Raw genomic sequence first — 141,211 nt, forward strand, 5'->3', positions numbered from 1 at the left:
GTAAAGATGTTTAACTTCATCTAAGGGAAAAAATGCAAATTAAGAGTACACTGAGAATGATTTAAAAGAAAATGGTTAAAAAAAAAAAAGAAAGAAAATGGTTAAAGAACTCAGAAAATTCTTTTTATTCTTTTTTCTCCAACTTTTATTTAAATTCTAGTTAACATATAGTGTCATATGGTTTCAGGAGTAGAATTTAGTGTTCATTGCTTATATATAACACCTGGTGCTCATCATAACACATGCCCTCCTTAAATTCTCTCTTCCAGGGGCACCTGGGTAGCTGTCAGTTAAGCATCAATTCTTGATTTCATTTCAGGCAATGAGACTGAGCCCTGCACTGGGCTCTGCACTGAGCATGGCGCCTGCTTAGGATCCTCTCCCTCCCTCTCTCTCTGTCTCGACCCTCCCCCTGCTTGCTCTCTTTCTCTCTGAAGGAGGAGAAGGAGGGAAGGAAGAGAAGAAGGGGGCAAGGAGGGGGAGGAGACTTAACAGACATCGGTAGAACACTCCACCCAACAACAGCAAAATACATATTCTTCTCAAGTATACATGTAACATTCTCCAGAATAGGCTATATATCTGCTATAAACAAGTTCTCCATAAATTTAAAAGGATTGAAATCATACAAAATATGCTGAGTATAATGGAATGAAATTAGAAATAAAAGAAATTTTGGAAACTCACAAATACGTGGAAATTAAACAACACACTTCTAAATAACAAATGGGTCAAAGAAAAATCACAAGAGAAATTATAAATACTTTAAGAGAAATGAATACAAAAACATAACATGGCAAAGCTTAGAGGATTCAGCAAACTCAGTGCTTAGAGGGAAATTTATAGCTGTATACACCTATATCAAAAAAGAATAAAGATCTCAAATCAAAAACCTAAATTTCCACCTGAAGCAACTAGAAATAGGACAGATTAAGCCCAAAGCAAGCAGAAGAAAGGAAATAGTAAAGATTAGAGCAGAAATGAATGAAATAGAGAATAGAAAAAGAAAAAAACCCAGCAAAACTAAGTGTTGATTCTTTGAAAAGATTAACAAAATTGACAAATCTTAGCTGAGGTTATTTTCTTAGCCAAACAAAACAAAACAAAACAAAACAAAAAACAAAGAGAAGACTCATATTACTAAATGAGTAATGAAAGTGGAAGGAGAACTACTGACTTTATGAAATTAGAAGGATTATAAGGAAAATTGTGGACAATTGTTTATCATCAAAATAGATAACCTAGATGAAATGATGAATTCCTAGAAAGACACAAACTACTGAAACTGACTCAAGATTAAATAGAAAATCTCAACAGATCTACAACAAGTAAAAAAGTTTAATTAATAATCAAAAAACTTGCCAGAAAGAGAAGCCCAGGCCCAGATGGTTTCCTGGTGAATTCTAGCAAACATTAAAAGAGTTTTAAAACCAATCCTTCACAAATTCTTCCCAAAAAATGGAAGAGGCGGGAACATTTATCAACTCATTCAATGAGGCCAGTTTTACCTTGATGCAAAAACCAGACAAAGAGATCACAAGAGAACTACTGAACAACATCTCTCTTATGAATGAGATCCAAAATCCTCAACAAAATACTAGCCAATAGGCCCTAGCAATAAATAGAAAGGATTATATACCATGAAAAAATGGGATTTATCCCAGGAATACAAAATTGTTTTTATACATTAAAATCACTAAGATATACCATATTAATAGAAAAAGGAACAAAAACACATGATCCTCTCAACATAGAAAAAGCATTTGGCAAAATCCATACCCTATCATCACACAAATGCTCAACAAAGTAGGAGGATCTGGGAATTTCCTCAACCTGACAAAGGGCATTTACAAAAACTCACAGCTAACTTAATACTTTAAAAAGATAAAAAACTGGGCAGCCTGGGTGGTTCAGAGGTTTAGCACCGCCTTTGGCCCAGGGCATGATCCTGGAGTCCCAGAATCAAGTCCCACGTTGGGCTCTCTGCATGGAGCCTGCTTCTCCCTCTGCCTGTGTCTCTGCCTCTCTCTCTCTCTCTCTCTCTCTCTCTCTCTCTGTGTCTCATGAATAAATAGAATATTTTAAATAAAATAAAATAAAATAAAATAAAATAAAATAAAATAAAATGGTAAAAAACTAAAAGCTTTGTCCCTAAGATTGAGGACAAGACAAAGATGTCCACTTTTGCCATTTTAATTCAATACTGTACTATAGGTTCTAGCAAGTGTAATTAGGCAAGAAAAAGAAATAAAAAGCACCTAGATTGGAAAGGAAGTAAAATTATTTCCATTTGTAGATGATATGATCTTGTATATACAAAATCCTAAAAATCTACAAAAAAACTTAGAGTTCATAACTGAGTTCAGCAGTTATAGGATACAAAATCAATATACAAAAATCAGTTTTATTTCTATGCACTAGTAGTGAGTAACTCAAAAATGAAATTAAGAAAACAATTCCATTACAACAGAACTAAGAATAATAAAATATTTATGCATAAATTTAACAAAAATGTTCAAGATCTGTACATTGAAAACTATAAAACATTATTGAAGGAAATTAAAAGAGACCTAAATATATGGAAAAGATAAGACATTTTCATGGATCAGAAAACTTAATATGGTTAAGATAGCAATTCTTCCCCAACTTACTTACAGATTCAACTCAATCCCTATCAAAATTACAGCTGCCCTTTTTGTGGAAATTGACAAGCTGATCCTAAAAGTCATATGGAAATGCAAGGAGCCCTGAGCAGCTTTAGCTGCTTGTTTTAACAATCTTGAAAAAGAATGATAAAGTTGGAGGACTCATATTCCTGATTTTAAAACTTACTACAAAGCTACATCAAGATGGTGTGTACTGGCATGAGCCACAGAGAACAATGGGACAGAACTGAGAGTTCAGAAGTAGACCCATACATCTAACAAAACCGTGTGTCAACAAGAGTGTCATTTAAATGGGGGAAAAGAGTAGTCTTTTAAACAAATAGTTTTGAGACAAGTAGATACCACATGCAAAGAAAGAATTTGGAAATGCAAAAAATAAATCAAAATAAATCAAAGATCTAAAAGAGCTAAAACTATATAAAACTCTTAGAAAAAAAGAAGTGTAAACCTTCACGATTTCTAAGATACAACACTTAAAGCACAAGTAACCCAAAAACCAGATAAATTGTACTTCATGAAAACTTAATACATTTTTGCTGCAAAATGGTATCATCATGAAAGTGAAGACAATTCACAGAATGAGTGAAAATATGTGTAAATCAAATCTGATAAGGGTCTAGTATTATACTTTTAAAAACTCTTTAATCTCAACAATAAAAAGACATGTAACCTAATAAAAAATGAGCGGAGGATTCCAAAAGACATTTCCCAAGAAGATTGACAAATGGCCAATAAGCTCATAAAAATGTTTGATATCATTAGGCATAAAGGAAATGCAAATCAACGTCACAATAAGATGCCACTTTATATCCACGAGAATGCCTATATCAAAAAGAGAAGTAGGGGCACCTGTGTGGCTCAGTCAGCTGAGCGTTTGAATCTTGGTTTCAGCTCCGGTCATGATCTCAGGGTCATGAGATTGAGCCCCACACTGGGCTCCATGACCAGTATGGAGTCTGCTTGAGATTTTCTCTCTCTCCCTCTGCCTTTGACCCTCCCCTCTGCTCATGCTCTCTCTCTCTCTCAAAATATATAAATAAAATCTTAAAAAAAGAGAAGCAGTAACACATGTTAACCAGGTGAGTCTGTGGAAAACTGGAATCCTCACACATTGCTGATGGGACTATAAAATACAATAGCAACTTTGGGAAACAGTTTGACAGCTCCTTACAAAGTTAGACACAGAGTTTCTGTATAACCCAATAATTCCATTCATCGGTATATACTCAAGAGATTTGAAAATATATGTTCATACAAAAGCTTACACACAGATGTTTATACTAGTATTATTCATAACAGTCAAAAAGTGGAAACAACCCATGTGTCCATAAGCTGGTGTGAATGGATAAATGAAGTGTGATCTATACAATATAATGCTATCCAATCATAAAAAGGAATGCTACAACAACATGGATGAACCTTGGAAAGATTATGCTAAGTGGAAGAAGCCAGACACAAAGGGCATATATAATGATTCTATTTATATGAAATGTCCAGAAAAGGTAAGTACATAGAGACAGATGGTTACTAGGGGCTGGGAGAAGAGGGATTGTGTAGGGACTGCTAATGGGCAGAGAGTTCCCAGTTCTTTGGAGTGATAAAAATGTTCTGAAATTAGATAGTGGCGATGGTTGCATAATTTTGTGATATGCTAAAAGCCACTGGGTATTATACACAACTGATAGATTATTGAACACTATAAAAAAAGAAATAAAAAATTTAAAAGCCACTGAACTGTCTTTTTAAAGGGTGGATTCTTTTTAATTTTTAAAAAATTTTATTTAAATTCAATTTGTGAACATGAAATATAACACACAGTGCTCATCTCATCGTGTGCCCTCTTTAATGCCTATCACCTAGTCACCCTATCTTCCCACCCACTTCCCCTTCTGAAAGGATGGGTTCTATTTCAATTATAAAAATTGCCAAAAGGGAAAAAATTGCAAAAAAATAGAAAGAGAGAAAGAAAGAGAGAGAGAGAGAGAAAGAAAAGGAAAGGAAAGGAAAGGAAAGGAAAGGAAAGAAAAGAAAAGAAAAGAAAAGAAAAGAAAAGAAAAGAAAAGAAAAGAAAAGAGAAAAAGGAAAGAGCAACACAATTGACTAGTTAGTACTATTTGTGGGAAAGAAGGGTGCAGTAAATATGCTATTGCTTGTAGGTGCACAAATAATTTTGCAAGGATACACAAAGAAGTGGTAACACAGATCAGCTCTGGGGAGGAGGGACTAGTGGCTGGAGGGCAGGAATGGGAAAGACTTTCACTGTTAGACACTTTGTTCCTTCTGAAAACTGCCACATTACTGTATAATCTGTATTTAAATATAAAAATTAAATTGATAATAATAGCTAATACTCATTGAGTGCTTACTTTGTGTCAAATACTGTTCTAAGTGTTTTATGTTTATCATCACAATAATGTTCTTTATTCTGTTTTTATCCTCATTTACAGAAAGGGAAACTGAAGCATAAAGAAGATAAATTTATGCTAACACAGCAAATAAATAGCAGAATTAGAATTTGAACCCAGGTTGTCTGGCTCCAGAGTCCCTGGTGCCTCTCAGAAATTTAAAGAAGTGGAGGAGGAAAAGAGGTTAAAAGGACTAAGGAAGAAGGAGATAAGAGACAGAGGAATGGAAGGGGGAGTAGAGAGGGAGTAGAGGGAGAGGAAGGAGGGTAATAAGAGGTGGGAAAGGGGATCCCTGGGTGGCGCAGCGGTTTGGCGCCTGCCTTTGGCCCGGGGCGCGATCCTGGAGACCCGGGATCGAGTCCCACGTCGGGCTCCCGGTGCATGAACCTGCTTCTCCCTCTGCCTGTGTCTCTGCCTCTCTCTCTCTCTCTCTCTCTGTGTGTGTGACTATCATGAATTAAAAAAAAAAAATAAGAGGTGGGAAAAAAAGGGGAAATAGGGGAGAGGGGGAACAGGGAAAGTACAGACCAGACAGCAGGATTTAAGTGGCCAATACAGGGCTCCTTTTCCCAAACACCTCCCTGCTTGTCCTTAAAGTTCTGATCATGGTCATTTGAACAGAATATTGAAGACTGGGTACAGGATAGCTTACCATAGGCTAGGTCCCACGAAAGTCTCTATAGCCTAGTGCAGAACTCTGGAATCAAATTTGAGTTCAAATCCCAGCTCCATCATTTTGTGACTGTGTGTCTCCTGGGGTAAGACTTTCCTAAGCTTCAGTTTCTTCATCTGTAATATGAAGATAAAATTAAGTACTTGCAGGCAGCCCAGGTGGCTTAGTGGTTTAGCGCCACCTTCGGCCCAGGGTGTGATCCTGGAGACCAGGGATGGAGTCCCACGTCGGGCTCCCTGCTTCTCTCTCTCTCTCTCTCTCTCAATCTCTCTCATTGTCTCTCATTGTCTCTCATGAATAAATAAAATAAAAATCTTTTTAAAAAAGTACTTGCTTCACAGAGTAGATAAAAGGATTTAAAGAATGTATTTCAAGCACTAGATGATTGAGTTATAAAGTGTAAAAAAATCAGTAGGAAGATCAGGCTCAGTCTAAGAAAGGCCATCAAACAGATAAAGGTTAAAGGCAGCAGCTCTAGAAAGGGAGAATAAAGAAAGAAGAGAGCTAGACTCATGTACACGTTGGCAATTTGAGTTTCATGTAGGAATCCCCAAAAGAGACGTGGATTCCCACAGCCCTCTGAACCTCTTAGAAGATTCCTCAACTTCTTAGGAGCCTATCACCCTATCTGTGCCAAGAGGGTGACATCAAAGCACTTGTTTTGCCAGCTTTCCATAAGTAACCACACCCTCTGCATTAGGGCTGTGTTTTCCATTTGCTAATGGATCTTGCCTTATAGAAGAAGCAATCTGTCCATCTCAAAGCCTCCCAGGCCTCCATTCTATGCTGCTTCTGATTTCTTCCTCACTTGTTCCAATGACTGTTAAGAGTTAAGAAAGGTCTAAGTTTCATGCTTCAGAAACATAGGCTTTTATTTTGACAAAGCTATAGATAGTAGTTACTGTAAAAGGGTAATATGTTGAATATGTCCACTATACAGTATCTTCAAAAGGAGAACTTGGGTCATTTCTTTGTGTTATATACAACAAGAAAACCATGGTCCCTTTAGATGGCTTTTTTTTTAACATGTACATTCTTGAATTTCTTCTTCATTCTTATTCTCCTTGACATCAGCCATTCTGTCAAATCCTGAAAGAGGAACATAAAAAATATCCCAAATCCCAAAGAATGTCTCAGCAATTACAAATCTAACTCATGGCCTAGAAAAGGAGATTTGCTGGGCCCCAAGGGAAGAACTATAAACTTTCCTCTTTTTCTTGCCCACATCTTACCATTTACCTTCATAGACATTACACTGTGGATTCTTAAGCCTTCTTTCTCCCTTAGTGACCATCCAGCTCCTCCATAGAAACAATTTAGTTATTTAAGCTGGGATCAAGGAGGAATTTTCTCTGCTTATGGGTTACAGATGCTGGAACAAAGGGCTGAGAAAAGGGCCCTGTCTGTCTGGGGTGGGCCTGGTACCAGTGAGAGGATGATAATTACCTGTGGACAAGGACTAACTCCTCATAGCTTTGCATCCCTTCTTTCTTTGGAGCAGCCTTTAGCTGCCTGTAAGGGTCCAGACCTGTCTGTGACGTCTCTCAGGCTAGGGTTCAAGGAATGAATGCTTACTCTGTATTCCTAAATGTCCTCCAAAGGAGTGGTTTTCCTCCAGGTATTCTCCCTCTATCCAAATCCTGGCCAAGCAGGTGTCAAAAGGTCTGATGATGTTAGTCGAGGACATGGATTCTCTCTTTCCATATCTCATTACAGAGGCTTTAAGCTCAGAGACCCACTGGTGATAGACTGGGCAGGTCACACACCGAGAGAAGAACTCCTTACAGTACTGGAAGGAGAAGAAACTCCATGAGGTCAAGGATGGATTTGTCCTTCCTCCGCTCTGCTCCACCAGGACCTAGGACAGTGCCCAGTCAGTTATGTGCCCAGGCTTTGGGGGTCAGAGAGGAGGCACTCATGGCAGAGCAGTCCCAGAGAGTTGGTTTTGAGCTAGGGTTTAACCAGAATGCCTTAGATGCAGAAAGAAGGGCTGTAGGAAGATGTGTCAAACTGAGCCAGAGTGGGTCCACTGAGAAGTACTAAATGTTAACATTTTAGTGGTAGTGGGTAGTAGCTGTGCAAAGGCAGAAAGTCAGGGAATCCAGTCCTGGCCTACATGCAAGATTATCTGGGAGGGTACATGAGGTACATGGAAAGATTTTCTAGGTGGAAGAAAAAAGTGTTTGACAAGGAAAGAGAGACAGAAGCAGCAAGGAGAAGAATAAGGGAGAGATGCAGGTAACAAAAAGGGTACCACAGGACCAAACTAGAACTTAGGTGACAGGTGAAGGACAGTAGAGAAACAGGTACCTTGAGGGTTTGGCTGCAAGTCTCTGGCAGAGTGTGCATGAAGACACTGTCTGGCATTTTTTGTAACATTAGCACATGGCACTCCAGGAATCGGACAAAACCATGTGAACCAAATAGTGAGGCATTGGTTCTTTTCACCAACTGGCGAGCCTTGGAGAAGTGGTGCTCAAAGAGATTCCACTGGGAGTCCTGGGCAAACCTAGAGGGAAGAATCACAGCTCTCAGCTCCATCCCCTGAGCCATCACTTCTTTAAGGCTGTAAGATCTCCTGGACAGTCAGAACTGTGATGTGGGCCAGTGGCCAAGGCTACTAACTCACATGAAGGGGACTTAAATGGAGACTGTGGGACATCCAGCACTTAAATGTAACCTTAAACTTAACCCTAAAGCTATAGACCCAAACCTGCCCAGGGACAAGAAGAACCCTTTTAATAAGATGGGAGGGGGTAGGAGGTAAAGGTCTTTAGGAATAGGGACTGATGCAGAATACCCCCCTGCCTGGAGGGGTAAAAGGCAGTAGCTTAAATGACCCCATGATGTCCTTAAGTTTCTACCCTTTCCCACTGAGTGAGACTCTGGTACCCCACATTACCACATGGCCAGAGATGAGTGGACCCCCAGCATGACATTACTCTGAGAGTTTAGAATGCAGCTGTGCTCACAGTGTTGAATGAAATGCAGACACTCGCCAAAGGGCCGACACAGCAATCCTGTGGACAGACAAGGTAACCAGGCTGAGGTCAGTTGTCAGCATAGGAACTGGTATAGAAGGTATGTGGTATAGGGGAGCAGACAACACCTGAAACACAGACACCCTGAATCACAATGTGGTTCCTGGATTTTAAGGAACCAGGGACTAGGAGCAGGGGCCATGCCCAAGGGAGAGGCTCATGACTACCTGTGTTCCAAACACAGGGCGCTGAGGTCTGAATCCTTCGGGAATATAGCAGAGCCCTGCACAAGATTTACCTTCTCCGTAGAGCAGCAGATCTAAGCAAGCAGAATAGAAGCAGGCCAGGCCAAGGACATCATGACCGTGGGAAATGAGCACCCATTGACGCTCCAGCACATGGACACACAGATCAAATCTGCCAAGAGACAGAGCCACTGGGACCCACTAGGGAGTGAGGAGGATGGTAGAGGAGAGGCGGGGATCTTACATCTCCAAAGTAGTCTAACATCCCCCAGATCTCCTCGCCTTAGTTCTATTTAATACAGAAATTATGTGTGCTTGAGATCAGACCTGATTCTCAGCAAAGGAAGTGGGCAAATGCCTCTGAGTCAGTTTCTAGGTTCTTTCTTGAGCTGTTGCAATCCCTACCTCTTTGTGAAGAAATGAAGGAGGAAGGGAAGGGGGTCAAAGTGGGGGTGGGAAGGAGGATGAATATGCATTTCCACTCCCAAGCCCCACACTTAAGACGGCTTCCTGGAGTGACTAGAGAAGAGACAGCACTGGCTGTAAGAAATGGAACAGTGTCTCCCCCTCCATTTCAAACTTCTTTTGAAGATCATACCCTCCCCTCTTAGGCAACAAATACAAATAGCAGTAAATGCTCTTAATACTTCTTCTTCAGAAATGCAGATCTGAAGAGAACTGAGAGAACCAGATTCTCCAGAGCTGGTTTCTTGAGGTGTCTGCATATCTCATGAGCTTGAAAACCTAAGGAGGTGAAAGAGCACTGTGTGAGGCCTAGTGGTGAACTTGGCCTCCCTAAGAGCCTTAGGCCCACCAGCGCCAAGCCCCATTACCCAGCTTGATGGAGAAGTCCAGATGGCCGAGGCAGAGCTTGGTGTAGGCCAAGGCCTGCATGAGCTGGGCTGTGGCCAGCAATCCCTCCCTGGAGAACCAGCATAGGCTGCTTTTCTGAATGGCCATCTGCTCACAGTGCAGCCACTTGTCCCTGTCACCCGTATTCTGGGAGAACTGGGATAGGGCCACATAGGTAGAGACAACCTGTAGGACAACAAACATGGGGCAAAATGTTCCTACTGTACATTCCTGCTACACTTCCATCATGTCCCTTTCCTGCATGAAGAGCCCACAATGGGGCCTTGCTGCCCACGTAATCGGGGCCTGCTGGAGTCCCTATCACTCTCCCCAACTCCTGCTGTGAAAACACACTCCTTCTCGCCCTCACACTTCTGATCTGATCTTTCCCACTGCCTGATCTTTAAACAAATGCTTTTTTTACCTGCCCCCCTTTTTCTCCAGTCTTGGACCTTCTCTTCAAAACACTGGCCAAACTGCACTTCTATGTTTTCTCTAACGAAGGCCTCTGATTCTCGTTCCTTGGAACTCTTCAGAACTGCTGCCTACATGTCGGTTATAAGTATGTGCACATTTGACATCAATGACTCTCTTCTTCAAACACTGTCTTCACTACATTTTGAGGACATCATATTCTCTTGGCAACTGCTCAGTTTCTTTTGCCAATTTCTCTTTATGACCCTGACCTCTTAATCTTGGAGCTGTTAAGTTTGGACCTTGGCTCATTCCCTTGGGAGATCTCACTTAGTTTCATGGCTTTAAATACTTTTTACACACGGATAACCCTTACAATTCTATTTCCAGTTCCCTGACCTCTCTCATGGACCCCACATTTGCATATTCAACTGCTTACTTAACTTCTCCATCTAGATGTCTAATAAGCATCTCAAACATGTCTAAAACCTGGCTCCAATCTCCCCCCAAATATGTTTCTTGTTCAGACTGCCCCATCCTAACTAAGAGCGTCTCTATCTCTCCAGAAGTCCAGGTTGCAAATCGTGGGATTATCCTTGACTCTTCTTTCTTTCCCATCCCAGAACTCATCAACTTAGTGAATCTTATTGGTTCTCTCCTAACAGAAGACCACTCCTCCTGCTTTCTCTGCCACCACAACAATCCAAGCCAACTATCTCTTGCCTGTATTGCTGCGATAGCCTCCTAATTTACCTCCCTGCTTCCTCTCTTCCCTCCGTCAACTGATTCTCAATACAGCAGAAAGAATGATCCTATTGAAATAAAAGTAGACTCTGTCACTCCTCTTTTCAGAACCTACCACTTGCTTCCCATCTTCTGTAAAGTCCAAACTCCTATAGTGGCCTACAGGCCTGCACCATCTGCCATCCACCTTCCCCTGGCTCTCTCTGGTCACCTCCTGGTTCTGTCTTCTCCCTTCTAGTCACAGTGGCTTCCTCACTGTTCCTCAAACATGGGCAGCATACCTTGTGCATCACACTGCCTTCTGCCTGTCTACTATTCTCCCTGATAGCCATGTGGCTTTCTTCCTCACCTCCTTCAGATATTTGCCCAAATGTCACTGGCTCGTTGAGGATTTTCCTACCACCTTGTTTAAAACTGTACCCCACGCCCAGCTCCCAGAACCCCACGGGCCCCTGACTCCACTTAATATTTCTCCACTGCATTTATTATCACCTAACATTCCATATATTTCACTGATCTCTTCTTGTCTGTTTCCCTGGAGCCAGGATCAGTGCCCGGTACATAATGGGTGTTCATCAAATATTTATTGAACAGATGGATAAAAAAGAGAGATAGATAGATGGACACTAAAATTAAGAAGACATTTCCCTTCCTTCTTTTTTCCTAAGTCAGCAATTTGAATCCTTTTTTTAGGTCATGGACTTCTTTAAGAATCCGATGAAAGCTATGACCAGTTCCCTACCTCCCTCCACTCCCCAAGTGTTTTTGAATATACAACCAAAGCTGACATTCAGTTCAGGGAACTCATAGACAGCCACACATGGAAACCCATCTAAAAGCTGCAATATGAGAAATGCTGCTCAAACATATGATCAGTATGTCTCATTAAGTCTGGGTTATTGTAGAGCCAAGCTAAACTCAGGAATCTCTCTCCCTGCGTCTCAGGTTTCTGAGTGAGGTCCAGAGGTGAAGCAAGGATTTGCCTACCTGGGCTTCATTTGCAAACTCCTCAGCAGAATTCTTCTGCATAAGAGTGGCGAGGCAGGCAAACCTGTGGCTGCTGGCTGTGGTCTCCAGGTTATAGAGCTGCCAGAGCAGGGAGAGGCAGTGTACCTGCTGCTGCAGGACTGCCAGCTTCTTCTTGCTGCTGTGAAGCACAGAGCGCTTAGTATGCCCTTAGTCTGCACCAGTGCCCAACTATCCCTCCCCACAAAAATCCAAATCTATTCATCAAGGGGCCTTCTACAGGCTTTCAAACTCAGACATGTTCCTGGGATCCCATTGCTTCTAGCCCCATAAACCTTTTTAAATCATCCTTTTTTTTTTTTTCAAAGTAGGCCCCACATCTAGCATAGGACTTGAACTCATGTCCCTGAGATTAAGAGTCCTGTGCTCTTACTAAGCCAGCCAGGTTCCTCAAATCAAATCATCCTTCTTGATTGGAAAAATTCAAAGAAGTGTTTTTAAAGGGTTCATTCTTTGAATTGCTATTTTGAATATATTTCCTATAAGTTATTACAGTTTAATAACTGGGCAGCAATTTAGTGTTTTGTATATATATCAGAAATAATATTAAATTGCTATATATATGTATATATATGTATATACACACATACATATATGTATCTTGATTTGAAAAAGACAGGGTAATATGTATTTTTATTTGAAAAACATAGGGTAACACCAGGCTTCAAAACCAAAAGAAGTCCTCATTCTGCTATATTTTATTGGTTCAGAGAGTAAGGTAGAGGAACCGGAACTGCCATATGCTTGGAAGAGGAGGAGTCTTAGGTCAATAGAGGCAATACTCCACGCCTGGTCCCAGTTTAGTTCTCTGTGGTCCTAAAGGGACCGGATGACTTGGCCAGGCTCCTCACTTCTCACTGGGGTTGTTTGGAGGTTGGCTTAGGGAACAGGAACGCCAATATTTTTCTAGGAATGTTTGGAAAAGGACACCAAACCAGGTCCAAGGGAAATTCCTTTTCAGCAGTCGAAGGGCTTGCCTGGCCAATTTTTTGGCCAAGGTGATCTGTCCCATGTTGAAACAGACCTGGAGATGAGAAAATGAGAAACAACAATGTAAACTCTGTAAGCTCTGGACATAATACACTGGCTCTTTCATTTAGGGCTAGAACTCAGGCCACTGAGGCGTCAGAGTAAGGGCACCATAGGGCTGTGCCACACTAACCAGCACCAGTAGAACCGTGTGTGGGTAAAGGAGTGAGAAAATATGGCTGTGGATAAAACACCCTCTTTTCTCATCTCCCACATTTGTCAGAAGGCTGACTTTGAATTTTGATCTTTTCCTGGGGTAGCATTATATGTATGGTATGATACTCTATCACGATGCTGGGTGGCAGCAGTGGGTACACTCCCTGTCACCCATTGGATCATACGGGTAAACGACTGATACAACAATCATTCTGTCCCCATATAACCATTCTATTTTTCACTTTCAGTATTGTACACAATAAGTTCCATGAGATACTCAACACTTTATTCTAAAACAGGCTTTGTGTTAGATAATTTTGCCCAACTGTAGGCTAATATAAATGTTCTCACTATGTTTAAGATTAGCCAGGCTGAACTAAGATGTTTGGTAGGTTAGGTGTATTAAATGCATTTTCAACTTGTGATAGATATATTAGATTTGGCTACATGATATTTTCAACTTATTATGGGTTTATTGAGATGTAACCCCATCACAAGTCAAGGAAGATGTGTAATCTTGATGGACAATTTGGCAATATATTTATTAAATGTAAAATCATTCCTATCTTCCACCTTAGCATTTCTACCCCTGGAAATTTCTGTTACAGAAACATTTTTACAAGGAAGAAAGAGATATATACAAGAATAATCACTGTAGTAATCCTTGTAATAATCTCAAATTAGAGACAACCTAAATGCACGTGAAGAACGGACTGATTAATCTTTGATATAAGCATACAAGGGAGTGCTTGGCAGCTGTAACTGGATGCACACTAATATACAAAAATGTTCAGTCTATACTGTCAAGAATAAAAGTCAGCTGCAGAAGAAAGAGAATGTAGAATATGATTTTTAAAAACAATAGAAAATAATAATGATATGCCTATGTGTATATTTCTGGTGGAATATGCACATTATTAACTATGCTGGGGGCAGCATGGAGCTCTTTTCACTTTCTACATATTGTGTATTGCTATGATTGGAATTTGTAAAACCTTCTCTCACATTATCACATTTATAGTTGCATGCAAAAGTCACAAAGATTTTTAAAGGGAATAATGGGGTAACCCTCAAGGAGAAACAACTCAAACTTCAGGGTCCTGCCCTGACTTTACCTCTGACCGAAGACAGCAGAAAGTGGCCTCCTCAAACTGACAGATCTTCACCTTGTGATTTTTCAAAAATGAGAATGCTGAGGGCTGCCCCAGAAGACTGCTTGCCTTCTTCAAATAAAGGAAGGCCTCCAAACAAGACAAGGGATGGAGAAACAAGATTAAGATTCAGATGACCCTAGTAGTGCGATGAGGACGAAGCCTGGAATAAGGTTATGATGAAGTCAAAACTTGGATTGGAATCAGGGTGGTTTCACAGTTAGAAATGGGGAGCTGGATGGCACACCTAAGTCAGGGGCAGGGCCAGCAGCGCTTGGTGCTCTTGGACTGGACATTCCCACTTCATGTTTTCTCCTAAACACCTTCCAGCTCCTTTCTCTCTCCTCTTTGCTCCATTTTTCACCCAAGCTGACTTGACCATAAGAAATCCCCACCAACTTCTCCAAGTGAAAGGACTCAGCTCAGGGGCAGGGAACAGAGCTTGCTCACCATGTAATTATCTGATAGGTCCAAGGAGGCAGCAGCAGCCTCCAGCAGGTAATAAAATGCACATGTGGTTTCTCCAATGACCAGGCAGTGGTGGATGAGTGGTGAGAGCACTAACTTCAGGATATCCTCACAGTGACAGGGCTTGGTGGTCAACATGTCTTTCTCGGGGCTGGCCTGAGACAGCTTCCTGTTCACTTGATCCAGGAACTCTTCCTCTGTTCTTTATGGGAAGAAGGTGAACAGAGAGTGGTCACAAAGCAGCCACTGTTCTCGGCATATTACCAGGCTCCAAGCCACTTGTTCCAGGAGGCCTTCCTTTATAGCTCATTAATTCTATGTTTAGCCTTCTCCTCCATCACTCCGTAAGTTTTTGAAAGTCAGGGACCTGATCTATAATGTCAAAGCCCTATTAGGGATTTTTTAAAAACCTATAGCCAATCTAAGTACCTCACAGACTAAATGGGGAAACAACTATACCTGAGGAGTAAACTAACAGTGTGTAAAATATAAACATGAAAATGATACAAGGCAATAGTAATAATTTCTCTATGAGCATATTTGAACTTTGTCAACACATTTGAACATGATTTTATACAACACCATCTTATCCTACAATAACACTGTCTTTCAGATAGGCAAAAACTACCCTCCTTTTACTGAAGAGGCAATTGAGGCTTGGGAAGCTTCAGTGACTTCTGAATGACCTCACAGCTACTGAATAGAACCAAACTAGAGCTCACTTCTCTGACTACTAGTCCATGCACTCTCTATAAACACCATGAATTCGAAAGAGGTTAATCTCTCTGAGGCAGAATGGTTAAAAAAGATGGAAACTGAGGAGGGTTTTGAAGATCACTGAACACTCTGATAAGCAGAAGGATATGGAGGCCACTTAGAATTTCAAAAAGGGATAATTGTGTGAGCAGAGATATACAGGTGAGTGTGGGGATGATTCATGTAGAATACAGATTTTTGTTTGAAAACCTCTAAGAAATCAAGTTGGATAAGCAGGACAGGAAACTCTAGAGGGGCTGGTGAACTCAAGGTAGGGACATTTAAAATTGATAGGCTAGACATTAGAAAGTCAGGAGGCACACGATTAGGCAATGTAAATTCCTTTTAATATCATCTGGGGTCAAACATAATTGAGAAGGCAAATTTATAGCAGAGAAAAATCTGCTATGTGTATAGTGCATTCGAGAACTATTATATGAAGTTTCTCCTAAACACTAAGGAATAATTTCCCTAAAAAAATCAAAAATTGCCTTTCCAATTCTCTGTTAACTTGAACTCTGGATTGCGTACAAGGGTCACTACTCCTGGGTGGTCAGAGGCATTCCTGGTCTGCAGGTGAGGCAAGTGGCCCTTTTAATAGTCACCTGTGTCTCACTTCCTTGTCCCCCAAGCCCACTCTCAGCATCTCCATTTACCTGCAGTGTTCACTTGTGAAGGCCTCCTGACTTCTGAATGATTTTGTCTGGAACTGAAAACTATCTGTAGAGAGAAAAAGATTATTATCTTTCATTATCCATCTTTGTATTAATTGAGAATATTTCCAATTCTTGACTACTTCTCCTCTGAAGCTTAGTTCAGAAGCTTATTCATGACCTAATTGCCTCCCTCAATTGTTTAGGTTTAATATCAAGTTTAGGTTTAATATCAGCCTACACACAAAACAGGATGGTAGATTACAAATTCCTTAATGGCAACTACTTAGGATTCAAATAGTAACTCTTCTCAAACCTCCCAAACCAGTCCCTAATTCTATTTGCTAGAGAAATGAATAAATAACAGGTCCATCTGGTTTGATGGCTACTTCTAATAGAAGAAATCCTTGAATATATCTGTATTGAGTTCACGACCAGCTGAGAGTGAATCACAGAGCTAGACCTAGTGTAGAAAATCACAAGGACCCCTGATGCCACAGTTCACTAGAGTTACAGTGGCCAGCAAGGGTTCCAGCTTTACCTAATTGGCTTCAAACAGCCCTTATCCTTCAGATTTCTCTGTTCCTCTGCAGCTGCCTTTCCACAGATCAAAAAGTAAAAAACTGGGAATGATGTGGAAATGTTACCATTAGGGCTCAGAGGCATGGATGGTGGGATTGAAAGGGAGTACCAGACGACGGTTGTAGGGAGAACTTGTGTTAAGGAAAAGGACCAGCTCTCTGATTGCTGAACAATGTCAAATAAGGTAAAGTAAGACTAAGGTAACTCAAGAACCAGGAGTTTGGCAGCACTATGGCAATGCAATTTCCAGGGGAACCATCACATCATAGCATGTGTTGACTAGCACTGTCTAGATTTGTGCAGTGCCTGTTCTGCATGGCCATGCACAGGGACCTTGAATCTGGGAAGCATCCTCAGAGAGTATGGTTGTGCTGGGAAGGTCTTGGGCCTTTCTCATATAGACCAATCAGGCTGTGTAATCTAAAGCTGACACTGACCTCTCAAAAGGAAAAAGTCATATGGGAAATAGGAATGATAGTAATTTCTTTATAATCCTAGACCAGGACATTCACTGTGACTTTTCTCTTTCTCCTTGGAAAGGACAAAAGTGTGAATGCCCAAAGAGTTCAACAGCCAATGACCAATTTTTCCAAGTCACTGGTCCACCTTCACAGAGTCATCAGAATGTTATAGCTAGAACAGACATTAAGAGAATAGATTAACTTATTGATTTTAGTCTGTTACCACAAACGATTCACCATCTCTCCCTTTCCAACACCAACAACAACTATCAGAATAGAAAAAGACAAGATTTGGTTGGGTCTTGACAGCTGTCTTCAAATATGGAAGACAGCACAGGTCTGATTTGCATTACCCTGATGATCAGTGATGACATCTTTTCACATGTCTGTTGGCCATTTGGATGTCTTCTTTGGAAAAATGTCTATTCATGTCTTCTGCTCTTAAAAAAATCAGGTTTTTCATTTTTTTGGTATTGAGTTTTAGAAGTTCTTTATATATTTTGAATACGAACCCTTTATCAGATATGTCATTTGCCAATATCTTTTCCCCTTCTGTAGGTTGTCTTTTAGTTTTGTTAATTGTTTCCTTTGCTGCACTAAAGCTTTTTATTTTGATGTAGTCCCAATAGTTTATTTTTGCTTTTGTTTCCCTTGCCTCAGGAGACATCTAAAGAAGTTGCTATGGTTGATGTCAAAGAGGTTATCGTCTATGCTATCTTCTAGATTTTTATGATTTCAGGTCTCACATTTAAGCTTTTAATCCATTTTGAATTTATTTTTGTGGATGATGTAAGAAAGTGGCCTAGTTTCATACTTTTGCATGTTGCTGTCCAGCTTTCTCAATAGTGTTTGTTGAAGAGAGAGTCTTTTTCCCAATGGATATTCTTTCCTGTTTTGTCCAAGACTAGTTTATCATATAAGTGTGGGTTCATTTCTGGGTGTTCTATTCCATTCCATTGATCTATGTGTCTATTTTTGTGCCAGTACTATACAGTCTTGATCATTACAGCTTTGTAATATAACTTGAAGTCCAGAATTGTGATACCTCTAGCTTTGTTTTTCTTTTTTCAAGGTTGCTTTGGCTATTCAGGGTCTTTTGTGGTTCCTTACAAATTTTAGGATTATTTGTTCGAGGTCTGTGAAAAATGCTGGTTGGTATTTGGATAGGGATTGCATTAAAGGTGTAGATTGCTTTGGGTAGTATAGACATTTTAACAATATTTGTTGTTCCAATCCATAAGCATGAAATGTCTTTCCATTTCTTTGTGTTGTCTTCACTTATCGTCAGGGAAATGCAAATCAAAATTACAATGAAATATCACCTCACACCTGTCAGAATAGCTAAAATCAACAACACAAGAAACAACAGGTATTGGCGAGGATATAGAGAAAGGGAAACCCTCTGTTGGTGGGAATGCAAACTAGTGCAGCCACTGTGGAAAACAGTATGGTGGTTCCTTAAAAAGTAAAAAATAGAACTTACCTATGATCTGGCAATCACACTACTAGGTATCTTCCCAAAGAGTACAACAACACTAATACTAATTCAAAGGGATACATGCACTCTGATGTTTATAGCAGCATTATCTACAATAGCCAAAATATAGAAGCAGCCAAGTGTCCATCAACTGATGGATAGAGAAGATGTGACATATATATATTTGTTTGTGTACATACACACACACACACACACACACAATATGTGTTACTCAGCCATAAAAAAGAATGAAATCTTGCCATTTGCCTTGACACGGATAGAGTCAGAGAGTGTAATGCTAAGTAAAATAATAAATCAGTCAGAAAAAGATACATACCATATGATTTCACTCTTATGTAGAATTTACGAAACAAAACAAATGAGCAAATGGAAAAAAAAAAAGAGAGGCAAACCAAGAAACATACTTTTAACTATAGAGAACAAACTAATGGTTACCAGCGGGGAGGGGTGGGGAGATGGGCTAAAAAGGTGATGGGTAATAAGGAGGGCACTTAGGATGAACACTGGGTAATGTATGGAAGTGCTGAACCACTATATTGTCCACCCAAAACTAATATTACACTGTATGTTAACTAGCTGAAATTTAAATAGTTTTTTTTAAAAAGGTGCAACTCTGAAAAATGGGTGAAGTTATAAGAAGGCAGATTTCACCTTGATGAACGAAGCTTTCTAATAGTTGTTGAAAATGAAATGGGCTGTCCAATAACTGAAAATGTTAAAACAATGTGTGTGAGCTCTCATTTAGAATGTGGTAGAAGGGCTACTGGCTTTGGGGAACACCTATCCACTAACTCAAACTTCTCCAAGCAACTAATTCCTATTTATCCCTGAGTTCTCACTTCTGGCCATTATCTCCTTCAAGGGAGAGTTTTCTCCTACTCACTTCTTGGGCTCGGCCAATGGCCCCTTCTCTAGATACCCCAATGCCTAGGTATGCTATTTTCATTGCCTTTACCATGTCATATTAGAATTCTCTATTTGTATGTCTGTATCAACCCCTAAAACTGATCATTTCAGGGACCCACACTTATTCACTTTGTATTCTTAATACCTAGTTACACCATCTGATAAACATTGGGGTCCCATATATATGCATAGAGTTTAATAATAATAACAACAGTAGCTAAAATATACTGAGCACTAACCATGTGCCTGGCACTATTCAAAACACATTATATATTTTAACTCATTTAATTCTCACAGTAACTCTATGCAATTGGTATTGTTATTTTCCTCAATAAATTGAGGTTAGGTAACTTGCCCAAGATTGCCAACCAAAATAAGCATGATCCCTAAAGTTCCTTTTAGCTCTGATATTCCATTTTTTATTTCTGGTGCTTATCCCTGGTGCACAGAGATAAATGGCTCTTTCCACCTATTTTCCTCCCTTAATCTGATTCCACCTTTTGGATGAAGAGCTCCAGGTACATGAATAAAGAGAAGTGACACCAGCATGTCCTTTTTCTACTCCCTGGGTTTACCTTGGGGAGAAGGCAGCTGCAATTTGTCTGTGATCACTTGTCTTAGTACTGAGCCAGTATCTTTGTAACTACAGAACCGGGAGGTCCCATTGCAGCTCTTAGTAGAACAGATGGCAAAACGGTGGAAGGGGACAAAGTCCCCACCATGACAGCTCCCACAGCGGCAGGCCAAATCTCGGAGAAAGTAGGCACATTCAAGGTGCAGGGCTATCTGCTGCGCCTTGGGCCACAGCTCCCAAGCAGCTTCCCGTATTAGTGGCACTCCAAATTCTAGCACCTCTGTTTGAGGTAGGGATAGTTCCTCTTGCAGACTGAGAGGAGAGTCAGCATCTGAAATATAGGAAAATTTCAGTGAGAGTCTCCCTCAAAGGCCTTTTATGCTATCAGTAGCAAACTTCCAAGCACATGATGCAGTTTATAAGAAAATTTTATTTATAATTCTTCTGTATAAAGTATATTACACATCTGAGAATGACATTGACCATATATCTTATACAAAGTACCACAGAGAAAAAATGATCAGTGGTACAGAAGTACACTGAATAGAATTCTTAGATGTTCCTCCTAAATTGAGATTTTTTTTTACTACAAATTACTATAAATATCAAATCATCAGAAATGCTCTGTTCAAATATAAGGCCCAAACATATTTCAAAGTCAAAGGGAAATTACTTGTGAATTTATGTGCTTTGGGTAGTCTATGCTACAATTTTATTACATGGAGAATTTGAGGTAGCAAGCTAATGTATATCTTGCTTTGTTCATGTGTGTTTCAATACCAGATGTTTATCTTTATTGTAAATTTCTAAAACTTAAAGACGGCTTATTCTTTTTTTCTTATTATTTATACCTAGAAGCCAGTAAAGGGTTATTTTCCAACCAAAAATTAAGATACAGATACTTAACACATGGGGTTAACAAGGACCTAAAATTCTAGGAATTAAAACAGTTCTGAAAAATACAGGTTATTCATTCACTATGGCTCCTTTGTTATTAAAAGAATCACTTTCCCCCATTTCTTAGCTATAGTTTTAGGAAACTGAGGCCCGTGATAAAGGATATTGATATTCTTTCTGAACACAGATATACCTACCCAAGGTTCTCTTCTCTGTTCAGGTAAGAACAAGAAAGCAGCTGTTCCTCACCTGACTTTTTTTTCTTCTCCTCTTTGATTTGTTCAATAATCTTGATCGAGGAAGGCACTATTATTGAGTCAGCAGGAAGCTCTTGACTCTTGTTGATCCAGCAGAGCACATGTATATCCACAAGAGCCCTCAACACCTGAAGTAGCTTATTTTTATTCCAGCCAGGCAGGAGGTGTTGCAGCAGATCTATGTGGAAGGAGTGACCAATGACTGCAGCACACTTAACCAGCAGCTGCTCTGCTGGGCTCAATTGATCTAACTGGTTTACTGCTATTTCTGGAAAAAAACAAACAAACAAACAAACAAACAAAAAGAGCCCTGAACAAGCTTTCTACAAATATAGAATACATTGTGTTGATAATCGATTCACTTAAAAAAAAAAAAAAAAAAAAGGCTTTCAGGGTGCCTGGGTGGCTCAGTCACTTAAGCTTCTGACTCATGATTTCAGCTCAGGTCATGATCTCAGGTCATGGCATTGAGCCCTCTGCACTGAGCACCACGCTCAGCAGGGAGTCTGCTCAAGAGTCTCTCTCTCTCCCCCCTCCCTGTGCCCCTCCCATCCATGCTCTCTCTCTCTCTCTCTCTCTCTCAAAAAAAAAAAAAAAAAAAAAGCTTGCTTTTGGTCCTCTCCTTTTCCACTCACCCTAACCTCTTAAAAGAGCCTTATCTCCAAGTCCTCATTTGTCCTCATTCTCCCATCATTGTTCAAGCAACAACCACTAGGTATTCACCACACCACTGAAACATCTCCAGTTTCTTCTCATTATTATTCCAGTAACATATTAACTAGTAGTAGAATTATGTATATAAAGTACAGATACAATCATGCCAAGGCCCTTTTTGTAACGTATGTGGCCCTTCCTAATCTAGCTTTGGCCTTTCATTTAGACCAAGGCTTTGCTGAATGAGCTATTTGTTTTAGCTTACAAGTTAACCTTTTCCTTCCCTGTGGACAATATTGATCTTGGGTTAACTTTTCAGCTGTTTCCCAGGATCCTGATTAAATGAGAATGTCAGCTGAGTCACCACATGACATTTATTATGCTAGCAATTATCCCTGATGGGAAACTGAATTTGGACTAGGAAAACTGTGAATAAGCTAAAAATAACTGGTGGTAAGCCACAGTTCTGGGTTTCCTTCTGTGTAGTAATTCTTGTCATAGGTCATATCCCTTGCAGAGCCTGAAATCTATGCCTATGGGGCTGTGATAAGAGACAGTAGCTTCTAGTTGAGACATGGGGCTTCTAAGCACCCACCCATCATGGTTTCATTCTGTCACACAAAAGATACCCCTTGTGGCTCCAGAGAATAGCAGTGGAAACTGTCATAAGGACCTCCACTAAAGAAAACCACCTGAAGGTATATTTTCTGACCTGTATGCTGCCAAGTTAGTAAAACCAATGCCAAGTATGGCCTGTTGTCGTTGTAAGAGTGTGAACTGTCTAGATGTATTTACAGACACCAGAATGTTAGCTTATAATGGCTATATATAAGAGCTATTATATGTTATAATATAACATTATAAGCTAACATACATTGAATATTTATTATGTACTATGATTTATTTCATTTAATCCTCAACTAACCCCACACGATAGGTGCTATCATTATCCTCATTGAAGTGATGAGAAGACTAAGGATTAGATAAGTTTATTTAAGGTTTCATAGCCAGTACGTGAAAGAGCCAGTGGTACCCAGAGCCTTGGCCCTTAATTATCAAGGTGTTCTCTACTGCTGTTTCATATGCCTGTCTTATATTCTCAACAAGATCATGCTTGACTTGAAGGCAGGCTTAATCATCATAATATTCTAAAAGGGCTTAGTATGGAACCTGACCACCAAACATTTGAATAGAAATGAAAAAAACTCCAACTTCCTCATTTCTAAAAAGAATATCCCCCAATCTGATTATGCCTACTCAGTTCTGATGACTTCTCCATTCTTTTTCTCATCAGTCATGATAAACTTACTTCACCCTCTTTTTATTTAACTCCTGCTATGTGTATAACACTGTCTCTTTACTAGCACCATAGATTTTCTTAAATCTCAGCCACATTATGTCCCCTGCTTAGTGCCTCTTCTAGCACAGGAATATGCATAAAGGGAAACTCGGGACCTAATTTTATTAAATAACTAGAAAACTTCTCAGTCACTAGCCTCAGAGAACAAGGGGCTCACTTAAGTAAGACAATACTCAAGTAGCGTTTACAGATCTCTTAAAGGCTCTTTGGGCAGTACCAGAATGTATTTATAGAAGGCAGGCTTCTTTTTTAAAAGAAAATGGAACTAGCATGATAATGAGAGACCTATATTCATCACCAAATTACTAAGTGCAGTGACATCTGTAATTGGTTCACTTGAGGTTTTCAAGGGACTTGCCTTTTAATAATGGTGGGAGAAGCACTGTATCCAAGTTCACATCATCCTTGACTGTGCAGATATAAAGTTCATGGTCTTCTTCAGAGCCAGCAGGAAAAATACCATACATTGTGGATTTCATGGCATTGGCTATAGGGAAAGACTACAATGACTGAGGAAAACACCAGGCTCAGTGACTAGTTTTAAAGGCACAAAAATACAAGAATTTAGCCAAGAAACGAACAGGATAAAGAGAGCATATGTTTAAGGTGGCTTACCCCACTCATCCTGTCTGCTCGCTAATGTTCTCTCAGAAACTAACAACATTTTTTCTACCATATGGTATTCAACATTTACACTCTTCCCATTTACTTTCCAGTAGCCCTCCCTTCTATTATGTCACAGCCCTCACAGCCCTAGGATGCCTTTCCAGATTTACACATGCTTCTATCTTCCTCTCCCACCCTCCTCCCTTCTTCCACCCCTTATCCAAATCTTCAAGTCGTCCTTCTCATCAGTAATTAATATGCAATTCTCTCATGAACTTTTGTTTATAAATCCTCTTTTCTTATTCCTATCTCTTGGGCTGCTCAAAAAGGAACTATAATAGATTTAATGACTCAGTTAAGTTCTCTGAGGCAGGCTGGGAAGGCTTACTCTTGTTTTGAATGTTAGCAGGAAATAGGCACATGCCTCTTAAGGGTCAGGTGATGCCATATCAAAGGATGAACCCCAGCAGCTGAGAGGGTAGAACCCTGGAAGCTAAGCTTACCTGAGAGGTTCTCCCACTTGCTGTTCTCCTCCACCTTTTGGAGGTCATGAAAGAGCAAAATATCTTTAGAGAGAAGGTCCTGGCATAAGACCTCACAGTAGAGGGGATTTCCAAAGCACCTGTGGAGAAGGTAGCTGTAGGGAGGTAAGTAGGGGATTGCTGACTAAGATGCCCACTTGAAGAGAGCCAAGCATAAGGGTATTTCATACTGAGGATTATTTCTTCTTTTGTTAAAGTCAGCTCTTGATGATATTCTCTAACAGAGATAAGAAGCAACACAGAAATGTAAAAAAAAAAAGAAAAAAAAAGATTCTGATGGCTTGAAATGTATTTTAGCAATAACTTTTCTTTTTTAACTATTTTGTTTCTATTGCTGTTAAGAAGAACTAACATCCCCTTACCAAAGAGCTCTAGAAAATGGCCTGACCACATATAATTGACACCTGAAGCAAACCATCCAAGTCTTGTCTAGTGAAAACCTGGGTCGCCCAGGAAGGTAGCACTTTACTGGTTTGCTAGGAGACGGTCTATCCTTAAATCTGGCCTTGGGCCTCATCATGGTTACTAAGGCCATTCTCTCCCCCAACTTGGGTAAGTGAGACCTGAGCCTTCTCACTTATATTATGGCACTGGCTCTGCCCTTAATGAAGTGCCCAGCTAGTCCTAGCCACTCACATCTGTAGCTCTTGGGGGATGCTCACCACCCCCAGTTCCCAACATGCCATTCTCAACAGTGAGGTCGCTGCCAACTTCAAAATGGGCACAAGGACAGCCTGAGAGCTCTGCAGGAAGTGCTGGGCACAGCCACACAGGGTGAAAGTAGGGGTCAATGTCATCACCATGATGATGGGCACAGTGGAGAGTAATGTTTCCAAAAACTCCCAGGAAGCTGTATCCATATATTGGGCTTCATCAATGAGGAAAATCAGTGGTGCTTCCCTCACTGCCTGAAAATAACAGCAAAGAAACAGTGACAACTTCTGATTAGAAATGAAGTCATCTGATTTTCAAATGTACCATGAATTTCCCAACAGATTAAAAAAATCTGGGGTTTTATACAGGATAAAATGTATCCTAAGTCCAGGTAATATCTTATTTTTTTAAGATTTTATTTATTTATTCATGAGGGACACAGAGAGAGAGAGGCAGAGACATAGGCTGAGAGAGAAGCAGGCTCCATGCAGGGAGCCTCATATGGGACTCGATCCCGGGACTCCAGGACCACGCCCTGGGCCAAAGGCAGATGCCCAACCACTGACCATCCAGGGATCCCCATATCTTATTTTATAAATATAAAATATAGCCAGTATGTCTAATTTCTAAAGAAATGTATTGAGTTTCTTTGGACAAGAAAACACTCTAACTGAAAAACAAAATGAACATCAAAATATTCTCTGAACATAAAGCTTTCAAACATTTGATTTTGGCAAAGACTTCAAACTGTATAGGAACTCATAATACTTTATATTAGTAATTTCCAAACCAAGCTGCACATCAGAATTATCTGAGTGCTTGTTAAAACTAGCAGTTATCAGACCTTATTCATGTAAACTTGAAAAAAAATACTCATTTTTATTCATACTCCCCACCCCCTGCTGCAGCAGGTAACCATTCTAAGGTGTTCCCCTAAATCCTTTTGTTTGTATTGTGTTCTTAAAAAATGCGCATTATAGTTAAGTAAACTTTTTTATATAAATGCTACTGTATAGATCTCATTATTTCTTTTTATTCAAGATTATTTTTAAGAACACTCTATGTTGCAATGTTTTCATCTATTCCCTTCTAAACTTCTGCATTATACTGCAGAGCATTGATGCCAACGTCTCCCTTGCCTCCACAAACACTGCAGTGGACAGACTACCTGGGACATAGGTCCAGGAGTGGAACTGCTAGGTCTAGAAAATGTATGTTATTAAAATTTGACTAATTACTTCTAGATTGCTTTCCAGAATGACTACATCAGTTTCTGCTTATAGATATTTTTGACTTGGGATCCCTGGGTGGCGCAGCGGTTTGGCGCCTGCCTTTGGCCCAGGGTGCGATCCTGGAGACCCAGGATCGAATCCCACATCGGGCTCCCGGTGCATGGAGCCTGCTTCTCCCTCTGCCTGTGTCTCTGCCTCTCTCTCTTTCTCTCTGTGTGACTATCATAAATAAATAAAAATTAAAAAAAAATTTTAGATATTTTTGACTCTGTAATCTGGGTTAAGGCTTGAGTGTATTTGTAACAAATTGGAGGTAAAAGAGCTATCTGCTTCCATTTAGAAGCCACTGTTTTAAAGTAAGTTACTAAAATTTCATTAAGAACCAAGGATCAGGGAAGAGCCAAGAACTTTTCTTGTTTGCTGTACAATAGGATTGATTCAAGGTTAAAGATAGATACAATGAAGATATCACAGATAGACAGGCCCAAGTCAAGCTGTGCTATGAATAGGTTAAAATAAGCACAAACCATCTCCATATATTAAGAATTAATGGTATGTAGCAAAAGTACCCACCTCCTGAAGCACTTGAAAAAAACATGCCTTAACCTTCTTTTGTCTGGTCAGGTCATCCATGTGCGAAACTTCAAAGGATAAGGGAAACTAACCAAGAAAATTATTCATATGTTAGCATTCACAATGAAAACCTAATAAAAATATGCAGACTCTCTAAAGGGAACAGACAATGATTCTATTTGTGTTAGAATGGGTTTCTTCTATAGGACTGCACATAGGGTCGCAAATGCTAATCCAATATCTAATAAACAATTCAGAGTGACATGGAAAGTCAACTGGAGATTAGAGGAGAGAAAGAGACCGACCCTTTCCAAACCCAGACTCTGGCAAACACTTAAAGGGTCATGACTAAGAAGTAAAGTGACAGGTTGGATTTAGCAATGTTATTTTGGACAGCGCCAGCACCCCAGTTATTCCAAATACACCAGAATGAATGAGTGTATGAGACTTGTCAGAAAGAATCATGATGGGTATCTCCTAACATTGTGCTAGCAAGTTGCACAACTCACAGCAAATGAGTGACATGGACCGGAGAGTCAAAGTAAGGCTATTCCTCTAGCACTTGGACAAGGGCCAGAGCCACAGGCAAGGCCTGTTTTAAGACAGGGCCGAACTGAGGGATTGGAGAGATTTTCCTTTTCTCTATTTTCCATTAAATACCATGCCCTGCAGGCTTGGTAGATTAGAAGAAGTGATAGAGGAAAAATAAATGGCATTGTGGACCAGGGAATTCTTTCTTAGCCTGCTCACTCTAGTAAACCTTAGACTGCTGGAAGCTTTTGAGATTCAGATGCTGATTCAAGTGACAAACTCCATGGCTAGGGTTAAAGAACAAAACATCACAACTGACTTGAAAACACATGGATAAAATTGCTGGGAATGCTCGACTGGTCAGTAACACCTTGACAGATTTAGCCCTCTCACATTTACACTATGATCTCTCACATTTACACTATGACCTATTTTATACCTTCTTTAAAATGTATGTACTAATCACATAAAGTACTATAATCATTATTTCACAGGTGAAAAAATGTAGGCTCAGGCAGAGTGATTTGTGCCATGACATTCAATTAGCAAGTGCTAGAGTCAGTCCTAGAATCTACTCTCCTCAACAAAGCGAAAGCCTGGGTTTTGGTGTCAAAGGGATTTCAGATCTCAACCCTGCCATTGCTAACTATGTATTTTTAGGTTATACATAAGATTAGAAAACAATACTGGGCCCTACTATCCACCAAAAATAATATTAGTAATCCAGTTCAGAAAGCCACGGCCTTCATTACCTTCACAAAGAAGAGGTCATTAAAAAGGCAGTGAAGGGGTTCCTCCACCATCCCATGGAGTTGTTTGTGCAGGCACTCTTGCCGGTAATAGGCTGGACATGTATCGATCTCAAAGAAGATAGCCATGAGAGTCTGGATGGCATAGAAGCACTGCTTGAAATCTGTTTCCTTTAGCTTCAGTGGTAACACCCTGGTGAATGTAACTGTGGTCACTGGGAATCCCTTGTCCCACAGAGAGCTTACTCACTCCACCAGCTCAAGGATGCTGAATCTAATGATACAAGAATCTCACCAACAAGGGAAAGGAGCCTCAAGAGAAGTAGACACTGAGCCAGGAAGCAGGAGTCTTTACCTGTGCTGTTCCTTATGGGCCAGGAAGTTTATTTCAGCCAACAGCTGACTTTTTCCACAGCCTTTTCCACCTTCATACAAAACTGCTTGTCCCTTCTTCTGGTGCAAACATTCCTGCTGTGCCATTTGGAAGGCTTCCAGTTCTTTCTCCCGATCTGTAGAGAGATAGGGAGCACCTAATACTCCTGCGCTTTTTTAGTAGACACTCTGTTTATTTTGCAAAGATAATTCTCAGAATGATTTTTTCCCCTAGAATCCTGGGCAGAATCCCATTCTTTGATGAGGTTTCACATCTCTGCATAAAATAAACTCTGGACTATATAGAAATGTGTGCTGCGTTTGGTGGTTTGCTCTGGAGCCTAAGTAATAACATTAAGACATGGGAGCTACTGTATCTCCTTATATTTTTGTAAACATTTCTATTATAACAATTTAGTCTTCAAAGTCAGTCATTGCTATTTAAAGATAATAGACTAATAGATATAAATGAAGATAAATATAAAGATAGGGAATATGCAGTGTGGGTGGTAACAGTCTTGGTGCTTTCTTTGCTGTCTCATGATGAGGAATTCTCCTCTGAGATGATCCATAACACGCTGAGCAAGACCTTAATAGCTGAATTCTGGCTTACAAAGATTCTTACTAAATGTTGGTACTTCTCAGGCAAAGTGAGAAGACTCCACGGAAGTGTAAACATTCAACAAGGAGAATAAATAGCAAGGCCTCTAACATAAATTCAGTAAGAGGGCTGCTCTCTGTTCTTTTTTTCCCTCTCTTCTTTTAATATAGGCTTAGAAGCATTTAGTCTTGCATTAAAAATAATTTAATCACCTATAGCTGAAAAAATATGATTTAAAGTAGAAAAGAAAACTCACCTAACAAAGGGTGATTTTTATTTCTCTCTCTGGCCAAATGTCTCTTCCCAAACATTCTGAGAAAAAGGACAATGTGTCTATTAACAGACTGCAATAGATAGAATGTATATCTCTAAATAGCTAGAGAGCAATTGTCCTCATCAGCAAGTACTTTCAGAAAACTGAAAAGGTCCAGGGTTCTCTATAAAAGAGTTTTAAAAAATTAAAAATCTTTATGAGGAGAAAGGGGAGAAATATTGATTGTTCCAGGCTCAGAGAACTAAATAAATTGTGAAATAAAAAAGAAAAAAAGAACAGCCAGATTCATGACTTACTGCATTCTTGTTCCTGTTGGACAGCAAGAAGTTCACTAAGGAACTAGTTCAGAGCTAAACAGAAAAGCTAAAGATCTTAGACACTAAACCCTCCTCTTATGTATCTTAATCCGACAGGCCAGGACTAGAAGCATCTTTCTTTCTAGTTTCATATAGTCAAACACTGATTATTCCTAGACCCTGATTCTATAAAAGAGATGGGAATAAATTATCACACAATGACACTCACATACATCTTCTATGGCCAAGGTATTCATACATCTTCCCTGGGTTGGAGATATTCTTCATCATTTTCTGTGGGAGTTTCTTGAAGTTGTAAGCAGGTAGCATGGATCTTAGATATGTTACCTCATCACAGGACACCAAACCTGGATAAGCAGTTATCATTCTGGCCACAAGGCTCACCTTTGGACCAATGACTATGTCAGAGAGACAGTAAAGAAAAGGATGGAGAGTTTTTGAACCATCTCTTCCACTTTCACCCCAAAGTCACAGAGCCAACAGTCCAATGTCTTATTCTACCTGTATATTCATGTCTTGCCACTGCCCCAATCATGCCACAGAATACTGGTCCATTGGTGATACTGATGGAAACAAGCCTGGGGATTGGAAAAGCAACAGTTAGTAAATATAGTCAGACGTGTCAAAGTGAGGCACTAGATCTGTCAGTCCTCAGATCTAGACATCTAGCTTTGGGGCTCAGAATAGAAAAGGCCAGAGACTGCTGTCTACATTGCATGGTATGCATAAAGTTATAAAGGAACAAAATAGTTCCTGTATGCATGGAGTTTTAGCTGGGGAGGTATTATCAGCAGAAAGACTAAATAAAAATACCATATATCTGTTAGATTGTATATGTTTTCTGAAGTATTTTCAAACTGATTATTTTATCTGACCCTTTGAGGGACAATTCACAACAAATATGTGAGGTATGTAGGGTAAATATTTTAACCCCATTTGACAAACAAAACAAAAACCCACAAGTGAGGAGCTAATTAATTTTCCCAGAGTCATACAACAGAAATCAATAGAAGAGTCAGAATGAGAATCTAGACCTCCTGATTCCTAGACCAATGTTATTTCCACTATACCATGCTGCCTCAGATAAAATCCCAAAACAAAAAGTAGATCAACAGTTATCAATACAGGGTTAACAGATCAAATAATGCTAGAATGTCAGAGTAAAGGAATAATCAGAAGTTCAGGCTTTTGATGGAAGCCTTCATTAAGCAAATGAGCCTTTGGAATACATTTTAAAAATGAGTAATTTTCCTTTAAAAAAATTTACTTATTTATTCATGAGACACACAGAGAGGCAGAGACACAGGCAGAGTGAGAAACAGGCTCCCTGCAGGGAGCCCGATGTGAGACTTGATCCCAGGACCCCAGGATCACACCCTGAGCTGAATGCAGATGTTCAACCACTGAGCCACCCAGGCATCCCAAAAATGAGTAATTTTTTTCATTCATTCATTTGTGCATAGGTTCATTCATTTAACAAGCACTGAGAAGTATGTACAGTACCAAGTACTGAGCTCTGGAGAAGTTGTCTTGGAGAGGGAAGGGTGGTAGAAATTGAGAGAGATGAAGACACATATTTATAAGTTAGCAAGACAAATACTACATATTAGAGATCAATACAGCAAATTAACAGAACAAAGAGAATGGACGAACTAACTCATACGAGAGAGTTAGAAAAACCACTCAGAAAGGAGAGGACGTATGATTGGACTTTGCAAGCTGAAGTACTGCCAAAGCAGGGCAACAGCATTCCATCCAGAGGTAAAAGGCAGAGACTCTGAAAAGCCTGCTGTGTTTGTGCAAATTAAGCAGTTCAGGATGCCTACAGCACAGATGGTGTTTGCAGTAGGGAGAAGTGGTTCTACCTAGGCTAGGGATGGGAAAGTGTGAGAAATATGAATTATTTGAAAAGGGGGCATACCCTGTTCCAGGTGAAGCAAAGGTTCAAAAGTGGCAAATTCATACATAATAGGGAATAATCAGATTTACTTGATGCGAAAATTTCTTGTGACAGATAAGTTCTGTGGCTGGAGAAAGAGGGTACAATGAGGCATAAATTAGTTTCAAGTTAAATCTACAAATAAACCATTTTCAGGTTGTCACAGAAAGCATAAAAAGTGCAACAATACTAACTACTGTCTACTACACGATCAGAATTCTCCTGCTTTCTTCTAACGACAGGATGGAGAGCCTTTACCTGGGCCCATTGTTCAGGGTGAGTAAAGAGACACCAAGACCCGAACCAGGCAGTTGGTTCTGCTGCCACACCAAAAATAAAATTAAACATCTTTGGATGTTTCCCCATGCTTCCTTTGTCTAAAATGCCCTCTCTTGCTTTCTCCAACTATTGAACTCCTTTCTTTCTCAACCTGGTTCAAACGTTGTCTTTATGGTCAAGACTCCTCTGTGATCTCTGGGGAGAATGAACAGAAATAGCATTTTGCTGCAGCTCCTATCAAGTTTTATTCCTGCATTTAAATTTCATGGTATTAAAGGTAGTTGTTTACTAAGTGCAAGAGGCAGTGTCTTATTTCTCTTTACATCCATTGTACCTGGCATAGTGCCTGGCTCATAGTGGTGTTTAATGAACACTCGTGGAGTGGGTGCATTCATGCATGTGATAAACTCAGTCACTAATAGGGCTATGAGAAGGAAACAAACTATAACTTTTCTCACTTGATCATTTATTTCTTTCTATTGGACTTTTTTAAAAAAATATTTTGTTTATTTATTAGAGATGGAGAGAGAGAGAGAGAGCGCGGCAGAGACACAGACAGAGGGAGAAGTAGGCTCCACGCAGGGAGCCCAACGTGGGACTCGATCCTGGGTCTTCAGGATCAGGCCTTGGGTGGAAAGCAGCGCTAAACCGCTAAGCCACCAGGCTGCCCTCTATTGGACTTTTGAATTCCCCCTTGCTACTCCTGGAAGTCCATGTTTCTTCCTTTTTTTTTTTTTTTTTCTTCTTCCTTTTTTTAAAAGAGATGTTCTTCACTGATGAAAAATACATTCTTTATTCAACATATGTAAATATACCTAAGGTATTTCTGGTGCTGAAGAACTATAATGATGAGATTCTGAGACTACACTCCATGAGTCTCAAGAATATTCTAGGAAAACAGTCACAAACTAGAAAAGCCTGATCAATCATAAGACTCAGAGAATAATTTTTTTATGTAAATGAACTGAAAATTGAAGGTATATCCTAGACTAGAAACAGGAATTTAGAAGATGACCCAAGGAGAAAAGGATCATTGAAAAAAGAGATATGGAATGTTGTTCTGGGTCCGGATGAGGCTGATATGATGCAGAGGCCTAAGCTGTAGTCCCAGCTACTGATGGCACACAGTAGCTCTGAGGCTATGTCTGTCTCTACACTTGGATCATGGATAAAGAAGGCAAGTTTTAGCACCTGGTTAGTGCAGCATTTTCCAATATATGCTCCTGAGAACATTCATTCTTCTGGATGTCTTTAGGTCTTTCTGGAGAAAAGTGTTTGGTGATCAAGTAAATTTAGGAAATGTTGATTAAAATGTTGATGAAACAAATTTTTTTATTATATGACTACTTAGAACCTTTGAATATTAATGTATATTGTGAACCTCCAAGAAGGAAATATAGTTTGTATCACTTTCCAAATATATTTGGCCATGAGAATCTTCTTTTCATGATTTATTAAGGAACCAAACACACGCTTTGGGAAAATTACTTAATTAATAATTCTCTTCAAGGAAAAAAAAATTGACCTGGAAACTAGCTTTCAGGCTCTGACATTATCAAGCTGTGTGGCTTACCAACAAAACCTCTAGATCTTAGTTTCTAGAAGAAGGTCAGATTTAAAAAAAAAAAAAAAGGTGGAGGAGGTCAGATTAGATGAACTCTAAGATTCTATCTAGCTCTTAAAATCTACTATATTCTAAAATAACTAAGACTGAAAGCACTAAACTACGGTCTAAGAAATGACCATCTCATTCATGAGTAAAGGTCAAGGGCAGGGCTCTTGAAGGCCACAGGCCAATGTAAAATTCAAGAGCAGAAGAGGCCAGCACTGGAAAGGATGCCCCAACACACCCATACCAGAGAGAGAAGTGGGAAGTGGGCTGAAGGAGCATCTGCAGATTCCATCAAGTTTAAAAGAAGTGCCGACATACATCTACCTTGGACTGAGAGTTTGATTATCTATGAGGCATCTGAAGCATCTTTTTTATCTGTAAAATAAAAAGTTGGATCAGATCATTTCTAAGTTCCTTTTCAGTATTAATATTCTATAAAAATATTATAGATATTACAATGCCTCTACAATAATATTACATTAGTAATATAGGGTATCCCTTTTGGAGAGTATTTGTATTTTATAAGAGGCAGCTGTGAAGTAATGAAAATGACACAGGATTTGAGGATAGAAGGTCTGGGTTTCATTATCAACTCTTTTGTATGCTACAAACTCCTCTTCTGTGGCTTTAGTTTCCTCATGTGTAAAGGAGGGATAAAAACATTCACACTGGTAACATACACAAAGTATCCTATAAATGTTAAGTGCTACATATTTTTTTTCATACTGAATAAGTATGGCAAACAAATCTTTGACTTGATGCTAACATTTAAAATAACTTTTCAAGTGTGCCTGGGTGGCTCAGTCAGTTGATCCCAGGGTCATGAGATCAAGCCCCACATCAGACTCCCTGCTCAGTGGGGAGTCTGCTTCTCCCTCTCCCCCAGCTTGTGCTCTCTCTCTTACTCTCTCAAATAAAATAAAATCTTGGGAAAAAAAAAAACTTTTCAAATCTAATGTATACACCTTCTTCAGGGCTTTCTAGTGAAAAAAAAAAGTCATGAAAAATTCTAACCCACATTATTAGAATGTAACTAGTGGGAACATGGAATTTTCTATACCTTCATTAAGACAAGGCTTTTGTAGAGGTGGGAGGGTGGGGTAGATATGGAGGAGGGAGATCAGTGAGAATTCCAGAAAAATCAAGGGACTAGGAAAGACTAAGACCGAAAGGCAAGGAGAGCATTAACCAGTGGTGGTCCATTCCTATCTTAGTAAAGCCGCACAACTTCTCTTCCCACACCTTCCCTCCTGTAGACAGGCTACCTTTGTTCTACATTTCCACAACATATAGATACATTGTTTGTATTATACTTATTTTCACATTTGCTTGTTCCTTTAGGGTGTTCTTAAATCTTGTTATGTGTATTTGGCTCCTCCCTCTTTCCACCAATTAAATGGAAACTTATCTTCATTTTCCCTAGGTATCTAGTATATAATTCTGTACCTAATGATTTCTTAATAGAGCTTATTTTCTGACTTCCCTTAGCATGTTTCCTTCCCTTTAGGCAGATTCTGGACACTCAACCCCAGTAACTTGTTACTGCCATCTACCCTGCCTGAAGAGCCCCTTGGGGCCTGAGAAGCTCCACTCTGCCCCACCTTCCTCCTCACTTGGTCTCAGCAAGATTCTCCCAGCAGAAGCTGAAGATGCTGAAGGAGCTCTCCAGGGCATGTGCACACTCATCTGGCTTCTTATCCCCAGGAAGGCCAAAAATACAGAGGAACATGCAGCCCTGAGACAGATGACAAAGAAGGAAAAGAGAAGTTTACATAGGGAAAGAATATGCTTGCCTCAACTGGACCAACTCCCCTGAATGCAGCCAGAGCCTTTCCCCACTCGTTTTCTGTTAGAAATGTTGAATTCTACAGGATTCATGAAATGGACACTCTGGGCCATATCAACACGGAGATTTAAGAAAAAAAAAAAAGAAAATCTTAATTTAACTCTTTAAGGAACTGAAATTTCAAACACAAGAAAAACTGATGTCAAGAACTTTTCAAAAATTCTATTTCTAGTATATGCCTTGAGTTAAGCCTATCTGCCCACATTTTATTCACCCACAATGTCATGTATTATGATATTACTCTTTTTCAATCTCCTCAATTATCAGAAATATCTGATTTACTTTACTAATAGAGCCAGACAATTATTCTTTTGCTCTACCAAAGATTTTCAACAAGAATTAAATGAAAAAAGGACATGGAGAATAATCCTCAGTTACCCTGAAAATTAAATTAACTAGAACATCCCATTCTTTAACTATTATTAGTTGAACTTTCAGTGTCATACAGCTTGTCACAAAATAAATAGCAGGGAATCTGACTTACACATGTGTTATGTGAAATACAAGACTATTATTCTTCACTCACCTTTAACACTGATGAGTCAAGTTTCCTTGTACTTACTTTCTCAAACATAAAGATCCGGCTTAGCTGGCCACCCCCTTTCTCTATGACTGTGGAGATGTACAGGGCAGCCTCCTGGATAAGATGACACAAATGCAACATCCATGCTGTCTTGTGGAACTCTAGGCTGACCAAAACCATAGTCACAGTACGGAATTCAGATATATACTCCATAGGCTGCCCTTCATCAATCTACAAAAAACACGGTCAGTTATCTTGCCAATATCTTCAACATTCAATATCATGTTTAGCCATTGAAATTCTGTATTCCATGGTGAGTATGACAAAATAACTTACAGATGTCAGACTAAAAACCTACAATTCAGGTTTGAAAAGTATAGAAGATGTACAAACCAGTGCACTTGGAATTAAAACTGTTTGACTTTCAACCTAATTCACTGATGATATTTGCCAGGCTTTTAGGTTTTCTCTTTATAAGTTAGATATGTTCATTCTATTAGTCATTATATCACTTACTAAAGGATTCATATAAATTCATATATACATAATAGATCAACACATATTTACCAAACATATACTCTCTTCCCTGTTTACAATGTACCAGCTTCTTGAGGGACAAATTGAAAAAACAATATAGCTTCCACTTGCAAGAACTGAGAAATCTGAGGGTATGATACGTTATCACAGTAATTGGTACAAATGGGGAAACCTGCTGGCATTACAATGGAGAGCAGGAGATGAACTCGATCAGTATGAAAAGGTGATCACATATAAATGTACACCTGTCAACATAAACATACACACAATCTACACGGTGACTCAAGAATTAGGAATAACCTTCTTCAAAAGGTTTTTCATTATGTGCTTCCTCAGGGTTTGTTCAAGCGCAAAGTCTGGATCCAACTCCAGGGCAGTTCTTAGAGTATCTGAGAAAAGGAAAACAAACAAAATGTCTCCAGTCATGTGGAAAATTTATCTTTGAAATTTTGGGTTTAGGTAGAAAGGACCAAATAACTTACCAGCACTTGTCCGGTAATGTGGCAGGTAATCAAGGCACTTGTCAAAATGCTCATCAAAATCAAATGGGTCAATGATCCGCATATCTCTTAACTATAGAAAGGAAACTGCTCAATTGTGTACCCACCCACCAACCGGTTTACTGTTGGTCCCTTAACAGAGGGGTTGAGGATGCCATTTACCTTGTTTATCATTTATCTTTCCAGCCTCATTGTTCTGCCTCGTCTAACTTCCTGGGAGAGTATCCCCCACCTCCCTCCAAAATAGAGTTCCAATAGTTGTTGGTTTGGTCAAGCCATATGCAACCACCACCAGAACACTGCCTGTGTAGTAGGAAGGCCTTTTTAGGACATGTGATGGGTAGGACTAGCCTCCTACCTTCACAGCTTCATCCTCCTTCATGATTTCCACTTCAAACATGTACTGCTCACAGAGCTTCCAGCAGTTCCAGGACAAGACAATCTCATTTGCCTGAGCTAAACGCTGAGCTAACTGGACATCATCTACATCCCGCCCAATCACCAAGAGGTACTGTCGCTGCTCATCTCCAACAATAACCTGAGAAATTCGACCGGCAGATAGACCTATCCAGAAAAAAAAGGAGACAAGTGGTGAATAGCCAAACTAAAATGGAAAACTATGCAAAGGGTGGGGTCTGGAATCCTCACATTGCTTTATGCATCAAGCCAATCTTATTATTGCAAAAATATTAGGTGAGCCTAATTTCTTAGATTTTCTTCTGTCTTACGCATACCCAGAGACATTCAAACAAGACCGGGGTTGTATGGGGGTTAGAAGCAAGAGATCCTGGGCTTCTAAGATTCCTCTCTTTAAACTGTTCTTCTAATAAACAGCTAGGTCTTGATGACAGAGACCAAATGGTTATATTCAGAAACTCCTGCCACAGTGACTATACCACCTCTTCAATGTATAATCAAGGCTAAGTGAGTAAACAATATTTTACCCGACTTGGGCTTTGCCATACACTTTTATTCTATCTCCTGTTTTTCTTACCCCAAGGCATTTCTAACTGCTAATATAAAAAACTGATTAACTTGCCAGGGGTAAAAGGACTATATCCAAATAAAGTCTGTCCTTAATTAAGTTACCCAATCTAAGCTAAAAACAAAGGGAAGATAGTTTTAAAAGAATGGCAGAGATATATACTTTTCAACAACATGGCTTAACAGGTAGTCAATTTACCATAATTCCCATAACAATGAAGAAACTAGAAAAAACACACACAAAGTAACAGTTTTAAAGATATTGGACATCAGGTAATGAAGGACAATGTTATCTGAGAGATGGGAAACAAACGAGGTCAACCCTCTGATACCCTAGCTTACTGCATAGAAGAGTTTCCAGGACATCTGGGAGAGGGGAAACTCAGGTATAGTCCAGAGGACTTCTCAAGTTGGGGAAACAGAGCTAGAATCTGAGGAGGTCAAGGCAGCTACAGCTCACAGGGCATTGTGGGTATTGGAGAGAAGTATACAGAGAGATAATTCTAGAGATCTGTACCAGAATCCCCTACAAGTCTTTATCTGAGTACTAAGTACTAATAAGTACATCGTGAGGAAACTATCTGAAACCAGGGAAAGAACCACCTGAAAAGATTAGAAGGAACAATCCCAAATATCACACAGGGCTGGCAATGGTTCCTATTCCCACTAGCCAGAGTGTCAAACTTTATCATTCACAGGATATTAGGTACAGTATGCAGAAGTTTGCCTCAGGAATAGAGCAACGCCAGCTCTAGACTAAACACTGCTGTGGTCCCATCCAACAAAGTTTAAAAACAAAACCTGAAAAATCAAGCTAACTGCATCCCAGAACTATGCTCAAAAATACTTATATAGAAGTATATTAAAAAATCCAGCATCCAACAAGGTTAAATTCACAATGTATGGCACCCACTAAAAATAACCAGTTATGCAAAGAAAAATATGATCCACAATGAAGAGGAAAATCAATCCCAACTCAGAATAGTACAGATGACACAATTAGTAAATTAAAAAAACATTAAAAGTTATAATTATATTCAAGAACTTAGAAAAATGACTGAACAAGTAGAGACATTGAAAAAAGTCTGTACACCTGAAAAATCAGCAATAGAAACTATCCAAAATGAAACACAGGGAGAAAAAAAGAAACAATGAACACAGGATCAGTGTAGGACAATTTCAAGCAGCCTAATATGTAATTGGACAGAGGAAGAGGAAGAGAGAAAAAATTACTTGGAAAAATAATGGAAGAACATTTTCTAAATTTAATAAAACCCAAACCCCTATAGATCCAGAATCTCAATGAGCTGCGAGCACAAGAAAAATGAAGAAAACTAGACCAAGGGACATCATAATCAGAATACCCAAAACCAGTGATAAATAAAAAAAAAAACAATAAGAGCAATCAGGATGGGGAAAAGACATATATAAAGAAACAAAGATAAAGATGAAAGTAGATTTCTTGTTGGAAATGCTCAAGCTAGAAGACAATGGAACAACTTTAATGGAAGAGAAAAAATCCCCATCAACCTAGAATCCTATACCCGGTAAAAATACCTTTCAAAAAATGGGTGAAATATTTTTTTCAGACTTACAAGAGCTTAACTAAAACATGTCCAGCAAATCCACACTATGAGAAATATTAAAAGGAGTTCTTCCAAGAGACAATGATTAAGTGTTAACAAGGACATGGACAAAGTGAACAGATAAACAAACTGTGGCTATATCCATAGAATACTACTCAGCAGTAAAAAGTAATTAACTATTGATACATGCTACAATATTTTTTAAAATGAAAAATAATCTCTAAAGACAGATTAGAGACTTCTTGAGGATAGGGAGGGGAGTAGGAAGAGAGATTATAAAAGGGTATATGTAAACTTCAGTGAGTGATGGATATGTACATTATCATAACTGTAGTGATGGTTTCAAAAGTATACAAATATGTTATGTAGGGTATCAATTATGAATTATCTATCAATAAAGCAAAAAACAACAACAAAGATACTGGGACAGAAGAGATGCCATTTAATTCAGAATATAATTCTTCAGGCTATTCCTCAAAATATAAGTGAATAGGCAGAGTCAACTTTTGCCCTTCATTCAGAAACCTGTTGATGTTTCTGGGCTTCTGTGAAGGAGCTTTGTGTATAGAGTTTCTCCTCTAATCCTGATTCTGTCACTGGTGAAATTTTTGTCTGTGTGTAGCTTTTAAATCTTTATTGTATTGTATTACATTTTTGATTATGTAATATAAAAACATAGTTCAAAAATAAAACTATATAAAGAATACACATTAAAAATTCTTGATTCTGACTTATGGGGAAGATGGTGCAAAAAGAGGACCCTACACTCATCCTTTCCCACAGACACAACTAAATAACACTTGCATCAGAGCAAAAACCCAGAAAAGGACCCCAAGATTGGCCCAAAAAACTCCATGCCTAAATATAGAGAAGAGGCCACATTGGAGAGGGTAGAAAGGGGGAGGATGCAGTGGGAACCTAAACCCCATGGGTGTGACCACTGGAGGGAAGGAACCATAGGCAAGAAGAGTGGCAAGAAACATACTGGGGGAGCTTAAAAGGGAAAGAGAAATTCCTGTAGAATTGGCTTTGAAAATCACAGGGTCCAAATTTCATGAGTGTTTATAACCAGTGGGACTTAAAGCCTGGAACTTTAAAAAACAGTGGCGTTGGCTCTGAGAGAGCTCAGCTAGTGATAGGAAGCTGAGCCTCTGCCCTTAAAAAGACAGCACAGCAAACAGCTTGCAGAGATACAACCTGGAAGCAAAGTTTGAAAGGCACCTGTAGCTTATGGGAAGGAGAGTTAATAACTAATCTCAGAGTTTGCTGAGGGACTTCTCCAGGAACAAAGGAGCTAGAAGGTGCCATTTCCCTCTCCTAGCCCTCATAAACACACAGCCACCTGTGGGAACAAGTGCAGTGTGGCACTTACTCCCTAACATGCTTACACTGTGCCCTGCCACTGCCAACCAGACCTGCCTCAGTCCTGGTGCTGTAGATATCCTCTCCCAGAAGACCCAGGCAATCTGCCAACACTGCATCTCCCAACCTCTCATGGAGGATGCACACACTTTGTTAAAATTGCATACCCTGCCCTTGTGTGCTGCCCAGAGTGCCCAAAACCTCTGGCCTCTGCAGCAGCTGCATGTATCCTGTGGAGAAGGACCCGTGCCACCTAGCCAAAAGTGCACATCCCACCACTTTTTTAAAAAGATTTTATTTATTTATTCATGAGATACACACACACACAGAGGCAGAGACAGAGGCAGAGGGAGAAGCAGGCTCCATGCAGGGAGCCTGATATGGGACTTGATCCTGGGACCACGGGATCAATGCCCTGAGCTGAACGCAGACACTCAACTGCTCAGCCACCCAGGCATCCCCCACCCACTACTTTCAAGAGCAAGAGATGTAGCTGACTTTCCTAATACACAGAAACAGACATAAATAGGTAAAATGATGGGACAGAAGAATACATCACAAATGAAAGAATAGGACAAAACCACAGCAAGAGACCCAAGTGAAATGGAAATGAGTAACATGGCTGTTTGCAAATTTAAAGTAATGATCATAAAGATACTCAAGAAAAAAGAGGAGGACATCAGTGAGACCCTTAAGAAAGAGATAGAAAACATAAAAAAGAACCAATCAGAGATGAAAAATGCAATAAATGAAATAAAAAATAAACCTGATAGAATAAATAGCAGGGGGAAGAAGCAGTGGAACAAATTCATGAACTAGAAGACAGAGTAATGGAAAGTAATCAAGCTGAACAAATGAGAGAAAAATAGAATGACACAAACTGACAATAGACTTAAGGGAACTCAGTGATGCCTTCAGGTATAATAACATTAGCATTATAGGGGTTCCAGAAGGAGAAGAAAGGGAAAAAGGAGGAAAATTTATTTGAAGAAACAGTAGCTGAAAACTTCCCTAATCTGGGAAGGAAACAGATACCTAGATCCAGGAGGCACTGAAATACCCCAACAAAATCAACCAAAGGTCTACACTAAGACACACATAGTAATCAAAGTGGCAAAAAGGAGTGTTCAAGAAAAAAAAACTTCTAAAAATATTTATTTATTTGAGAGAGAGAGAAGTGGGAGGGGAGAGGGAAAGAAAAACTTTAGCATACTCTACATTCAGCACAGAACTTGATGTAGGGCTTGATCTCATGATCCTGAGATGATGACCTGAGCCAAAACCAAGAGTCGGATGCCCAACTGACTGTGCCACCCAGGTGGCCCCAAGGGAAAAAATTTTTTTTAAGTAGCAAGAGAAAAGACAGTGGTATTTATTCCCAAGATGCAAATCTGGTCTAATATTCACAAATCAACATGATATATCACATCAATAAGAGAAAGGGTAAAAACCATATGATGAAATATGAAATATGAAAAAATATCTGACAAAGTACAACATCAATTTGTGATAAAAGCTCAACAAAGTAGATTTAGAGGGACCATCCCTCAACATAACAAAGGCCATATATTAAAAAAAAAAACACAGCGAACATCATTCTTAATGGGGAAAAACTGAGAACTTTCCTTCTAAGGTCAGGAATAAGATAGGGATGTCCATTTCACTACCTTTATTCAACGTAGTGTTAGAAGTCCTAGCCACAGCAACTGGACAACAAAAAAGAATAAAAGGCATCCAAGTTGGTAAGGAAGAAGTAAAACTATCACTATTTGAAGATGACATGATACTATAAAACCCAAAACACTCCACCAAAAACCTATATGAACTGATAAATGAATTCAGTAAATTTGCAGGACATAAAATCAATGTGCCGAAATATGTTGCATTTCTATACACTAATAATGAAGCAGTAAAAAGAGAAATTAAGAAAACAATCCCATTTACAACTGTACCAAAACCAGTAAAATACCTAGGAATAAACCTAATGAAAGAGGTCAAAGACCTGTACTCTGAAAACTATACAACTGATGAAAGAAATTGAAGAGGACACAAAGAAATGGAAAGACATTCCATGCTCACAGATTGGAAGAACAAATATTATTATGTCTATACTACCCAAATCAATCTATAGATTTAATGCAAACCTCATCAAAATCCTAACAGCATTCTTCATAGAACTAGAACAAATACATCTAAAATTTGTATGGAAACTTAAAAGACTCTGAACAGCCAAAGAAATTTTGAAAAAGCAAAGCAAAGCAGGAAGTATCACAATTCCAGGCCTCAAGTTATATTATAAAGCTGTAGTCATCAAAACAACATGGTACCGGCACAAAAACAGATGATCAATAGATTAGAATAGAAAAGCCAGAAATAAACTCACATTTATATGGTCAATTAATCTTGGACAAAGCAGGAAAGAATATCCAATAGGAAAAATACAGTCTCTTTCAACAAATGGTATTGGGAAAACTGGTCAGCTACATGTAAAAGAATGAAACTGGACCATTTTCTTATACCATATACAAAAAATAAACTTGAAATGGATTAAAGACCTAAATGTGAGACCTGAAACTATAAAAATCTAGAAGAGAGCACAAGCAGTAATCTCTCTGACATTGGGCATGCAACATTTTTCTAGAAATGTCTCCTGAGGCAAGGGATACAAAAGCAAAAATACACTATTGGGACTATATCAAAATAAAGAGTTTCTGCACAACCAAGGAAACAACCAACAAAACTAAAAGACCATCTATGGAAGGGGAGAAGACATTTGCAAATGACATATCTGATAAAGGGTTATTATTCAAAATATAAAGAACTTACACAACTCAACATCAAAAAACCCCAAATAATCTAAGAAAAAATGTGAAGACATGAATAGACATTTTTCCAAAGAAGATGACGAACAGAGACATGAAAAGATGCTCAACATCACTCATCATCAAGGAAAAGCAAATCAAAACTACAATGAGGGGCACCTGGGTGGCTCAGTGGTTGAGTGTCTGCCTTTGGCTCAGGTCGTGATCCTGGGGTCCTGGGATCAAATCCTGTGCATTAGGCTCCCCATGGGGTGCCTGCTTCTCCCTGTGCCTATGTCTCTGCCTCTCTGTGTGTGTCTCTCATGAATAAATAAATCTTTAAAAAAACTACAATGAGATATTACTTCACACCTGTCAGAATGGCTAAAATCAAAAACACAAGAAAACAAGTGTTGGGGAGGATGTGGAAAGAGGAAACTTCTTGCACTGTTGGTGGGAACAAATACAAACTGGTGCAGCCACTGTGGAAAATAGTATGGAGTTTCCTCAAAAAGCTAAAAAGAGAACTACCCTATAATCTGGCATAGTGTGATTACTACAAAAAATACAAAAACACTACCTCAAAGGGATACATGCTCCCCTATGTTTATAGCAGCATTATTTACAATAGCCAAACTATGGAAGCAGTCCAAGTGTCCATTGATAGATGAATGGATAAAGAAGATAGGATATATATGTATACAATGGAATATTATTCAGCCATAAAAACAATGAAATCTTGCCACTTGCAGCAACATGAATGGAGTTAAGAGTATAATGTTGAATAAGTCAGAGAAAGACAAATATGTGATTTCACTCATATGTGGAATTTAAGAAACAAAACAAATGAGCACAGGGAAAAAAGAGAGGGAAAAAGCCAAACCAAGAAACAGACTGAACTAGAGAGAACAAACTGGTGGTTATCAGAGTGGAGGTGGAAGGATTAAATAGGTAATGGGGTTTAAGGAGGGCACTTGTGAAGAGCACTGAGTGATGTATGAAATTGTTGAATCACTATATTGTATACCTTAAACTAATATAACACTGTATGTTAATTATACTGGAATTAAAACAAAATTTAAAAATTCTTGATTTCACCTATATATCTATCTACACCATTTTCCTCCAGTAGATAACTTTTAGTAGCTTCTTATGTATCTTTCCAGTGTTTATACAAACATGAATAAGAAAAATTCTTTTTTCATCTTTATATAAAAAGTAGCATACCAAACACAGTGCTTTGCATCTTGCTTTTTCTCAGTTATATTTTGAAGATATTGTTATATCAGAATCTCTTTTTCTAAGTTGCAGAAAATCAGGCAGCCTGGGTGGCTCAGTGGTTTAGCGCTGCCTTCCGCCCAGGGCTTGATCCTGGAGACCAAGGATCAAGTCCCACATCGGGCTCCTTGCATGGAGCCTGCTTCTCCCTCTGTGTCTCTGCCTCTCTCTCTCTCTCTGTGTCTCTCATGAATAAATAAATAAAATCTTAAAAAAATAAAAATAAAAACTAAGTTGCAGAAAATCTTATTGAGTAGACATATTGTTTATTCAACCAGTCTCCTATAGATTTTCAACCTTTAATTACAAACCATATTGCAACCAATAATCTTGTACCTATAATACTTCATACATATTTAGGTATAACTGTAGGATAAATATTCAGAAGTGGGACTGCTAGGTTGAAGAATAAATGCGTTTGGAATCTCAACAGAGATTACCAAAATTATTCTTCATAGAAGTTGTACTGCTCAACAGCAGTTGTACTCCCACCAGCAGTATGTATGGGTGTTTATTCCTCATTGCCTCATCAACAGTGTGTGCAGCATCTGAATTTTTGGTATCTATAGGTGACAAATAATCTCAATGTACTTTCATTTGGCATTTTTCTTATGAAATTGAACATCTTTTCACATGTAAAAAGATGTATTTCTTTATCTATATGTTATTAATTCATGTGCTTTCCCACATTTCTCTTAAAATGTTAGTCTTTTATTGATTTCTAGGTGTTTTAATATTCAATCTTTGTGTGCATGGTATAAGTCGCAGATATTTTTTTTCCAGGTTGTCATTTATATTTTGAATTTTTTAGTTTTTTTTTTTTTTAATCAATCACTCTTTTAGTAGCAACTACCTATCTTTAGCTGCAGATCCTGGCCTTCTCTGGTATGGTAGATCCCAAATTTCTCCTGTATCTCCAGACTGCATTTTGCGACCAAGGTAATGATGTCACTGAGTTGATTCTGTTTCACTGTCCAGAGTGCCAGGAGCACATTCCCTGCAGACACACAAGACAGGTTGACAGGATGACAGGTATCTGGATTTACCTGATCCGGACAAAGCCCCCAGTGATGCAGAAGATAACATACAAGGTGTCAGGCAAGGTTCCTTGGCCCTGTATATTATGCTTGGTTAAAAAATTGCCTTAGAACCTCAAAACCACTCATCATAAAAAAAAAAAGACAAGATAGAAGCTGAAATGTTCCCAAAATTTAAGAATATTTTTGATAATCTTTCCTCCACCAGTATACAGAATGGGAGGGGCACTAGCTAAGAGGTATTAAAATGTAGGTTCATGTTCAAATATAATTTCAAGGGTGGATTAATTAATTTTAAATTTAAAAAGAGTCCAACTCTGTGGCATATAACTGTTTTCTTTACCGTTCTCTTCTCTTTCTCCAATCTGACTCCTCCCTAGCTTATACATAGCTTTGCTTAAGAGCAGAACTAGGTTTCTCATTAGTTTTCTCATGCAAACAAGTGCTTTATAGGCATTTATTTTTCTGCCATTCAATTAAGCAAAATGTAAAGCACATGTGAACTTAATATGAGCAAAGTATTTCTATTAGATGGAGAAAAACTTTGAGGCAATGACTGTGTCTTTATCTTTGTTTCCCTGGGGCCTGGTACATATTAAATAAACAATACTGAATAAGCAAATAAGCCAAATCCCACCTAAATGTAGTCGTCCTCACCTATAGTCTCTTAAATATTCAGAAAAACTGAAAAATACCTGTGATATTTAGGATATCTCCCCCAAAACACAGCACATCTGAAATCAAGTAGAGAGAGGAAAATGCATAAAAAATAAGACATACTAGATCATGGAAGAATTATATGTATGATCAAAAGAATGGCCTGCTGAGTTTTCCCTCATATGTTCTCTGGTCTGTTTGCTCCCTCCAAAGCTCAGACTCTTTCCTTTCCTTTAGCTTCTCCCCAAATTTGTCAATATCTATATCCAGCTTTAAAAAAAAAAGATTTTATGTATCTCTTCATGAGAGACACAAAGAGACAGAGGCAGAGGGAGAAGCAGGCTCCATGCAGGGAGCCCGATGTGGGACTCGATCCTGTGACTCCAGGCTCACACCCTGGGCCGAAGGCAGGCCTCAACCACTGAGCCATGCAGGAGTCCCTATATCCATCTTTTTGAAAATGAAAGACATACTCCTGTTCTCTTTAAAGACACTCCACTAGGCTCTGGATCCTAGCCCCTCCCATCTTTTCAAGAACTTCACTACCCTTAACTCCTCTCTACTGGATCATTTGCATTAATATCTTAAAAAAGAAAAAGAAAACACAAAGTCAAACTACCTATTCTTGACTCTACCTTCTCTTGCTATTAACTCCATTTTTAGGCTACAACCCAGCAAAAACATTCTCAAGAGTTGGCCATATACAATTTGTTCCTCATTTCCTATTCACTCTTGTTTTCTCTACCATTCTCTTTTCTGCTTTCTCCAATCTGACTTCCAACTCCATCACTTCACCAAAATTTATCAAGATCATCAACAGCATTCACCTTACTAAATTCAGTATTTTTCTCACAGCATTGTACTTTATACCTATTCACTCTTGTTTTCTCTACCATTCTCTTCTCTGCTTTCTCCAATCTGACTTCCAACTCCATCACTTCACCAAAATTTATCAAGATCATCAACAGCATTCACCTTACTAAATTCAGTATTTTTCTCACAGCATTGTACTTTATACCTTTTTTTAAAATTTTTAAAATTTATTTATGATAGTCACACACACAGAGAGAGAGAGAGAGAGAGAGAGAGAGAGAGAGAGGCAGAGACATAGGCAGAGGGAGAAGCAGGCTCCATGCACCAGGAGCCCGACGTGGGATTCGATCCCGGGTCTCCAGGATCGCGCCCTGGGCCAAAGGCAGGCGCCAAACCGCTGTGCCACCCAGGGATACTTTATAGCTTTCATATCGAACCTGGCCAGCCTCAGCCTTCTTTTCCTAGAGACGCTACTCCTTCGGCTTCAAGAACACCACAATATCCTACCTAACTGGCTGCTTTACAGTCTCTTTTGTAGGTTCTTTATCTCTAATCATAATCAATGCTGGAGTCCCTCAAACCTCAGTCTTAGGCTCATTTTCTTTACTTACACCCTTCTCGTGTAGAGTCAATCAGTTCCTAACTTTAAGTAACATCTTTAGGCCATCAACTCACTTTCTGTCTCTAACAGGGGTCTATTCTCTGAGCTCCAGCCTCAATCATACCTACTGATTTCATTTCTCCATTTGAGTGAATTATTGACATCTCAAACTCAGAATCCTTTATTTTCTTTCTCAAAGCCCAATCTTGCCCATCTCAGTGACACCACCACCAAGTCAGTTATGAAAGTCAAAAAAATCTTGAGGGAGAGTCGCTTTCCTCACTACTTCCTACTGATGTCAATATATCAGCAAATCCTGAAAAACACATTTCAAATCATTCATCTCCTTATGGTTCTCCTGTCTTATCTCTAGACCAATGGTTTCTATCTTGGCTGTAACCTTGACTTCAACATTGGAATAGCCTGGGAACTGAAAAAAAATCCTTATCCCTGGGCCTACCCCAAGGTATTCTGATTTAATTGGTCTGGAGTAAAGCCTAGACATCAGGATTTTTAAAAACTTCCTGAGTGGTTATCTATTGTGCTGCCAAGGTTGAGAACCACTATCCTAGAGCAAATCAGCATCATCTCTCCACAGCTGCTACAACTGCCTCTTCTAGCTTCCATTCTTACCACCTGCCCTCCATCAGCTCCCTATAATCCAATCTCCATGAGGCAGTTAAAATGAGCTTTAAAAAATGTAAATCAGATCACATCATCCCCTTACCAGAACCTTTTAACAGTTTCCCTTTGAACAAAAATATATAACCCAACCTCCTTACGGCCTACAGAGTATGATGATCTCCAGTCTCACCTCAAGCCACTCTTCTCCCTGTTGGCTATACATTCGCCACACTGGTTGTCTTAGTTCCTAGAACAAGCCAAGCTTCCTCCCGTCTCAGAAGCTTTGCACTTGGCATTTTTCTGCCTGAAATACTTTACCCCTCTTCACAATATGTTCCTCTCATCCTTTATGTCTCAGCATAAACACTTGAGAGGAGCCTCCTATGATCACCCTAACAGAGAAAATTTCTCATTCTACGATTCTTTTTTACTATTACACCCTATTTGTTTCCTTTGTAAAATATATATATAATCTGTAATTCTCTTGTTTGCTTATTGTATCTCCCACTGGAGATAGTGGAAGGATCTAGTGGAAACTCCTGGGGGGGGGGGCGGATTGTGTCTTATTTTCGCCTGTATTTCTAGTACCCAGCAGTTCCTGGTGTTGTATTACATATATAATTTCTTTCCCTTTCATCTAAACCTGATGGGAAAAATTTAAAGACCTCTTATAACTGGGTTATAAGGGGTTAAGGGGTGAATCAAATAAACAAGTTCCTTAAGGGGATTCCACAAAGTAAGAATTCTGGTGAATTCAGAGACAGAATCAGAGACATGATTGTATGGGTGCTGTTAGTGAGGGAAGGGACTATGACATAAGTATTAAAGGTTTCAGGACCAGAGTAATTCTGTTGGATGGGTCTAACTAAAGTGGAAGCTCCTCAAGAGCAAATGTTTTTGCACACTCTGAACCTTTTACAGTACATATCATAGAGTATGTTCTCAAAACATTTACTGCACATGTAAGGGGCTGTTTTTTTTCTTCTTCCCCAGATTAGACAAATTTCTACAAGCTGAACACATGGCAGAAAAAATGAAGAAAACACTCATTCCTACTTCACAGGATCAAAATAAAATAACAGACTGGAAAGATGTCTATGAACACATAGGGGCGGGCACACGCTGAGTTACTTTTAGAAGAGACAACCTGAGGAATACTTTATTTTGAAATAAAACCCAAACATGCAAAGTAAAAATTACAATCAGTTTGTTGCCTCCCCTTTCTGAACACTGCGTCCACTTCAGGATGTGAGACCAGATAGAATGGCAGATACAGGCAAACAAAACAAAAACAAAAACCTAGCCTGTTGGTAGCAGTAAGAAGAAATAAAAGAAACAAAAGATGAGTAACACTGAAGGCGTAACCCTTTAGTATCTTTTCAAGTAGCCCAGGCCTCCTCCTGTTGTTACAGACGCTCGCTCGGGGAAGCCCGGCACCACGCCTCCTGGCTTCCCCACAGTGGTCACTCACGCTCCACGATGTCACTAATGTAACAGCTGAAGATGCGGGCCAGTTTGTCCATGTCACGTTCCGACTTGCAGCTCAGGCTGCACCTGTCCATTAGTGCTGTGAACCCTAGCCGACAAAACAGAGATGGCGTTAGCGGCGGATCCTGACTTTCAGGCCCTGTTCCACTTCGCGCATCAGGAGTGAGCGAGGTCCTCGCCCTTTAACAAGCGTTAGTACTTGGGGCCGGGCTGGCTGCTGCCTCCTCCGGGAGCCCAGAAAGCCAGCCCTCCCACACACCCCCCTGCGTTTCCAGGAGCTGCACAGGAAGAGTCACCCACAAGCACCCCATTCCTCTCCAGCCAGTCACCCCGTTTCTGCCGTACCCTCGGGAGCTCCCTGGCCAAGGGAGGAAGGAGGGACGGAGAAACCAGTGACGAGGGGGCATGGATGAGAGCTCCATGGAGGGCCCGGGAGGGTGAGCTCCTCCGGGGCAGGTGCCTTCGGATCCGTGACACAAACTCCACCAATATTTAAGGGAGTGAGTCTCGAAGAAGCTGCCGGATCTCTTAATTTCTAGAGCCGCGGCGGGCACACACTTAGGGACCCAAAGAAGAAATTAATTGAGCGGGGGGGGGGGGTGGAGGGGGAGGGAGGAACTGGCTGAAGCAGGATGCGAACTGGGAGAAAACTTGGGCTCAGGGCCTGCAGGGCGGCCCCGCGAAATCGCTGCCTTTTTCTGAGTCTCCTTCCGTTTCCCAAGTGAACTCCGGGGCTACGCCAGACGATCCCTGTAGGCGTCCTCGCGCTCCGAAAGAGCCCCTCCCGGCTTCCCGAGGCGGCGGCGGCGGCGTCCGCCCGGGTCTGTAACCGCCGCGTCTGTAACCGCCAGAGCCCCGCCCCGACGGCCCCTCGGGCGGGGCGGGAGAGCGACGCACCGCCCCTCACCCATCACGTGAACGCCGAGGAGGACGCCCTGGGCTGTGGCCAGCTCGGGTTCCGGTCCCCGGGGCTTCCTGAACACCAGCAGGTCGGGAAGCAGCGCCGCCAACCGGGCCTCCATGGGCCACAGAGGCGGCGCTGCCGCCGGCTGCTCCCCGGTCGCCATGGCGGCGGCGGGGTTGCCCGCCAAGCTACCGGAAACGGGGGTCCTCCGCGTGGCAGCCAATCCGCAACGACGGCCCCGGCGGGTCCCGCCCATCAACCAATCAGTGCGGGGCTCCTCGGCCGCGGGCCCCGCCCCACCTGCCTCGTGCCGCCTGCGCGGGTGCCCAGGCCCGGAGTGGGAGCAGGCTGGGAGGGAGGTGGGCGGGGGGCAGGTGCGCAGGCGTTTTCGAAAGTCAAGAGGACGCTTAAAAATTTGGAATCGTGAAGATGCTTCTGCAATAAAACAGATTATTTCAGATAGTGCCAAGAGACGGGTCTTCTATCACCGGGGTGGAATGCTGGCTCACCTCTGAATTTCTAAGGGCAGCGTTCGATTAGATCTGACAAAGGCAACCTCAGTATGGTTTTTAAATTTAATACCTTTAGGCTAAGGGTATTTACGGGTCAGTCCCTTAACTGTTACGGAGTTTCTTCTATTTCTTTCATCTGCCAGGACGGGTCTATAGGGTGTCTCCCGAGAATGCTCCTGGCGTTGCTTTGCTCTAGTTCCAGCTCCGGGTTCCCTGTGTGGTGATGATTGGCTTATCTAAGGTTGCCCGTCAGTTGCTCAGATTGTTGGAGAATTCACATTAGTAACACGATGAGTGTGTTGTGGATTTTTAGCAATCAGGAAAGTATCCGTGTTTGTACTGCAGAAATAAAAACAAAACCTAAAAACCACAGCTTCACCGTCTTTAGTTTTACAATATCCAATCGATGCTGTTTCAGTGATAACTGACCTGACAATGTGAGGGTTTGGGAGCGAACAGTCCAAAACAAATTCTTGAGGTGTCTTTCGTACACAACAGGTGGTTTATTAAAGCACAGTAACAGGACCATGAGCAAGAGCTGCACTGGGGTTCTGGGGAGTCGCTGATTGTATCAAGTTGGGAGGGTGTTAGGTATAGTTCAAGTCTCTAAGAAATTTGTTAGCAAGGTTTCCAGGAACGTGAGGGGCCATTTATTACATCTACCAAAATCCTAAGTCATGAGACCCTTCAGATGTATATCAGTGGGCCGTATGCTTGGGGGATGATTGCCAACGTGTATCTTGGGGAGTAGCAATAAAAGCAGTTTAAAGGAACTTTTATATGTTAAAGGAGATTTACAAGATCCTGGAGGTTGGGCTAATGTCAAACTAAGGCTGCGTTTTCCCTTAGCAAAGTATTAATATCTAGGCAGTTGAGTTCCTAGAAGAAGGTCACTTTGCCTGTCTCAAGTGCTTGTCAATGGACTGTAAGTCGTAAGGAAGTTTTAACTTTTTTTCTCTATTGCTTTGACCTTTGTTCTCTACATCAATAACTAAAAAGCTTATTTTGCTTGTAGAATTACTTTATCAAATTCTGGTAAACATTTCACTAGTGAGACCATATACAGGATCAGTGCACAGGTGACAAAATACCTCCTCAGTAGGGTGGAGGGCCAAAAGGGAAGAAAAAGACAGGAAGGGCAATATACAACTGGAAGGCCTGGACACTACAAGTTTGACACTCCTGTCTACAGTGGTCCCATGTCTGTCTACAAAGATCATGATTTCAGTATTATAAACACAACCTAGAACCCAAGGAATGTCAAAATTCAAATCATTTTTTAGTTATTTTTACAAATTTATTTTAAAAAATAACAATTGCAGTGACATCAATGATCTGTCATTTGTACTCCCCCTAGTGCTGGGAGAAAAACCTATATTGTTGAGTCCCAAAGGAAAATCAAGACATTATTATCAGGCACCCAACAGCCAGAAAAAGCTCTGTTGGTCCAGTGGTATAGACACTGACATGTTCAATGTACCAGTGCAATTAAAATATATACATTTACAATTATCTTGTCAAAAAGAGCACTCAGGAAGTGAAGTAACTATGCATTGAACCAATTATTCACTCATCCATTCACTCTTTCTGCATCTATGATGTCATCACTACAGTCACAAGGACAAATAAAAGAACTTCTAGTAACAAAGAAAAAGTCCAAATCTCAAACCCCCCACTTTGTGGGTTATTATGGTGTGCTAAAATGGCCAAATAAAAGGGCCATGAGCTATCTGAAATGCAGTGACAAAATGACAACTGAAGCATTTCATTTCAAACAAAACACAACTCAAAACTTATGGAAAAAAAAAAAACACCTGCAACAATATGAGGTTGATATTACTATGTACAAACTTACAGACACAAATAAATAGCATTTTAGAACTGCTGTTGGCTTAGATCTGAGAACTTTCTTTCTGAGCTCTGCATCTTAGAGACTCCTAAACACACCAAGGGATAGAAATTTCTCATTGTTTTTAGTGAACTATCATCCAAAAAACTTGGGCCCTACTGAATAAAGCCAGTGTCTGAAACTTAAAGAGCCAGAAATTTCTAGTGAGCCTACTGAAGGGTTGGCCTCTCCTGACATCTAAAAGATAGGACAGATGATACCAAGGACTAGGGAAATACTTCACTTTTTGCTTTCTTTGCAAAGGTCTGTACCTGTTTCTATCATTACTATTATTTCCCTTTGTGATATTTTCTTCAGAGGGTTTATTTTCTTTTCCCTCTTAATATGATGAAAGTGAAATCACACAAAGTGCCAATCCTTACTCCTGGTATTTAAATCAAACCCAAGTGATCTTCAAAAGAATTACATCTTCCTTGTTTCTAGAGAAGGAAGCAACTCTTTTTGAAATATCTTTATTCCTCCAGCTTCAACATCCAGCAAAGAGAGAGATTTCCGAGGCACAGTCCATCCTGGGAACTGTGGCCCAATGCTTGACCCTGCAGGCATCACCATTACCAACCAGCAGCTTATCCCCAGAACATGGATGCAATGTAAAAACCTTTCTGCTGTACAAGGCCTATGTAGAAAAGGGAAAACATGGAAACTGGCACCGAAGAATCAGCTGCCAGGGGAAGAAAGCGAATGTTCGCTCTCTGGGTCCAGCACAGAACAAAGTGCTGGAGAGAAGCCAACACATTCTCCTTAAAACTTGAGGGGAGTTGGAATACATCCAGGAGAGTGTGATTGAACAATGCTTTCCAGACAGAAACTGTCAAAGAGCACTTCTCAGACTTCTCCCTGTCCATGCTTGTTAAAAGGTTAAAGTATAAATGTAAATTATTCTTTTCATCTTAATGATCCATCCCAGGCATCCATCCATTGGAGAATCATGCTACATGACAAACATGGGTGTGTGTGTGTGTGTATATATATATATATATATATATATATATATATATACTACTTTCTTCTCCTGCTAGACTGAAACATGTGTGAACCCTTCTCTTCCCCACAAATGGTGTCATAAAGCCTATGATTGAAAATCTCTAGGGGCACCTGGGTGACTCAGTCAGTGGAGCATCTGACTCTTGATCTCAGCTCAGGTCTTGATCTCAGGGATGTGAGTTCAAGCCCTGCACTGGACTCCACGCTGGGTGTGCAGCCTACTTAAAAAAACAAAACAAAACAAAACAACCCCTCTAGTTTGGCTTTCTGTTTAGGAGTTACTACAAATGTCCTCAGCACTTCAGCACAGAAGTTGTTCTATGGTTTTGTTTTCTACTTAGGAAAGGCAGTTTCAAAGGTCCAGTACCCTCTAAATTGTCTTTAAAAGTAGCAGAAGCAAGAACTATGGTCCAGATGATCTGTCAGCAGACAAACAGACCACAACTTGTCAAAGCTTTAAAAAAAGAGAGATTCAGCAATTTCTATTTTTAATGCTGGAGTCTTTTGTCATCTATCCCCAGAGTTAGCTTTTTCTTGGCTGGAGTCCAAAAATAACAATCTATCATCTGGGTAGACAGAGATTCCTATTATTACCACAGATTAGATGAATGTATCTCAGAGAATTTATTGTTTCCATGTCATGAGATGGAGCTTCCTTGCTTGGAAGCCACCTCTGAATACAAAGTGTCCAGTGAGTCAGCCTGAGATCCCCCATCAGAGGATAGATGCTGCTTAGATTCCATGGGAAGGAGTGGGCGTAGGCTTCCCTGATTGCAGTCTTGGTTGAGAAGGTTATTCTCCCCTGCTAAGATGGCTGGCTGGCTTCAGAAGCCAACATAAGTGCTGTGTGTGCACTTACGTGCACCGGTCCCTTGCATCATCCTAATCCATGAAATGTCAATGTCATCAACAGTCTGAAATAGGTCCTGTCTGAAAGGGCGAGACAAAGGCTTGCAACTTCAATTTGCCAGACATCGCTGCAATTATAATACTGAGCCACTTATTAAAAACTAAGTGGTTTCTGTCCTGTAGAAAAGGGCAGCACGTAATCGTCAGTGTCCCATCGGAAGAGGTGATCAATTTCCTGGAACAGTGGGAAGCAGTGGCGAGGAACATGACCTTGATCTGCTCCATCACATGGCCTGGGGTTAGGACACTCGGATGATCTGTGTCATTGCTTCTTCATCTGCTTGGTTTGGATCCTAAAGACAAAGAATAATAGTGATTAAAATCCTCTGCAGAAGTAATAGGGAACTCAAGGCTCTAACTCCTCCTCATCAAGGAGGAATACATACAATTTTGCTAAATACACCAAAGGCCAATAATGCATCTAAGTCTACCTACATGGATTAAAATGCAGCTCCATAAGGAAAGAAGAAATAACAAACCTTTGCATAAAAGGACTGTTAAGTCCAGCCTGGCATTCCATTTCCAAGCACTCCAGAGTTGACAGTGTATCTCTTTCCTAAGAGAACCCTGTGTTGTACTTTACCTTTCAAGTTTAAGGGTCCTGAGGTGGCCAAGACAAATCATGTCATGCTTTATTTTTGTGTGATGGTTTTCTGATCATATTTAAATACTAAGCACTCAGTATTTAGGCCGGAAAGGACATTGGCCTTTATTTTAATGCACTCATTTTGTAGGTAAATCCAAAGCCTAGATGGATAAAGTGATTTGCCTGGACTAGAGTGAAAAAAGTTAGTCAGCAACCCAGCAAGAAATAACACCCAAATCTCTTGGCTCCCATTTAACCTTCTTTCCACTAAATTCTGCCTGCTGCCTCCCACTTAAAACCTGCAGTGTTAAGACAAGCATCAGTCCTTTGAAACTTTTTCCAACACTCCACAATATCCGCCTTTAGTTCCTCCACACCAAGGCTCTGAAGTTTCAACTGATGGGATCTAAGAAAAAGCTAAAAGATTTCTGGAGGTGGTAGGACTGCAGTGGGGTCTTGAACAATGAATAAGAACAATAACCAGCATTTACTGAGGCCTCAAAATAATAATGTGCTACGTAGGTGTCCAATGTGGCTTACTGCACAAAATCCCCACAATGGTCCTATGAAGTATCAACAACAGCAGCCTATTTCACAGGTGAAGGAACTCAGGCCAAAGGAAGCCAAGTACCTTGATCAAAATCCTATTGCTAGCACACAGAATTAGGAGAGTTCCTAGCATTACATCCATAGATGGCACTCTAGATCCAAATACCGCCGGAACAGATGATGAGAAAGCAGGGGCTCCCAGACTACAGGTAGGAATGAATAGCACTAAAAAAGGAATTTGTGCTGATGTGTGGAAATACTGAGGATTCCCAGTCTGACACTGAAAGGGGTGAGGAGGCCAAGCTGCTTGGATGTCATACAGAAACAGCTTGGGATCTGATGCGGTAAGAAATGAAAACCAACATGATTTAAAAAACACTAGCTTATAAAAACTGATTTGACAACAGTGTAAGTGAGATATAATGGTCACACAGAATAAAGTATCAGGAAATGAGAGGAATCTAAGAATTCAACAAACATTTACCAAGTGCTTGTTCTGGACTGGGCATTATGCTAAGTCCAGTCAATACAATGGAGAACAAAACAACTCTCTACTCTCTACACAGCTAACAGTCTAGTGAAGAAGGCATCAACTGCACAATTACACAAATAAAACAAGTTGACTATTTTGATGCTCAAGAAGAAAAGGAAGATATGAAAAAATGAGGTGCAAGAGATCTACCCTGGTTCTAGCCTCAGATTTAAACCAAGACCTGAAAGGTACAAAAGATCCAATCACACAAGAAGATGGAAGTGAAAAGCTTTAGAGATTAGCTATTTTCAAGACAAAGGTCCTATGGCAGGAGACAGACCAATGAACAGTACAGCAACAGCATAAAGACCAAGAGCAGGAGGAAATGAAGCCAGAGGTAGGCAGGAGCTAGATCACACCAGTGCCTTTCTGGCCATTGGTAAGCACTCGGAATTTTAGTCTATGTGCATGTGGGAAATGGCAGGCATGGAAGTGGTATAAGCAGGATGGTGATGTGAGATGACACACATTTTAAGAAGACCCCAGGAAGATGTGCAGAATGGATGACAGGAGCATAAGAATGGGAGAAAGGATACCAATAGGCAGCTGTTACATAAACTGAAGCAAAAGAAGAGAGGATTTTTCCAGGCTGATGTCAGTTGGAAGGGAAAAAATGAAAACTGATTCAGATTTTATTCTAAAGGTAAAACCAAGAGGACTTTTTCAAGAATTGAACAATTCAAGCTTTAGCAACTCGGTGGATAGACAGGTCACTCATTGAGATAAGTGACTGGTTGAGGGATAAAAAAATAGAATAAAAACCAAGAGTTCTATTTTGGAAATACTGATTCAGAAATGCTGATAAGTATAATCAGCGGAATCAGATGTAAGAATCAGTGAAGAACAGCAGTTACAAATACATTCTGGAATTACACTGGCTTTAAATTTCAGGTGCACCATTTTATTAGTTATTTTTACCTTGGGCAAACTACTTAACCTCTCTAAGCCTCAGATTCAACTGAAAAATGGAAATAAGAATTCTCACCTCATGGGGCTTGAGGTTGCTCTAAAGATTCAATGAAAAAAAAAATGCTTATGGTAATGGCTGACACACAGCAGTTAAGTGTTAGCTGCTGCTGGTCATGCTATTACACTAAAGAAACCATAAAACTTTTAAAACAAAGAAAAGTGAGAACTCTAAGAAGGAATTAATAGTAACAACTGGCAAAGATGAGAAAGAAAAAAGGCCACTGGACTGAACACCTATAGTGCTTTAAGGTCAAAAGGAATCTAAGAGACACAACATTGCATTCAACTAGAGAATGTAATTAGTCTCTGGTGTGAAAGTAAGAAGAGGACTCTGAATGCTCTTCCCAAGAAAATACACGGCAAGAAGAGAAGAATAAAATGTATCATACTCACCTGCATATGGGGACTATCCTTTTCCTTTGGAGAGAAAAACCGTCCACCTTCACCACGCTTCCGAGCCATGGCGTGACGGTGCCGAGACTCATGCAGGTATTTCTAAAAAACCAGAGAAATAAATAAAGGTACTAGTTGGAACCAGCATGGTTATCTCATGCACAAATCCTCTTCTCTGAAGTTCAGGGAAGCTATCATCAGAGCCACCAGGGGCAATTATAACTGTGAATTATGGAAAAAGAGTAAACTATAGGCAGCAGCTGAACTGTGTATTAACTACCATAAAGATCTAAGTGCTAAACGGATAATAAAGATTCCTCAAAGGTGTAGCAACGATCACTATCTATACTTCTCTATCCCCTCTCCTTTGCTTCAGTAACAGATCAAATTTTAGTTGAGCAAATGGCAGTTCAGTAAAAAAAAAAAAAAAAAAAAAACACACAAACAAAAAACCAAAAGCCTGCATTTCTTGGCCTCATCTGCAGGTAAGTGGCCATGTAATAAAATTTTGGCTAATGAGATTTATAGAGCTTCATGAAAGTTTCCTTGAGGAAGAATGCTCTTCTTGTTCTCTTTCTTCCTAGGCTGGAACCCAACCCATCATCCTGGACTGTAACTAACATACTAAGGCCATCAGAATAGTGACACCAGAGGAGAGAGGATCATAAGAACTGACCGTGGAAATGGACTACCAGCCCAGGACAATCTCTCTCCAGACTTTTTTTATGTAAGAAAAAAAATAAACTCTTTTTGAAGCCACTGTTACGGTTTTGTTATTGTAGCTGCGGCCACACGGAATGATGACAAATGCTAACTTTAACAAAAGATAACTTCTATTTACTTTCATTTGTTTGGAAGGTGCTCAAGGAGACAAACCATATAAAAGGTAATTTCAAAAGTACGTCCCTGCCCTTTCTCTTTCTTCTTTCAGTTGTTATACACACCCTTCTTTCCTTTGGAATTTTCCCTTCTGCCTCTAGTTTAGCCCGGGCTTGCCTCCTCTTTAGTATACGGTGGTACTGTTTGGCATTCACATAGAGAGGCTCTTCTTCGAGCATCTCTGCCCCAGGGAGAGGAATTCTTTGGATAGCAGGTACGGAGCCAGCACCAGGCACCATCTGTGTGAAGAGAAAACCACAGGTTATTAAATAGTGGCATATAAGACAAAGGAAACTATTTCTTGGCCCCTATTATTTTTTTCTAAATGCTACAAAGAGTAGCTTTTATAGAATACTTAGTTAAATGCAGATTCCTGGAGAACATTAACACTCAAGGTCTGCATTTTAAACCAACATTCCAGAAGATTTTGTCATAGGGAGCCAAGGAGCCCCACTGACGAATGTCACAACCATGTCCAAATTCTGGTCCACCTATGTATGGCTCCATTTCTAGGAAAGTCTGCTGCCATCTAATGGTCAGGAAGAGTAATTATAAATAATGAAACAGTACAAAGGTAGGTTGGCAGAGATTGACCCAAATGCTTATGGTTACATAATTTAATTAACTACTTACTGATTCAATCCTAATTTTTCTAAACAAACTAAAACTAAAAACACCATACTAAATGTAAGAGGAAATCAGTAACAGGTTCCCAAGCCCCATTCCCTTCCCAACTATGATGTGTTGAATGGATGTTGTTTTCTTCTGGTAGCTTCCTCCACCTCTGTGCGCAGGCTTCTATTACTTGTCCTTCATTTACTCATTTTAGGTACTGTGCACTGACATCCAATTTGGACAGGAGGACTTAGCCTCTGCTCACACCACTACTCATCTCTCCTTCCCTATTTTCCCAATGTCTTTGTAGCATACATTTTTTTTGGTTTCTTTATTGATTGCTATCTAATTTTGAGCTTCTTATTTCACTCACTGTGGGCAATTTATTTCCCATTTCCCAAAGATTAGTAGTCTGTCTTCATTATTTGAATTCTGAATAAAATTATTCAAAAGCAGGTATTTCTGTTTATCCTCTGCTGTATCTCTAGCACCTAGAATAGTCCCCAGCACATAGTAGGTGCTCAGAATGAATTATATAGTTCAATGTAATGTTTCTTGCAAAAGCAGACCTCTGTAAGTGCCTTAAGGATCAATTTGATCCCAAGGGGTCAGCATTTTCAATAAGCTTTATGAAAGACATCAAGTTGCAAGTCCAAAAAAATTTTCAATGACAAAGAAATATACAGAAAGATAAATGACAGAGAGTGGTAAGGTGAAGAATGCATTTTCTTACCATGACCATCCCTCCTGAATTGACCACATTGCCTGCCACTGGTAGTGTCACAGTGACAGTCCCCTGCCCACTGCTGGTTGTGTTGGTGTTGGCTCCTGTCTGAACAATCTGTGCTCCTGCCAAACTGGCTGCTGGGATGGTGATCATGCCTGAAACAGGGACTGTAACTTTAAGAAAATAAAACATAAAACAAACAAAAAACAGGTACACAGAAAGAAGGGAACACAGTTAGTCCCTCTTCTATCTGGCACACACTTATTTACCCTGGAAAAGCATACTAAACAGCACAAAGGGAGAGCCTCTCCTACTCTCTGCCTGGTTTGCTGCATGTAATCCAAGTAATCACTATCTTTGATTTTCTATTCACTATCTGGGTTCCAGATCTGATAAAATTATCCTTGAAGTGGATACCTCCCTGGGTATCCCAATAATAGCTTTCAATGGCTGGTGAGAAAGTTTGGAGGCCTCCACTTCTAAGGGTCAATCTGACTTCAGCTGTACCCACTGTTCTTATTTACAGGAATAATCTGTTGAGGATGAAAGTTTTATAAATATCATAAATATATAATTTATTTATCCTAAATTGGTAATGCCTCAAACTGTTGTAGAAATAAAATTTAAGGGGATCCCTGGGTGGCTCAGCGGTTTGGCACCTGCCTTTGGCCCAGGGCGTGATCCTGGGGTCCTGGGATCGAGTCCCCCATCAGGCTCCCAGCATGGAGCCTGCTTTTCCCTCTGCCTGTGTCTCCGCCTCTCTCTCTCTCTATCATGAATAAATAAATCTTAAAAAAAAAAAAGAAAAAGAAAAAGAAAAAAAAAGAAAATTTAAAATTCAACTAAACACTTTGGTTTGAGCCCCTGCCTGGGCTCAATCCAGTTCAAGCCTCCTCCTGAATCACAGGAGCACACACTTACTGTACTCACTGGAGCTTGTATACTGCTAATTTTAATCAGAAGTCAACTTTTTTTCTTTTTTTTTGAGAGAGCAGGTGTGTATGTAAGTGGGGGTGAGGAGTGGGCAAGAAAGAATCCTAAGCAGGTTCCACGCCCAGCTTGGAGCCCAATGTAGGGCTTGATCTCATGACCTGAGCCAACTGACTCAGCCACCCAGGTACCCCTCATAAGTAAAACTTTTACTCCTACTCTGAGATGTCCTTTCCCAATTTAGTTTTCTGACAGATGCTTCCAAAAGCTCTCAAGTTCAGTTTGAGCCACCTCCTCTTCTCTGAAGTCCATTCTCCTCCCAAGTCAGATTTCATTGCTCCTATATTTATGCATTATCTATTTCTAGAACACACCTCTATAAAGGCTCTGCACTGCATTTATTTGGTCACATATATATCTCTCGTAATAGATTAGAGGCTGAGAAGAAAATTTCTTTCTTAGTGAAGTGCTGCATACATAGTAGGAACATAAGAAGTCTTTTGGGCAAAAATTAATAATAAAGTGGACAAGAAAAAAAAAAACAGAAGAAAAAAAAAAACCTGTAAGTAGCAATGAGACTAAATGCCAATTTGACTTTGATCTCTCTCTTCCACTACCAATAATACCAATAATAAAACTATTTCCAATCTTCTATTTCTAAATATTTTTCCCCCAGAAAGGCTCAAAAGCTTAAATAAATCTCTAGGACCAGCCTTTTCACAACCACTATAGGTATGCCTAACAAATGTTACCAATACTGGTCACGTATGAATGACAACAAAACAATCAATGAAGATTTAAAAAGATTTTGTTTAAAAGTATGTTGTGCAGAGGTAACCACAGTATTTCTGAAGCAGTCATTTGCTCCAAGGATAAAAGAGGTGCCCCTCAAAGTCCTACAGAAATGGACAGGCACACTTACCTTGCTGTAGAATGGTGCCGTCTGCATTAACTGGCTGATAGACAATAGTCTGCCCTTCAGCGGTCTGTGCCACCTGCTGTCCCTGGACAGCAATCTGCTGCTGTGTCTGAAGGAAATAGATCATGACAATTTAATAGACTCCAAAGCTACCACAAAGGACCCCTTCTTCTTTTTTTTTTTTAAAGGACCCTTCTTTTTAAGAAAACAACAACAATAACAACAATAACATTTTTGATATTTTCTTTCCCTATTTCTACTACCTGGGAAGTATTTGGCTCAGCTGTCTGACCCTTCCAAATCAGCTGACAGTGCTCTTGTGTTGACAGAGATAAGGAATTACCTGGGTCTGGCCAGCAGTGACTGCTGTCTGGGGTTGCTGGATGATGATCTGCTGGGTCTGACCCTGCTGGCCCTGCACCTGCACAGCCTGCCCACCCTGGATCTGAATCTGTCCAGGTGGGACCAATTGTATCTGTGCAAGAGAACACAGAGAAAGGTTAGTACCCTGCTGGCACTGGTTTCTTTCGGTCCTGGAATCTTAGTTACCCAAATTCCTTTAGAAAACAAGAAAGGCTCTGAAGAGGAAAAAAAATAATCTCGTTCTGCTCTCTATTATAAATTAGACATAAGTGGTTTTTCATCTACAAAACAATGGGGGAATTTTAGCTGCTGCCTAGATACAGGATGATTTAAGGAATCAAAGTCAGTTTTAAAAAAGATGATATATAACCATGTTGGCATGAGACTCTTTTTTAGTTTCTAACACTAGAGATTTGTCAATTTTATTATTTTCAAAGAACTTTTATTTTTATTTTCTCTATTGTTTTTCTACTATTTCATTTTTCCCCCTTCTTTTGGCCAGCTTTGGCCTTAATTCAGTCTTTTTCTATTCCCTAAGTCTCCAGGTTAAGTTGTGGGTTGTCAATCTTTCTTATTTTTTAATGTAAGCACTTACAGCCATCAATTTCCCCCCAACACTGTTTTTGCAATGTCCTATTAGTTTTGGTAATGTTTGGTCTTTGTTTTCATTCATATTTTCTAATTTCTCATGTAATTTCTCCTTTGATCCACTGATTATTTCCACAGATTTGTTAATTTTCCACTTTTATTTCTATTGTTGATTTCTAACTTCATCCCACTGTGAGCAGAGAAGATACTTTGTATGCAGTTTGAGACTTACTCTGTGACCTGACATATGATCAATCTACTGAATATATTAGCCCACTGCCTTCTGGCCTCCAAAGTTTCTGATAATAAATCTGCTAAAAATCTTATTGAGTATCCCCTGTAGGTGACAAGTCACTACTCTCTTGCTTTCATGGTTCTCCATGTATGGCTTTTAAGTTTGATGATAATGTGTCTTGCTGTGGGTCTCTGAGTTCATCCTAATGTCTTTCCATCAAATTTGGGAAATCTTCAGCCATTATTTCTTCAAACATTCTCCCTGCCCCGTTCTCTTTCTCTTCTGAGACTCCCACAGTGCATCTATTGACACACTTGATAGTGAACTCAGTTTCCTTAGGCTCTGTTCACTTTTTTCCAAAGTTTTTTCTTTCTGTTCCTCAGACCCAATCAATTCCATTGCCTTATCTTCAAATTCGTGGATTCTTTCTCCTATCTGCTCAAATTTGCCCTGACTCTAGTAAATTTTTCATTTCCATTAGTGTGCTTATCAGTGCCACAGTTTCTTTTCAGGTTTCCTATCTCTTTATTGATATTTCCATTTTGTTCCTACACTGCTTTCCTGACTTTTTCAACATCTTCTTGTAGTTGAGCATCTTCAGGACAGTTATTTTTAAAGTGCTTATCTTAGCAAATCTTTTTTTTTTAAAACAGCATATCTTTTTAAGGATAGCCTCTATTGATTAATTTTTTCCTCTGAATGGGCCATACTTTCCTGTTTCTTCATATGCCTTACAATTTTTGTTGGAAACTGCGTATTAAGTCAAAAAATGTTATAGTTGTGACAATCAGATTCTTGCCCTTCCCAAGGTTTAGTTATTGTTTTGACTGTTGCAGGCAGTCTCTGTGCCAAAAAAATCAGACTAAGGCATAAAGGTAAGACTTTCTCATGTCTTTTCTGTGCCTGTCTGTCCCCAAGAATGTGCAGTCCTTTTCTGATTTTCCCATATATTCAGCTTCTTTTGAGAAGGGTGTTGGCTCTCAAAGGGTGAAAAAGAGAAAAAAGAAGGGGGCAGGGAAGGCTGTTGGCTTTTTATAATTCTCTAGGAGTCCATCACTTCTGCTGGAGGGAGAGGGACTTACAACAGCGTGGGAAGTGTGATGATGGATGACACAGGCTGCCTGCCTCCTTCGCCTGCACCTTCAATCAGAAGCAGCCATCAGTGATCCCTGATTTTGGAGGATAGGTCCATTTTGCTCACCCTGGCTCCTATTAGCTGCCCACATAAGCTGCTTTAAGACCTGCATGCCGGCAGGCTGGGTGGCTCAGCGGTTTAGCACCGCCTTCGGCCCAGGGCATGATCCTGGAGACCCGGGACAGAGTTCCACATCGGGCTCTCTGCATGGGGCCTGCATCTCCCTCTGCCTGTGTCTCTGCCTCTCTCTCTCTCTCTGTCTCTCATGAATAAATAAATAAAATCTTAAAAAAAAAAAAAAAGACCTGCATGCAACTGCCTGCTAGGGTGCTAGGTAGCTGCTATTGTGCTAAGTGCTCAAACTTACTGAAATTACCTTCAACAGAAGTCTATGCTTTCTCCTAGAAGTAAAAAGCTTTCAATAGACTCCAGAGTCCCCAAATAGTTTATGTCAGACAGATTTTGCCAATGCAATTACTGGGTAGGTGGGGAGACAGATTCCTGGTATGTCTTGTTCTGCCATCTCCCCAGAATCCTCTACCTGGGTCTTGACTACTTTTTCCAAATACTTGCCTCATGGTTGACATTTAGATAGTGGCTAATACAAAAATAAGTGAACAAATTTATTTAGTTATCTGAATCTAATTCCTATCTGGGTTTCAAACAGCAAAGAATACCTATTATTAGTCATTAGGGTTTCCTTTTCCATCTATTCATATTCTTTGCCCATTTTTCTACTAGATTATTATTTTTGTATCAATACATAAATATTTTTCAAGTATTTTGGATACAATCCAAGTTATGTGTGTTAAAAAAATACCTTCTGCATATCTGTACCTTGTCTTTTATTTATATTTTGATATATACAAATTTTTATTTTAAAGAAGTCACATCAATTTGGTCTTTATATCTTTAAAAAAATCCTTTTATACCCTATGACATAAACAAAATTCTCCTGTAAATAAAATCAAAGTTTGTTTTTTTTTTTTAAAGATTTTATTTATTTCATGAGACACGGAAAGAAAGGCAGAGAAATAGGCAGAAGGAGAAGCAGGCTTCCTACAGGGAGCCTAATGCAGGACTCGATCCCAGGACCCCAGGATCATAACCTGAGACAAAGGCAGACACTCAACCACTGAGCCACCCAGGTGCCCCTAAAATCTAAGTTTCTAAGTATGCTTTTTTACATTTAAACCTGCAAATATACCAAGTATATGAGTATATAGTATGAGTATGAGAAAACCATGTTTTCTTTTTCTATGTCATTCTTAGACAACTTCTTCCCTGATATTTCATACTATTTTTGTTATATATCAACTTTCAATATTCCTGGATTTATTTCTTCACTCTATACTTTGGTTCCCCTGTCTGTATTAAGCCAGGGACCTTAACCTAAAGTTATACACAGATTTAGCATATATCTGGACACCTGTACCTTTTCTACGGGGATACAGATTTCAGTGGAATTCTAATATAGAGCATGCAATAAAAACAAAACAAAACAAAACAAAACAAAACAAAAAACAGGTTAAGGAGTACTCTTCTAAAAGAAATGGTTATTCAAAAAACACTGATAAAAAAAACACTGATGAGAAGCAACTTCTAGTAAAAAAGGGATTGAAACCTTAAACATTTTTTTTTTAATTTTTATTTATTTATGATAGTCACACACAGAGAGAGAGAGAGAGAGAGAGAGAGAGAGAGAGGCAGAGACATAGGCAGAGGGAGAAGCAGGCTCCATGCACCGGGAGCCCGACGTGGGATTCGATCCCGGGTCTCCAGGATTGCGCCCTGGGCCAAAGGCAGGCGCCAAACCGCTGCGGCACCCAGGGATCCCCAACCTTAAACATTTTAAAGGATGCAATGGATTCATACCTAGAGCTTTATACATATTAACAGAAAAGAATCTCTTCAGCATGGTTTGATTAGTTACAGTCCTACTTGGAGGGAAGGGAATGAAAGAAATAACCCTTTCAAAGTCTCCTAAAGACCAAAAAAACCTCCCCATAAAATCAAAGAATTTAGAGCTGGAATGAACCCTAAACATTACTTGATATAAAAACTTCATTTTTGGATGAGAACACAGATAATCAAATGACTTGGCCAGGATCAGAAATCTTGTTTAATGGCAGACTTGGGAATCAAAGTCAGGTCACTACACTCACAGTACACTGTTGCTAGCGTTATAACACACTGTTTCTATTCAACAGTGGAGGGGAAGGTGTGGCAAGGGACTGGAGAGGAGGCAACAAAAGGGACAGAAATGAAACAGCAGTACAACACTGCAGCAAGCACACACACAAAATATATTTAAAGCCTCATACATTTATGCATGGAGCAATGTGGAAACTATTTTTAATCCTAACTACAACTCTATCTTGGCAAAAATATGCCAACGGCCTTAAAAATGATCTTACCCTTTACTCAAACAATCCCCTCACTCCAAAGAAATTACTCTAAGAATTCAACTGAAAAATAAGGCAATCACACTCAAATACAGTTATGGTAACCTTACCTATCAGAGCAAAAAACTAAAAATAAAGCAAAACAGACAAAAAATCCCAGTACAAAAAATCCCAGTAATTTACAATTACTCTGTAGATTGTAAATTCTGATTCATCAAATTGGTTGATCATTATGAAGGGATTAAAAATGGTAAGAAAATGATGTGGAAGTAAGTTAAATTTTAATAAAAGCAAACTAAAACACTACCAAACACATAAAACTATATGCATAATTATGCCCCCAAAGTGTACATAAAATGATTAAGGGCTTATATAAAATTCAGAGTTATCAAGTAGTGTGATTGTGGCTGGGTTTTTTCAACTTACATTAAATTCCTCCAGAAAAATTAAATCATTGTGATCATTTTAATTGTTAAAATATAGATATACTAAAAGGTTAATAATTTTCCCTTGCCCCCACTTCTGTGCACATAAACATATATACCCATGAGTGTTCAGCTATCCATTACAGAAATCACATAGTATATTTCTGTGCAAATTATTTTTCACTAAAAATACTTCAATATCGACTACCCACCCGGTAAACACTTCATCTTTTTTAACAAGGACAAAATGCTCCATATATGAACATATGCAGTATGATGTATTCAACCATTTCTTTATCCTTATTGATGGAATGGACAGTTGGGTACCTTTTTTTTTTTTTTTCCTAGTACACCTAGTACAATGCTGCAATAAAGGTCTGTACATTTTTCCCTGTACACAGATGCTTTTCTTACATAATGGATTCTCAGAAGTTGAGCAGAAGTATCAAAGGTTTATATTTATGTATTTAATAGTGAGATGCCTTCAGAATTTGAAATTACCAATAATAATGAGTGTTTCCTTTTCTCTACACCCACCCCAGCACTGGATATAAACTCTTTATAATTTTTACAAACTCAATAAAAATCCTTCTAGTTGTTTTTTTTTAATTTAATTTAATTTTATTTATTTATGATAGGCACACAGTGAGAGAGAGAGAGAAGCAGAGACATAGGCAGAGGGAGAAGCAGGCTCCATGAATCGGGAGCCCGACGTGGGATTCGATCCCGGGTTTCCAGGATCGCGCCCTGGGCCAAAGGCAGGCGCTAAACCGCTGCGCCACCCAGGGATCCCAATCCTTCTAGTTTTTAAAACTTTGATGTCACCAAGCTGCATGTCTCGTTTACCTTTGTTTTCTGTTTCTGATTTGGTCTTTCCCGTAGATTTACCTAGCTACTTCAGTGGTCTGTTTACAGAATCAGTTTTTATTTACCCTTTCTACATTTTTATTAATTTTCTACTTCATTCATTTTAACCTATTTTTTGCTTATTTTGTCCTTTCTTTTCCTCACTTCAAAAGAGAAATACCATTCATTTTTTAGTTCTCTTAAAGTATTTAAGGGTTATACATTTTGCTCTAAGTGTGTGATGGGTTTGCACTTAAGTATTTTCTTGTTCATTACTTGCTAGATAATTCAAATTATAAATCACTTGCAAAGAGATGAAAGGATAACATTTCTAACCAAAAACAATTTCCAAATCACACTGTAAATTCCCTCAGTTGCCAGAAGTTCCAACAAAGATCAAAGCAATGAATTACTTCTATTAAACTAGATTCTTATTTTTTTGCATTCTTTATATACTGACTCAAGATCATGCCCAACATCTCAGTCCTTACACCAGAGACATCCAATTTCTGTACAGTTCTGCTTTCTATCCCTGATAGTACAAAAGTAGAAAATCGTCTAATTGTGAATGTAGGGTGGCAGTTAAATGTCAAATCAACAAATAGTTCGAACAAGCTCTTCTTTCAGACATCTATTCTGATATTGTCTAAACATTTTTTGCATTGCTCACCTGCTGCAAACCCTGAGTCCCAGACACAGGTACTTGCATGATGGTTTGACCTTGTCCACCAGGGACAGCTTGGACCATGATAGGTTGGCCAGTTGACGTGATTAACTGGCCTCCACTGACCTGTACCATTAATGGCTGCCCCTGGACCTAGAAGGAAATAAAGTAAAAACAATGAAATAATGTAAGATACAAAAATGGTTTTTCCCAAAAGATAATCACTGGAACTATTCTGCTGCCTTCGTAAAGCGGGAAAAGATAGAAGAGAGACTAAGAAAATATGTCTCAAGTTCTTGTTTTCAAGTTACCCTCTTCAAAAACACTCTTTGACCAAATGCAAAGTTGAATACTTTAGGGTCAGATATAACGAAATATACCCAGGGTCTCAAAAGATATAAGGTATTTGTCATCAAATACAGGCTAAATCCATGAGAAGCACTTAATCAAAATATCCAGACTATGTGCTTTTTGAGACTAAGATTCAGGAATAGTTTCTTGTGAAGCTTGGAGAGGAGGCAATGAGAGGGAGGGCTGATGGTGGTGATGGTGGTTGAGTGCAAATTCTAAATAACCTGGAAGGAATAAATCAAACTACCTAGCAATGACTCCAGGAGGCTGGGTAACAAGCAGCTCTGGAAGTTTAAGCAGAAGACCCTTTCTCCCCATAGTCTCTCAGGCATAAATGAAATATATAACGTTTGCCCTCCATTTCACTCTGGGAATTCTAGTCCTGTGGTTGTTTCAAGAGCCCACTAGAGAAGTCCTAGAAATATCTTCTGGTCAATTTTAAAACTCTGTGGTGGAATTCCTCACGCTGGACCCTGCAATATCTGCATAGTTGTTTTGTTTTTAGCAGAAATAGTGATAAATTGGGGAGTACACTCAAGTGTACCAAAAACCTCCCAACTTCCAAGCTCCTATGAGTAAATGGCTTAATCTAGAAGCCAGAGCATTATATATGCTCTATAACATCTTGAGTCCCAATATAAAAATACCTAGCACTAAATTGAATGAACCCTGGAAGCCAAAAAAAACAAACCATGTTAGAAATGAAATGGAATGTTCAAAAGAATAGCTCCAAGTCCAAAACTTTCATTTCCAGATCCTGTCTTTGTCTCAAGGAATTATTTGTAACAGAACACAAGAATATTCATAGGGCTAAAATATTCATTCTTAATGCCATTGAAAAGCGTGTTCAAGTAACAGTAACTGGTTAAAAGATCAATATTCCCTAGATGATAGATTAGAAATTAAGGCCCCCTCCTCACCAGTACCACCACCACCACCACCAAATGCATCAGAATCTTCAGGAACTTTTAAATCCTAAGTTTTATAAACTGTTCATTGAAAAATTCCACTTTATTTTTTAAAGGACTTTACAATCTGATTCTCTCATGCTTTCTCCTTTCCTTATCAAATTAAATTCCCTTTGCTACACCAATGTTTGCATATACTCCATCAAAAAGAATTGTTCTGAATATTTATTAAATGAGTAACTGAAAGAAGTATTAAAAATTCTCCAACATAATGAGACCCCTAGAGGAAAGGTTTTCATTATTTCCATAAAGTTGTCCCCATTTTTCTTAAAATCTATAAGTAAGAAACATAAAGTGTTAAGGCTCAACTATTCATAAATTTCTGGCTACCCATCATCTTGAACTTCTCCCATCACTAATATGTTAAATGTGCACATGATAAACCATTTGAGACTCCAAGGAGCCCACTGTGTTTACAACATATGAATGATTACAAGGACACATGCATCAGACAAGAAGCCATACAGTTAAGAGCATGTTACATTCCCATTCCACAAATGGTTAATGACAATACTGTTTTATGTATCAATAAGATGAAGCAAGCATGAAAAACATGAAGAACAAGCTGTTGAACTCTGAGATTTGAACATGGTTTGGGAGTACCTACAAGCTCATCTTTTTTTTAGCCTAATTTATGTTCAGAACTGACTGCTTCTCATCATCAGACACTACTGGTGGCAGATATGGGGTCGGGGGTAGGGCTCAAAGGTTAGGGTGAAATGATTACGGTGAGGGGCAGGTAACTGCCAGATGCTTAGCAGCACTGAAGTGAGATGCCTGTTCTATATTCTAGTTCCTACTTTGAATCATTTCCATTTAATGGAGGAAAAAAGGCAGGGTGATTTAAATTTTGCCAATTTCTCAAAAATAGTCATTTTAATCAAAGTAACCTGCAGACACAGAAAAGACTTAGGCTTCTACTCTCATTTTTACATAGGAACCGGGCAAAATATAACTCCACCTTAGGATATTTAGTTTGGCTATACATAATGTTAGGAAACTGCTCTGGTGAAGTAAGAATTTTTATAGTGGCAATAATACCTAAGACTTATAGAAAGCAAATTCCACCTCTGTCCAATAAGAGGTATAGAGTAATCTTTGCCTGTAGTAATAAAACAGGTCATGGTCTCCTAGGAAGGGTAGTGAAAAGGCAGCAGTTAAGAGATTAACAGATTTATTGATTAGATACACCTTGCCAAGTACAAGGATTATTATGCAGCTAAATTGCCCTTTCAACAAAAATAAAGCATAATCTAACCCTAGCTATTTTTTATTCCACTATTATAAATACAAGTCCACAGATTTTACCATGCAACCTGATTATACAGCTTGGGCTCTAAATAGATTCTAATGCCACTTGTAAGAATTTCTTACTGTCTCTTATGCCATTTCCTTCCCGGGTATTCCCAAAGAAACACAAGCGCCAAATTTAATTTTCAGAAAATTGATACTGGGGTCACTGCATGACTGGGCATGAAACACAAGGAAACTGGACTCTTATAAGCCTCAAAGACAAGTTAACAGCATCAGAAACATGCAACTGACTTTGTCATTCCTCTTTGAGATCCTACCACAAATAGCACCAGACATGAAGACAGGAGAATTTCATGCAGTGCTTACAGAGAATCAGAGAGGGCACCACTACCTGGAGGGTCTGGACTTGCTGGCCTGAGGCGGATGCCACCTGGGCCTCAGTCTGCAACTGGACAGCAGTGACACCACCCTGCTGCTGAGAACAGGAACAGGAAGAGCTTGAAATGTATCAGGAAGGAAATGTATAGTTCAAGACATGAGATCACCTTACCTCCTGTGGGAGAGGGAGTCTTCTTTCAACAGCCCCACCCAACAGAGGACTTTCAAACTGTACAGCCTCCCTATGCTGAAACTGTTTTGTTGTAGGTAACAGGATTAAAGATATTAGCCCTTTGTCCCCATAGTGAAACTCAAAACACATTTCCATGACTCAAAAACAATAGTTGTCATCATTGACACAAATTTTTTTAATGCAATCATTCCCTCCAGAAATAAGCATTTGATCCTTCTGCCTAAAGTTATCTTAATGCTCTTTTTATTTTCTCAAATGAGTTCACAAAAACAAAGTTATCAGGTTTTTACAGCTTTGAAGCCAAAATGAAGAATTTCTGGGACTTAAATGTAATCGCCAGATAGGAGAATAAAGCAATCACTGTGAACCAAAATCATCTTCATGTTGGTCACTGCTCTCATGTTCCCAAACTAAGATTATTTGTATTCACTTATTTACCTTAGAAGCAATGTTTTCAGTGATTTAACCTAATTTTTATATCCTTTAATGGTTAAGTTCTGACCAAACAAGACTTCATCCATCAGGGGGTGGTGTGAATAGAGGGCCCTTTGTGGAATCCCCTTTCCTAAGGAGGCAGTTGAAGGAAGCTACCAGAGACACAGCAGCTATGTGGAAGGAAAAGCCAATGAAGGAGTTTAAATAATTAATATCTTTTAATCAAGAGTTGCTCCTTTCTTTGATCATTAAATAAGAACAATTCATCATCAAAATAGCCTTTGTACTCTTGACCATCTACTTTTTTGTATTATCTAAGTTCCCTCATGGAAACGAAACATTCACCAGTCTTGGCCTAAGGTCAAAGTGATACATAATAAATGTATTTTCTTCGTGGGAGAAATACAAGTAAACTTTCATGAAAATAAAAAGCTAGGTACAGAGCATCAGAACATGTCATCTCTGTATAAACCTAAGAAAGCAATCTTTTTATTTATTTTCAAAAGCATGGTTTCTTTCTTTCTTTCCTTTTTTTTTTATTCATTCATGAGAGACAGAGAGAGAGAGAGAGAGAGAGGCAGAGACACAGGCAGAGGGAGAAGCAGGTTCCATGCAGGAAGCCTGAACCTGAATGTGGGGCTCGATCCAGGGTCTCCAGTATCACACCCTGGACTGAAGGCGGCGCTAAACCACTGAGCCACCCGGACTGCCCCGCCATCTATCTTTTTAAAGAGTAAGCCAACAGGGAGTTCCATTCTCATATGTGCTTATTCATAAAAGTGGCTAAGTATCAACCTAATGCTGAACTAGAATTTTCAAAATAAGCACCATGACGGATCAAATAAAAAAAAACAGGAGATTTCTTAGATGCTAACGATCTTGGTTTATCCATGGTGGCCAAAGCCTTTTTTAAAAGATCACAAAGCTAGCTTAATTGAGGAAAGGAAAACAACAAAAATGATTTCAAAAAAACCCCCAAAACTCCAAATTTCCATCTGAGAACACTCTAGGTTTTGACTTTAGCAAAGTGAAATGAGCAATTCAGTGTTAAACCAGACTCCCCAAAAGAGCAAATTCTATATGGTCATGGACTGTATATAGAGCTCGGAACACATGGAACATGAGAGAAATCTCAACAAATCCAATCTTCAAAAAAGCACTCTGGCACAAGTCACCAGACCTATTATTCATAAGATTTGGTACTTCTAAATAATTCCCCATGTAGGTGGTGCCATTCTGGGCTCCATTACTGTGCTGTTTAAAGCAGTTTTACTTCCATACCTGCTGCTGAATTTGTCCAGCCTGCACAACAATCTGCTCTGTCGAACTATTGCTGTTTGCTGTATACTGCTCCATGATCCCTCCAAGTTAGAATCCTGTCCACAGTGAGTTTCACTCAGGAGATCCTAGAAGACTGCGAAATGCACTCCTATTAGAAAGGTTGGGAAAGAAACTAAGTGAGATTGTTAATAAAAGCCTCACCAGATGATTGACATTGATAACTTATTGTTGTGCTTTATTCCCAAGTCAACAGGTAAGAGAATAGGAAATGTCCGTTTTTGATATCATTTGTAACTAGGATGACAAGGCACGCTCATGCCAACAATTTCATAATGCCATTTCACATGTCTTGGAAGTGCTTTTAGTTATTTCTTATTGGCAGCCTTACCTTTCAAATACTACCAGGGCAACACTTCCAACTTCCAAACACTCAGGAAACTACAATACCACATGTTGTTACAAAGCCTACTTAACACTAGTTTTCAGGTCTGCACATGTACTTTAGAGGATAAACAGTTTCTTTAATTTAAAGCACATACTTGCTACCTGCTCGTCAATACAATACCAAAGCGCTACTCTAGTTCACTACAAATGGTCTGCAGTGTAAAACTTCACTGCTTATTACCTAGTAAGGAAATTACCCAGACCTGAAGTCAACCATTCTTCATATCAAAATCTCCATTAAGTAGTATTGAGAAGTCTTGAGCAAAGGTTTAAGAATCTGCATTTTAATCCAGAGCAAGGAATAAGAAGTTATACTTATGGCAGAAATGTTTATAGATTAAATAGGAAAAATTTTTATGACCTATTAAGACTACAAGTTTTTCTAAAAAGAACGTAAGTTTCCCCCACTCTTACATTTGAATGCCTACAATATCCTACCCTTTATTAAATAATTTTAACTTTCTTTGGGTCATGAGGTCGAGCTCTTTGTTGGGTTCCACACTCAACACAGTTTGTCTAAGATTCTCTCTCTCTCCTTCTGCACCCTCCCCGCATCCTGCAGTCTCTACCTCTAAATAAATCTTTAAAAATTATCTCCCTCTGCCCCTCCCCCATTCATAATTGTGCACACTCTCTCTCAATAAATAAATAAAATCTTAAAAGAAGAGTACTGAGAACATTATTAATGAACCCCCACAGCCATCTCCAAATCTTACTCCATGGTCAATCCTGTCACACATCTCATCCAATTTTCACTCACCCCTGAATTATTTTGCAGTAAATCCCAGACACTGTATTATTCTAAGATTCTGTGAATACTTTAGTATCTTATCTCTAAAGAAGAAGGACTCTTCTTTTGACTTTACCTTTATATCACAATATTGTCTCTACAGTATCATTTCAAACATTAGAAAATGAGTTAAGTCCTTAAATATTTTCAAATAACCAGGCCTACGTCAAATTAACTCTTCTCACACCCCTTATCACATAAAGATTCTTTTTTTTTTTAATTTTTATTTATTTATGATAGTCACAGAGAGAGAAAGAGAGAGAGGCAGAGACATAGGCAGAGGGAGAAGCAGGCTCCATGCACCAGGAGCCCGATGTGGGATTCGATCCCGGGTCTCCAGGATCGCGCCCTGGGCCAAAGGCAGGCGCCAAACCGCTGCGCCACCCAGGGATCCCAAGATTCTTTTAAAATAAGGTCACTATTAGATAAATGAAAATGGTATTTGAGAACCTTAGATAAACTTGATTCAAAAATTTAAAATTATACCAACTACCAAAGGGTAATATACCTTGGAAGTATGGCAGAAGTACAGATACACATAAGCAAAACATAGATAAATCTTTGCCCACAACTCCAGGCCTTCATAAATTCTAAAATTTGAATGATAAAGTTATGTGAGCCGAAATGAACTACATATTACGTCAGCAAAGAAATGCACTACTCTACAAAAATCCACACGTGGTAGAGGAGATTAATCACTTGTAAACTGTCTCAATATGGTGTGAAAGAAATAAAAATATATTCAAGTGCATGTAAAGTATTTAGGAAGAAGTATATTTAGGTATAAAATTCACTCTGAAATGTATCAAAAATACGATGTATTGATAGATGAATGGATAGATAGCTGACAAATCAAGCATGGTAGTGTTAAGAGGAGAGACTCTAGGTGATAGGTATGCTGGTGTTTATTTAAAATTCTTTTACCTTTACTGTATGTTTGAAAATTTTTATACTAAAAATGTAGCCTAGTTCTCATAACCAACATGGTATAAGAACCATAAATAAGTGACAAGATGACTATGCCATCGCTGCATGATGTTCCGTGGCCATATGGTTCTCTAACTCACTACCCTTTGCTCTGATGGAATGCTCACCAAGCAACTAACCATAATTTGGATTTACATTTAGATAAGCCAATAGAGAACAAATACAATCAGCAACATAAATAAACTTGAGTTCTCTCTTGTTGCATACTGACAAACTGACTTTTTGATTTTTACCCTTCTGAACTGGTTGACTAATTGGCTCCTGAGAGATTCTGGTAACAGTATGGAAAATCAGGTTTTCAGCAAGACAAAGTGACTCTGCGAGGGAAGTAAATGTTCTTCCCTAAACTATCTTGTTTCTAACTGCAACACAATATATGTTTAAAAACCAATAAAATGAAAGAATTCAGGATCACGATTCAAAAGAGCATAAGTGATTCCATTTATATGAAACCCTCAAAAGGCCATAATAATCTAGAGACAGAAAGCAGGTCAGTGGTTTCCTGGGACTGGAAAGGTGGGGTGGGGGTGGGAAGCTAATTGGGATAGAGCATCTGGAACTTTCTGGGGTTATGAAAATGTTTTATATGCATTTTTATTGTGATGATGGTCACATAGATGTAGAAACTTGTCTGATTAAAATGTATACTTAAAATGATTACCCTTTGTGTCTAAACTGTAACTCAATAAAGTTGATTTTAAACATTAGGATCATGAAAGAATATCCTTTCAACACCACCATTCCCTCACCAAAATCCCCTCTCTGTATGAGATTTTTTCCCTGGTCACTAATTTCCAGAAATTTATTTTATGAAGGACGTGAGAGAGTAATAAACAGAATGTCCTACAGATTTTCCTCTTAACTAGTTTACACTGGTAATACAAATGTTCCAATTTAAAAACATTTCGATCCATGGTACTCTGAAGGGGAAAAAGGAAACACTTCTCCACCTAATAACAATTATCTCTCACATCAATGAGGGACTCAGGTTGCAACATGATTTTGAGACTACTGATGGTGAGTTATGTACCCAACTGGCTTCACTGAAGCCATGTGCTCCTACTACCTTGAACCTCAGTTGCCAAAACTGCAATACAATGTGATATTGTCTTCCCTCCAGTGCTTTTCTGTCCAAGATTTGAACAAAATTAAGCCAGCTGGATTTATTCAGCCTAGCTCTTGAGCCTAACACAGTTTTGGGTGTTTCTTCCTCAAAGAGTGATTATGTGTATATTTTGGCTAGCATGAAAATCTTCTTCCTCCCCACCTGAAAGTGCAAGCTAAACATAACTGACTACTGGGAACTCATTCTATGTGGCCCTACACATTTTAAAACTAAAACTTCCGAAAGCTCAATGATAAGGATGTGAAAAGCTCCTCGAATTTACTATATTTAACAATCACTACCAGGTAAAGACTACTACAGTGCCTTCAGATTGTTTTGACCACAATTCTCAGGAAGATACACATTTTGTATCACAGATTACTGCAACCAGTACATAGAAAAAAAAAAAGGTAACTGAAACAAAATTTCCAAGAATGTATATCTTTATGTAACACAGATGCACATTGATATTTCCTATTGTATTACAAAAAAAAAAAAAAAAAAAAAAAGAGCAGCATTACCAACTACGTTAAATTCACAACTCAACAAATGGGTCCTAATCTGTGTTTGATAAAAGACCAGAGAACAAAGGACTGTCCAGCTTCCCTGCTGTCTGAGGGATTTCCGGATTGGAGTTCCTAATTTGCTCCTTGTCTCCACTAATGATGCACCATCTGCCAGACATCATCCTTAAAGTTTCAGAAATAAAAAGAAAACTCTGATGAAAATCCTAATGTCAGTCTTTAAGTTTGGTAAAGAAGTAAAAATCTGTACTGGAACTCTGAGAAGGTAAAACAGTAATAGGGAGAAAAAACATTTCTTCCACTGTGAGATAGGTAAGTCAAAGAAGGCTTTAGGAAAATGTGGCATCTGACTTGATCCAAAGTGAGAAGGATTTAGCACGTGATGGTGTCAGAGGGGGTGGAGTACTCTAAACGAAGAGAGCGTAAAAGCAAGGACATAGAAATTTCAGGATATGAACAGCGGGCTAGAAAGCCCTATGTCTGGGACGCCTGGGTGGCTCAGCGGTTGAGCGTTGGCATTGCTCAGGGTGTGATCCCTGGGTCCTGGGATCGAGTCCCACATCAGGCTCCCTGCGTGGAGCCTGCTTCTCCCTCTGCCTGTGTCTCTGTCTCTCCCTCTCTCTGTGTCTCTCATGAATAAATAAATAAAATCATAAAAAAAAAAAAAAAAAGCCCCATGTCAAGAGAGAACTAGAGCCCAGAATATGATCTCTTAAAATTCCAGGGAAAGTTCTTCTGCAGACAGGTGGATGCTCTACAGATGTTTAGTGTAACAACAACCAGACTGTAATTTGTTACTGCCTTTTAGGAAAAAAAAGTCTAATGAAAATGCCTGGTGGTTTTAAAGAGGCTAGATATATCCATTTTTACATACTAAGGTTAAAACAGTATTTGGAAAATAAATATAAATGTTCTAAAAAATACCTCAGACGTGATGTCCCATCTAACCAATGTGGATAATATTTAAATGAGCTTAAGAATATGATTTAAACAATAAGAAACATGTTCTAAAAAGTGAAAACAACAAAAAAAGCTGTGCCTGAAGTTTTACTAGTGGAGAGAGCACTGGACCAGGAAGAGTTTTCTGAAACTTATTAGTTTTTTTTTTTTATGACCTTAAATGTGATTATAAAAATGGGCACCATATACTTAAGACCTACTCTACCGGCCAAGACTATAGTAGGTGCTTCACAGGACTAACAGCTTTTAAAGTCCTAGGAGAAAAATCTTTCTTTCTTCCCCCAAAGTCAGCTGCTGTTGTGGAGCAGAATCCCACAGGTCAGAAACTTTTTTTTTTCCAATCCTGGAAAAAAATACACTTTGAGATTACTTCCATCTGAACCTCCAAAAGATAACTGCTTCTGAAAATCCCTTATCAAGATATACAGGTGCTTTTACCAATTAGTCTTTACAGCCTAAATTCTTCCCCCCTTAAACACAGCATAATTTGGTGTCTCTGGACATCCTCTTCTTCTCTCTGTGCCTAATGCTCTTCCATTCTTTCCTGTCGGAAAAAATCCTATTGTCTGTCCTTCAAGGCCAATGGAAAGTGTGGCAACATCGAATCTTCCACCGAGGCTGTTAGGAGCTCACACACCAGTACTTCACAGAACTGAACTTGGCCTCATTATAGCACTAACTGTTAAATATTAATTAGCTGTCCACTTGTTAATCCACCAGGCAGGCAAGGTTCTTACTGACCTCTATCTGCTTCCTCCCCAGCATATAGATTGATGCTTGGTACATACTAACTGCTAGAGACACGGCTGTCAATGGAGATTTCGTCTCACCCTAACAGAAAACCCCACAATATTGTTAACGCTCTATAAATACCTACTTGGAAAACATTAACAGGGAGTTACAAAGTATGCTAGAAAAAAAATAATAAATCAAGAGACAGCTGTGGACTGCACTAATGGGTCAAACCTGACACGTGCAAAGTGAAAGGGGAAAAAAAAGAAAGAAAGAAATCTGCATTCCCAAAGGAGGGAGAGTTCGCCAGAGGAGCGAAGGAGAAAACTAGTAATACGAGAAACAAGTTGTGCGTGCAGCCTCCGGGAAAAGGAACGCGCAGGGCTGGCAATCTTCTAAGAGTGAGAGGTTGCAGGCACCCAGTGGACTGGCCGGCTGCACGGCCGGGACAAGAAAGGGAGACCGCTTGGTCGGACTCCAAGACGGAGGTGTGCGGTTCTTTCCCGGGCGAGCGGGGCGGGGAGAAGAGGAAATGACGAGCCAAAAGGGGGTGGTAACGGCGCCGGGCCGGAGCCCCGGGCCGAGCGTGCGGAGAGGAGGGGCGCGGCGGGGCCGGGGAGTGGGCGCGCCAACCGACCCCCTCCCGCGACCCCGGGGCCGGCGCGGCGGGCCCGCTCCCTCTCCCCGCCGCGGTCAGGGCCCCGTGGCCGCGGCGCGCACCTTCCCCGGGGCCTCACTCGCGACCCGGGGCCGGGGTGGGGGCGGGGGCGGGGGGGGGGGCAGGCCAGCAGACCCGGCTCCCGGGGAGCCAGGGATGGCGGGGCCCCCGGAAGGTCGCCCGCCCCGAGGGCCAGAGCACGGAGGGGGCCAGGGCGGACTTGAGTGTGAGGCCGGGGCGATCTGGAGGAGACCAAGGCCCCGGGCGTGCGTGGACCTGGGCGGAGGGGCGCTGGTGGCAAGCGGGCCCACGAACCCCGAGCCTGGGGCCTGACAACTGGGCCTGGAGAGCCCAAGAAAGCGGGCGCATCCCCAACGGCACAGGCCCCCTGCAAGGGTCTGGACCCCGAGCTGCTCGCTCCGAGGGCGCCGTCCCCGCGCGGGGCGGCCCCCTGCAGGCCCCGGCCGGGAGTGGCCCGGGGCACTCCCAGGCCCCGGGCCCGGGCCGCCGGCCGCCCCGCTCGGCTGGGCTCAGCGAGACTCCCGGGGCTCGACGGGCGCCTGGGCCTCTCCTGAGTGGTCAGCGAGACCCGCCAATCGGGGCGCTGGGGCCGGCTCTGGGCCGCTGGATATTGGCTCCTCACACTCACCGTGCCTCGCTCCCCCGGTTCGCTGCCCGCGCTGATTGGCTCCAGTACCGGACCCCGAAACCCAATCAGAGGCTCCAGCCGCCGCTGCCGCCGCCACTGCCGCTGCCTCGCAAAATGGCGAACCCGAACAAAGGGGAATCGGGCCTCCCTCCAACCGCCTCCGCGCAGGCGCCTCGGAGACCACGCCCCCTAACCCCAGCAGCGGGCTCGCCCCACCCCCCGTTGGGGGAGCATCGCGCAGGCGTGCCGCGGAGCCACGCCCACTTCTCTGATTTGACACCGCCGCGGGCTGGAGGAACACGCAGGCGCCTTCGAGAGGCGCCAGATCCTTGAACTCAAACGCCGCCCTCGACATAGCACTACGCAGGCGCTAACTAGCGCCTTTGCCAACTGCCCACCCCTTTCGCTGCGGTCGCTGGAGACACCCCCCCCCCCCGGGGGCTAATGCGCAAGCGCCGTTCTTCCCCCACTCGCGGTGGGCTGTCTCGTTACGCATGCCCGGGCGGCGGCGGGACATTCCACGGATCTTACCGCCGGAAGTTCGGCGGCCATTACCAAAGAGTACGGGCTCGGCGGGCCAGCTAGAGGGGCTTGTTTCCGCCCCGCTCCCGCGCGGCGGGCGGCCATCTTACGTGCGCGCAATTTAGGGCTGCGGCGGGATTGGCTCCGCGTCGGGGGTCCGTGCGCGGCTTCCCACCTACCAGGGCCGGATCCCGAGCCCTTCCCCGCGGGGCGGGACCTCGCAACGGCCGACTCCTGACCCGGTGGAGGGTAACCCCGGTACGTCGAGGCTCCGAGCGGGCCTTCCCGCTCTTGCCCACGGGACCCCTCGCTGGCCGCCCTCGGGGTGGGAGGCGGGGTGGCAGGCCTCGCTTGGCCGCCTTCGCCTGCGCCTTCCCGGAGAGGCCGCTTCCCGCGTCCCCCGCGTCCCCCGCGTCCCCCGCCCTCCGGCCCGGACGCTCAGCGGGACTGTGGCCAAGCCCCTCCCTTTCTCTTCCCGGCCAGACCCACCGGGGGAAATAGGCTTGGGTCGTGCCGAGAAGAGGAGACTGCCCCAAGCCCGCCGCGCCCGGGAGCGGACAAGGGAGGCGGCGCCTCGCGGGGCCCGCCTCTCGGCCGACGACAGCGCGGAAAGCGAGCGGGCCCGGCCGCCTCTGCCCCCGCCCCCGCCCCCGCCCGGCTCGGCCCTTGCCCCAGCAGAGCTTCGCATCCCGTCCCCGAGGCCCAGCGACAAGTGGTGCGGGAAGGCATCACCAGCCAAATGGGTGGTCAGGGCGCTTTGTAGTATATCGAGGCCGCCTAAGCATTGTTCCTTCCTTTTCCCTTCTCAGCTGGAGAAACCCCTTAAGTTCTGGGAATAGCGACTCCGTATCATGGCCGGCAGCCCTCATGAAGATGCGGAAGGAAGCAGAGTGCGTAGCGACTGTTAACTTATTGGTGAACAGAAATTCAGAGTAATTGAGGTCAAAAGCATAAACACTTTTTAATTAAAGCCATAATCGAATTGTCTCTCACTCTCTCTTTTTTATTTTCTTCCCTACCTTCTCCAGCTGTTTTGCTTCAAAAAGGCTGAAAGAGTCCGGGCAGAGACCCCATCCATCACTTTGCTTTTACACATTCTTTAGTTTGTGGTGGTTGACTCCCTTAAGTTCTGCAGATCTGGTTTTTATTTTTATTTTTTTTATTTATTTGTAACTTTTAAAGATTTTATTTACTTAATCCTGAGAGACACCGAGAGGGGCGGAGACACAGGCAGGGGGAGAGGCAGGCTCTTTGGGAGCCCAAGGCTGGGACCCAATCCCAGGATGCTGGGATCACCCCCTGAGCCAAAGGCAGAGAGAGGCTCAACCACCGAGCCACCCAGGCGACCCTGTGGATCTGGTTTTCAATCGAGGAGGGGTAGAGGTGGGGGACGCAGTCAAGGGAAATGAAAGAACTAGGCTTAGTGTTTTTCTGTATCAAATAAAACCTCTTCTTTCCCTTTTCACATTTTAGATCACTTATGTGAAAGGAGACCTTTTTGCATGCCCCAAAACAGACTCTTTAGCCCACTGTATCAGTGAGGATTGTCGAATGGGTGCTGGGATAGCTGTCCTCTTCAAGAAGAAATTTGGAGGGGTGCAGGAACTGTTAAACCAACGTGAGTTTTGAAAAACAGCTCAATTAGTGTGCCTTGTGTAGAGCATCATGGCCTCCTGTTATATTTTAAATATTAGACCAGGATATACATATTGAGGCGGGGCGGGGGGGGCGGGGCGGGGGGGTTGGTTTCCTAACCACTGAGTACTTGTAACTCTTCAGATTAAGGTATTCCTCTACAAAAATGGCCTCTAGTTTGGGTCTTAACCACACCAAACTTGAATTCTTGTAAAGGTTTTTAATCTCTTCCTCTATCCTAAAACTTTCTTGATATTACTCCACTTTTCTGAAACCTTCAATAACCAAGGTGCTCAGCAAAGTCTACAGGTATTAACCCGACATTCAAGATCCTCTGTTTACTCATTTTATACTTAGTGTTCAAAGAGGCATTTCAAAATATCTTCCTTTCACTTTCTACCGGAGATTTTAAACCAGAGGTCTGTGTTAGAATCACATGTAGAGCTTCTGAAACAGTTGTTTATTGGGTCAGTGTGCCCTAATGATTCCTTTAAGACAATTTCATACCGTTTTATTGTAGTTCTCTATACATGACACTGCCTCTTCATTGAAAACTCCTTAGTGATTAGGAACTTTTATTACAGTTATATTCTTCACAATGCTTAGCATGATAACTGTATGTAAAAAAAAATCATTAAAGTTTTTCAAGTGAATAAGGATGTATTTGAAAATATGGTCAGGATAAAAGATGGGGTAAGAGGAAAACAAGCAAAAAAATAATGAGAAAGCTGGAAGCTAAGGCTGATAAGGAGCAAAGTGTTACAGTGTTTCTTCAGAATTGAAAATTATTTTTAGTTCTGAAGTGAACTCAGATCTATAAAGTTTCTTTTTTCAGATCGAAGAATGCAAATCGGTGCTTTGATTTCCCCCTCCCCCCCACCTTTCTATTATTGAATAACTTTTTCTTAGAAAAGAAATCTGGAGAAGTGGCTGTTCTGAAGAGAGATGGGCGATATATATATTACTTGGTAAGATGGGGGTCAATTCTCACTATGTCAGTTCCCACTAAGTCATAAGGACTGGTGAACATGTGGGCTGTACTGCATTTGCCTATCATAGTGGTCCATTCTAGACAGCTAAAGATAACAAAAAGCTTGTGATATCATGATAACTTGGATCAAGTGGTAGTGGCTATATGGAGCACAAGGGTTAGAAAAGAACATGAGGCTGCATCCCAGCTCCATGGGAAAGAGTACTGTGACAGCCACCAAAAACCTCTGTTCTAAGACTTGGAAAAGTTAGAGATGTTCCTCATACTTTAATTGTTTCCTAATTATAGTGAGATAGCAATAATAGTATCTCAAAAGACATGTGGCCCAAAGGAGTTTTTCTCTCATTCTTTCCTATTGACTGCAGTGCCTAGTATTACTTAACTCCTTCCCTGCCTTCTGTCTCAGTATGGGATTCTTTCACTGTCCGAATGGTCTCCAGGCTGCAGAAGGAATGTAGCTTCTTGGTGATGGTGCTGGGTCACTTACAGCAACCAACCCACTACACGTCTGAGTGGGACAGCACACTGAGTGGGGACGTGTCCTAAGCCCTTTGGATGCTCTCCTTAAAGTCAGTGTAGCTTCTAGTCTTGTTTGGAACGCTACCAGTTTCTCTGTTCTTTATAGAGAAACAAAAAGCAAATAAGCATCGTTTCTAAATAGACTGACTTAACAGGAAGTTTTCAGGTGGTATTGGGTTCTCCCTTGTAGATACATTGCTTATCTCTTGGAAGTGGCACAAGGACTTTCACCTACCTTGCTTAAAAACAATAGACAATAGGTACAGCCTGCCAATCTCCTTGGCTTCTTAGGAAAAGGAAAGGTTATCACATGGCAGGATTTCTCAGGCCCTTTTCATGGATTTTTCTGAGGCCCTCCTATAACTGGAAAGCACAGTTTGACATTTGTCATCCTGCTCTGAACTCTTCTATAAAAATATACTTACTTTAATTATTAGGATGTTGGGAGAATGTGATGGCTCTTCTTTGCCTATCATTTTGGACTAATGGAAGTTTGAATTCATTCTTTGTACTCAGATTACAAAGAAAAGGGCTTCACATAAGCCAACTTATGAGAACTTACAGAAGAGTTTAGAAGCCATGAAGTCCCATTGTCTGAAGAATGGAGTCACCGATCTCTCCATGCCCAGGCAAGGAAATCCAGGGCCCTGAATGAAGACTCGTAATTGGCTGGTGGGATTTGCTGTCTGACTTGAAAGCTTAACTCAAAATATAGGCTTGAAAGTGACAAATTTAAAAACTTTAAAAAATCATCAGTGAACCAGTGGTCAGACATTAGGCTACCTTATACCCATTTCTTAACCTGGATTGAATGAATCAGGATAATTAAAACACACCAGTTTCAGCCTACTTTCTAGGGACGACATATTGCTCAGTCACCTTTGTTAAATTCTGGGTGTCTTCTGCCTGAGGCTGAGGCTCTGTTCTTGAAGGAGTAAAAGCCTAAGAACCAAGCTGAACAGTGGTGATATTCTGGGCCACTTAAGGTGTCCTGAACCTGTTAATCTGGTGCAAAGAAAGTTGTAAATTATCACTGCCTTTTAAACTGCATGCTTGTTTGTGGTCAGTGGGTAGTAGCCAGAGGATATGTCCCTTGTACATTGTCTTAGATCCTAGCTATTCAGAGCTTAAGGAAATGATGTAAGGGGTTCAGTATTTACTTTCTTTTTAGGAATTAGGCTTGGGGTCATTAATCTTCCTGTCCAGTTTTGAGTCCGTACTGACCATACATGCAGGTTTGTTCTAAGCCCCAAGTTACTTAGGAATGTGACTACAAGATCCCTCATTTACCCTGGGCTTCAATGTATTCTGTCTTCTGTATCAGAAATTGTTGTGTGTTCTCATCACGATTTTTTAAGGGACTTAATTATCAGACTATATGAAATTAGCAATTTTAAGCCTTTTTCCCCTAGGGGTATCGAGGATCAATAAAGTAACGTCTTGGAAGAAAGGTGCCACACCTGAGGGGGGCACTTGATGGGATGAGCACTGGGTGTTATGCTATATGTTGGCAAATTGAACTCCAATAAAAATAAATTAAAAAAAAAAAAAAGTGCCATGCAGAAGAGTTTTATGGACTGACTCAGGTTTTTTACTGGTGAACTGCATTCAGCTTCGCAATTCCAAGCTTTTCATTTTGAATTCCTTTTTGCAGAGATCCTGTCCTTTGTCCCTCTTTCTTTTTATCTCTTATCAAAAGTGTGTTTTTAAAATCCCAGCTAGTTTTTACCATTAGATATAGAAGGATAGTGAGTCACTCGTGTCGCTGTAGTCACCAATTTTCTCAAGGTAGCCTCAAACATAAAAGTGGCACCTTATTAGCAAAAAAGTGACAGCTATTGGATGTTGGGGCCATCAACCTTAGATGATTCACAACAGGAATTTACTTTGAAATTCCCGCCCATAGGTGTGGGGTCAGATTATTTGTCTTAATCCTTTGGGTGGGTGCAGCCTAAAGGAAGAGGGAAGCAGTGATTTCCTTGGTACCTTCATCACAACCTGTGGAGCTGTTTTGTCTTTTTCAGGATTGGATGTGGTCTTGATCGTCTGCAATGGGAAAATGTATCTGCAATGATTGAGGAAGTGTTTGAAGCAACAGACATCAGAATTACTGTGTACACACTGTGAACAGATGCACACTGTGGATGTGTCCATGATCTCCTGTGTCATCCCTACTGGACCATAGCACTGGGCGAACTGACCTTAAAACAGTCTAAAGAAAGTTTCATGTGAAGTAGTCTATGTCACAGGCTAGACTTTGGTTGCTGTGTTCTCATGATGAGACTGGGACTCTGGAGGAGGGATTGCTTGGAAAATGTTGATGTGATTTTTTTTTTTCTTTTTTCTTTTTCTTTTTCTTTTTCTTTTTTTTTTCCTTTTTCTTTTTTTTCTTTTTTTCTTTTTTTTTTTTGACAGGAAAGTAAGGAGTAGAATGCCTCATATTAGGCAAGTAAACCAGATAGTTGATTGGGCCTCTGACCAGTTTTGCTCCAGGATACTACCTGACTTGTTCAGTCTGCCACTAGGTGGCAGCATTGATTCTACTTCTCTGCTGTTGAAGAGAAATTACAGAAAGGATGAATATTTCAAGTAGTTTTTCATCTTTTGTCATTTGTGAGATTGTTTGATATTATCCATATGTCATATCCTAGGAGAGAATTCTGGGTTTTGTTTTGTTTAAATTACAAAAATAAGTCTTAACGTTGTTAATAAGAAATTTGTGGTGAGAGAAAAGGAAGAATAAATATCTTTTTCTTGGGGGTCCATTGAGGTTCTGTGCACACATCTGTTCTGGACCTGGGTAATGGAGGATTCACCTGTAACTTAATTGGAAAGAGTCAGACAAAAGGTCCAGTGGGCAGAACAGGGTGAGAAGAAAAACAGACAAGAACTGTGGGGTCAGCATTACTGGAAAGGTGGGAATTTAGGATCTCCTCATGGTGAACTCTTCCTCTCTTCTGTCCACCACATAGCTTCTACAATTGAATGGGTCTGAATTCAGTCATGGGACAAATGACATAATGTACATTCAATGCCTGCTAAATTGCTTAGGGCAGAGTAATGACTCAAATCAGTGGTTCTCAACAAAATCCTTATGAATCTTCTAAGAAAAAGGCTGACTTTCAAAAATTCTAGTTTGGTAGTTTGGGGTGTGGTGGGGGAGATGGCTTGGTTTCTTTGTGCTATGAAGCTGCAGAGAATTGTGATCATGCAGTCAGCTGGAATGGAAAACAGTACATGTTAGTCCCCTTCTCTTCTTAGGTTAAGAGAGCAGCACTTTATCCAATCCTGTGTTTACAGTGTAAGAATAGGTTCCTGGATTCATATCAAAGGTATTGGGAAAACTAGTGGAATTCTCTTTTACCATTACTATGATCCTAAGAGTTAAAATGGGTCCCTCGCTGGCTCAGTAGGTAGAGCATGAGACTCTTAAGATTAGGGTCTTGAGTTCAAGCTCCACATTCGGTGTGGAGCCTACTTAAAAAAATAAAAATTTAAACTAGCCAGACCTACTCTTGATTTCCTCGCTAGAGTGAATTCTGGGTCTGTCCTGGGACTTAACTGCTTTCCCTATTATAAAAAGAACTGGGTTTCAGAAGGGGCTTGTTGAAACACTAGAAGAACACTGGTTAAATATAATCTTTGTACTTTAGACTCATGTTCTTATCATACTGCAGTGTGATAGGAGGCAGCAGTTTCAAGAAGTACTTCAGTATTTGTGTATCTCTGAAACAGACAAGTTTATGTTGGGGTAGGGGCGGTGCAGGGCCAGGTTCATTGTTGAACTTAGACTAAGGCTTTTCTTGAAGCTTTGCTTCTGTCCACATAGGATAAAATGAAGGGGAAAAAGGATATCTGAATACACAACATGGAAAATGAGAGTGGGATGGTAAGAGGAAACTTAGAATCAAAGTAATTTGCTTAACTATGCAAATAAATCTTTCCTCTTGGCTCAAAACATTGGTTTTGTAGGCTTCTACATTTAAAGGGATTAGGGTTATTTTTTTCATGGAACTATGAGCCTTAAAGATTCTTTGAACAAAGGCTAGTCTTGGGGAGGACTGGCTGTAAGTGGAATTCTGGGACTCAGCAGGGATGTGATAAAGTGCTTTGTCATTTGCAGATAGTCTAGGGGTCAAATTCTGATGACTTATTACACTTGAAGCTTGGGAAGAGGAGGCATGGCCTGACAGAATGAGTACATTATTCCTGGAAACCTAGTTAGAGTTTGGCAAACACCCAGAAATTTGTATGTGAAATTTTGCTTCTACATAGGATTCAAGCCTTTTAAGAAAGGAGACTGGACACCATCCTGCTGTCACCATCAAGTACCACATAACTAATCTTACAGGGTGTGCGTCTAAACATTGAAATCAAGTGGCTAATTGCTTATTAATCGGCAATGAGAACACAGATACCTTATAAAAAGATTTCCCCTGCCCTTTGTTTCACCCTCTGCCATATTCCTTGTCTTCAGAGAAGGGAAAAGGCATTCATAAGTAATCTCAAAAGGAAATACTTGATAAAGGTCAAGACCAGGGTGGTAAGTTGGCCTGGGAGAGCTGGTATCCTGTGTTGCCTAAACCAGCCCTGGGTTAAGCCTCCCTTCCACTTTCTAATGTCATGATGTGGCTCATAGCCTGGGAACATCCCTATTCCTAGGACTTGATCACTGTTCATAGTAACTTCTAAATGTCTAAGTTCCTTAAAAAAAAAAAAAACCTCACAGAAAAACCACACAACTTCTTTTATTAATGTTACCATTTTTCTTTGTTAAAAAAACCAACTTCACATAAAATGCATTTCTGGACATATTTTAAAGATCTGCACAGACCTTGGGTCTGAGGCTCTTTCCCTTAAGCAGCCCATTGGGGGAATAATTAGACTCTTCTGCCCTACAGATCCCTGGTGTCCATATATGGTTGCCATTTCTTTCCTTGCAACTCACTTTCCTCTTTCCCAAGAGCAGCCTTAGAGAGAGTCATGGCTTAAATGATTTACAGCATGAGCAGTATATTTAGAGTCCTTGGAGGACCTGTGCACTAGGATTGGTTGGTGTCCAATGTTGTCCAGCTCAAGTGGTATTAGGAAGTCAGGCATGTCCCACATGGCCATACATATCATTGCTGTCTCCTGGTGGCAGCAGGCAGACCTTAGTGAGAAAACAGAAAGCATGTTACTGAGAGCTCTCCTGGCCCCAAACAATGAAGAGTTTTCTTTTGAGCTAGGGTTCCTGTGTGCCCTCTGAGCAAGTCTCTGAATTTCTCCCCTAGAGTCTCTTGTGATTTCTGCTTTACCCAATGTTAGGTATGTTGTGGTCATGTTTTGGTGTGGTTCACACAGGGAAAAACCCAGAAGATCTCTACCTTAACTCTCTTGAGTTAAATATATGGTTAAATCCTATTCTATCATTTTTTTAAAAAAAAGATGGATTAGGAAGTATAAGGGAATTTCCTTTAACAAATGCCCATTTCTTAGTATTTTAGTTAAGCAAAGTTGTTTTTTGGGCTTTTAGATTACAACTCTATTTCATGCCAATTTTTTTTAACTTCGTACATTTTAACCTTTCCCTTCAGGAACATGAGTAACTCAAATAGAGTACCTGGAAACATGTTAATGGGTCCAGATAATACAGTTATGTACACTAATGGAAGGAGGCTTATAATGTGGAACATGTCCAATAATATTTTATTTAAAAATAATTTGACTTGGAAATGGACTTTTCCCTCAAACTGATTTATCTATTTTACTTCCGTTTAGATTAGCATAAGATACAACCCTCAATTATCTAAAATTAAAAGCTTCTTTTAATCCTCCTTGAAATGTTTAATTTTTATAGCAGATTTAGCTGTGTAATTACTTGACTTAATGGAAAAACAACAACACCATCACATCACACACACACACACATCTCTGAGGACTTGCTGGTTAGGCAGTTGGAAGAAATGGCCTGTGGTTCTGAAAGGTGTTTAAGAAGAAAGTATACTATAGTTAAAATTAAGCTACCAGTCATCATTCTGGAGAGTATACACAGGGTTTCTAATTACAGTGATAGCATCTACGCTAATAAAATCTTCAAAGAATTTTAAATTTTTAATTTTGTATTTTCCCTTGGAAATCTGTTTTTACTACTACTCACCACCACTCTGAGTGGTGTCTTATTTTAATGTGAGCAGACTACAGCGTGGCATTACCTGACCATCTTCTCACTAACTTCACTGAATATGGGCTGCTTTTTGTAAGAAATGGCTGCAAATCGTCTTCTCAGATTGGCAAATGCTCAGAGAATTATCAGGCACCCTGTATGCGTGTCTAATAGCAGACACCTGCCAACATCAAGCTCCAGAACATTGATATTTCCCAAAATGTGTCTATGGAGTCACCTCTTAAAAATATTAAGAGTGAGACACCAAAAATAAATTGAATAACTTCATGGAAGCGTGCCGCTTTATGTTTTATTAATATGTGAACTGTTCCAGGATTGAAATTGGAGAAAAGGCTGGTAAAGACCCTTTCTCCGATTCTGGAGGATTTTGATCAGTAACTCAGGTCTTGTGAAGGGATTTGGTTGTAGCATTTCTGAAGGAACCAACTAAATCAGACCAAACTCAAAAAAAGTTAGTGAAGGATCTTTTACCCTCTTTCCTGAGGGTAATCGGCCTGTTTCTGTGAGAGTCTAATTTACCCTCAGCAAGAGGCCAAATTGGCCTTAATTGTGTCCTAATTATTTGCTTAAATAGCTAATCTTTACTTCCAGTTCTCCTATCTCATCTTGATGGCTGTAGGAGGCTACTTCTGAGCTGCTGTCTAATTTACAAACATCTTTTTAACCCTTTGAACGTTCCTCCATAAAAGAACTTGTTGCTGTGATATTCCCATTCCTGAATTCAGCATTTTTCTATCAGTGCTGTAGAGGTTCTTCTCAAAGCAAGAAAAATGTTCCTGCATTATACATTCCTGCGTTATGCACGAATTATCAGTCTCCTTCAAAGCGGGACCATTTGTTTGAAAACATGAAAGCTTCTCTGGCAATAAATAAGTTGAATACAAATCCATTTGGGGACTTTCAAGAGTACCAAAAATGAAAAATACTGCCCCTGAAGGAATGAAAAACTTCCGCCACAGGGCACCAGAAGGGTAAAATTGCAAATGGGGTTGGGAGCAGAGCACCCAGAAGTGTCTAGAGTTGGAGCTGGACTCATGTTCATGGGGGCATACTTAGGGGAGTGAGATATTCTCTCTGCTGTTGCACCGTCCAGATCTGGCCACGGCAAGTCACTGTGTCTCACCGAAGCTTTTGGATTCCTGTCAACCTTGAGTGTGGGAACATTGGCTTGATATAAAAGGGTAGAAGTGAAAAGGGTTTTGGGAGAAATTCAGAGGAAAGAGAATAGGGAAAAGAGATCTCCTAAAATGTTTTTACACCCAACCCAAAAGCAGAGAAGTGCAGTTTGTTGCGGGGGTGGGGTGGGGGTGCGGGTGGGGGTGGGCGTGGGGTGCGGTTGTCAAACCAAACGTGACCACTCACTCCACCTGCCCTCCAGCCCTCCACCCAAGCTAAGGGCTACTGACACAGCAGTGGCCCCATGACTCACGTGAGGCTGGGCCCAGTGGCCTACTTCAGGATGTCTGCCAGCTTTTCCTCGTAGTACAGGAAGTTCTCCTGAATGTCCTCCCAGGGCTGAAAGGCCTTGGACTCGCCCTCTTCTTGCTCCACAAAATTCTGCCAGACGTACTCGAAGTCCTGGGGCTTCATGATGCGCAGCCTGCAGCCGGCCTCCTTCAGCTTCCTCAGGGCGGCCTGGACCTCGGGCTCCTCCCACATGAAGAGGCGCCCCACCAGGATGAGCAGGCGCAGGTTCTTGGTCTTGCCCAGGGTCCGGATGATGCGGTCGGCACAGGCGGCACAGGGGCTGGAGGACACGTACCAGGTGACGTTGTAGCGCAGGGCCGGGTCGAAGGTGGGCAGGATGGTGTTGAAGAAGGCCTCCTCGGCGTGGGCGGCTGCGTGCTCATCCTCCAGGTACCCCCGGGAGGCCTGCACCTGGCCTCCCTTGCCCTGCGCTTCCACCACGTAGCACAGGAAGGTCTTGTTCCGCCCAGAGCTGTACTCCACATTCCGGAACTGAAACTTAAAGAAGTTGACCGGCAGCCGCTCCCTGTGGGTTGAGGAGGGCAGAGGGACAGGGAAGAAGAGAGAACGATGAGCTCTTGTTTCTAGATCAGCCTGGGTTGAGTAGGTGGCTCTCCAAAGTCGGTGACCCAGGGGCATGTTCACGCTTCCTGTCAAAGCAGGCCTTGCCTGCCTAGGCTAACATCAGTGACAGACAAGGCAGGATGGAATCCAGGAGAGTTTATCTGGAGGAGAGGAGAGAATTTGGAGGTGCACGTTCTGGTCACCCCAGTAGGGAGGGTCTCCAAACACTCCACCATCGCTCCAGGGCACAACTCCTGCATTTCTAAGTCAGTCACTCTTTCACTTGGTCCCTATGGGAACCACCCAGAGGGCTCTACAAATGTCAACATCTGGGCCCCACCAAACCAATGAAATCAGAACACCTGGAGGGGGCCCAGGCACCAGCATCTTTAAAAAACAACTCTCCAAATGTTTCTAATAGGTGGCCAGGTTGGAAAAGTGCTGTTCCAATAGTAATCTTACAAAGTAGCAAGCATATATGAAATTTCTCATGACAGAGCAAGTTGAGGATTTTGCAGAACATCTCCTGCTTCCACTTCTCTTCCCTGCCCCTCATGGCTACTGTATCCCAGGCGTGGCATGGCCCACCACCCACAATGCCATGCTCTCCCAGTGACTGTTTCTCAAGTCAGAAACATGGGTTGTCACCCAATAAGTGTCCAAGAGCTTTTTTATCTTTGAGGTCAGACTACCTAAGAGTACCCTGATATGATTTAGCTTGTGTATAGTATTGAGTCATTTCAAAATCATAAAAGACTTGGCCCCTGCCCTCCAGACGCTTATAATCTAGCAGCTCGACTCTAGCTAAGAGTGGCTGAAAACTGCTAATTTGAAATGCATAGGGAGCATGGAGGACATGGGAAGAAGGTTCTCGGAAGTTTGGTCTTGATTCAGGAGGCAACAGAGAATTGTTACAGGCTCTTGAATAAAGAAAGACAAAATAAAAGTGACATCCATGGGAGATGGCATGGTGGCTTTAGGCAGGTAGAGCGAGGCTAGGTAAAAGCCTGAACTTTAAGCAAGCCCACTTGGTGTCTTAGGATGCCAGACTTGATGATGACTATGTCCAGTGGCTTCGAGGGTGGGGTGGATGATTAGGAAATGAAACCAGTAGGAAAAGGCCAGGTTTGGAAGAAAATTTGGTAGTAAGAAGGAGGAGAGAGCAAAAGAAAGGGACTAGAGAGGACATGGGAGTTGATTGTTTTTATCTTCAAGTGTGTCTGCGTGTCATTCTAAAATAGGGAGGACTTTTGCAGGTTTGGAGGCCAAGGAGAATGAGGAGGCTTTAACAGGAGGGATTGAAAATGTCACAGGAGAGGAGGGGATTGAGTACTGGCTTGGAGAGGCTGGATGTTTCCTTTTTTAAAAGATGTACTCTCTGGGAATGCCTGGGTGGCTCAGTTGGTTAAATGTCCAACTATTGGTTTTGGTTGAGGTCCCAATCTGGGGGTTGTGGGATTGAGCCCTGCATCAGGCTCCCCTCTAGACGTTCTGATTTCATTGGGTTGGTATGGGGCCCAGGTGTGGACATATGTAGACTCCTCTGAGTGGATCTGTTGGGCTTCAGGCTCAGCAGGGAGTCTGCTTGAGATTCTCTCTCTCCTTCTCCCTCTCATCCTCCCCTCCCCACACTCTCTCCAAAAATAAATAAATAAATAAATAATTTTAAAAAATGTAATCTCTACGGTTGCCCCAGAAGATGTCCTGTAGTTACTTCTCTGCATGCCTGCCCTTTCTAACTCCCAGGGCTACAGGGAAACCCCAGGTGTCCCAGGGCCTTGGCTTCTTAGGGATAAGCAGCAGGTGCCAAAGAGCTGAGTAAACATGAGCTGTTTCCCTGCACTACTCCCCGCCCCCATCACAAAATTGTCTCCACCCAAGTTTCCATATCTCTTGCTGTCAAGTTAAGTTTCCACTGTGGAGATGGATGTGTTTGAGGACCTGGCCCCAGGATTCCTTCAGGTACTATACTTAGCTCTCTAAACCCCTCTGTCCCTAGTTGGATGTGTTTATTATTTACTTAACATTTTGGGAGAATGGATGATGGCCCAATGATTCACCTCTCCTGTTTCAATCCCTGTTGGGAGCATACTTCTACTGAGCTCTTGCCAATTAAATTCACCCTACAAGACCAATCCTGGATTTTACTGGTGCTAACTGGTCCCTTCACTTCCCAGAATGGCTTTCTTTTTTTTTCTCCCAAGAGCCACAGAGCTTACCTTTCTTGCCCAAACACTTTATGTTCTTCAGAGCCTTTTGCCAGATACCCCACTGCCCCCATGTCTAATCCAGAGTCACCTGTATGATGGATTCTCAGGCAAAAACTTTGGAAGTATTCATGACTGCCTGTTGACTGGGGGCTTCCCCAAAGCTGTCTGTGTGGCCCTTTGGGTTTCCTTCTGGAGCCCCCAAAAGTATTGCTCCAAGTTTGCCAAATAGAGCCCAGCCAAGAATGTGAATTTGGTCCAGCATGCAGTTGCAAGCCGGCTGGCTGGTCTGAGGCTGCTGTTCCTCCCAGCCTCTCAAGCTGAGATGTTTTCCCTTCCTCTTCTTCCCTTTGCAAGAGAGAACCTAGAGAAACCTGAAACCCAAGGGAGAGGAAGAAAGTTCACCTCTCTATAAATATCGGTTTCCCACCCCTCTGGCTGGCAGCCCTATAGTCTCTCTCTCTGTCTATCATCTATGCCTCTGTGGAGCCTTCTGGACTAGGTGCCTAAGGTAAGGGAATACTTTCAAGGGGCAAAAGAAAGTCAGGGAGGCTCTTGGCTCCCAGTCTTTCCTTTTGAGCTTGCTCAAAAATGGGGCTTGCTTGGCTTCTCACCGGGCTTCCTGATTTTCCAGAAGGACCATAAAGGTCAAATGAGGTTCTTTGGGCCTCCAACAGCCTGAAACAGCCAGGCTCTGGAGGGGAACCAGGAAAGCAGAGGTAGGAAAAGTCTGAAAGCCCTCCAGCGAGCTAGACAACATGGCCATCTCAGGCGATTTTATAGAATTGATTTTATAGAACTAAATAAGTCGACACTATTATGCCTGCTAGTAGAAGAAAGGAAATGGTAACACTAATTTCTTAGATAATCGCAAACATCTTTTTTTTCCCTAGTAGCATGATGTCTGAGTGCCATGCTGACTTAGATCCCATACTCTTATGCCCAGCAGATGTTATCTTGCTGAGGTGGGATGTGTGTGTGTCCATGTGTTGGAGTGGTGGTTGGGAGAAACACGCTGGTGGCAGATTTTTTCACCTGGGTTCAGTCAATGCTTCAGGCACAGAAACCAGTAGTGTTATTCTTTCCCTTCCCACACTTCTTCAAGCACCACTTCCTCATACTCTCTGCAGATGGGTCACTCACACTTCATCCGTTAGGGCCCAGGCTACTGGGCATCACAGTTCGTTCTCTAGGCAGGAGACCAAGAATCCTAATATCTAGGAAAGACCATTTGGAACATGGTCGACCTGATGGAGGGAGAAGGGATGTGAATAAATGTAGTAGATATATTTTTCTCACATTCACATTTAAAAATCTTTTTGTTCCCTAGGCATAAATCTATACAGTGAAAGGGAACAACCTGGAAAGCAGTCAAAGGTGGTCTGAGATTAAACATTTGCTCCAAAATGATCTGTGGAGTGGAAAATCTACAGATGGGTAATGGAGTGTTGACTTGTTTCAGGTTTCTTCCCCAGACCTCTCATGATCTGCTCAAAAGAGGCAGAAGTACTAGTTTTGGTCTCTTTCTCCCTTTTCCAGACCACTTTCATTTTTTTTTTTTAAGATTTTATTTATCTATTCATGACAGATACAGAGAGAGAGAGAGAGGCAGAGACACAGGCAGAGGGAGAAGCAGGCTCCATGCAGGGAGCCCGGGAGCCCAGGATCACACCCTGGGCTGAAGGCGGTGCTAAACCGCTTAGCCACCCAGGCGTCCTGCTAGACCACTTTCAAAGTGGATGCTGAGGAGTGGGCCCAGGGAGAAGGATAGAGGCGGAGTGTTCTAACAGCCTGACTTCCTAGAACCTGGGTGGGATTTGCCAGGGCTCCTGGCTTCTGGTCTGTGGTTCTAGATGGGCTTCTGCCCTGGATGAGCCCTGAGCTGCTGCCCTTTCCCTGGGAGGCAGTGTCTGCACAGTGGGGCTCTGACCTTCCCCCAGCCTCTGTGGTGGCCAGGGTGGCCAGAGTCCATGGCAGTCTTCTACTCTTTCTGGAATAAGCCTTTTCGGCATACTCTGGAATCCAGGCTGAGGCATGAGGGGCCTGTGGCCTTAACAGCCGAGTCAAGGGCTCTTCCTTCTTGCTGTGCCTTCTCCTCTGAACCCTGCCTATCTTCTCTGTGTTCCCCACGTGGGCAGGGTAAACTACCAGTAGCTAAAGAAGTGGTTGAAAGCAGAGTCACAACCTGTGCCATTTATCTCTCTTCCTTGCTAATCCCTTTGATAGCAGGTTCAGCTTTATGTAAAATCATACACAACACAACTAGAGGCAAACAGACAAACACACAGCCAGGGGTCCTGCTGGGCAGAGCCGCAGTCCCTCATCACTGGGATGGAAAGATGAGAAGACAACTAATTCTGGTGCCCCAGAGCTTCCCTAAAGCATGCCGAGTTCAGAGGCAGGTGTGAACCTGTGGAATTCTCTTCTATATATGAGTGCTGCTGGCCCTTCATATGTCCTGAACTGCTCTCCTCCAAGACGCCCTCCTCACAATTAGTTCCTTATCTTAATGCCTGGGCAGAGACCTAACACACAGTAGGTGTTCATTCATTAGTTCATTTATTTATTTAACAAATATCTATTAGGGGCTAGGCATTCTTCTTGGAGCTGGGAATAAAGCAGTTACAAGGCAGAGTCCCTGTCCTCATGGAAGTTAAATGCTAGTGGGGAAAACGGGCAGCAAATAAATGATTTCTATTCAGTAAATATTTGTCAAATATAAAAAGCCTCCCATTTATGGCTTTTTTAGATGCAATGTGGTGATTTGGAGTCAGACAATCCTCCTGGGGTTTATGCCCTACTCCATCCATTAGCTTTGGGCAAATTGATCATCCTCCTGAGTCTTGGTTTCCTCATCTGAAAGATAGTCGAGTAATCCAACCCCTCAGAGTTTGGACAATGGTCAACACTCAAGAAATTAAACCTGGCGCGGTCAGATGGTGCCTTCTCTGGGCCTCAAATCTTACCCCTCAGAGATCAATCTTAAGCACAACCAAACCTAAGCCCTTTTTGTGTTTAGAGGGTTCTCTCTTTCCTTTGTGTACTGGTTCAACACCCAGCTCTGTAACAGAAAGGAAGAAAGAGAATAAGGGAGGAAAGGAGTGAGGGAGGGAAGAAGAAAGGAAGGAAGAAAAGGAAGGAAGGAAAGAAGGAAGGAAGAATGGAAAAAAGAAAGGAAAGAAAGAAAAGGAAAGAAAGTCCTGATTTCTAAGATTTATTGATCCTGTAAACAGTCCTACTATGGAGATTTCAAGAACCTAACATGAAGGTCATTGAACACAGAGTCAGGAAGAGATGCATACCATGGATTATCAGTCATCATGAATTGGCTTTGGCACATCACTACAGTTTTTACACCTTTCTCTAGCACTTTCTTCCATGCAATTTTGTTAATGCTCTTTGGCCTGCTTTCTGTCCAGAGTACCCTATTCAAGCCCAGAATCATGATGAGTAGGGCATATCTCCTTATTCCTACTTGGTACGCCCTCCTCACTTCAGACTTTCCCAAAAGCTACTCACTCTTCTGCTAGTTTGCAGCCCAAATCTAAGGAGCAGTATAGACAGCTCCAACCCCTGTGGGAGTCTAGGCTAGAAGAGGAGCTGCTTTGCTGACCTCCTTGATACCAGGGCGTCTGGAGAGGAAGGGAGAGGAAAGCTGCTCCTTCCTCCTGTCCCTGCACAGACATAGCCGCACCTCTGGGCTATTTTTAGCCATCTGTTTATGCAGAGGGGCCCAGGAGACAGATCTCCACAGCTGTTACTTGTGGCCAGAAAACACACAGGCTCTACCTCCCTCCTGAACTGCTCTTAGAGCACCCAGAAAACTGCCCTGGCTGCACCTCTTTTTCTGGGCCTTGGGTCAGAGAAGCCTCTGAGCCCCACTACCTCACAGACGGAGGTAGGTGGAACCCTGTTCGGGAAATCTGGGACCATAGTGAATCAGAGACCTGTGAAAAGAATACTTGACTGGAGTCAGAAGAAGACCTGCTACTTACTGGTTCTGGTGGTGTTGAACCAATCACTCAATCTCCCTAACTCAGTTTCCCTGTCTGTGGAGTGGCAGTAACGTAACCCCCTCTCCCAGCATTGTGCTGATGTTTGAATGGGCTTGGGCTTGGGCTAGTGTAAGTTTTCGGTGATTACAAAGCCCTGGATGATCATAAGTTGGTTGCATCAGAGGATTTGACCTTTAGACCAACCCCCCTGGGACCCCAAAGCATGTTCAACTGAACAAACATAGTCTAATTCTGTTCTGGACCTATCCTGCCCTTGTGCTGGGGAGATCACAGTGCTGCACAGAGTGAATGTGTATGCACCCGTGGGTGAACAAGGCAGCATGGACCAGCAGGCTTAGGGGTGAGGAAAAAGATCTCCTTCTGAAGAGAGCCACTGGAATTGCTGACTCTCCTGGCCTAGTAGCGCTAGGATCTCCCTAGGACTATATTACTGGGTACTCCGCTGCTTCTCTAACTCTGTGAGGATGGTGACATTCATTGGTTGGGCATGGGCGAACACAAGTTCCAGGCTCTTGGTTGAATTCCTCCCTCAGGAACCAGGGTGCATTTTTCCCTCAGATTCTCTTAGAAATCAGGAAATGTCTGAGCTGGAAGGGACCTTAAGGATCAACTTAGTGTAACTTCCTCACGTTAAGAATGACAAAACTGAGGCCAGGGCTGGAAAATCACTTGCCATGCTTAAAATGGCAAGTCTGAATGGCCACCCAGGGCTCCTCTGCCCCCTGAGGACATCATGCCTCCATTTTTCCTGAAATTTCTCCTAGTGTGGACCTTACTTCGCCTGTGGGCATTGCTGAAGACGCCCATGGAGGAAGCCTTGGGGCTGAGGGAGGAAATGTGGCCCTATGCATCCACTTCTTATTCTTTGCCTACGAACTTCTTGGGGGGGGGTCTTCTGTGAAAGGAGGTGAGGAAGGAAAACTTGGTTTTATTCCTGGCGATGGCATCGTCTGGACAAGACCCTGTTTGTAGGCCTCTTTGGGGCCTGGAGACTCTTCGCTCAGGGTCCCTGATCCTCCTTGGGGCTGTGGCTGAGGGTGCCCAGAAGCTTCTGGCCCTGGACTGTTACCTGCTCTGTAACTACTGTTGCCCTGGGAGTGGATGTGGAGAACCCCGAGGCAGACTTGATTCAATAAGAAAAAAAAGTGCTTATCACTCAGCTTTGGGAAAGGGTGGATCTGTTTTCTCTGTCTTAGGATCTTCCACTCCAGGGAGAAGCTCTAAAGAAAGAACGAGAGCCATACAGAGAGCGGAGAGAGGCCTACTCGGCAGCAGAGAAAGAAGTCAAGGGAGGAGGTACTTTGACTGGGGCCATATTTGAACATGTCTGTGTCATCCCATGTTCCTACCAAACTCCCTGAGACTAGTAGACCTAGTAGACAGCCTGTACCTGGAGAGGCAGGTGATATCCCAGTGCCAGGAGGCCTGAGTGGTGGTTTCATTCTCTGGGCCTTTGCCTCCAAGGAGCTGTTACTACCTCCCCTTGATTAGAGGGTGTGGGAGGTGTCGCCCAAGAGGCTAAGAGAGATGCCCCTGTAGCCCCCACTGCCCCTACCACACATGATAGGCTCATGGCTGCAGAACTGTGACCCTGACCCCTACTATTACCACCCTAAATTCCCCCAGCCTGCCCCCAACCCACGTTCTTCTACGGAAGAGCCCCACGGCCCACACCCAGGTCTCACCCTGTGACAATCTCAAAGGGAGGCAGTTCAATCAGCTCCTTCAGCTTCTCAGGGTCGTCCAGGTTTTCCAGATCCTCACCATTCTGGGAAGCAGGCGCAGCGGCCTCAGCGGCCTCTTCTTTCTGGGCCATGGAGGGGTGATGGCTCTGCAGTCACTGAGAAAGGGGAGAGGCAGCGAGTTCCTAGGGCCAGGGCCTGGCGGCAGAGTCCCAAGCAGCTGTCAGCAGCTAAATCTGCCTGGGGATGACGGGAAGAGGACTGGGCAAGCCAGGCTTAGTGTTCTCACCTCCGGGCCACACAGGCTTTATAACCCCAGCCCTCTGCCCCTCCCCCAGGCCCTCGCCCTCTATCTTTTTTTAATTGAGTGACAGCGGGTGCCGGGATGGGGGGGGAATGGAAAATCTGGCCATTAGCATCCCCTATTTATCAGTAGGCAAAGACAGGAAGCTGGCAGGTGGGGATGGCAAGGCCTGCTCTCCCTGCCCCCACTGGCTCACGCATATATTCATACCATGTCCTTCCACCTTATATTCTTCCCTCTGTTTCCCCTGTGCAACCTTTCCAGCTCCACTGGGGGGATGGGGAAAGGGGTTGAGAGGTGGGTGTCCTGAGATTTAGGAGAGACATGCAAGCAGGTGCAAGCAGGATGAGGCTTGTGTTGGATGGGGTGCTTGCAGAGAAACCCTCAGCTGGGGAATGTGGATTCAGGAAAGGAGGGTCCTGAGACAGAGTAAGATAAGAACTTTCAATTTGGAAAGAAACTGTTGAGCATGTACTATATGCCAGGTGCTGTTTCAGTATTGGGAATATGACACAGAACAAAACAAATGAAAATCCTTGCCCTCACAGAGCTTGAAGGAGGTTGGACAATACACAAAATAAGTGATCTATATCTATCTAGTCTATGTGCTGGTGCTAAGTGCTAAGGAGAGAAGGCAGGTAAGGTGGACAGAAGTGTCAAAGGGTGGGGTGATATTTTTATAGAGTGGCCAGAGAAGGGCTTTGAAAACTGAGAAAAGATCTGAAGATTGTGAGGGGAGTACACTGTGGAAAGTGTTCCAAGGGGAGGAAGGGCAGGTGCAAAGGCCCTGAGGTGGGAGAATTCCTTATGTGTTTGAGGAGCAAGCAGACAGCTGTGTGGCTGCAGAGCCCTAGGAGATGAGGCCAGGGAAGTAAATAAGGGCTAGATAGGTAGGGCCTTATGGACTTGCCAAGACCTTGACTTTTTCTCTGAGTGAGATGGGGAGCCAGTGTTTTTGAACAGATGAAACACATGGTCTAACTTATATTTTTACAGGATCACTCAGGCTACGTGGTGGAAAATAGACCAAAGATGAGAAGGAACAGAAGCAGAGGGGCCAGTTAAAAGCCTGTGAAAGTAATGAGAGACACCTGGGGCCCCTAGGAAGAAACCACTGAGCTGAAATGGCATTGGAAGCTGGATGGATCATGTTCGCTTAGATGCTTAGCGGAGGCCACTGGTGTTCGTGTTTAGGGCAGTGCAGACACTCTAGGCCATTCTCAGGACAGTAGAAGGGTGAGGTCAGGGTCACCTAGAGGTTGATGGTAAGGAACCTGAGAACATTGGGTGGCAGTGATAGAAAGGGAAGGTACCCCATCCATGGTCTGCCTAGAGAATAGGAGTCGGGTTGGTTTAGAGTATTTGGTGCTCTCTCCCCAGAGAATTTTGAGCAGCACAGTGCCCTATGAATAAGAGGCCCAAGCATTTAGGTCTGCCTGGATGGTCACAGTTTCTACCTGTCGTCCAGGCATAATTAGTACCAATGCATCTTTCACTCCCCATAGCGTTCCGGTATCAACCATCAACTATATGGTCACCCTTCCTAATGGGCTTATTACTGAGAACACATATCCCGAGATTATTTTTTTCAGGCGTTTTTTTCCAGGGGTGTCAAGCACAGGGCGGTAGTAGTACTGCCTGTGTCCACAAAGAAAAGGTGGTGATCTCTGATACATTGCGAACACACATTATTCTTTGTCATCACACAAACACAACATTTCAATGCAAAGAGTTTACTTCCTTCTTTTATTGGATCAACACTTATCAAGGGCTCCTACGTGCCAGGCATGGTAGGAAATAGCAAGAACACAGAGATGCGTGAGGCACAGCCTCTCCTGGAGCACCCAGTCTTCATACTCAGGAGGCACTAAAGCATGCAGCAGCACATTCAGTCTTCACACTGCTTTCACACGGGCGGGTGTTATTGGCCTCGGTTTGCAGGTAAGAACCAGTGGCTCAGGAAGGTGAAATGATTTGCACAAGATCACCTGAGGATTTAAGTCCAGGTCCTCTGAGAATAATTCTTATCTCCAAGGGCTGCACCCAGCCAGCTCTGATGAATACCTGTCTAAAGCGGTAGAGGCATGTGTCCCTCACCCACTTCTGGGTCATAGCTACAGTAAGGGGCTTGGAGCAACCAAGGAAGACTCAAAGGTTTGGGGGGAGGCAGGCGAGGAAGAAGGATCCTTTCAGTTCTTTTTTCTCCCTGTGGGAGAGACTTCCTCCTTGAAGGCATGTTCATTTTTTTAAATTAATTAATTTATTTGACAGAGAGAGAGAAAGAGAGAGCAAGCTGGGGGAGGGGCAGAGAAAGGAAAAGAGGGAGAGACTCCTTGCTGAGTGTGGAGCCTGATGCGGGGCTGGATCCCATGACCCTGAGATCATGACCTGGACTGAAATCAAGAGTAGGATGCTCAATTGACTGAGCCACCCAGGTGCCCCAAGGACTAGGAATACGGCACAGAGATTTTGGCTGTCATGTATAACCCAGGATTGGGAGGGAAAAAAATAAATCTGTGTTCAGGTCCCCATCTCAGCCTTGATTCACTGTGTGATCTTGGCCAAATCACTAAGCATCTCTGGGCCTCAGTGCTTCCATCTGTGATGCTATCTGGGTTATTGTCCTCTATTCCAGGACAGCCAAAGGGATAGACATAAGAAGAGAGGAAAAAGTCAAGGTCCTTGGCAAGTCCATAAGGCTCCTGTGGGGGGAAGATGAACAGCTCAGTGAAAATGTCCTGATTGAGTGATGGTGAGAGGTGGTGCAGAGGTGGACCAGGCTAGTCACTTCTAAAGTAGGTGACCCCTAGCTCCTCCAACACCCACACACACTTTTTCCTTTGACACTTGGGAGAGCACCCTCGGTCCTCCCTTGAATTGATAACTGATGGCTTCCTTTTCCACTGCTCTTTCCCAGCCCCCATCCCTGCACCACATCCTGGGAGGCCCTCTGAGCTAGCTCTGGCTATTTATGGCACCTCCTGGGGGCCTGGTTCCTGGCTGGTCCCTGGTTCTCCTTTCTAAGTCCTACCAGTTTCCTCTGCTGGGCCCCAAGTACAGCAGCTAATCTGGGGATCAGGTGCCAGGAGCTTGGCTCCACCACCCGCAGCTGCCACTATACTCTTTAGGGCAGGCATCTCCTAACCTCTCCTGTTAACACTGGGGTAAGTTTCTATCCATTTGCCCCTCCTGCAGAGGAGGAGACTCAGAAATAGGGCATCTAGTTCAAAGTCACAGTAGGAGTCTGTAGGGTGCTGGAATTTGAACCCAGGTCCTTCGGCCTCCAAGGCTTTTCCAAATATGTTATGCTGCCTGGGATTCAGTAATAGTGAGCACTGGCACTAACACAGCCCTTCCTGGGGGGGCCTGACCCTGGGTCTAAGCTGGTTGTGTCCATTAAATGAACCCATTTACTCTTCACAAGGATGTTGGCATAGGTACTACTATTATTCTCATTTTATTGGGGAGGAATTTGAGATCAGGGAGCTTAAGTGACTTGATCAAGGTCACACAGCCAGTGAGAGCAGAGCTATGTGCTGCCAGAGTCATGCTGTTGCCCCTTCACCGTGCAGTCCCTACTGTTACTGGGACCACCCCCGCCCCCCACTCCCGAGGCCAGGCTCCGAAGAAGGAGGAGCAAGAAGGGAATAGGGGAAAAAGGAGTTCTTCAGGGGCCTTGGCTCTGGAAGCAATCAGTATATGAGGGGTGCACGCACACAGGTGTGTGTGTGTGTGTGTGTGTGTGTGTAGAGGGTATAGGTGTAGACAGAGCAGCTAGTGAGCAGGGATGGAAAGCAAAAAGGGAATTCCCCTAATCTGTCCCCACAGGACCCAATCTCATTCTCTCCCAGGTGGCAGTGGCTGGAAGGAGCTGGATTGGGCCCAAGATAAGCCGCAGCCCACCTCTCCCTGTCCCGTTTCCCAGGGTCACTGCAAAAAAACATTTGAATGTTCTGGAGGTGGCTGAGGAGTAGGGGACAGGGTCAGGCACAGCTCTTCCCTGGGTCTCAGCCTGCTGCTGAGCTGCCCTCCCCGGGGAAGGGAGGAGAGGCCAGGAGGGGGCTAGTGGAAAATAGAAGCCTCACCAGGGGAAGGTTTAAATTCTCACTTTGTGAAAGAAGACACCTCGGGAGCGTGTTGATAGAGTGGGTGCTTTATGTGCAGGGACAGCTGGGACCCCAACAGTGCGTTGCCCCAGAGACCCAGCCCGGGCGTGCCGGCCCTCGGTCACTACCGAGACGAGGTACACAAACAACGGGCCACAGGCACCAGACACCCCCCTGGCGGGCAGAAGCCTGCACTCTCCGGCAACCGCGCTGTTGACATAAACACGGAGTGTCCAGAGCTTTGGCCGGGCGGGGGGAGGGAACCAAGGATCTCCCGGAAGGTCTGAGGCCGAGACCCCAGAAGGCACCGGACTCACAGGGCGGGCCAGGGTTTTCAATACCTCCTGTGCAGGACGCAACGCGCGGCTTGCCAGGCAGAACAGGCTGCCCCGGGGAAATGGTGCCAATGGGGACTTCGGTCCTGGTCACCCCGGTCCTCCATTCCAGCAGCCACTCCCGGCACCGCCCGGCTCCCGCGGCTGGCGCTTTTGAGCCTTTGAGGAAAGTGATCCGATAAGCATCAGGTGCATGAAGGTGACTAAGAGTGTTCCTCTTTGAAGGGGTGTTGGCAGGGCCAAAGAACTACTAGGAGAGAGCGATACACTGAATCAACTTTTGAGAGGAGAGTTTCAGGGCTTAGCATGCTCAGTGCATGGAGCAGGTTCGGTCGGAGGGGACAGGGGTTTCTGTGGAGCTCCTGTGGGCAGATCATTTCTGGGTGGGCTGGGGGATCTTGGAGATGGAGACCGCAGAGGGACGAATGAGGCTGAGTAGGTACCACAGAGGCTCCTGGTGTGACAAAGAGGGCCTCTCCCAGCTTGCATGCTAGCAGCATGGGTCTTAGTGGTGGGGGTCCTTGAAAGCTAGGGGACGAGAAGGCACCTCACGGGACTCTACCTGAGTGTAAAAGAGGGAGGTCTGGCTCTGAGAGAGTCCCCAACCAAAGCCAGGCTTTGTCTGGGTAGGTAACTAGCGTGCCACTCAAGAGCATCAGCAATAAGAACTTAAAACAAAAGGGCCTTGTGCTGGTTTTCCAGAACTACAAGAGAGAGGAGGACTCTGAAACTCAGCATGCGGTGCTGGGGCATTCCAGGAGGTAGGATGGATGTGGCCATCACAAAAGAAGACTTTGGAGCCCTGGCCCCTGCCTGACAACATTCAGGGAGCCTTATGCTTCTATAAGGGCATCACCTCTACCTGCCCAGAGAGGAAGGAGGAGCGGCCAGGGATGCCTAGAGAAAAAACACTGCCTGCACTCTGCCCCTGCCAGCCCAATGGACCAAACTTTGTCCACTGGACATACACCTATCGGTCTACCCACTTCCCGTTGCTCCTGTGTGTCTTCACTCTGCAGACTTGGCAAAGGGAGGAAGAATGCAGGGTTCAGGGGAGGGAAGGATGGATTAAGATATAGTGGAAAGAGACATACTACCTCCTGGGTGTGCTATATCACCTGGTGCATCGCCTCACCTCTGCAGACAATGTGAAGGGGGAGCTCATCTCCCCCTCTCCACTACCCTCCACCCTGTGAATCATATTCACATGCCACGTGCCAACTTAGAGGCAATTGGAAAACCACCACTCAAGGACAGAGAAGCTCATACATGTGATTGGGATGGTGGGATCCCAAGACACATCTAGCAAAGACAGGAGGCAGCTCTGACTCTATTCAGGCACAACTCTGGGTAACTCTGGGGATCCAGGAGGGGCCCAGGGCAGTGTGTGCTTCGGGTGGGGCTCAGAACTGGGAGGTGCGATAGGGTAAGTAAGGACAAGGGGTCAGGCAGATTGAGAGACTGAGGGATTAAAGGTTCCCACCCAGGAATCCAAGGAGTGGTGCAGAAGGGGATTTTTTAAAAAAAATTTTATTTATTCTTTCATTTGAGAGAGAGAAAAAACGTGTGATGTGGGAAGGGGCAGAGGGAGAAGGACAAGCAGACTCCACACTGAGTGTGGAGCCTGACTCAGGGCTCAATCTCATGACCCTGACTGAGATCATGACCTGAGTCGAAATCAAGAGTCAGATGCTTAACTGACTGAGCTCCCCCAGGCACCCCTGCAGAAGGGAATTTTAAGGGCGACTTTGAGAAGTCCTGTCCTTTCTGGCTGTTTTTGTTCAAAGACAGGAAGCCCCTTAGTTTGACTCATCCCTATCAGGCAGTTTTGTTAGTTTTGTCTAGCTTTCTTCTAGAGCCAAGTGTCTAAAACTGGAGGTATCTGGATGCTTGGGTTTGTGGATCAGCTTGCACTGGGGAGGGCAAAGTCATGCAATGGGCTTGGGCTGACTCTCCTCTTCTTGGAGCGTCAATTGAACTTGTAGAACTAGCTGGCAACACAAAATTAGTAGCAAATATTTATACTGCCTATTTGAGATGATGATAATGTCAAATAATTCTGGGGTGCTCACTTGTCTAAAGTCAACTGGTGACTTTAAATGAAGTTAGAAATTCAACTAAAAGCAGCTTTAGAAAATTTGATTGAGATGAAGACAATATCCACCTGAACGTGTGACATCAAAAGCCAGTCATTTTGTGAGTGTGACACTGGTCAGGCTAGCCCATAGACCTGAGAAGGAGGTCACTCACTCTCCTGGCTCTTAGGAAGTTAGGGAAATACTGCTGGGGGTTGTGCAGCAAGATGAGTTTCCAACTTCAGTGTGAATCAGAACCACGTGTGCTTAGTGAACAGGTGGCCTCTGGGTTTCTCTCCTAGAACAGCTAACAGGTATCAAGTACTACCTCTGTGCCAGACATCTTATTACTCATTACCCCATCTCTTCTTCCAGACAATTCCAGGAGGGCCCCATTGGACAGGTGAGGAAAATGAAGCACAGACAGTGAAGTAGACTGGGCCAGAACTGCAAAGCACTGCACCATATGGCCTTCGTTCCCCAAGATGGTCTGATTCTGTGGGTCTGGCACAGGTCTGGAGTCCAGGCCTTCAAGCATCTGCCTTTAACAGCTGCCCTAGGGGGCCACTGGGCCACACTTTGAGAACCATGCTGGTAGCTATTTCACCCAGGCTGCACATTAGAACCACCTGAGACGTGTCAAAAACTATTCATATCCTTCTCTTCCCCAAACATAGGCTTTGTCAATGGGTGCAGAGTTGTCTGCAGGTGTTGGTAGGGTGCTGGTCAACATTTCTTTTAATGGGACAAAGTATTCATTTATCCAAACAATAAATACATATGAACACCAGCTCTGTGCCCTGGGCTGCACTGGGACTGGGGACACAAAGGTGGGGGTACATGAGCTGCCTTGCTGGGCAGAGCATGTTGTTTCTGGAGGCAGGGAGGATGCAGATTCCTTCTTGCTTGTTCTTCGGTGAGCTCCAGAAAGAGCCAGTCTCCTTGAATGATGATGTCCGTCTGGCTTCTCCCTGTGTGGTCCTTAGCCCACACAGGTCATAGCTGGTTCTCCACCCAGAACTCAGCACACGGAAACAGGTTGTCAAGGTGAAAAGAGCCCTGAGAAACCATCCATACCTGGAGCTCTCCAATTGTAATGACAGCTGACACCAGTGCTGGGAGCTTGTTAAGTCTAAAGATGCCTGGAGCCTACCTCAAAAGTTCTGATTCTTAGGTCATGGGTGGGGTCTACAGAGCAGGCCTTTTTAATAAGCTCCCCAGTGGCTCTGCTATGCACTCAGCAGTGGTTCTCAGGTGGGCTGCAGGACGCCCTGGGGAGTTTTAAAAACACTGATGCTCAGCTCCATCCCTAGAGACTGGCATATATATATTTAAGATTTTATTTATTTATTTATTTATTTGAGAGGGAGAGAGAGAAAGAGAAGGAGTGAGAGAGAGAGCCCATGAGCAGGGGAAGGGACAGAGGGAGCAGCAGACTCTCCAGCAGCAGCAGGGAGCCTGATGTGGGGCTGGATCGCAGGACCCTGAGATCATGACCTGAGCTAAAGGCAGATGCTTAGCCAACTGAGCCACCCAGGCACCCCTAGAGCATGGTCAATGTTTTTAAAAGCTCCTATGCAAGGTGTCTGGGACTTCTAGCTGACCTTATTTGGTATTTGGGGTTGCAGCCCCAGGGGCAATCACTGTTACCCTTGCTACCACTGGGGTCTGGAAACAAGAGGAGATGAAAACAATAGGAGGGAAGAGTCCAAAATAAGGCAGCCAATGAGAAGATGTGGGAAGAGAGAAGTCTGGATAAGAATCTCCTACTGAAAGCTCCTGCTCACTTGTCAGCACTGAGGCATTCATCTCTTTTTCTCCATTTTTTCTCTTATTATAATAGTCATTAATTGACTTAAAAAAATTAACAGTAAAAAAGTATGAAACAAAAACGATCTATAATCCTCCTTATCAGAGATAATCACATAAGGTCTTGATATGACATATATAATATATAATATATTGTATATAACAGTGTAATATTATTATAACTATATGATATTGTTATTACTATATATTAATTAAAATCCAATGAAATAACATTAAAATATTCTATAATAAAATGTAGTATATAAACCTGACATGTATATTTCAGATCTTTTTATTTTATCTACTTTTCTGTTTTGCTTTTTTTTTTTTTGAAGATTTTATTTATTTATTCATGAGAGAGAGAGAGAGAGAGAGGCAGAGACACAAGCAGAGGAGCCTGATGCGGGACTCGATCCCAGAACCCCGGGATCATGACCTGAGCTGAAGGCAGCTGCTCAACCACTGAACCCCCCAGGTGCCCCTCTGTTTTGCTTTTATAGAATTCTTCAAAAAGACTTTGTGTTCCAGGTAACTGAAAATCTAAGTCCTGAATATCTCAGCTTTATTGAGAAGGTGTGGAGGGTGCATGATTGGAGCAGAGACCTTGTGCCCGCCAATCCCTTGATGCACAGGTTGGTGTTTTCAGGGACATGCACTCCCACATGCATGGACAGGTCTACACTACTCTGCAGCCATAGACATCATGTACACAGATATGCACTTCACATCATACCTTTAAAGTTAGTAAAGGGTTTTATTAATTTATATTAAGTATAAAATAAGTTTCCCCTTCCCTTTCCTGTTTCTGAAATCGAATGGAAATTGGCACCAGGGGACCTAGGACAGTGACCACATTGGGCCGAGTCATCTTCAGGGATTCATCAATCCCTGGTCCCCCCTCCCCCTTCCTCTCTCCCCCCAGTAGTCCCACGCCCCCACTGGCGTTCTCTTCTACCCCTACCTTGCCATCCTCCCTCCTCTCCTGTCCCTGGGGCCTCAGTCCCTCTTCTCTCCCATGGGCAGAGGCTGGTGGTGGTTCGGACAGAGGCTGTCCCTCCACAGGTGGTAGGCGATAGAAGCGGTCACGGTGAGCCAGGCCAGGTAAGGCAACAGGAGCACGGCAGCCAGCTTGTTGATGGGATGCCAGATCAGGGCTGTGCTTACCACCAGCCCGTAGAGCAGCAGCATGTGCAGCAGGGCCTGGGTGGGGGGAGGAGGGCAGACGAGCAGGATGGTCAGGCAGGCTGCCCTGAGAACTGTGCCCTCGGCCTCTCTGCAGAGCTCTGGCCCTGGTGAGCCAAGTGCCTGAGAGCTGGGCACCCGACCGGAGCTCGCAGAAGTCTGCCCACCCGTTACCTGCCTACACTCGAGTGGCCTCCTGCGCTATCTGCTCTGGGGGCCCGGGGGTCTCACCTCCTTCTACACTACTCCCGCTGCTGAACACTGCAGGCCTTACCAGACCATGGGCGTGGGCTGCAAAGAAGAAGATCAGGACAGCCCAGCTGACGGCGAGCTGCACAGCATAGAGGCCGAGAGGCAGGGCCAGGGGCCGCCCAAAGCCCCCTCCCAGGTCCTTCCATACCAGGTAGGAGGCATAGCTGTGGAGAGATGGTGGCAGGGCACTAAGAGGGAGGGTGTTTCACAGCAAATGAAGGAAGTCCTCTGGCATAAGGATGCTTGGTTACCAAAAGGAAGCCCTGTGTGCCAAAATGGGAACAAGAGTGTCTAGGCCTCACTTGAGTGCCGGCAGGGAGGAGATGGGCATGGTGAGGTGAAGGAAACAACAGAGAATCATGGAGAGGGAGAGGAACAAGGGAGAGGATTCCTCTACCCTTCTGGCTGGAATCCTAGGCAGGCACAGACGGGACCCCTCCAGAGAAGGCGAGATGGCATGCCATCCCTGAGGAGGCCAGAATGCAGCAGTAGTTCAGGTATGGGGGCCCCACCCTAGCAGGCACCGGGGCTGTGGTATGAGAAGTGGGTGCTCACCCCATGACAAAGTAGATGGTTATCCACCCTGCCAACAAGACTTTGTGAGGTGGGCACCAGGGCGGCTTCTTTGGAATGTCATACCAACGGATCATCCGATGACGAGTGAGCAGCGAGACCAGGATGGGCCCCAGGTGGGGAAGGGCCACAAAGATGGCACCTTGAGGCTGCATTCCCCTCACAGAGGCAAAATCTAGGAAGGCAAACAACACGCTAGTGGTGGGCCTCCCTCTTAGTCCTCTTCCTGTGTCTGCTTGACTGTCTCTACCTCCTACATGACACTATTTGCTGGCCTGAGCCCCTCATGAGAGGTCTAGTAATAGACACCATTCTCCTCACCTTGGGTCAGCTCCCATCCTGCTCTTAGGAGCCCATACTGCCTTGTCCTTTCTCTGGCTTCCACGGACTTCTTTTCTCCATACCACCCAGTTGGCCCTCAGAAGATACTGTCTAGTATTGATAACTTCTGAGTGAAAGGCTCCCTTCCCCCGGCATGTATCTGACTCCTAGAGTTCAGGTCCAGGTATGACCAATCTTTTCTGCCTCCCGTAGTCGGTGGCACTTGGTCAGTAACATAGCAGGCCCTTGATGGGGACGCTGCCTTATACTGTACTCAGCCAAGCTGATATAACCCCCCTAGAAGGACCGTGTGCAGAAAGACAAGAGCCAGAGATCTCCGGGGGTCTTTTCCAGTCAAGAATGGGGCAGCCCATCTGCTCCCAGGCTTATCTCGATACACCAGACTGGCAGACCCAAGAGGCCCACCCTGCCTGAGCTGCTGCCTGAATTCGAACTTAGCTGATTGACATGTGGTTCCTTTCTGTGAAGCCTTAGGTCTTGCCTGCCCCTCAGGGGCTGAGGAGGTCCCTCCTCCATATCTCTACCTCTGAAGGGACAGAACCACAAACATAAGTGCCCAGCTTTCTGGCGGTCTGACTTCTCAAGGAAGCAACTGCCTGGTCATTGATTAGAAAGCTGCCACACTCGTGTTGCTTTGGATGTTGCTGGCACGTGAGACAAGCACAGACCCTCCTCCAGCCAAGGCCCCTACCCCATATCATCCCTATTTGTGCATGATATTTCAGCCTCCTCTCCATGACTGCCAGGAATGCAAGGAAGACAGAGGCGGTAATTCTCAGTGTCCCGGAATGATTGCCTAGTTCAGCCTTCCCTGTCAAGGGCCCCTGTCCACATCCTGGAGGTTCTGGGGACAGGGCTGACTAGCCTGCCTGCCCGTGCATCTCTATATTTCTCTGGTCCTCACTGTCTATTTGTTCATCTTCTGCCTTCTTGTCTCTCTCTCTTTCTGTTTTTATGTCCAGTGTTGGAGGCTCCTCCCACCCCTGTCCTCTTTTCTCCTCTGTTCTACCCTTCTGGTACCTTCTTTTCCCCAGGCCTGCATTCCCCTTACCTCAGGCAGCACACCTCCCATGCAGAGTGCCCGATGATATCCGTTATGTGTGAGGCAGAGGAGGGTGGGGGACGAGAGAAGGGTGGGGTGAGGCTCCTATCTGGCCTGCCTTTGTCCAATGATAAGGGTGGTGGCTGGCACTAGCCAGGGAGTGCAGGTGCCCGTCTGCATGGCTCTGAAGGGTTCCTTTTGGGAGAGGTCTCCCTGGTTTGCTAGACCTGGCTTCTGGATGGGGGTGGGCCCCTTGATGGAACAGTTGTGGCTCTGGCCCTCTGAGACCCGGATCTCCTGGGCCAGCTCAGCCCCAGGCTACATGCCTATAGAAGCCTGTGGTGGTCACATCCAATGAACCGGTTTTGTGTCCCTGGGGTGGTGGAGACCCTCAGATTTCCCCAGGACCTTCCTGTAGCTGGGATTATTCCCAAGTGAAGCAAGCACCAGCAGCTTTGGAAATGAGTTCGTGATACATGGATGCAGCCTCTGGTTATAGCCTAGTTGGCATAGCCCTTCCAGGCTTAGAACTTGAGCTTGACAGATGTTCACAAACCCCTATAACTTCCTGACTCAGAGGAGAAAGCAGCCTCTTGTGTGACTCAGACTCCTATTAGTCTTGTCCAGCAAAGACTAACACCCGCCCTTTTTGTCTCTATTAAAGTTCTGAGCACCTCTCTCTTGCCCATCCTTTCCTCATGAGGTCCCCTTCGCAGCTGGGCTGCTCTCTACCGTTCCTTTGTTCCATCTCCCCACTCTGGGGACCCAGGCACCCCTGGGAAGTGTTTATCCCCTCCTCTGGCTTCTACCCAGGGGAAGGCAGCCGAGGGGAGGGGGTTGCAGCCAGGGACAAGAGGCTGGACAATCATTAACTGAGATGAAAGCGGTGGCAGTTACTTATTTTCTGTGAGATGATAACTGGGGGGCTGGGGAGTTCACCAAGGTCCTCCACCGTGGGAGGCCAGCCCGCGGAAACAACAGTTACCACTCGCTGGGCATCCATTTTGTGGCGAGCATTTTCCAGTCGTTAGCTCAGATAATGACAATGCTTTTCCCTCCTGTGGTAGATCGTACTGTCTGCATGTGTCAGACAAGGGAAAGGAGGCTCAGAGGGGTTGAGTAACTCACCTGAGAGTACACAGCCCCTAGGTGAGTCACCTGGGTTCAATGTCAGGAGCCTCTTTTCTTGGAGCCGGTCCATGCATTCATTCAACAAGTCTTTATTGAATACTTGCTATGGTCCAGGCTGTACCAGGAGCTAAGAGTACAACAGCAAACAGCCGGGGGGAAAAATCCATCTTTGCAGGGATCTTTCATTCCAGTGGCACTATCTTTCTGAGGCAGAATTTCTATGAAAGGACTCAGGCTGGCAAATAGCCCAAAGTCTGCTCTCCCCAAAGCACAGGGTTCCTGCCAACTCTGAGTGTGGGCAGGGAGCAGATAGGGGAACACCCTGATGGTGCCAGCACCCTGTGAGTTGTTAACCCTCTCAGTGCCTCCTCTCATCTCTGTGTGGGGGCAGAGAAAAGGGGTGCAGCTAGACATTGTCTAAGCTCCTAGATCAGCGGCATTGGTGTCAGCCGGGAGCTTCTTAGAGACTCAGAATCTCACGCCCAAGCTCAGACCCATGGGGTCAGAGCCCACCTTTTCACCTGACCCCTTCTATGGTTCCTGTGCACTCTGCAGTTTGAGAAGCTCCTGTTAGGGCTCCCTCCTTGCCACTGTTTGCTCTTTCTCTAGCCTCTGGCTGGGGCAGCCACCCACCAGCAGAGGGCACTCACTGCAGGGGAGGGGTTCACGTGTACCCAGGTTTTCTCTGTCCCCTCCCTTCCAGACCCAGACTGGTGAGTTCACGGACTTCTGGGATCCTCAGCTACTCCCCCGCCTTGGCTGGACTTTGCCAATAGACAGAGACAGACTCCCCCACCCCTCTGTAGGGCGCTGGGAGGCAGGTCATTGCCAGGAAGCTCTGGGCCACTCCTGCCCAGATTCCCCGCCCACCTTCACTTGTCTGCTGGCCTGGTGACCGGGTCTGGGTGACCTCTCTGTCTCTCAGAAGGAACTGCTGTTCCTGGATAAACCAGCAGCCTCTGGGAGTACCTCCACGGTAAGGTGAATACCCCCTAGGGCAGCTGGGGGTGGGGTGGGCATTGCAATGGAGCCACTTCAGGCTGAGGGGAGGAGCCAGGCCAGCTTACCCAGGCTGGAGGCGGAGATGGCAGAGGGCAAGTGCCCAGTGGGTGTGAGGACCCGGGAGACGGTGGTATGCACTATAAAAATGTAGCCTCTGCTGATGAATGCTGCCCATGCCATGTTTGGACTCATTCATCCTGGTATTTTGTATGTGTCTCAGTAAGGAGACCTAGCAGGGCCCGAGTAGGCATGGTAAGAAGCAGTGATGTGGGACGAGGGCTGACAGTTGCCTCAAAGGACATGAACAGAAGAACTTTGCAGCAGGAACCCAGATCTTTGTGGTAGAGGAGGCAACTCCTGATGGACAGGTGATGGTAGCATTCTAAAGGACCCTTGTCTTGGGGACCGGCTACCTAGATAATCTGCGGTCAGGGCAAGACAGACAGGAGCCATGGGTAGTAAAGAGGAAGGCATGGGTTTGGGAAGGTCTAGCTGGTTGCCTTGCTGTAGATTTGGCATCTTTCCTCCCCCTGGGGTTAGGGGGAGGATGGAGTGAGGGCCGAGCAGCTTGTAGAGGTATCAGCCTGGGAGGAAGGGGACCAAGCTAGGGGAGAGTTAATGAATGGGTTGCTCATGCGAGGCCCCTCGGGGCCTTGGGGAATAATATGCCAGCTGTTCAGGTTGGGAGGCTGGGCAGGGAGATTCTGCTGTGCCACCCAGTGGGGTGGAGGGGATTTGGACTCTGGTCTTTGGAGGCCCCAGAAAGGTTGTTGCTATAGAAATAGAGCAGAGTCCCTCCTGTCGTTCATACTAGCTAGCACGTCCCCTGCCATGGGTGCCTTTGTAGGCGGGGGTTGGGGGACGTCACATACTGTGGAACCCAAGATGTGCCTTTTGAGTCTTTCCATATTTTTATTTTTGTTTCTTTTTCTTCCTACTTCACTTCCTCTAGAAGTGGAAAGGAAGAGAGCCCTGGGCGGGGGATGGAGGGAGGGAGATAAGGAGAGAAAGGTAGTGTTTCTAGAACATGGTTGTCATTCCAGTTCATCCTTCCCTCAGCCTTCAGATGTAGCATAATAACCTCCCATATGTCCCACGGTGGGGAGAAAACTTGGCTTCCTTACCTGGGAAATGGAGATAAAAATAACACCTAGCTCACAAGGCTACTCGGAAGATCAAATGAGAGGGGCCCACAGAATGCTCCAACACAGTGGCATAGGGCAGAGCTCCATAAATGATAGTCAATATCATTGCAGTTATAATTCCAATTATCTTTTCATGTGGACGAACCAAAAGGAATGCCAGCCCCATGAAGGACGCCGGTTGCTCCAGTCACCTCTCCCACCAGATGTAGGGCAGCAGCAACTCACCCACTTCACTCGTGTGCCCTGCAAAGGGCTTGGCTGAAGCAGGCAGCTGCATTTTGCAGAGATGCGTTTTAAGGCAAAAGGATCAATGCCAAACCTTCCTTCCTGTCTACGTTTTCAATGGGGACACGGGGGTGGGGCGGTGAGGGAAGAGATCCCACGCCAGTCCTTAATCCTAAGGATACAGAGGAGTTTCTGCCCCTGTCTAGGAGAACCTAAGGAAAGGGGCTTGGGTTTCCTTGAGGAAGCATGGATCGAGCTGGAGGACTGAGGCGAGGCCTCAGCTCCCGGTCAGGGTATGAGCAAAGGGAGTAGGGAGGAATGAATGCCAGAAGCTTCTCTAGCACAGAGCCTAGGGGATTAGCCATGGGGACCCTGAGGGTTTTGAAAGAGGATATTACTACACAGAACTCGGCTACCGAGGGAATGCATCATATTCCCTCCGAAGCTTCCTGACAGCTGCCTAAGACATCATCCTTGTCAAGACTGAACTTGCGAGGTACACAGCTGGTGCTCGGAAAATGTTCACCTGAGTGGGAAAATCACGTGTGACAGCACAGTCAAGAGTCGGTAGGGTGGAATGGCAGCCGGTTAGAGTGTCAAGTGTTGGTGAGCCACTGGGAGGTGCTGTTGAGCAGGAGGGGGGCCAGGTGGGCAGGTGAGGCAGGTGGGGAGAACAGTGGGAGCAAAGGCCAGAGGCTGGAATTAGCTGGGTGTGAGGATCCCAGCCTGGCAGGGGTGTAGGGCGTTGGAAATTAATGTAGAATGAGGGCGGGAGACTCTGGAGGGCCTGAGAAAGGTCTGGCAACTGTCTGGAAGCTGCTGGAAGGGCCAGGTCCCAATTGGAGGGCCCCGCTGGTAACCAGGTGAGCAAGCAGCCAGTGCCTGCTTTGCCCTGCCTCCTTCCAGCCTCCCTGGAGGCTCTCACCTTTCGTTTTCTTTCTCTTTTTGCTTCCTTCTGTAACTTTGTTACTCCTGTTCTATTTCACATGTCCCTGTGTGCTGCCTTCTGACCTTTCTGGCAGTAGATGGGGCATAAATAAAGAAACATATCTGGGCAGTGCTCTATCATCTACAAGTGCTTTTCCCATGATGGCATGCCATCCTCACAATCACTCCGAGCAGTAATTATTTTTTAACTTTTGATAGCTTTTCAAAAGAATGACGAAGTTAATATAAAATACACGCCTGGGGTGAAAACATTCAAAGACAGAAAAAAGGGTTTAAGAAAATTAAAAGTCCTAGTTCATACCTCTCAGTTTTCTGCTGTTTCAGTAGTGACTGGTGGGAATAGTTTGGAGCGTGGCCTCTCAGACCTGCCTTGCCCCAGACAGGAATGACTAGACTAGCATGTGTGGCTGCTGAGCAGGTCCCAACTACCACGTGCTGTGAGTGTAAAACATGCATGGATTTCAAAGACTTAGTATGAAAATGGAATGTGAAATGTCTCAGCAATTTTATATTGATTTCCTCTCAAAGCGATATTTTGAATATATTGGGTTATATACATAATATATATATATATATTTAAAGATTTTATTTATATATTCATGAGAGGCACAGAGAGAGGCAGAGACATAGGCAGAGGGAGAAGCAGGCTTTCCACAGGGAGCCCAATCCCAGGACCCCGGGATCATGACCTGAGCCAAAGCTCAACCACTGAGCCACCCAGGTGCCCTCATAAAATATATTATTAAATCATAAAATATATTATTAAAATCATTAATTAAATAATTATTTATAGTAATACAGAAATATCTGTTATATATTATATATTTATATATAAATCATATTACATTATAATTAATACCTTTTTAAACGATTAATTATATATGTTTAAAGATTTTATTACTTATTTTAGAGAAAGAGAGAGAGGGAGAGCAGGGGAAGGAGCAGAGGGGAAGGCAGAGAATCCCAAGCAGATATTCCACTGAGCGCAGAGCTCAGCCCGGGGCTGGATCTCAAGACTCAGGAGATCATGACCTAAGCCGATCATGTCAAGTGATCATGACATCACTAGCTGATGCTTAACTGACCGAGCCACCCCGGTGTCCCGGGCTTCCATTATAGTGCATAGTGTTGCTCCATTTACTGCATAGTGTTGCTCCAGACCTTTCTCTGTGATTGACATATATACACACATAAATATGTATCTATACTTGTATAAGTTCTGAATTTCCGTTAATGAGATCAGAGGATGTCTAGTTCTCTGTAACTCGCTTTTCCACTTAAAGATTTCTCTATGAAGATCAAGATGGGTATTTTGACAGATGCAGACACTGAGGCACAGTACACAATATGACAAACTCACTCAGCCAGTGACCAAGGCAGCACTTGAATTTGCATCCTCTAACCTCAAAACCAAGCTCTTTCTGCCCACAGGGAGTTTAATGTGAGGTGCTAGGCCATGGGGAGCCATGGTAGTTCTTGAGGAAGACAAAGGTAGGTGAAGTTTCATTAAAGGTATTAATTGAGGATGCACTGGAATGAGGACAATTGGCTCCCTCATTGCAGCCAGTTGGAAGCCAAGTCCTGGCTTCTGTGACACTGAAAAGGCTTACCTGGCATTGTCTCTTCCCTCCTCAAGATCCTTGGCCTTGGCTGGCACAGGGGTGCAGGGGAGTTGGCAGCACGAGTGTCCAGGCGGATGTGCTCCCATGAGAGTTCCATCCAACCCGCCCAGTTCCTCCTGGTGGTGGGGGTCCCGGTGGCGAGCGCCTTCCTTCTGCTCCAGTGTCTTCGATGGCACTGTCCTCGCCGGCTGCTGGGGGCCTGCTGGAAGCCGGATAGCCAGGAGGAGCCAGTGGCCCACCCCACTCCCCTGCCAGAAGACGAGCCCTCACGAGGGTGCCCGCCGGCCACACTGCCGGAGATGGCCGCCTTCTACCAGGAGCTACACACACCCACTCAAGGCCAGACCGTCATCCGGCAGCTGATGCACAAGCTGTTGGTGTTCTCGGCTCGAGAGGTGGATCACCGTGGCGGCTGCCTGATGCTCCAGGATATGGGCATCTCTCTGCTCATCCCACCAGGTAAGGGCACCTTCTCCCTCCTCAGCGTTTAGTTGTTCACTGTGTGTTGGACAAGGGCATCGCACCTCAGGGAGCATCGTTCATAGACATCTCCATAATTTTGAAAATTGTTTATATTTTTAGTATGACTTTATTGACTCTAAAGATGGATGGATTACATATTTTTATGACAACTCCCTGACAGGTGGAAGTAAAATGCCTGGTAGTAATAAACAGTGTGTTATGACAATTCTCAATACAGGAAAGTGTCTGAAGCAACAGCACCTCTTATAGATTCCCACTAATCCCATATGGGATGGGAACAGCCCCGGAAAAAAAAAGTAGGGTGACTTGCTCAGGATTACACCACAAGCCAGCCTACAGTCTTTCTCTCCTTCCACACCACCTCCCTGTGTGCCGTGTTAGGCACCCTCTCTCCTGGGCTCCTGTCCCACCTCCACCCCCATGTCCTCCGGCCCCTTCTGGGGTAGGGGTGCACCTGCCTGCCAGGCCCATCACCGCTCTTGTTCTCCCCAGGTGCTGTGGCTGTGGGCCGCCAGGAGCGGGTATCACTGATCCTGGTGTGGGACCTGTTGGACGCCCCATCACTGTCCCGAGCGCAGGGGCTGGTGAGCCCTGTGGTGGCCTGTGGCCCCCATGGGGCCTCCTTCCTGAAACCCTGCACCCTCACATTCAAGCACTGTGCCCAGGAGCCCAGCCATGCCCGGACCTACAGCAGCAACACCACACTGCTCGATGCCAAGGTCTGGAGGCCCCTGGGGCGGCCTGGGGCGCACACCTCCCGGGATGAGTGTCGCATCCACCTCTCCCACTTCAGGTAGGCCCATGGACCCGGGCTTGCTGCCCATTTTCTCAGTCTGCCTCATCTTCGCCTTTCTGTATGGAACTGCCCCTTGATCTGTTCCAGATGGCTTGCAAATCCCTTCTCTCCCCGAGTCCCCTTCCTGGTCCCACTGGCCTAGTGTGTAGAGCAGTTTGTCTCACTCCAACCCTGTCCAAGACTATGCACCCTGCTGTAGTCTCTCTACTGGTCTATGACTACCACCCCAGCCCTCTTTCTGGAAGAATCTGTCCTATCCCCACCTTTGTCTTTCTAAAATTATCTGTCTCAGGTGCCTGGGTGGCTCAGTCAATTAAGTGTCTGCCTTCGGCTCAGGTCATGGTCCCCGGTCCTAGGATTGAGCCCCACATTAGGCTTAGTGGGAGCCTGCTTCTACCACTCCCTCTGTTCCTCCCCTCTGCTTGTGGTCTCCCTCTCCCTCAAATAAATAAATAAAATCTTTAAAAAAAAATTGTCAGTCTCTATTGTCCCTGACTGTCCCTGGACTGTCTAGGGCAGCCTATCCCCTCTAGTTCTCCAAGAGCCCCCTCCCATCTCATGCCTGTCCTTAGCTCTGTCTTTCTAGGATCTTAGGCCCTTCTGCCTCTCCTTCCCACTGAGCAGAGCAGGGCCAGCCATGTTTGGGACCCCTCTGAAGCGTAGTGGCCCTGAGCCCACCTTCCCTGTCTCCCATGCTGGAGGGTGCGTGCTGGCTCTTCTCCCCATGTGATGGTCACTGTGACGTGACTCACTCTTCGTCCCCCTACTTGCCTGACTCCCTGCCGGACTGTACATGCCCTGGACCACTCTACTCTCCCCGGCTCCTAGAGCAGTAGGAGCCAAGTGGCAGATACACTGGGGTCCCAGGGTCCCCTGTATCAGTTCCTGTCACCGTCTCTCTCTCTGCAGCCTCTATACCTGTGTCCTGGAGGCACCCAGGGGCCGGGAGGCCCGCAAGTGGCTGCAGCTGGCGGTGTTCTGCTCGCCGCTGGCGCCGGGGCAGTCCCACTTGCAGCTGCGCATCTACTTTCTCAACAACACACCGTGCGCCCTGCAGTGGGCCATGGCCAATGAGCAGCCCCACGGTGGGCGTCTGCGCGGGCCCTGCCAACTCTTTGACTTCACAGGGGCCCGAGGGGACCAGTGCCTGAAGCTCACGTACATCTCTGAGGGTGAGGGAGGTGGGCCGGGGTGGGGGGGCAGGGCAGCAAGGAGCCCTAGGAGAGGGAGGGGCCTGGGCCACCCCCTGCTGAGAAATCTGGGAACCTCAGGTTTTTTCTGGAGGCTCCTGGGCAGGCAACAGCTTCAAGGGGACCTCTGGCTTCTGCTGCTGCCTGCAGGAGCCCCAGGCTCTGCTCATTCCTGTCCTCTGTGGCCCATTTAGCCCTGGGCCCCTCTGTGGGGGGACAGGTGGATGTATGGTGGGGTGAGGGGAGGGGAGGATTTTATTGTCCCACCTGGCTGGGGCTGGTGTCCCAGGAGGAGTCCCAGTCTTCTCTGCCCTCCTTTCTCTGTGGCATGGGGTGCTGCACTTGCTTATGGAGCCTAGGACGTCCGTGTGGTTCGTGGACGGGGCACAGCTGCATGGCTGCTCCTGGAGGGAGTGGAAGGGAGGCGGAAGGTCTGTGTGCTGTGTGTGTGGAGGAGGTGTGTGGTGGTAGGAGAAGGCTGTTCACAGGGTCTCTATCCGCGCCCTGAGGACTCTCATCCACTTTAGACACCCTCCCACTTTCACTCCCGCCTCATCCCTCCCCACGGCACCGTGCGTGACACCTGCCGCAGAGAAGCCCTCCTCAAACACTTGTGGAAGACCCCGCTTCTGAGGCCCTCTGCTCTGCCTCCTCCCCAGGTTGGGAGAACGTGGACGAGAGCAGCTGCCAGCTGGTTCCCCATCTCCACATCTGGCACGGAAAGTGCCCCTTCCGTTCCTTCTGCTTCAGGAGAAACGCAGGTAGTCCAGGAGACCCAGCCCACCTCCTGCCCTGTCCCCTCTCCACAACCCCTACTCCTCTTCTCTCCTGCTCTCCCCTCCCCTCCCCTCTGCAGCTCCTTATCTAGTCAGGCATGCATGCACACCTTCTCTAAAAGATCAGCCACAACTGATCTTTGTAGAGAGAAAGAGGGAACGTCCTGCCCAACGTCTTCAGATTTCAAAAGCCTGCCTGTGGGGTTCCCCTGACTTCTCCCTCTCTTATCTGCCATGTCCTCTCCTCTTTGTAGCCAGTGAAAGCGTTAACTGCTCAGCACTTGCCAGTGAGATCATCGTCACCATGCACACCTTCCAGGATGTGAGCTGGAGCTGAGGGGCAAAGGAAGGGCAGGGCCTGGGAGAGCCCTGGGCAAAGGGGGTGAGGGGTCTGGTGCCCGGTAAGCATGGCCCTGATCACATAATCAAGCAGGTGGATGGCATTCTTCCAGACCACCTGGCCTCCAACTTACCCTTCATCCCTGACTCTCTTTGTCCATAAATGAATCCAGTAGGAGGGTAAAAGAGTCAAACCCCAGATTCTTAGCTTAGAGGAACATGGACATCAAAGAAAAGCGGGTTCTTCCTAGGCTGACTGTCTGTCTCTAAGAGATGATGTTCTGTCTCAGTGTGGAGGGTGACCAGGGAGGGGGGCTTGAGTAGATGGGATGGGGGTTAAAAAACCCACCCTCCCAAGGGGAAAGAGTTGAGGGGTTGAGGGTCTTTGGGGAACCGTGGAGGCGTCTTAGTGGAGAATAAGCCAGTACCTCTCAGGTTGTCACCTGCAAGGAGGGACCATAGGATGGAGGGAAGGAGACACATGTGCCTGAGTTCAATTCCCTATGTTTGGCTGACTTTTCCCTGCCCCATGACCTCACTCAGACTTTTGGTGTCTTAGGGTGCACCTGTTTAGTCTTCATGTCTCAACTCCCACAGAACTCAGTAGGCAGACATAAAGCTGGAAGTTCTGGGGTCAGGGAAGCAGAGCGGAAGGGATCCTGGGTGGGGTAGGGCCGTATCTCCTGATAGAGTAGCTCTGGGTGACAGGCTGAAGGATATGAGGAATGGTTCTTCTCAGGGGATGTCTCATGATCCCTAAGTGTATTTCTGACCCTCTCCTGGCTCAGGGCTTGGAGACCAAGTACATGGAAATCCTCAGATTCCAGGCATCAGAGGAAGAATCCTGGGCGGTGCCTCCCCCTGTCTCTCAACCACCCCCATGCAACAGGTGAGGTGGGGTTGCTTGGGTTGCTGGCTGAGGGATGTTTGTGATTCCTCCCCTGTGCCCTGCAGGGCGCATACACCATTCATGGTGCCTGTTGAACAGACTGGGTTTCTCTGATCCTCCCTTCTGAGAACTCCACCTCCCTGGCCCCAGGCTGCCTCCAGAGCTCTTTGAACAGCTGCAGATGTTGTTGGAACCAAACAGCATCACAGGCAATGACTGGCGTCGGCTGGCCTCCCACCTGGGGCTCTGTGGCATGAAAATCCGGTAAGAAGGGCGAAGTCTGTGGATGGGACGGCGGGGTGGGGGTACTGGCGTGAGGGTGGGGGTTCCTGGGACACCTTGAGGACTATAGCACAAACAAGGAGTCAACTTAAAAGTTAGGGAATGGCTATGCCCCACCCTGTTCCCCATAATAGAGCAGCTCCTTTTATTTATTACTATATTCTCACTACCTACAATGATGCCTGGCTCATGAGTAGGTACTCAATAAATACTTAAAAATGAATCAATTAAAATGTAAGTCAGTGGGTACATATTGAGTGCTTAACACGCTGTGCCCTGAGGGGTAGAAGGCAGACTATAAGATAATGTGGATAAAGCATGTAGTTGAGTGCCTGGCATATGTTCATTCAATAAATGTTAATAATAATGCGGGCAATGCAACCATGGTCTCTGTCAACAGCAATCAGTAGGAGAACAATTCTGAGCTAAGCTCCAGAACACAGACTGTGAGTGCAGTAGTCAGGAAGGACTTCACCCAGGTGATGGGGCTGGAACTGGACCCAGCTGAAAGCAGAGCAGATTTAAAAATCATCTACATATTAAACATTTATCAAGTACTCACTATATTCTGGAAAACTATGCTAAACATTGGAATACAAGATGAATGAGACCTGGCTCCAGCATCCGGGAACTCATACTATAGTAAGGGATACAGAGAGCTTAAGATAAAGGCAGAGCCCTTTATGCTTTATTGTATAATAAGGCATATTATACATGTATATATACAATAAGGCATGTATAGCAATGTTGTATAGCAAGTTGAAAACAGAGACACAAAACAGCTAAAGCAAGAATAATAAAGAAGGTGGGGTAGCTATGAGCAGAAGTCTGAACTGGGGGTTGCAGGATGGTCTCTTCCACCTACAGGTGGGAATTAGAAAGGGCGTTAGGGAGGAGGTGGTAGGGAAGTAGGGAGAAGCCACTCTGTTGGGAGGGAGTAGCACAGCTAGTTGTGGGTGTGGTGTGTGCAAGGTGGGAAAGGAAAAGGCCTACAGCTGGAAGGTTCAGGATGAGAGCTAGGAGCAAAGAGCAGAAAAACAAAAACAAAAACAAAAAAACAACCCAGCACCATCAAGTTGTGGATGAGCCTAGCACCCGGAGTACAGGCTTGGTTAGTACTGGAAAGAGACTCTGGAAGGTTTTTGAGCAGAGGAGGGTTCTGGGGAAGCCATGGTTTAGAACACCTGCTTCCTCACCAGTGGGCAGGATGTGGTGGCCTGGGGGAGAGGGAGGAGGAGGGGACAGTGTGTTTGGGGTGGGGGACCCGGAGAAAGCAATTCCAGACGGTCAGAGCTGGAAGCACCCTTAGAGGCCCTCTAGTCCGAGCCCTGGGTGAAAAGGAGGAACCCCGGGTCTAGAGAGAAGTAGCCGCTGAGCCAGGACAACCTCGGGTCTCAAGGTTCGGGGCCCTCCCCACTACTCCAGCCCCCTGGAGAGCAGGTGGGAGCCGGAGGCGGGCCGGAGCCGGGGAGGGGGTGGATCTGGCCCCAGAGCACCCACCACCCCGCATCCCGGCCAGGTTCCTGTCCTGCCAACGCAGCCCCGCCGCAGCCATCCTGGAGCTGTTTGAGGAGCAGAACGGCAGCTTGCAGGAGCTGCACTACCTCATGACGGTCATGGAGCGGCTGGACTGCGCCTCGGCCATCCAGAACTACCTGAGCCTGAGCGGCAGCCCAGCGCCGCTCCGCGGGGGCGCGCACGAGAATCCGGGCCTGGAGCTGGACGAGAAGCTCTGAGCGGCCCCGGGGGTGGGCTGGGGTGGGGATGCTGTCCGCAGCGCTCAGGGCATGGGGCGGGCACAAGGCAAACGCAGCAGGCGCCCTGGCCGCGCCCCCCATCTCATCGGAACCCTCGGCGGTGCCTGGGGCCACCGTGAGGCCAGAGGCCAGAGGCCGTTGGCAGCCTCCCCGGGTGCGGGTGCGTGGGGACCGCGCTGGCCATCCGCTTGGTCCTGCCAACAGGTGCCATCCTGGGCGGCAGGGGGCGCAGGAGCCCAGGAGATGGCCCGGCGGGCCAGGCTCCAAGAAGCTCTTTCCAGACCAGCGGACTGTGCCCTGTTGGCACTCCTTGGGGATTGGCCGGGGCACAGGGATTCACAGAGCGCTTTGTGATACCCAACATCAGACTGGGTATCCCAGGGAATCCTGGCGGAGATGGGGCGTGGAGCTTGACAAACTCACAGTTCTCAGTGTGAGAGTCAAGATGCCCTCGTGGGCCGAGGGCCAACTCCAGAACAGCAGTGCCCTGTGGTTAGGCCATGTGGGCTTGGGATGAACAGATGTGTTTTAGGAGCCGAGAGGGAGGCAGCCAGTGTGGGCTGGAGCAGTGGGAAGGCTTCATGGAGGATGTTGGAGAGAGGGTACCAACATGTAGAGTGGCTCAACCATCTTTGGGGGGGAGGAGGGCGAGGACAAGGGGATGGTGTCTGGACTTCCAGTGGTTGCCGTGAGTGAGCATGGGTACTGAGGCCTTAAGGAGCCCAGCCTGGTGGGTGTGAGGGAGGGCCAGAGTTCAAGGTCAGTCAGCCGTGCCTGGCTGTTCACCTGTCTCCCTTGTCTTCTTTGTCTCTCTGTCTTCCCATCCTTGTCTTGGCGCCCTCTCTCTCTGCCATTATCTCTGTAATAAAACATCAAAACGGAAAAGAAATTTCAAGATTAACATTCGTGGCCAACCTTTTTACCTCTTTATCTGGAACTGTGTGAGTTTTTGGTTTCTCTGACTTTGTTTTGCTGCCACCATTTCCTGTAGCCTCTGGATCCCTGAATCTGTCTGTCTGTTGCTCTGACTTAGCACCTCTCTCTCTCTACAGAGTCACCATGCCTGCCTTTAAGGGTTTCCTTCACTCTTTGAAACCCTCCCTCAGTCCCCTCAGGCAATGTCAGGCAATGTCTCTAAACCAATGTTATGTATCAAAGGCAGTGAAAGGAAGGGGAAGGAGTAGGTGGGATTTTACCCCATGAATCAAGATCCAGTCAAGGGTCAGGAAATAAACGATGGGGATGAAAGAACATGCTATTCAGTCAAGAAATATTTATTCAGCGCCTACTATGTGTTAGACTCTGTACAGAAAAGAGATCAGTGGGCTGGGTGGAGCCTGGAAAGAGAATAAAGGATTTGACTGAGTTCTAGCAGTGCTTTTGTTTGCAAACAGGTGTTGATTTTTTTTAAGGGCAGGCGAGCAATCTCTCTGGCAACACTAACAATTTGCTTTTGTATTAAAAGATATTAAAGCTTTTTTTCAGTGATAAACAATATTGTATAATAAAATATGAAAATTACCTTTCTTTGTTACTCACCGTATTTTGCTCAGATTGATAAATTTGGATGTGAGTATGAATGGTTTTGTTTGGTCAAATTATGGGGGCAGGTTGGAGGGAAGCATTTTGTAGATTGTGCTTCCAGGATGAAAATTGTCTGGGAAATTAGGAAGGCTCACTTCCCTTTCTGTTAGAAGTGAGCCCTCAGGATGAGGCCCTTCCCCCTCCTCCCTCTTTCATTGTGTACCACCCTCCTGGTTGGTCTCTTGGCCTTCCGCACTTCCTTGGCTCAGGATTGGGCTGCTAAGAGCATCTTTCTCTCCTGGGCTCCCAGTTTCTTCCTTGCTCTTCACACCAGCTCAAGGCATCTTTATTTTGTGCTCCTCTCTCTCTCCTGGAACAAGTCCTTTTAAGAGTTTCAGGTCTTCTGGAATTGTGCATAGAAATCACAGGGTTTTCCTTGCTGGGACAGAATGCCTTCTGGCCCCTGCTCTAGTTCCTCAGAATGGGCTAGTAGTGCCTAGAAAGAGATGCTTGGAAGTCTTGGGGTAAGTGTCAGGCTGCCCCGTCCCTGGAGGAAGGATCCTTCCTTTCTTCAATCAGACTTGCTTGGCATGTATCTGCAGCTCCCAAAGCCAAGAGCTGGTGTGTTCCAGGGGGCATTAGGAGACTTAGTGCTCAGCCTGGGCTCTAGCGCTAATTGGTATAGCTCTAACCTCTGTGGCTTCAGACTCCTCATCCTTGAATGAAGCAGCCATGTTTGAGGCTCTCTGAGGACCTTCTTTTGATTCCATGGGCTTGAGCAGAGATATCACACTGGTGACCCCGGGGACATCCACTTCAGAAATTTTTCTTCGTGTATTGCTTTTGAATAGAGCCATTGGTCAGTGCTTGTGGCCTACCTCTGGCCCTTTTTCTGGTAGGCCACCTGCCTGCCTCCTAAAATACCAAACTCGTGACTTCTGCTCTTACACATGTTGTAGGCCCCTGCCTAAACTTCCTTCCGTTGCGTTTAGAGCTGGCAGGGGAATAAGCAGGAGGTTGGCCTAGGTCTGTAGGGTTAGGGGCTCTAGGGTTCAAAGGTAACCTCTGTCTTCAGCACCCCAACTGCCTGCTGAGTGATGCTATCACTAATGTATGGATTCATGGTATCCAACAGAAATGTAGTGAAAGCCATATATTTGATTCTGTGTTTTCTAATAATCACACACACACACAAATGTAAAAAGGAACAGGTAAAGTCAGTCAATATATTTTGTTTAAACTAATATGTCCAGAGAATTATAATTTCCACATGTAATCAATATTAAGAATATTAATGGCATATTTTATATTCTTTTTTCATAAAGTATTTGGACTCTGGTACATAGTTTACAATTACAGCATACCTTGATTTGTATTGAACATGTGTTAAATTTTTGTTGGAAATATTCGGTCAATATTTAGCTTTCATAAAATTTATGGTTGAAAAAGTACACTTGTGTAACAAGTTAAACAAGCTAAAAATTTTTGAAAATGAAATTAGGCATAAATGTTAAAACTTAAATCAATTGAAATAAAATGAGAATTCAAGGGCATCTGGGTGGCTCAGTCATTTAAATATCTGGCTTTTGATTTGGGCTCAGGTCATGATCTCAGGGTCCTGGGATTGAGCCCTGCATGCTTTTCTCTTCCTTTCCCTCTTCCCCTCCCTCTACTCAAGCTCTCTCTCTCTCTCTCTCCTTCCCTCTAAATAAATAAATAAATAAATAAAATCTTAAAAAAATAAAAATTCAGTTCCTTAGTTGCACTAAGCACACTTCAGAAGCTATGTGTGCCTTGTGGATACTGTAATGAGTAGCACAGGTCTGGGTTATGGATTCACCTGGGCATAACTATATCATAATTTAACCATTCACTCATTCATTCATCAAACATTTACTGAATACCTGTCCTGCCCAAAATGTTGCTTATAAAAATTCAATGAAGAAGAGCACTCTTGTTCTGTAGGAGCTCCTGGGATGGGAGAAATCTGAGAGAAAGGGCAGGTTTACCCCCTCCCTGTGTGTACCTGACTCAAGAAGGAAATGGAGGATGAAGCCTAGGTAGACTCTCTGCTCAGGCTTACTCTGCAGTGTAGTGGAGAGGCCATGGATTCAGAGTCAGGTATTCCCAACCCAGCACATCAGGTAGGTTCTCAGTTGCTGACAACAGGATCCACTCTGGTTGAGGACTGTAGACAGGGGATTTTATCTTGAAGGATAAACAATCATTTGGAGGGCTGAGAAATAGGGTTGAGGTAAAGTGTCCGGGAACAATACCCTAAACTGTGCTATAGAACCAGCCCAAGGGGGAAACCAGTATTGCTGTGGCTGCTACTACTGAGCACTGGGTAGCAGGAACCCAGCATGAGATCATAGCCACTTCTGCCAGCACCAGTGCCTCTTCTGAACTGGGAACCAGCCCTCCAAAGGCTGAGGTTCTGGGTTGTTCATGTCAGCACACATGGAAGCTCCATGTGCTACGTGCTTCTTCATGCTACCCATTTTTGAATCATATCTCAAGTGGGGACGTAAGACTGTCATAATTCAGATCACTTCTCAAATACTAGCTGCAAAGGAGTCTGGAAATTTGGATTCTGACTTTAATATTGGAGACGTAGGATTCATTGCAAGCAAATATTCCCAAATATGGGAAAAAGCCGCTCAAAAGTCAATGGACAGCTATGAATACAACAGATGTCCACTATGGTGTGATTAGTGCTGTGGTTCCTGGCAGCAAACTCTCTTCACAAGAAGAGTCACCCTCTGAGCAGATTCCTGTGCGAGTCTGTTGACCTTAGAACCTTCTCAATAAAGCATGACCACACACATCCCTCAGGATGGCTTCCATGCCCAAATTCGAGTCTGTGGTCTAAGACAGGCCTTGCCATGCTTTGTGAGTATGCAGCAAGAGCTCACTGACAGTGGTGAACGAATTTATCCAGTCCCTTGTATAGCCCCACATACTATCCTGTGCTGCAGAGGCTGAAAACTGAACTTACATTTCCCAGACACCTTGGCAGATGGAGATTCAGGCATGTTTATGTTTTGCCAATCAGCTGAACTCATGCAGGACTTTGATTTGGCAGTGAATGATGTTGAGAGTTGAGCGGGACGTGAGACTGGGGCTTATTCTGAGGAGCTGAGGTGTCTATGACCCAAGAGCTGTGGCAACTGCTCCCTGATCTGGTAGCTTTCTCCACGGCCTGGTTCTGTGGTGTGGTGTGGGGAGTCAACACTGCAAATTCTGCTTACAGTCTGTTCCTTCAGCTCTTCTAGTGACTATCTAGACTCTATAATATATGGTTTTGTGCTTAAACTTGCTAGAAAGAGACTCTATAATGTAGGACTAAGACCCCTATCTAATGTGCCAATGATTCTTTCTCTGGAAAGACTTTCCTTCATTCTGTGATCATACCCTTCCTCTTTGCTGATAACAAAGGGGTCTTATGAGAGAAGAGTAATGGAGAGGATAGTTTTGTTAAAATGTCCTTACTTGGAAAAATATAAAATGGTAGTGGTCCTTTGTTGATTTTTCCTTTCCCAATTTGAAAAACAAAACAAAACAAAATATTGGTGTTTGAAATACAAAAGCCCTGGAACACTCTTTTATGAGAACTGTCATCCTTATTCATCTTTTTTAAAGCTTTACACAGGTATGTTTGTTTATCTGCTTATCACATATTTGACCAGTTATTATGTGCTTTGAATCATGGTGGTCCCTCATTTATTTTCTTATCTGTAGGTAATCTTTCTCATGTTGGCCTTATTCTAGCCTATGCTAAGTTCTTTTTGGTAGAGATGTTATGGCTCCTGACCAATAAAAAGCTAGCATCAATACTAGCCAGTTAGTGTCATAATAATGTCATAAAAACATTAGCCTGAGGACAGGAATATGCTTTAAATTAGCCATCAACCAGGTGGGAGTAGATTTGTTTTCCTAACAAACTAGGAAAGATGAAGTCATAAAATCGAGAATAATATTTAGAAAATGCTGAAGTGGGTAAGTATGGGATTGTAGAAAAGTTCCTTAGTGGGTTACAGAGTAGGGATGGGGATAGGGAAGGGCCTAACACCTGAGCCAGGGGGAGGTCAGCCACTCTGTCCCTGGCTGGGAATCCCACAAACATAAGGAGGGTGTGTGACAGAGAAGGGGACCCAGTGATGGCCTTGGTCATTTGGGAAGTCTACCAGGAAAATCTCCACATCTTGCTTGTGCCCATTGTATTATCTATCCACGGGGCTTCCCCAAAGTTGGCTTTTTGAGCTCGGGCTGATGAGGCCATCTGTGGCTAGGTGGCAAACGTGGACCATTTACAGTCACACGACCTGAGCTCTTGGGAAACTTCAATTTCGGGAAGATTTCCTTCTTTATGTGTCTGTACTATCCTTTCTGCCTATGACCACTCCCTTCTTTCTGGGCCAAGCGGGTCAGATAGGACTCAGGCATATTCCCCCTTGAGAGACGATAAGGTGACCCCCCACTTCAGCCTTTGTTTCTTTTCCTTAATTAACTCTTTTCAACTTGTTTGATTTCATCAAAGCAGAATGTTTCTGTTCTTGTGGGGTCCAACTTGGAAGCCTGGCAAAATGGGACAAGTAAGAACTCTGGAAAGCCATGGACTTGAACTTGAAAACCAGCTCTGTTACTTCCCATGAAGACCTGGGCAAGTCACTTAATGTGTATAAAGTTCCATCTCCTTGTCTGGATAAGGGGGAGCAATACTACCCTCCTTGAAAGGTAGTATTGAAAGACTGTTGTAGGGATTAAAAAGATTATGAATGCAAAGCATTCATCCCACTGCTTGTATGCAGTCTGGTTTGATATTTGAGGTCTTCCTCTTTGTAACACCATGCAGTGACCCCTGGGCTGGACAATTATTGATTTTGACTGCAGAGAATCCCATCCCCTTGTCTAACAGCACCCCAGTTTCCTTTCAGAAATCACCTTTCCCCACTGGGAATAATCAGTCTCAGAGAGAGATAATACCAAAGAGGCAAAGCCTTTCTCACCGGCCGTTGTTGTAGCCCGGGAGCTGAGACATGATCCATGTCACTATTACTCCAGACGCTGAATCCTGAGACAGTAAATTAAGGATGTGCTGTGGACGGAATGTTTGTGTCCCACTGAAATTCTTTTTTCTTTTTTTTTTTTTTACATTTTTATTTATTTATGATAGTCACAGAGAGAGACAGAGAGAGGCAGAGACACAGGCAGAGGGAGAAGCAGGCTCCATGTACCGGGAGCCTGACGTGGGATTCGATCCCGGATCTCCAGGATCGCGCCCTGGGCCAAAGGCAGGCGCCAAACCGCTGCGCCACCCAGGGATCCCCCCACTGAAATTCTTATGTTGAAACCTGAACCCCCAATGTGATGGTATTAGGGGGTGGGGTTTTTGAGGTAGTTAGATTATGATGGTGGAAACCTTGTGAATGGGTTTAGTGCCCCTAAAAGACATCAGATATCTTGCTTCCACTCTCTCTGATATCTACCATGTGAGGATTCCACTAGAAGATGGCCATCGGAAACCAGAAAGATAACTCTCACCAGACACCAAATCGCCAGCATCTTGATTTTGGGCTTTTACCCTCCAGAACTGTGAGCAATAAACGTTTATTGTTTAAGCCCCTTCATCTATGGTATTCTGTTATAATCTGTTATGGTGTTTGTCAGCAGCCTGAACTAAGACAGGATATGTGGGATGGTTAATGGCTCTTCAGAACCATAGAGGTGTGGCTACCTGGATCTTCTTTTTCTGTACCAGGGCTTGGGTTCTCTTACCCAGGTTACCAGTGGGCCCTCCCAGAAAATTCCCCTCTGGCTTACATTTTCCAGAATTGATTTTTCTTGCTTGGAATCAAGAACTCTGATTAGCATCCCTTAATCTTATACTGAAGTCATGGAATAGCATAGACTATGTATTAGTTATCCTTTGCTGTGTAACAAATTACCCCCAAATTTAGTGGCTTAAAACAATAATCATTTATTATCTCTCACAGTTTCTATTGATCAGGGATTCAGGAGCAGTTTTTGGTTCAGAGTCTCTTTTGAGGCTGCATCATCTGATGGTTTGACTGGGGTTGGAGGATCCACTTCCACAGTGACCAATTCGCATGGCTGACAAGTTGAGGCTGGTTACTGGCCAGGGGTCTCAGTATCTTTACGTGTGGAGCTCTCCACAGGCCTTGTTGAGAGTCCTCACAGCATGATAGCTACATTGTTGATTCCTAGATGTTCTGATAGGGTCATCAGGGGTAAAACAATCCTGGGCTCTTCCACTTGGAATTGTTTTCTGCCAGGCGAGTAAATAACATCCTTCCTTCAAATTTGTTTCTGAGTACAGGAAGCTTATTTTAATCTTGCTACTCTTAACTGTTTTGTTCTCCAAAGTAGAATAATCTTAGCAAGACTTGGAGCAATGCTGTTTAATAGTTTTTCATAAGGCTTTATAAATTTACAGAACTCTTTGGCAATCATTTCTTAATGATTCCTCACAACAACACTATAAGGCAAACAGAGCTGGTTGTAATGGCCCCATTTCACAAATGGGAAGACTATGGCTGACAAGTATAAGTCAGCCACAGTGGTTAGGGTACAGTGTCAGGAATCAGGCCTGGGTTTCAAACCTGAGTCTGTCCTTTACTAGCTGTGTAACTTTGAGTGAGTTGCTTAACATCTATCTGCCTCCCTTTCTGCATCTGTAAAATGGGTTAACAAGAGTGCCAATCTTCGGGATTGTCAGGGTTAAATGAGATCGTGTACAGAAAACACTTAGCATAGTGCCTGGCACTTAAGAAGCACTCAGACGAGGACAGATTATGTATTTTAGTAATTTGCACAATGGGTTGGTTTTATTTCTCATTGGTGAACACACTCATTGGTGCTTGGAAACAAGAAGGACCCACCATCCTTCTCTCTCTCTTCACCTGCCTCCCCACAGCTCCTCTTTCTCTAGTGTTTGCTCTTCCCTCCCCTTCTTCCTCAGCTATCTTATACTATCCCAATATTTGAAGAATACAGGGTCGTAAAAATTTATAGGGTTCCTATATACCTATATAGCATCCAATTTACTGCAGGCCTTCTGGAAATTGTATCCAATAAGTACTTGTTAACTCAATCAAAAATCAAGTCATCCATGTGGATAAATGACTAGCTGCCCAGCTGGCTGAAGCAGTACACGTGCACACACCGAGGAGCATTCTTGCTGAGCTCCTTTGGGCTCACCTTTGGAAACCTGTTCATTCCAACCCAGACCTTGGGAAGGGATACTGTGGCCTTCCCAAAGAGCAGCTGTGATGGTAGGGTATGCAGGTTCCCTCAGACCAAAATAATCCTAGACTTGGCAGCACATCTCAGCTTAATAAACCATGCCACATTCATGATCTTCCTGGATTCTCTTTTGCTGGGAACTGATGGCTGGAGGGTTCAGTGATCTTCCTAAGTGAAGGCCCTGGACTCACTTAGTGAAGCCTCTTTGTTCTAAAAACTGGACTGTGTTGCCCCTTGAAAAGGTCTTCCCTGATCCCCACCCTTGTTAGAGCTCTATCTCTGGGTTAAGTTTTGCATCTCTGTTAGATCCCTGTTAATAAAACATGCAAAATACACATTTTATCTGAAAGGGTCCAGCTATACCTTAATGCTAAAATTAGTTGGTCAGATCAGATAGCTATTATCTAGGGTGAGGATTCATCCATATGAGCATCTGTGGGCTTACATGTGAGGGAGGGTAGAGCAGGCTGACAGGTGTCCACCAGAACACGTTTTCCTCTTTTTCACTTTGGAAGAATTGTATAGGGCACCCATTTCCCAGTCTCCCTGCAGTTCAGTGAGGCCATGTTATGAAGTTCCCACCAAGAGAACGTGGGTAGAGTGATATAGGGGACTGCCAGACTCAGGGCCCTAGGGCAATCAGTGTGCCACCTCCATGTTCCCCTTCTTTTACTGGCTGCAAAGAGACATAGCCACGGCTTTATCCCATGTAGATGAGGGTCACATCTTGGGGGATGAAGAGAGCCTGGGTCACTGACACTCTGCTTGAAGCTGACTTCTGACTGGGAAGCCTCCCTCAGATGCTATGTGAGAAAGGAATACACTTCTAAATTTTTTAAGCCACTGGGTTATTGCCAGGTCTCTTTGTTATAGCAGCCAACCTATCTGTTAGAATTAAATTAGTTTGCCCACAGGAACTGCTTGGCACAGGGCCTGGCACATAGTAAATGCTCAGTAAATATTAGTTCCTATGAGGGCTGTGTCTCAGAACTCTGCATTCTTCTCTAAGTCTCTTAGTGGAGAGCTTGGGAGTGATTTTCATAAAGGCTCTGCTGGATGTGGGCTGCCCTGTTCTGGTACCCAGGTGACCAAGCATGGCCTGGAGCAGGCATCTGCCCTCCTTCATAAAATGCTGAGGGCCTTTAGGGAGAGTCTGGAGAATCTGGTTAGGTTTGCTAATATTAGGAGGAACCTCTTGGGTCCAAGCCCTGGTGACCTTCATGCCTGGTAGCAGGGCCCCTGGGAAGCATTGCTTTGGGGTGCCTGAGGACAGAGGCCATCTACAGATGGGATGGGCATGAACAGAACCAGTGGGCTTGTGTGAGAAACCTCTAGAGGTCCCCAGGACTCATTTGGTAGGACTTGGAGTTAGTTAGAAGCTCTGTAATAGCAAGTAGGGGCCAAAACTCATGAAACATGGGTTACATCTGTAATTGTGAGCCCTCTATTGACAAGTAAGGTGGGAAAACTTGGGTTTTCTTAAAACAAAGTTATCCGACAATAAGAGTCTACTCAATAGTGGGCAGCTATGATATTTTATACGTCTTAGGTTTGGGAGGAAGGCTACCGCTGTGCTTTAATGTCCTTATGCTGTTCTCTACTGGCTAGGAAACATCTAGAATCTCCTCACAAGACCCTGGCCTTATATTTTCAACCAAATGTTTCTATATGTATGTACACATATGTATTTGTGTGTGTATGTATTTTCAGTTTTCCACTTAAAAAAGATTTTGTTTATTTATTTATTTGAGAGAGAGAGTGAGCAAGCAAGCAGAGGGCAACAGAGGAGAGGGACAAGCAGACTTCTTGCTGATCCTGGAGCCTGATGCGAGGCTTGATCTCACAACCCTCAGATCATGACCTGAGCTAAAGCCAAGAGTCAGATGCTTAATTGACTGAACCACCCAGGCGCCCCAGTTCTTCACCTTGAACAAACTGTAGACTCATAAGAAGTTGCACAAAAATGTCCAGAGAGCTCCAACAGATTCAGAACCCACTGCTGCCAGTTGTGGCATCTTATTAACTGCAGTGTATCACCGAAGTCAGAAAATTAACCTTGGCTTACTACAATCAAGCAGATCACAGACCTTACTCAGGTTTCAACAGTTTTTGCAAATACTCATCTTTTGGTATGTCTCTGTGCATAGTAATAATAATTCAGCAATATTTTTATTACATGTACAGATTTCTAGCCCAGCACCACCACATCTAAGTATCTTTAGCTTCATAGTAGGCATAAGAATGTTTAAAGCCTACCTTGAAGTGAGGAAGAACATGAATTTTGTCATCTAACAGACTTGGTTACAAATCCTGGCTTCTGCACTGGGTAGCTGTGTGACCTCTGGCAGGAATGATGTCTTAATCTCTCTGAGCCTGTTGCCTCATCTGTAGAATGGGGATGATAAAAGCAGTACCTGCTTTCCAGGTTGTTTCGAAGATAGGATGAGATTGTTCCCAGCAGAGTACATTCATTATCTTCTGCTATTACCAGTATCCTGGAGTCAATGTTTTTTGGCTTTACAACTCAGGATTGTTGATTCAGCCTCCAGAATAATTAACAAGAAAGGAAAAAAAAAAAGTAGGGGAACCTGCATGTGAGGTACTCAGCACATGGAGGCTATACTTCTCAGCTCCCTTCCCTGGGACTCTTGTCTGCGATAACTCTGTCAATGACCCTGCTATTGGCCTCACTGACTCATGTCCTGCTGTACCCCTCCTCATGGATACCATGGATGGGAAGCTCCTCAGAGGCCCCATGTGACTCTTCCTTAACTTCCCTTATCTTTCCAAGGATTACCCCTGCTTTACATCTGCTTTACTGCCCCTCCCCTCTACTTCCCTTCACATCCTTACTTTTTAATCACAGTCAATGGGAACAACTCATGTTGCATGTATAATGAGACCATAATATACAGAAGTACATATGTGCAAACCAGGATTTTATTTAAGAGGAACTTGGTTGGGGAGAGAGAACTGTACTTATATTGGCATCTACTTCTCTATCTCTGTCTCTCTTATTAGACTGTGAGTTCTTTGAAGGCAAAGAGTCTTCATGTGAGTTGTTAAGGCACATTTTGGGCACCCACCTGTGCTAACTTCTCAAATAACCATCCCATATGAAAATGGTAGCTTCCATGGATTGAGCGTCTCCCATGTCCTTGTTATAGTGCTTGAAGCCCTAATTCATTCAACATCCTGCAAAGTATTGGGATGATCTCCACCTTGTGAATAGAGAAACTGAGGCTTAGCGTGACTAAACAAGCCACCAGAACCTGTTCTGTTTTCTCCCCAGAACCATGTACTCTCAACTTTGACATGTTACCTCTCCATTCATGTCTGTTTGATTAATCACATGAAGCCCCTTACTATAGCTCCCTGGGATAGTGTAAAACAGTGCTATGCGTCTCTGTCTTATTTATGTCACAGGAACCTTACTGAGGATCCAATGACCCACTGATTGGGACAGCCCACTGCAAACCATGGCACTGTAAACAGCATGCATGCGTGAAGGGACCTGCCACCCTCCCTCCTATCCTTGTGAGATAGACACTTTTTACTTTCACTTCTCTTTTATACCATGTTCTCAGTCCCTCACTCCACTCTGCAGTGCTGTCCTAGGCAAGTAGGAGGAAATAAATTCACTTATCTTACATATATTGAAAGCTGTCTTTGTTGCAGCCACTTCTAAATGGGGTATTTTAAATAGTCTCAGAGATTGCTCACACCTACTTGTGATACAAGTATTATTCTCACCATTATTTCACATATGGAAAAAACCAAGGCCCAAAGAGAGTAAAGTGACATGCCCAACATCACACAACTAATGGATTTGAGTTTTGAACCCAGGTCTGGCTCCAGGCCCAGTGCTGCTAAATGAAAATCTGTAGATTTTCAACATTTTAAAATTCAAAATATATAAAAGAGAAGTCAGTGACTGTCTTGTCTTTTGGCTCCTTGGTTCTCTTCCTCAGAGACGATATTATAATTTCTTCAGTTTTCTTCCAGAGTTACTCCAAGCATATTAACTAGATATGGGACTATATGGCTTTTTCTCACTTTTCCCACAGTCTTCTGTACTCTGCTTCCTTCACTTAACAATGGATCCTGAGATGTTTTCATAATCAGTTTATATAAATGTCTTCATATTTTTCTATAGTTGCCTAATATTCCACAGTAAAGATGGACCATAATTTATTGGACAATTAATGGATATTTAGGTTGTTTCCAATTTCCGTTGTAACAAATAATCCTGTAGTGAATAACCTTATGCTTGTGTCATTTTGCATGTATGTGAGCATATCTGTAAAAAAATATTGCTGAAGCCAAGATTTTGGGTCAAAGGGGATGCGCATTTGGAAATTTGAGAGTTATTAGAGCACCTTGCTCTCTGTAGAGGTTGTACCAATTTTACATTTCCCCAGTGCTCCTTCGTCTGCATTACACCAAGTCAGAACAGGTGCCAAACTCAGGGAAAGCCAAACTCAGGAAAAGCAGCACTCATGCACTGCTGAGATATAGTCCTCTTGCCCTGCATGCTGCAGGTACAGCTAGGCTTCCTGTCATCTTGTGCTCCACCCTTTCCTCTCTCAGGGGGTCACTAGATATTGCCACTGGAATAAGGGGAGATGTTTTCCTCAAACAGAAGATACAATATATCTGTTTACAACTGATTCACACCCAGAGCATCAGTGAACCCTAAGAGCCTTGGCCGACTCCAAAGGAAGCCCACAGATGGAATTGGTGTTGGAGGCAGGCAGGCAGCAGTCTTCAGTTAAATATTAATAATCTTAAACATTTACTGTGCATTTCTTCAGTGCTGGGAACTGTGCTAAGCCCCTTACGTGAATTACCTTGTTGAAGCCTCCAGATGACAGTATGCAAGATATGTACTAGCATTCTATCTGTTTTAAGGATACAGAAATGGAGCTAGTGGGATTGAGACCCATTCTTTAAGACCGCATAATTAGTAGGTGGCACTGCTGGGATTTGAGCCCTCACTTGATGTCACACTCAGCCACTATACTAAACCACGTTCTTAGGAGAGCAGAGAACGACCTTTCTGGCTCCTTTCCTCTCCCATGCTTGGCTTCTACCCTTTCAAGTGATTCTCCACCTTTCCCCTCACCCATCATTGGGGCTGTATTTCTTCTGGAAAGATTCAGCTTGTCCCACCTCCTTCAGCCTCTCCCAGCACATTTGATCCCTCTGTTGCTCCAGTTCCCCAGCTCTTAAATCTCAGCTTCCCACAGGTGCAGTGTTTATAAGTAACAGGCACAACTGCATAGGTCTCCCCTGGACCTTAACCTGGTGGGATTTCAGGTGTTGAGGTGAGCCAGTGGGGGAGATCTTTTAGAGTGGGTATGTGGGTATGTGTGTATGTGCATACATATGGGCCCATGTATGTGTGTTTGTGCGTGCATATAAGCATATGTATATGTGTGTGCATATGGGCATGTGCATATGTGTGTGCACATGTGGGTGCATGTATGTTGTCCCCTAAAATCATACTATGAAAGCATCTGCCTCTGGGAGAAGGTAGGCTGAGAGGCTGCTGACAGGGTCAGGAGTGAGTTCAGGAAAATGTCTGCCTCTGTGGCAGCTCCAGCTAAGGGGAGAGGGGAGATAGTGCTCTGGTTGCTGGCTCCAGCCCTCTATGTGCTGGCCGGAGCGTCCCTGCAGCCAGCAACGGTGATATGGGAGGGGCAGAGGGGAAGGCCCAGGTCAGCTTGGTGGCAGAGGAGCAGAAGGCATGAAGGAGATGGTGATGCAGGGCTTGTTTGTCTCTGTCTCCTAATGTTCCCACATCCTTCTCATCCCTTCAATGACAGAGCTTCACATGGTGGTTGAGGAAGGCCATGGGGCTGTCCCTGCAGGATGACGGAGGGTGGATGGAGCCTCGCTGAGCCAAGAGACAATGTCAGCAGCTGTGTGGGCCTGGGCCCAGTGCCTGGCTGGCGCGAGAGCTCCGGATTGCTGTTGCTGTGGTTTCTGTTGTTATATTGTTATTGTTTAATGACTTAGATTCCTTCCCCCCTTTTAGTTAGCCACCATCCTTCTCCCGCTCCTGAACATTTATGTCTTCTCTCCTTTTCTTTGGCTAATCAGGGATTCAGGAATACCCACATGACCCTCCTGTCATGTGAGGCCATCAGCACCCTCTCCCTGGGCTTCCGCTGCACTAGCTGGCAGCCCCTTCTAGTACTTTTGGCTGCTTCTTTTTGCCTCTTCCCTCTACAGCCCCATCTAGTCCCTGGGCTTTAAAGACCTTCACTCTGAGGGCTCCAGAGTGCATGTTCCTGACTCCACTCTCTGGATTCCAGACTCGTCCATCAGCTGACCTTCTGGCCTCCATGCCTATCTCTGCCACCTTCTGACATTTTTGCTGCTATTATACATTTATTTGTCTGTTTCCTCAGACCGCAATGTTAGCTTCAGGGAGGCAGAAACTTTGTTCTATTTACTACTGCATCACTAGTGCTGCAACACAATAGTTATTCAGTAAATACCCAATGAATCAAAGGATGAAAGGGAGCAAAGGATAGAGAAAGGATGTACTGCAACCACGTACTGACACCTGCTAGGTGCTGGTCACTTAAAATCCAGTTTGTTTTTCTTTAAAACCCTTACAACCATTCTGGTTGTGAGGTAGGCATTATTACCCTCATTTTATAGGTAAAGCTACTGACCGCAGATAAGCCACACAGCTTGTCAGTCTGTACTCCATTTGTACACCTCTCTCTTATCTCCAGATTGGGGCATCTGGAAGGTCTACAGGAGAAGCATTCAAGTTTGACTTTGTGTACTGATGAGCTTCAGCCATTCCTCCATAGCTACTGGGAGTTGTGAGGCCACCCTCTCTGCACAGGCCAGGAAGGGGGCAGAGGTTGTCTGCTCCAGGGAGAGGTACATTCTCTCTCTCTCTTAAAGATTTTATTTATTTATTCATTAGAGAGAGAGAGAGAGAGAGAGTGACTGAGAGAGAGAGAGAGAGAGAGAGAGAGGCAGAGACCCAAGCAGAGGGAGAAGCAGGCTCC

General features: G+C 43.5%; 6 protein-coding genes and 1 long non-coding RNA gene across 35 annotated transcripts; 3 read left to right on the plus strand and 4 right to left on the minus strand.

The window, feature by feature from the left end:
* Positions 1 to 6,590: 6,590 nt before the first annotated feature.
* On the minus strand, positions 6,591 to 51,440 carry LOC144317549 (adenylate cyclase type 10-like). Of its 10 annotated transcripts, none has more exons than XM_077904096.1 (32): positions 51,234 to 51,439; positions 50,310 to 50,414; positions 46,839 to 46,877; positions 45,960 to 46,103; positions 37,454 to 37,659; positions 37,078 to 37,168; positions 36,896 to 36,984; positions 36,098 to 36,289; positions 35,303 to 35,424; positions 30,361 to 30,437; positions 30,068 to 30,257; positions 29,525 to 29,580; positions 28,651 to 28,804; positions 28,299 to 28,488; positions 27,016 to 27,102; positions 25,193 to 25,464; positions 24,518 to 24,651; positions 23,767 to 23,895; positions 21,387 to 21,662; positions 20,242 to 20,571; positions 16,223 to 16,286; positions 14,793 to 15,012; positions 14,307 to 14,414; positions 12,858 to 13,030; positions 11,968 to 12,127; positions 9,804 to 10,008; positions 9,618 to 9,714; positions 9,024 to 9,142; positions 8,647 to 8,764; positions 8,055 to 8,253; positions 7,320 to 7,533; positions 6,591 to 6,833 (listed from the first exon to the last, which is right to left on the minus strand). In XM_077904096.1, exons 1-32 carry the CDS (start codon positions 51,391 to 51,393, stop codon positions 6,766 to 6,768), a joined length of 4,788 nt encoding a protein of 1,595 aa, XP_077760222.1. In that variant the 5' UTR covers positions 51,394 to 51,439; the 3' UTR covers positions 6,591 to 6,765. The 10 variants fall into 10 exon arrangements, 9 of the variants coding, with proteins under 9 accessions (XP_077760222.1, XP_077760221.1, XP_077760220.1 ...); XM_077904095.1 differs by having other exon boundaries at positions 11,968 to 12,124; positions 14,307 to 14,432; XM_077904094.1 differs by having other exon boundaries at positions 14,307 to 14,432.
* On the plus strand, positions 15,516 to 33,745 carry LOC144317553 (uncharacterized). The gene is made up of 3 exons (XR_013383545.1): positions 15,516 to 15,728; positions 31,955 to 32,074; positions 32,595 to 33,745. It is a non-coding gene; the product is annotated as an uncharacterized LOC144317553 (long non-coding RNA).
* Positions 51,441 to 53,014: 1,574 nt separating the features above from the next.
* NFYA (nuclear transcription factor Y subunit alpha) lies at positions 53,015 to 82,103 on the minus strand. Of its 12 annotated transcripts, none has more exons than XM_077904109.1 (10): positions 82,025 to 82,103; positions 74,165 to 74,297; positions 72,266 to 72,352; positions 69,311 to 69,457; positions 62,987 to 63,118; positions 62,647 to 62,752; positions 60,801 to 60,967; positions 59,518 to 59,691; positions 58,574 to 58,675; positions 53,015 to 55,837 (listed from the first exon to the last, which is right to left on the minus strand). In XM_077904109.1, the coding sequence occupies exons 2-10, from the start codon at positions 74,237 to 74,239 to the stop codon at positions 55,784 to 55,786; spliced, it is 1,044 nt and encodes a 347-aa protein (XP_077760235.1). In that variant the 5' UTR covers positions 74,240 to 74,297; positions 82,025 to 82,103; the 3' UTR covers positions 53,015 to 55,783. The 12 variants fall into 12 exon arrangements, with proteins under 12 accessions (XP_077760235.1, XP_077760234.1, XP_077760231.1 ...); XM_077904108.1 differs by having other exon boundaries at positions 74,165 to 74,312; positions 82,025 to 82,047; XM_077904105.1 differs by lacking the exon at positions 82,025 to 82,103 and adding an exon at positions 81,014 to 81,172.
* OARD1 (O-acyl-ADP-ribose deacylase 1) lies at positions 81,307 to 87,445 on the plus strand. Of its 4 annotated transcripts, none has more exons than XM_077904118.1 (6): positions 81,346 to 81,793; positions 82,345 to 82,425; positions 83,009 to 83,153; positions 84,080 to 84,138; positions 85,197 to 85,309; positions 86,705 to 87,445. In XM_077904118.1, the coding sequence occupies exons 2-6, from the start codon at positions 82,387 to 82,389 to the stop codon at positions 86,805 to 86,807; spliced, it is 459 nt and encodes a 152-aa protein (XP_077760244.1). In that variant the 5' UTR covers positions 81,346 to 81,793; positions 82,345 to 82,386; the 3' UTR covers positions 86,808 to 87,445. The 4 variants fall into 4 exon arrangements, with proteins under 4 accessions (XP_077760248.1, XP_077760244.1, XP_077760245.1 ...); XM_077904119.1 differs by lacking the exon at positions 81,346 to 81,793 and adding an exon at positions 82,100 to 82,250; XM_077904120.1 differs by lacking the exon at positions 81,346 to 81,793 and having other exon boundaries at positions 82,344 to 82,476.
* Positions 87,446 to 89,412: 1,967 nt separating this feature from the next.
* On the minus strand, positions 89,413 to 101,077 carry APOBEC2 (apolipoprotein B mRNA editing enzyme catalytic subunit 2). Its single transcript, XM_077904117.1, has 3 exons — positions 100,786 to 101,077; positions 92,276 to 92,839; positions 89,413 to 89,832 (listed from the first exon to the last, which is right to left on the minus strand). Exons 1-2 carry the CDS (start codon positions 100,914 to 100,916, stop codon positions 92,296 to 92,298), a joined length of 675 nt encoding a protein of 224 aa, XP_077760243.1. The 5' UTR covers positions 100,917 to 101,077; the 3' UTR covers positions 89,413 to 89,832; positions 92,276 to 92,295.
* A 9,074-nt stretch (positions 101,078 to 110,151) lies between these two features.
* TSPO2 (translocator protein 2) lies at positions 110,152 to 112,874 on the minus strand. 2 transcript variants are annotated; one of them, XM_077902653.1, is made up of 4 exons: positions 112,812 to 112,874; positions 111,485 to 111,593; positions 110,868 to 111,009; positions 110,152 to 110,611 (listed from the first exon to the last, which is right to left on the minus strand). In XM_077902653.1, exons 2-4 carry the CDS (start codon positions 111,571 to 111,573, stop codon positions 110,408 to 110,410), a joined length of 435 nt encoding a protein of 144 aa, XP_077758779.1. In that variant the 5' UTR covers positions 111,574 to 111,593; positions 112,812 to 112,874; the 3' UTR covers positions 110,152 to 110,407. The 2 variants fall into 2 exon arrangements, with proteins under 2 accessions (XP_077758779.1, XP_077758778.1); XM_077902652.1 differs by having other exon boundaries at positions 110,322 to 110,611; positions 111,401 to 111,593.
* A 1,751-nt stretch (positions 112,875 to 114,625) lies between these two features.
* On the plus strand, positions 114,626 to 126,908 carry UNC5CL (unc-5 family C-terminal like). Of its 5 annotated transcripts, none has more exons than XM_077904124.1 (9): positions 114,626 to 114,914; positions 118,890 to 119,334; positions 119,851 to 120,151; positions 121,064 to 121,326; positions 122,004 to 122,105; positions 122,375 to 122,442; positions 123,248 to 123,348; positions 123,499 to 123,612; positions 125,150 to 126,908. In XM_077904124.1, the coding sequence occupies exons 2-9, from the start codon at positions 118,950 to 118,952 to the stop codon at positions 125,364 to 125,366; spliced, it is 1,551 nt and encodes a 516-aa protein (XP_077760250.1). In that variant the 5' UTR covers positions 114,626 to 114,914; positions 118,890 to 118,949; the 3' UTR covers positions 125,367 to 126,908. The 5 variants fall into 5 exon arrangements, with proteins under 5 accessions (XP_077760250.1, XP_077760249.1, XP_077760251.1 ...); XM_077904123.1 differs by having other exon boundaries at positions 114,626 to 114,909; XM_077904125.1 differs by having other exon boundaries at positions 114,626 to 114,909; positions 119,037 to 119,334.
* The last annotated feature ends 14,303 nt before the right edge of the window (positions 126,909 to 141,211 follow it).

The sequence above is a fragment of the Canis aureus genome, chromosome 7, assembly GCF_053574225.1.
Source record: "Canis aureus isolate CA01 chromosome 7, VMU_Caureus_v.1.0, whole genome shotgun sequence".
Taxonomy (NCBI): domain Eukaryota; kingdom Metazoa; phylum Chordata; class Mammalia; order Carnivora; family Canidae; genus Canis; species Canis aureus.

What these genes read in the sequence shown, in the direction of transcription:
- NFYA (XM_077904109.1), bottom strand. Translation starts at nt 74,239, where the DNA reads ATGGAGCAGTATACAGCAAACAGCAATAGTTCGACAGAGCAGATTGTT. An exon ending in CTGGACAAATTCAGCAGCAG is followed by an intron (nt 72,353 to 74,164) that starts GTATGGAAGTAA and finishes TCCTGTTCTCAG; the next exon opens with CAGCAGGGTGGTGTCACTGC. An exon ending in AAGTCCAGACCCTCCAGGTA is followed by an intron (nt 69,458 to 72,265) that starts GTGGTGCCCTCT and finishes ATTTCCTTCTAG; the next exon opens with GTCCAGGGGCAGCCATTAAT.
- TSPO2 (XM_077902652.1), bottom strand. Translation starts at nt 111,573, where the DNA reads ATGCAGCCTCAAGGTGCCATCTTTGTGGCCCTTCCCCACCTGGGGCCC. An exon ending in ACCATCTACTTTGTCATGGG is followed by an intron (nt 111,010 to 111,400) that starts GTGAGCACCCAC and finishes ATCTCTCCACAG; the next exon opens with CTATGCCTCCTACCTGGTAT. An exon ending in CAGCCCACGCCCATGGTCTG is followed by an intron (nt 110,612 to 110,867) that starts GTAAGGCCTGCA and finishes CCCCCCACCCAG; the next exon opens with GCCCTGCTGCACATGCTGCT.
- OARD1 (XM_077904118.1), top strand. Translation starts at nt 82,387, where the DNA reads ATGGCCGGCAGCCCTCATGAAGATGCGGAAGGAAGCAGA. An exon ending in GCAGGAACTGTTAAACCAAC is followed by an intron (nt 83,154 to 84,079) that starts GTGAGTTTTGAA and finishes ACTTTTTCTTAG; the next exon opens with AAAAGAAATCTGGAGAAGTG. An exon ending in GGCGATATATATATTACTTG is followed by an intron (nt 84,139 to 85,196) that starts GTAAGATGGGGG and finishes CTTTGTACTCAG; the next exon opens with ATTACAAAGAAAAGGGCTTC.
- APOBEC2 (XM_077904117.1), bottom strand. Translation starts at nt 100,916, where the DNA reads ATGGCCCAGAAAGAAGAGGCCGCTGAGGCCGCTGCGCCTGCTTCCCAG. An exon ending in CCCTTTGAGATTGTCACAGG is followed by an intron (nt 92,840 to 100,785) that starts GTGAGACCTGGG and finishes CTCAACCCACAG; the next exon opens with GGAGCGGCTGCCGGTCAACT.
- UNC5CL (XM_077904124.1), top strand. Translation starts at nt 118,950, where the DNA reads ATGTGCTCCCATGAGAGTTCCATCCAACCCGCCCAGTTCCTCCTGGTG. An exon ending in CTGCTTCAGGAGAAACGCAG is followed by an intron (nt 122,106 to 122,374) that starts GTAGTCCAGGAG and finishes TCCTCTTTGTAG; the next exon opens with CCAGTGAAAGCGTTAACTGC. An exon ending in CCATGCACACCTTCCAGGAT is followed by an intron (nt 122,443 to 123,247) that starts GTGAGCTGGAGC and finishes CTCCTGGCTCAG; the next exon opens with GGCTTGGAGACCAAGTACAT.
- LOC144317549 (XM_077904094.1), bottom strand. Translation starts at nt 51,393, where the DNA reads ATGGCGACCGGGGAGCAGCCGGCGGCAGCGCCGCCTCTGTGGCCCATG. An exon ending in ATGACCTCTTCTTTGTGAAG is followed by an intron (nt 27,103 to 28,298) that starts GTAATGAAGGCC and finishes TTTCTTGGTTAG; the next exon opens with TTTCCCTTATCCTTTGAAGT. An exon ending in CACTCATCTCTGGCCATGTG is followed by an intron (nt 8,254 to 8,646) that starts GTAATGTGGGGT and finishes TCTTCCCTCTAG; the next exon opens with GTTTGCCCAGGACTCCCAGT.